Here is a 129,821-nt window from a genome sequence, read left to right on the forward strand (position 1 = left end):
CATTCGTCCACTGTTTGTCTTCTGTCCCATCTGTCTCTCTCAACAGGAAGACTCTTCACCCTTCCTGCTGTTTTCACTGTCCATCGCCTCCCTCCCTCCCTCCCCCCTTCTATCCCTCCCTTCATCTCTCCCCAGACCCTGGCGTTCTCCCCTGGCTCCTCTGGGGAGGGCGGTAATAATTATTATGTAAATAAATACGCCTGCTGTAATCACATTCGTGCCACTGATCCAATTAGAGAGCTGATAGCAGGCGGCTGATTGCGTGGACTGGCGGCTGATGGTCAGGGCCTGTGTGCCTGTCTGACTGGCCAGCAAAGGTAGCTGGGGGAACACGAATTAGCGGGCTAGCTGACTGACGTAATGAAAGCCGTTTGGTGCCGCGCTGTATGCAGTCATGTACTCTGAATAATGCTCTTTGACCAGGACCCTGCACGTCTGCCAGCCTCATAGTCTGCTCGCTGGGTTGTCTGTCACTGGAGTGTGCAGTGTGTGTGTGTGTTGGTCTGTATTTGTGCTATCATGATCCCTGGCTCTGGATCACTTTCACCATATATCAGCTTATCACCAATTAGTGCCTCGTTCTGATTCTCATCAGCTTAATGATGCTCCAGTGAGACCGTCATCGTCAGCCTCACCCTTCACCTCCATCTATACTCAGCTCACTGTCTGCTCATCGCTTTGCTTTTAATGACCTGCTCTTACTTTTGTTTTTCATAAATGTAATGAGTAGGCTTTAAGAACCATTGTTGTTCTTTGGGTTTTAGAGGCTATATTTTTCCATAACTGTAAAAAAAAAAAAAAAAAAAAATGAATTTGGAGCCTCAAGATTCCATTGTGGTGCATGGATTACTCCACACAGTATACTGTAGGGAAAATACACCAGGGACCTCCTCATGGCAGTCCTTTAGAATAAGTTTACATGGCTTTTTCTTTTTCAAACAGAGTTATGTGAAAAACAACACAAGAGAAATGTATTAGAAGATATTAGACAAGTATTTTTAAAAGAGCACAATGTCAACTCAGGCCGCCACAATCAGATTTTGGTGGCATGGTTATTGTGTTATTCAGAATAACAATATTATCACAATATCTATGAAAAATCTGCACTGGCCAAATTAATCTTTAGCTTTTTGTTTTGTGTATTTTGTCTTTTTTGGCAAATAAATTACATGCAAAACACAAGTGCAGGGAGGTGGGGAGAGAGTCCAGAACTGTGACTGATTTAAGAGGATACTCATAACAGTGGTTCCCAAACTTGGGGGTGTGGAGGACATAGAGCTACTGCAGGGGGGACGTGGATGACCAGGGGAGAAATATAGAGTGGAACAAAGTTAAATGAATATGATTTATGTTGGGAATTAAGAGAAACAAAGAGTTTGCTGATTCTATCATGCTGACCTTTATTTCACTAAAATTTATCTTGAATCCTTCTTTATCAGTTACTTCTCCATTTATTTGTTAATGATAGATGATAAATGTGCAGTGGAGGGGTGTGAACCTTGCAAGAAAAAGTTTGGGAACCATTGCTCATACTATGGAAGACCGGTAAAAGAGAAGAATATCTTCCACTGAGTTCTAATTATAAGATAAAATTTTATTATCTTTATGGCATAATTATGACTTTCTATCTTATAAATTTACTGTTTATCTCATAAGCACGACTTACCATGGGGATATTTTATTCTTTTCCTGGCAGAAATGGGCTTTAGCAGTATACAGTATGTTTAAGAGGTGCTTGATTATTTACACAATACTATATCATGGGTATACATAGATATAGATACATGGGATAATGAAATCAATATATATATATATATTTTTTTTAATTATCAAAAGGAGGTCAGACAGAATAGGCTGAAAGTGCATAGTTTTGCAGAATTTTACTGTTTTCCCACTTTCACACGGTCAGATTAGTCTGAAGATGTGACAGCAATAGTATCTATCCATCTTGGCTCAATTGTTGAGTCACTATGGGGTCAAATAACAATCATGATCGCCTGGGTGGAAGTAACTAATTACAGATACTCAAGTTACTATAATTAAGTACTTTTCTGGGCACTTGTACTTTTATGACTAGATTTCCTGTGCTTTTCCTTGTGCTCAAGTATTTATTACACCATGTAATCCATTTAGTTGCTTCCAAAATCATAATTAAGTACTTAGTACAAGTTGAATTATTATCCAGTCAGCATTTTAGTAGCCAATCAGGTGATCTGATCACAGACAGGTCAATGAAAACCAGAACATATGGACAAAAAACTAACCAGTGCAGCAGCACAGGTTTGGCGTGAGGATGTGAATCATTAATTATTAATCAATTAATCTGCATCAAAAATCTAATGAATTGTATCCATGATTATTTAATCTATAGTCAATAAATGGCAGTAACTGCACTTCATTTGATATAGTTTTGTCTGGTGGAACCATTTGTTGAATAAGGCAACTAAAACTTAAAATGAGAGGAAAAAAAAGACAAAACTAAACAGAAAAAAAAGAAAATTAGAAAAAAAAGCTTAAAGTGTTTTGTATCTTACACATTATTAATGATTAATTGAATGTTAGTATTTTATGTATTGGTTAAGGAAAACTGAAAATTTGCGACCCTGGTTTGGAGAGGTGACTGTGAGCACTGAGCAAAACAGAGAGGATGCTGGGAGAAATTTAAACTAAAGATTTGAACAAACAGAGACCTCTTTGACTGGATGTCATCAACAGTTAGAAGTAACTAATATTCTGAGTAGTTTTTGAGACTGTGAGTAATATGTTAGTATTGTAACAGTACTTGTACTTAAGTACAGATTTGCAGTACTCTTTGCACCACTGATGATCACATAGACATCCTGGACTTGAGTGCAACTAAACAAGTAAACACTCATTAAAAGTGTCAGACTTAGAAAAGACCAGGATTTGCCGTAACATCTGTCCAGGTGAGGAGTACGGTGAGGTGTTCAAGTGCAGTAAGATGTTGGCAAGGCAAAAGAAAGAAAATGATAGATACCAATAATAATGTTAAGTAAATAAATATGTATATGTGTACATGCATGCATACATACCAGTTTGACTACATATACATACATAAGTAAAAACAAAAACAAAGAGAGAAGAAGAACTTATAAGAAACATATAAATACAAGGGGTAGGAATAAATATGGATTTCTGACATGGATTTCAGAATTCCCTTATTTCATCGACCAACTCATTACAGGACTCCACCTCGTTATATATTTTGCTCTTTGCAGCCTTGTTCTATCTCATATAGTTCACATATCTCGCAGCCCCCAAAAGTATTGACTATGGAGCCTTTTGTAAAAAAAAAAAGAAAAACAGACAGCCACCATTTTGTGTCACTTTTGTTGCTCTGTTGCTTCACTTGTGTGTGAATTAGTCCAAATGAATAAAGAAATGATAATAAAAACATAATGGTAATTTTGAATGTGAAAACCTTTCATAGGCCCCATGAATCAGTGCCACTATTTGCTGTGGCGATCATTTTTTTTTCTTTGTTTGACAAACCTTTATATTTCTGATTTTGGATTTGCTTCAAAAGCATTTGCAAATCATCACTTCAATATTTTTCTTTTTTTGGTTACAGGCGGCACCATTTTGAGAGCGGGGGGAAAATCTAGGCAGGAAAAATGGGCAACTGGTCTGAATATGATAACTCTTTACATTAATGGATACCACAATCCAGGAGCGTCTATGTGAAATATGTCAGTTTTGTGGCAGTGTCATCGTGCTGCCAACCGTAGTCCATACTTTCCAAGGGTGTGGGCACAAGTGAGTGGTTAAAGGAGGGGGGCATTAGTTCTAACCTCACCATTTGCCCAGGGGCCATACTCCCACCACCATGTGTCGGCTGAGTAGACTACTGTTAATGTTGGGAAGTAATGTATGGGTCCCAGTGCTAACTCCCTGCCTTTTACATCTCAATCAGGTCACTCTAGTTTATTTATATATTGTCAGGGGGCAGGGAGGAGGGAGGACGGGGGCTAAGAGATGAATGTGGCATTTTTTTTTTTCTCTTCCTCTCTCCCTCTATTTAGTTAGCAAAAAGCTTTTATAATGAATTTGAAAGGCTGCACAGATCCAAGCGTTTGAAATTCCCAGAGCACTGCTAAGTGAAAGACGGGGGGGGGGGGCAGAGGGTGAAATAGAGACGCCCAAAACACAAAATGCATTAAGTCACAAAAAGTGGAACTGATATAAAAAAAAAATCTAAATTAATACATCTTGGTTTTTTCCCCTGCTGTTTTCTTTCCTCATTTCTTCATTAGTATTTTCCCTCTCTGCCTCTGTCTCCCCTCCCTCCTGCTCCACATTTTGCTTTTACCCAGTTGGTCGCACGCTATTAAACAAACAGTCCTAATATTTTGAGCTGGCTGGCAGTTTGAATTTCATCTCGCCGACGCATCTTGTTTCTCTCAAGCTCTGACTGTTTTGACATGCGCCCCGATTAAATTATAAACAAGCAGGCCTCCTGATGGTGATGCTGGAGCCACTAATTTCCCTAATTGTTTGCAGTTGTCTGGGAGGCGAGGCTCAGAGGCCCGGGCCTGATCCCACTGACTGGCACGGCCGAGTTAAAGGAAAGAGAGGGAGGGAGGGTGGGAGGAGTGAGGGAAGTAGAAAAGCAGGAAGAGGAGAGGGAGGAGAGGAAAAGAGTGAAGGAGTGAGGAGATAGAGAAGAGAAAGGTAACAAATAAGAGTGGAGGTGTAATTATGACTTCCTCAGTTGGTTCACCCACCAGCCCTCAAACACACCCATTACTGACCAAAATGGCTGACCTGCAGTGACCCAGTGGGAAAAGTGCTTTGCTTCAAGCTACTACAAGGCTTTTGAACTGGTTATGAGCAGTCTCAGTTTATTACTGATGCCTCTATATGAGGTACAGGAGCAAACAAGGATTATTTCTGTATTATTCTTCATTTCTGCCACCAAGTTGGATTTAGATGAAACCAGCCTGTGTTTACATTTTCCCAACCAAACAAAGTTACATTAGCCAGTTAAAAAGAAGAAGGAGGAGGAGATCATTTTGTTTTTGACGTTATATATTTTGTGGTTATGGTGGTAGAAACACTACTGCTTTTGTCCACAGGGGCCTCCAAAATCAACACAATGTGAAAGTTCCTTTTAGCTGCTTTAAGTAAAAGTACCAATGTCAAAATACTCCATTACAAATTAAAGTCATGCTTTAAAAGTTTTATTTGCACTGTAAACCCAAATAAGTTAGTGATACTTAAAAAAATTGAGGCAATCGGTTGCCACATTTTATATATATTTTTTTGAGTTGTGGGTTATCAGAGCTTAAATATAGTTAGTGTTACATGTACTCTTTGATTACAGTCAAATTAAAATATTAAAGTATATGATCAAGCCAACTCCAATATTTTCAGCAAATGCAGCAAACTTTTTCATCCATCCACATCTCTCATTGCAACACACTATAAAAACAAAAAAGTTAAGAAAGCTTAAATTTCAAGGCAACTTAATTCAGTATGAGTTTCAATTTTTATTTATTTATTTATTTATTTTTTACCAAATAATTCAGTTTTCAAGCATCCAAATAAAGATAAATCAGGTTCATAGTTCATTGTGAACAATTCATGATTTTTTTGTGTAGTTTCTTAAACTCACAAGATTCAGTTTAATCTAAAGAAGAAAAGGAAATTATCTTAACAGAAGATTATAGGTCAGCCAAACTTTCTTTAGTTTACTAAAGAGTTTACAAAGTTTTGAGAGTTAGTGTTTGATTCAAAACTCAACAATCTAGTGAAGACAACTGCCTTGAAATGATAAGTTTTCTCAAATTTTTGAACTGATTAATTTTACAAAATAGAAAACATTTATTTCTTGTTCAGTAAAGCTTAAACTTAAAAATATTAGTTTTAAGTTTTTGTTACTTGTTACATTGAATTAATGTGAGCATTTTGTTTTACAGTGAGTAGACGGGGACAGAAGTATTATTAACAAAAGTAACAGTATTTTTGCCAGAGAAAAGTGGTTTATGTATATTTATATTCTTAAATTTGTGATTGTTAGGCTGTAAACACTGAGACATCAATGTGTCAGTAGTATAAATCTGTGAGGTCCTGAGATGACATGATGATGAATTGTTTTTTTTGTCTTTGCTTTTTGGTAAAATGAATAATTTTACACCTTTGGGCCTTCAGCAGTTATTTGATGGGAAAACTGACCTGACCTGTAGTTCTTCCTTAACACCAACTACATCACTGTGACATCATTTTTTTTTTTTTTGTTCAGTAAAGCAGTACTGAGGAATTTATTGCCTCAATTGATGACATCCACACAATAAATGCCAAATTTTCTTTTTAAATGAAAGCATTTGAGAATCTTTGCTGGAACTGTGAACTATATATGTAGGCACCAACCAGGATTGATTTTTAAACCTCAGTAAATCATGGTTAATTAATGGTAAATTATGTTGCCCCAAACTTTAAAACTAGCTTAAAATTAAGAAAGATTAAATCAAAACCTCTCTTTAACCCTCAGTTCCATTTTTACTCTAAACCTAGATAAAATGTAATTCTGTTGCACTAAAAGTTTACTCCAATTTAAAATGATAAAGTTCCTTGAAGGAACTTTAAGAGGGACAGAGGACAGACTCAACTAACTGAGTCTCTTTTTTACATTTGGCCAAATTGCTCCATTAATTCAGCCAACAAGTTTACAAGTCAACAAGGAAGAGGAATTAAAACTTTATGCCGAGCCCCCTAACTACAAACAACTTTTTGGTTTGCTAATAAACAAAGTAACATTTTCTGACATTTTAGCTAGCCTGCAAACAATCTGACATTTTGTTAATATAATCAGAGTTAAAAATGAGCCCTTTTTGGCGCACCCCTGCCATAGACATCTGAAACATGACATGATATTTTATAAAGTCATTTTAATGTCTTGAATGAGTTCTTGAAAGTGGGAATATAAGTGCAATATTTCTGAAATGTATAAAGTAGCAATAAATACTCAAGTACCACTACATTGTTTGGTGTACAGTTTTCTGTACTTGTATTTTTACTTTCCACACTGCTGGGACATGATGACAGTAATATGTTGAAGCTGGAAAGGTTTGGGAAATAATAAAAACACATCAGTCATCTGTTTCTCTTTATCAGTCCTCATTTTTTCCTGCTTATCTTGTCTCACCTCAGCTCGTATCCAGTGTCACGTTGTGGCTAAATTCCAGCAGTCACTGATCACAACATATCACTCCAGGCCATGATATCATCTGGCCTTCCAGTCGATAGTCTTTCCCAGATCTCTGGTGGTGCAGCCCACTCAGACAAGCTGCTATGTGACACAATGAAAATGGGCATTATTTCAAACAAGCTGCCTTGGGAAGCTTCTCTGTGAAGCTGTGAAACTGCACGGGTATGCCCTTACTGATTTTAATTCTGGGTCTGTATCATTCCCGTCCCAGTGAAATGAGATAAAGGCAAACACTGGAAAAACAAAGTGAGCAGATTGTATGTGTGTTTGTATGTCCTAGCTGTTCCAGATGGGAGTGGATGAAAGACTCCTGAGCCGAGCTGTGAATGTTATCCATGCTGGCATCAACAGACAGGCATGGTTACCTAGCAGACAGGGGTGCAGTCATATCACTGCTGTCATCACCCAATCACTGGTATCGTCTGTGTGTGTGTGTGTACGCGTTTTATGTGTGTACGTGCCCAATGAAGGCTAATTTAGCGTGACAGTGGAGATGGCTGGTATTGTTGTTGAGCAGGTGAGCTAATACTCCTTTCTTATGCATAGGTGAAACCTGAGGTGGAACACGTACACAAAACCAAACTTCTCCCGGCTTCTACTGTTCACACAGTCAAAGTGAAGAAGAAACTGGCATCATGCTACAAATATGACTGAGGTCAGGTTATGGATCTGACAGGAAAACAAGATTCAGACTCAATGTATTTTTAACCATGCATGGCTAGAGATGGCAGTGCTGGTCTGTCAGTCGCAAGGACGTCACTTTGTGTTGGAAAGTGGCGGAGATGTAATGGCGTGATGCCTTTTATGAAAAGAACATTTTTTAAACATTTTCTGTTTTAGGAAATGGAAGGATAGGTATGAGATCAAAGTAGATAGTTATGGCGGCTCAGGAAAAAAAATGACACAACAGCACATCTAAGGGTGTAGCCTCCTGCAGAGACGACAGTATGAACAATGAGCGATAGAAGTGCGGACAACAACAGCTTGTAAACGTGCAGTTTTTATCACTAGCAGCCACAGATGCCGCCAATTGCTCTGAAACAGTTATGATCCTGTCGTAATCCTGTACAACTTGAGTCGACCAGTGGATTATTGATTCTGAATTGTACATGCAACAACCAGACATTTTGGTGACTTTTGTGTTTCTAAACCCTCTAATTCAATGTTTTCATCCTGATAACTCATCTGGATGACTGTAGCAGACTGCTACTTCCATTACTGACAGGCGCCCACAGCTCTTTGGTCTCCGTAAATGCAAAATAGCATCAACAACACAAGTAACAGTCATCCATCACATCCACAGCTGCAACAGCGTGTCACTAAACAGAACAATGCCAAAATTACATCTACTGTAGAAAACAACAGGCCATGTCAGTCAGCCCAGCGACATCAATATCCAGTATCACTGCCTCAAAATATGACAGCATAGAAACAACTGAAGGAATAATGCTGATGATGTCAGCTAAAGGTAATAAATCAGCCTTACGTTTACATGTTCAGTTAAACTGCCTTGTTGTTTTGATGCTGTATACTTTAACGTCAAACACAAGAGTTCATGAGTCATGACTCATTGTATATTTACTTATTGTGCGAGTAAAAAGTTCTCAAAGTGTTCTTATTTAACATTTTCTTGGTGCAAAATATTTTCCAGAACAAATTATGCTTTTAAATAGTGATAGGAAAAAAATCAGTCATTTCAAAAAGTGGTGGGGACATGTCCCCGGCATCTCTAGGGTGACCAGATCCCAACAAATAAATGTAGGACAAAGTGTATGTGTGTGGGACAATGTGGGACATATTTCCAGTGCTGTGAGGCAGCATAAAATTTTGATATTAAAAGATAAACATTTCTGTTCTGCCTGTTTGCTCATAACCTCTCTGTGCTTTACCCTCGGAAACTATTTGATGAGTTACCATGAAAGTTTCTTCAGACATTCAGATAGAAGGTGAAAGGGGAGTGGATTTTTACTCCTGTCGCACCTCAATCCCATGAAAAACTAGAGAACAACTCTGTGCTCTAATGCACAGTTTTTATTCACTCCATTCGTCATGTCATGATCAGCATCATAATCATGATCTGAATCACCATCACGCACTGATCAGCTGCAGCCAATCAGCAACCAGTGCAGACAGGAGAGAATAAAGCAACAGAATCACTGGCATTATGTTCAAGATAAAGAAAATAGTCTTGATTCATATTAGCTTCCTATTTATATATTCAAACCAAGCAATTCAAAATGTGACTTTTTCATGTTTTAACTTCAGGGTTTAGAAATTTTGTATTTATATTAGTTAAGTTTTCAGTTATTTCCAAATTATAAACAAAATGACATCATGGCAGCCATTTTCCATACTGTAAGAAAAAAAATACTTAGAAACTGATTAGGATAAATTCATGGTAAATATTATATTAAAGAAATATTGATGTTACTCTGAAATAAAGTAAAATATTTTGGTTTGAGCCATGAGTTTCTCATAAATGCATGTGTGGTATTTGCAACAAACTGAACCACTTCAAAAATGAAAAATATCAGGGTGTTCTGATGATTTAACTGCCTCCATACACTTCCTTACCTGTATTAGGATGAACAACTTCTCTGTACCAATATAGTGGCTGCTCCTCAAAACTTTCTTTTTAGTGGACAGAACAAATGTTGATCATTTACAGTTGAACAAATGTAATAAGTCACGATATACTGTAATATACTAAACATGTTTGCAATGTAAAATGTTTCAAATCAGAATAATATTGTAACATGACTGAAGTATCGTGAGAATAACATAGCATTCAACTTAAAGCCATGTGCATGTGATATACTGTATATTGCACTGTACAATCCTATTTGTTATGTGAGATGAATAATGAAATTTACTTCCATCGTAAAAAAAAAAAGAAAAAAAGACCAGCCTCTAATTCTTAGTCTCAGTGAATGAGTCCATATTGACTTTGCTGATACCGACTTTCCTCTAGTTCCACAATGAGGTCGACATTTGTGATTCAGAGTGCAGTATCTTGACAGTTTTTGAGGATCAGTTCTGAGGACTGTGGTGATCCTCTGACTTCTCCTCTCACACCATTTATTCAGTGACATTTCTCAACATCTAATTTATGAACTGGCACCAACTTCTGTACAGGTATTCATGTTTTACTGAAGATTTAGTTCTTGTTTAATCCGGACAACCTTCTCTTTTGTCATTTATTCCTTTGCAGAGGGGCTGTGTGCGTGTGTGTGTGTATATGTGTGCGTGCATGCGTGCATGCATGTGTGTGTGCTGCTCTGTCAGCTGTTTAACTATTTCAACGGAAGGAGCCCATTATGTGACAGCTTGTGGTGATGAATATTGAATACACTGTGTGCCCATGTTAATGTCTGCTAGTGTGTGGTTGTGTGTGTGTGTGTGTGTGTGTGTGTGTGTGTGTGTGTGTGTGTGTGTGTGTGTGTGTGCTGCTTCTGTGAAATGTGTTATAAGATCTTAATGATAATTTCTTGGGGAGGGAATGCAATGTACAGGCTGCATGCTCATCTCGATTTTAGCTATATACTCCCACAAATGCAGACTTATATTTATCACACACGCATGCACATATTCATACACACATTCACACACACACACACACACACAGCTCATCTATGTGCCCACTGCGCTCATTACTTATTTTCACAGTAGTAAATATTTGAATGATTCTTGTTTAGCTTTGTTCTGAATGAATAACTGGCAGACAGAGGTGGAAGGACAGCAAAGCTCTGCAAATCTACACAATGATCGTTTGGATGTATTAAGACAAACAGACAGAGAGAATAAGTGACTGATGTCCATTCAACCAGGACATGCTGCTCAATAGGCTACTGATGTAGTTAATACCTAATGAGAATTCACCAAAGGCCACAAATGCTGAAGCAGACAGTTACTGACTGACAGATGCTGCTGCCTTCAGGCTCTGGGTGTTTAATGTAAAGACATGACATGATAAGATCAACTATGAGATGTGTCTAATTTAAAAAAAATCCATCACCACGGTCCATGTCTCTGGAACAGATGACAACAAAGAACACTTATGTTTTAACTTTATTTGTTTGACTGTTTATTTATACATTTCATCTCATTTTACTATTTGATATATCCTTTTATTTTATGTTATGTATTGTTTTCCTTTTAATTCCCTACCCTTTATTTCTGGTTTTATTCACTTCAATACATCTCCTTTCTTTTAGTGTGTTATTAATTAATCATAACCTTACATTTGCTTTTTATCTACTGTTTGGATTTTTTATTAATTTATTTTTCTACCTGAATTTTCACAATTATCACTTTATTTTGTTATTTTGAATTGTTCTGTCTCTGGTATATTCTCATTGCAAAGTTTCCGATTTATACAGCATTTCCTCAGTGTCTTTTAATATTGAGTACTGTTTTTATTGAGTGCATTATAATTACATTTTCTGTGTGTGTGTGTGTGTGTGGTGCTATACAAATTAAGTGCAATTGATTGATTAATTTATTTACTACTAAAAGTAAAGTACACCTGTGACATTTTGGCAGGAAGAGCCCAGGTATAAATATTAAAACAAATGATAGCTGAGTTCTGTTTAGCTGCTTCAGGGACTTCTGGGACTGAGCATGCTGGCTCACTGTCACAACACTTCCTAACTGGATCGGCATCAGATTGTTTCATTTTTTCCCGGTGAAGATGTCTTAACCTGCTCCATGCATCAGCGACATGTTGCTTTTTTGAAAAAAACACTTGCTCTGGCTCTACTTTTAGCAACATTTCACACACTTGCTTTGCTGATGTCCTTGACGTTGCTGTTTCCCTTCCTCATTGAAGCAGTCAGTAGGGAGGACGAGAGACAAATTAACAAGGTTGAGAAGCTGCACATTTTATTTGATCCACAGCACCCTTTCTATTGCAATATCCTCAAAAAGTGGGCGGTTTGGAAGGAAAATGGGAAGCTGTTCAGAGTTACAAGTATGTAAATTGTTCCTTGTTTCCTGCAGGAACAAGGCTGTCTTAAGAAAATGATGTTTAACATTCACTCATCTGCAGAAGGAGAAATCACACACTGTGCAGCTGCACATTGCTCATATTACAATTTTTTTTCCCCTCCTTCTGCTCATGTTCACTCACTTGCTGTATGTTAGGAGGTGGTGTCATGGTTAACTGTGACTCTTGAATTGAACAGAATCATTGTGCTTTCCACCTGTGCTTTTCCAACTGTGACAAGTCAAAATGTTTACTGGGAAAACAAAGCCTATTTCACTAATTGAAAGTTAGCTAATGTCAGCAAAACACTTCCTAACCAGCTAGCTAATCTACATCAATCAGTAGCAGGCTAGAGGCTATACATGTAAGAAATTAATTACTGAAAACATTCAAAGACTGAGAACTATGTAGTACTGATTTGTGGTGTAAGACTATTAAGCTGTTGTTCACCATTTCTGTTTTCAGGATTTCTTTCTTTTTTTTTTTTTTTTTTTTTTTTTTTGGCGGACCTGAAACATGGCTGGAGCCTTGGTCCCCCAACACTATATAAGCCCCCACAAACTCCACCTCCCCTTACCCTCCCTAACAGTCAGTTACAAACGTACCATCACCGTCTCTCTCAGTCCAAACCAGCCCCGTAGTTCACTTCAGTTCCAACAGCCCAACGCAGAAGAAAAAAAATCCATCCTGTCACTGTCCTCTGGCTCTGGTGGCTCAAACATCTCTGTCCAATAAAGCTGCCGGACAGAGTGTAAATATTCATTTTGTTTTCAGGTCATAGTGGTGTTTGAGTAGACAAACTGCTCTTTTTTTCGCGATTTTTTAAGCATTCAGATTTGACTGGGTGGTCATAACACATGTTCCTGTGGTGGTTTAAGATGTTACCATATATATGTTGTTTTTACGTCTTTTAACCATCTTCAAAATGTGGTTTTATTTTCAAAATAAACAAGCCTTGTACATAGCATATCTAAGTGCAGCAAACAGGACAGGAGAATGTTGACCAAGTTAGCCATGAAAATCTCACCATTAATGAATTATTTTGTATGCAGGAAATGCAGCAGGCTAAAGAAGTCCAGCAGGCAAAGCAAATATTACCTATGAATATCAACATATCTGGTCATGAGTTTGTTTTGGAAGAAAAAAAAACAAACAAACAAACAAAAAAAAACATGCCTAAGCCTTGAGTTTGTTAGCAGCAGCTCTGTCAGGGAGCATCAGGGCTGGGCAAAGCGGAGGCTGGCACCCAGGGACGGCCCAAGGCTGTACTGTCCTACACACACCTGCCTCATCAGACCTCCTACCCGCCCATCATCACAGCCTGAGGGAGACTGAGCTGTGCCCCCAGGGAGAGGTGAGGGGTGACGGGGAACAGACGGCTGATGCCCCGATGGCCCCTGATGTTCCATGTTCAATCCTCTACCTGAACTGAACACTCAGATGTGTTCACTGCTGCTGTGTGACACCTGCAATAGCCTCACATTCTCGCATGAATGACGCAGGCACAGAGAGACCAATCAGCAGCAAGATGCCCTGCAGGTCAGATCAGCAGTAGTCGTTCTAACTTGTTAATCATATATTTTGGTGGATTTTTTTTCTCACTTTCACAAAATCATCCTCATTAGGGCAGAACACCATGCTCAGAATGTCCAACACGTAAGCCATGAACTGACATGTCTCTTTCAGGAGATGAGTAAGCACCACAGGCCTGTCAAGCTTACGATCTGAGTGATACTCAGCGTCTCATGAGTTTGGACAGCAGTGTCTTCTTTATAGTCTTTCTAAGACTATAGGAGCACATGGGAGGAATGGATTAAACTTTGCCTTAGTGTGGTCTAACGTGAGCTGCAAATATCCAGCTGAGTAATGGTAACATTACCTTGTCACCTCCAGCCAAACTGTTACATGTGTTACATACCACAACATTTACCAAACTCATGACTTATTCCCAGGGCTAAACTTGGGATTTGTTATGTGGGATTTGTTATGTGGGGTTTTGAGGAGGAGGATGTGGGCTGATGCAGAGTAAAAATGGGCCAACAAAGACACATCTCTCACTCTGAATCTTTCTCTGGAATAGGACTTTTCAAAGTGCGAGTGAGTTTCTCTCCCTCTTTGTCTCTGAATCTCTGGAGGTGTTCCTATACAGACTCACAAGTGCCATTAAAAAGTTAAAAGATTAAGAAAATAAATGTGGAAATATAAATTTAAGTAAGTTCTGATCTTCTTTATCCCTTTGTAGATTTTAAAAAATAAATAAATATTATGTCTCTGAGTGATTTTTTGGCTAAAGCTTTCTCTGTCTACATTTTATATGGCTTGGTGATCTCTCTTGCTTGCTGCACCAACACAAACTTTACATGGGTGACTGTGATGGCGTCATCAATATGCAAATAAGTGTATGATATCATTTAGCAATTTTAAAGGACTTTGGAGCTAGTGGCTTCTTTTGCTGGAAAATAGAGGGCAGCATTGTACGATGTATAAGTAACTTAACATATTTCAGAACCATTGACAGAGTTCTCATTTTAAAATGTGTCAGATGGAAACATTAAAAAATCAGAAAGTCAAGCATTAGCTTACATTCACCAGTCACACTTATGAAATTTGCAAGCAAAGGTCATCATTTTAGCCAACAAAATCCACAGTCATCAGCTGGAAAATAGACGCTGCTTTTGTTTACTTCCCTGTAGAATTTAAGACTTCATGTTTCGAAAATTACCACCGATGTTGATGCTAAATCTGTCACAGCAAGTACATGTAGTTTAGCTACCTCTATAATACATCCACTGCTTCACTTAGATCAGTGTTTCCCAGACTTCTTTTCTTCTGGTGACCCACTTTTTAAAAATGACAAACCATTGTGACCCATATCACAACAGGTCTTACAATAAATCTTCTAAAGTGTTAATTTGTGCAAAATAAACGTTCCTGACCATTTGTACTGACATTTCCTTATATTATGTAGAAGCATGCATATACACGTTAAATACTTGCATTTAGGCCGAGTTAACAGATCATTTTTATTTCCTCCCATAAAGAAACAAATGTAAAACAATATTCACATTTTAAATGATTTTTTTTATTTATTTATTTATTAAAATCTCCTGTGGCTCACCTGAGGGTCACAAACCAGTGTTTGGGAATGACTGACTTAGATTGTCTGTTAGGTCTTTAGCAGCATAAATGAATCCAAATACAAACACCGACTTCCTCCTCAGGTGACTCCTTAAACTAATATCTTCTTCATTACTGCTTGGATGTTGCTCTGGCGGAACAATCCTCTCTCTCAGACTTTGGTTTAAAGTGTTTGAGTAAATCCTTTGGTGGATGAAATCATTACATTTGCCCTCATGTATATTTCATGTCCCAGTCCAGATTAGTTATTCCAGGGTTTAGAGAAATGCTGAGTGTGATTTATTTTTAATCACAGCAGCTGTTTGCCTTCTCGTATTGAAGATCTCGCCTGACAAAGACCCAGATTGGATAAGACAAATCTGACCCCGTGCGACCCATGCCATTTTTAATTCACACGGCGACATTTAACATTTTACAGATGAAAATGGCCATGTTTCAGTCTGTACTTCATATCAAATTAATTCACCCTCTCAAACACACATGTCCAATCAAACAAACACAACTGCGGTTTCTAGTCGTACTCGCTCTGCCTCCCCAGCAACATCTGAAAGTATTCTGATCAACTTGAAATGTCACAAGCCATATTCGCTGAGGATCTGCTGAAAGGCTCAGCCCTGACAAGCAGTTGTTAATCTCACTGTAACATTTGGCTAATTGAATGTCTGCTGTTGTTTACTGTTTGTTTCCATGTTGCCCCTCGAGTGACTACCACCGCTGCCTTCTGTTTCGTCGGTGCATTAGCGTTGACGCACAGCGTTGCCATGCCACGAGCCCACCAGCTGCCCCACCACTCTCCATGGCAAAGCTCCCGTGGGAGATCACTCCTTAAGAAGTCACATTTTTCCTCTTTACTAGTGTCACATCTGCACCTCCTCCCTCCATCAGTCCTTCCAGCTAACAGGACATTATTAGGTTACATGCTGTGAACTCTATGAATTGAAAGAATGCTCATTGAAAATGCTCAGTGGGGATTAAGAATGTGGAGTAAGAATATCTTTGCATGTGATCTATCCGGTAATGTGTGTGTTCTTGAGGCACACAGAGTATCTGAAAGTGTATTCACACATATCTCCTGAACACAGTGGGAGGCCACAGGTGTGTGAGCCCACTATGCAGTCAGCCTCCCCTCTGATGCTGCATTGTGGGTAATAATAGTTAGCAACGACAGCTGTGCCCCCTCTCCCTGCATCACCTCTAATGTTCTCTCATCATCCCTCTATCAGCCCTAATACCCTGCAGTGATGCCCTCCCAGCTGTCTGAGGGGCCTTGGGTATCGAGACACCTGTCAATCTCTCGCTTCCTAATACACACACACACACACACACACACACACACACACACACACACACACACACACACACAGACAGCAGAAGCATAGGCCAAAAAAATCTGAAAACCTTTTCTATTCCATGACCATTTCATTTGATTACGCTCTGTGAACAGAAACACACTTCAAAAATCCCTCATTCTGATGCTTCAGGTGAATACCAAGTGGCAAACTGAGGCTGAAAAATGAAGCCAACATGGAAGTGCCAAATACCTGCATTTCCTTGAGTGGCCACTTGAGGCTGGCTCCAACAGCGAGTCAGTCCCCATAGACCACCATATTAAAATATCCAACTTCACTGCAGAAATGTTTCCAGCCTGTTTTGGTCAAACTCTAATTTTCCTATTCATGACAACTTTGCAGGGTTTGATTTTATGTGACTTACACATTTAAATTATTTTAAGGCTTAAAATTCTACATAATTAAGGGCGTGCCTTCATCAGTGACAGGTGGGTATCAGTAAAGATGGCTAGTGCGCTTCATTCAGCTGCCTCATCTCCACTTTTTTCCCCAATTTTGGATTAGCTGGGAGCTAGTCAAGTCAGGCACTGCCGCAATGGTGATGGCAGAGCCGACACAACGAGAGCTTTGCATGGCTCTTCAGAAACCTACGCTGCTGTCTAAAGGCAAACCACCGTACCTACATTTTCAGTTGAAACTGAGTTATAGCTACAAATGAACTTTGTGATATCTGTTTTATCTTTTGACAAAGTTTCAGAGTTCAATTATGCTTCAGAGAGAAAAAGCTGTTTAAAAATTGCAGTAACTACAAAACTTTAAAGCCATTTTCCTCAGTTTTACCCTTTGTGGCTCTGATATACATCCTGCACCCTTCACGTGCATCCTTTCCTTGCATCTTAGTCCCTCCCACTGAAGATCACCTGTCAGTTGGCTTTCACAGCTGTACAGACTTCTGATGGAGTTTGTATCCGCACACATGTGCGCTGTGTTAATATTAATACAGCCACACAGTTATCATGAGTGTCAGAGCAGCAGCCTGTTTCACAAAAACCTGCACATGAAAAATAATCTGCATTTATACTGTGACTGTGTCCTCATCAGATGTAGAACGCATGCCAAGTGTGCAATTGTGCACCACCTCTCTCCTGGGGGAGAGACGCTTCCACCCGTGATCCATCCACTGTTAATCATAAAGTTAATTTTTAGGAACTGATCACCAGATCTTATTCTGTTATTTGTCTTCACTCCGCCATGAAACTCCAGTCATGTTGTCATAAATCAGATCAGTCTGATCAGATGTGGCATCCAATCAGTAAATAAGTGTCAGCTTGGACTAATACAGCAAAGTGGGCGGCTGCAATGCCAAAACAATGAGCTAAAAGATGCTATAAAGCATTCATTGTTAATATGAAAATATTGGTTATAGATGTTCCAACCATAGAGTCAGATCAGAAACCAGTTTTTTAGTTGTCTAACAGTGCTTTGTTATGATTCTGTAAGACACAGACAAATGATGCTTTGTCCACAGGGGCATCAGAGCGGAAAACATGTGTCCTGGAGGGCAATAACAAATTACTTTGTTGTTTAATTTGGAGGACTTGTTCTACCAGTTGCTGTAACATTCACTCTGGATTTACTTCATCAACTTTTGTCCCAATCAATCCCAAGAAATAGCAAACTTGTATCTTACATCCAGAAATGACTGTAAAATAAGTTAACATGGGTTTGATCTCTTATAGGCTATCGCTTGCCTGCAAAATAAAAACAAAACAAAACAATCCTTTCAAAAGAGGGGTCAAATTAGCAGCCTTGGTTTCCCCAGAGACTTCCCAGAAGCCATCACTCAGACGGATGCTCAGCGCTCACAGACTGCAGCTAGCATCTCTGAGAACCACAGACCTCTGGGTGGTCTTGCCACGTCTAACCGAGCAGACCTGACTCCCATCCAACTTCTGACGGACCCGCTGTTTAACACTGGGAGGCTGATATGTGTTTAACTGCCGCGACACCCCGCAGGCTCTTCAGGCACTTTATGACACTGCATGTGTGTGTGTGTGTGTGTGTGTGTGTGTGTGTGTGTGTGTGTGTGTGTATGAGAGTTTGGGCCTGCTACCCCCTGCTCCGCTCCGTCACAAATCCTGTCTGCTAATGACTACCAGCTCTATAGGACCCGAGGCAGGAGGGGTTAAAGCCCACCAATTGAGCGAATAATGAGTTGAATTAGGAGATTTAGGGATGAGGTGGAAGGAGAAGGGGACTTGTGGTACTGAATGAAAACCAGAGGTGCTTACCACAAAGCTGCAGAGCAGAGCGGCTGCGTGTTATGGTGTAATGGAGGGTGCAGCAGGGCGGTGGTGAGAAAGCAGCAGTGCCACGATAGAAAACATTCTGATATGGAGGTAGAAATCACAAATCACTGTTCAGTTCAAAGATTCTGCATCACTCACCATGTAGTTTGGTCACTTTTTTCCTTGAGCTTAACAGTCGCAATAATAGTGAACCCGCCTCCTTTCTTTGTTCAGCACTGATTCAGAATGTCTTCAGTTCAGTAGGACAGATGGGTAATTGCTATTCCAAGCTGTCATATTTTTTGTAGTATAAAACAAGCCTAGAAGGACTGTAAGCTTAATTAGAGGTATATTATTATTTACCCAGATGCTAATATTCCATCAGGGCTGCACCCTGACTATTAGAGCTGGGAGTTCAGTTTGGCTTCAGATTTTGCTGGAATAAGCGGCAGGCAGCAGGTATCTTGTGACATGTTTGTAGTGTGTAGTTGCCACATATAAAAAAGCCAGTAGAGGGCAGCAAACAGAATACAATGATAGCAGAATAAGTAAATTTTTTTTTCAAGAATTTTCTTTACTTAAACTTGTATTAAACAATTGCTATTGTTTGGATAAGTTATAGTTACGTTTGTGTTTGATATTTAGAGCTGTAATAATCTATATGAATCATTCTGAATTTCTTATTTCTCTGCTTCAGTACCACACACACAGTTACATGTAGCAGAGATCTCCAGTTATATTATTTCAGACACAGCTCTGTCTGCTGTGCTGCACTGCAGGAAGGAGCTTTAAAAATAAGATTCAAGTGTCTGAAAATTCTCTACTGACAGACTCAGGAATGAGCGCAATTTCAGTCTCCTAAATAACACAGTCTTTTGCAGATCCTCCACTATACTCTGAAAGTCCGCCTTGAAAAGGGAAGTGCTATCAAGTTAGCCACCTAGCAACAACATCAGTCTCTTCTGCTTCGTCTGGAGTGAGATGTCTCTGTCCTTCAGGGAGGACAAACACACAGGCTGTAGCCTTCTGACTCAGTGATGAAGTCCTAACCAACAAGTGAGCCAGCTCTAACCTTTCTCCACCCAGAGACAACAACAGAAAATCTTACTGGATAACTCTATTTTGAAGTTTTCAGGACAGTTTTCTGAAGAAAAGTTAATAGAAATGAAGTTGAAATTAGAATTAGAAGAGAATATCCTGATAATTAAATGAAATAAATCAAATATAATATATTTTAATGTGATATTTGAAATACTGATGTGTTAGGCCTTCTCTGACGGCCTACTGGGCCCTCAGGGCTCCACTAATAATCACAGCAGGCTGCGTTACGCATAAACACATGTAAATAAATGTGCAACAAAGGAGGGGACACACACAACTCACACATTGTCAAGAAATATAAAGAGGATTTCATTTACACACATGGTCAACAAGGTTACAACATTACGGTGCAGTTCAGCTCTGCTGCCATCAACCAGCTGCTTCCTGCCTCAAAAGACTTCAGAAGCACCTTGATGTAACGTTAGGTTTAGGTTTTCGTCATGATAGTGTGATCCATCATAACACGCTCTGTTATGCTAATGTGGGTCCAACGAAGCTGTACTGATTGTAAAGCCCCCTGAGGCAAATTGGGATTTTTGATTTTGGGCTATACATTAGTAAAATTTGACTTGACTTGCTCTTTGGTTCGGCAAGCTAGCTAATTAGCTCAGCTGAATTTCTGATATCTATCACTAGTTAGTCACAAATACGACCCTTTTATCCACCACAAGAGGAACTTGATATTTTTGGGAGGTGTGTGGTGTGCAGAAGCTGCAGTTTGTGGCCACTATTATTCAGCAGGGCTGAGTAAATTAATCTGAAAATTAAAAATGTTTGTTTTGTTTCTGGAATTAGCACAACTGCTTTAAATGCATGTTATTGTGTAAAAATTATATAGATATGTTTATGTTTTATGTTTGTCTGTATTTCCAGAAAGGTGGGGTCTGAACACTGCACATATTCTAGACCTTTATTTTGATATTCCCATAATGCTCCCACAAACACATTTATAGATGTAAGCCGCCATGTGAAGGAGTCCAGAAAAAAAGAAGCAGCAACAGGCCCACAAATATTATTACCAGAATAAATGTCATCACTGTGAGGAAATAACTTCTTATGCAGGTGAGAATAGCATTTCCATTCAGATTAAGTTGGTGCCCTTTAAAAGCCTTATTTTGCATAATATTTAGACTGATGAGTTTGGACCATTAGAAGGAAAATGTGCTTCTCTGTGTTTATCAGTTTTGAGGAGGCCAGGCGGCGGTTTGATGAAGTTTATTTTTTAATTTCCCAGAGTATCCATTGAGGCCTCCTTAGTAATACTATTTTCTATCCAGTTTGCTTGCAGAAGAATTGGCAGCTCTGAATAGCATTTCCACCCTGAGTGAGTTGTTGGCCACTTATTAGCTTTATCTTGCATAATGTTCTCCTTTATTTTGTTTGAGGCTGATTAGTTTGGGCCGTTTAAATGAAACCTCAGCAGATTGACTGTTCTGTTCAGAGTTTACTTTTTTTATTTCCTGGAACATCCATAACACTTCTTTGGTAATAGTGTTTTTAAAAGTGTATTTCTTTACTGTATAAACACAGGAAGCTGCATTGTCATCCACAATTTCCAGTAAATTCCACCCAAACAGCCTCTTGGGTAGTATTTTTTCCATTCCTGGTTTTCTTTGATTGCATACAAATGAAGCAATATTTGGTTCCTGTGGCCACGTAGTTGACTCGGCCCAGCCTGCCCCCCCTCCTCCCTCAAGCCAAGCCATATTTAAGTTTATACACAATGCACAACATTGTTCAAAAGATGAAGCGCTCTGAAACAGTCTGGAGGCCTTTGAACATCATGAAACGAGTCATTCCAAGGTTAACTTGGATGGCTAAACATAAACACTCAGAGAGAATGATTCATGCTCAAAAGCAGAAATAGATGACAGGTTTCTATTTGCTGGATAATTAAAATATCAACTGCACCAATGAAACGAACGGTAAAGAGAACTTGAACAGCTGCTCCACTCCAAGGCACACCAGTAAATTCTTTTCATTTTTGCTTTAATTCTTCCTGCGGATTGGTTAGCTCAGTTGTAGCCTTGTTAGCCTCCAGAAACATGCAGCAGGATGCAGGCAGACAGGCTGTAATGGAAGAGCAGGTATAATTATCACACCGCGGCAGAGTCACAGCGTGAGCTGATTGTCTTCACTCAGAGGAGACAAGCTGAGAGGAAAACGCTTCTGCAGGAAGACCTCAACCCTCCAGCTTATCACCAACACTTAGGCTCTATTGTTTACTGAGGAATGACACACACACACACACACACACACACACACACACACACACAAAGATGCTTGACCCAACCCCTAGTGGCAGGTTAAACACCAAAATTGTTCTGACCTGCTACACCTCGTCAGAGTTGAAACTATTTAAAGAGGCAAAAAAAAAGTAAATTTGTGTGTGTGTGTGTGTGTGTGTGTGTGTGTGTCCGTCTTCTCAGATGAGCTATTTCATTTTACTCTTTTACTCAAGTTGATTTAAAGGACGACACATTGACCATGCTTGACAGACTGTTGGTCCATCTTGTTTGAAATTAAAAAAACGCCTCATCATTCAGAACCAAATTTTCGTATCTGTGGAGTAAATCTCATCAGCGTCATCGAACCATTAATCACGCAGCATGCTTACACCACGATGTAATAAAGCTAGTCATTGGCTGTCAAACGTTACATGTCATAGAGTCATGCAAGAAAAAACATTACATTAACAGTAGGCCCAGAGGCAAGATCATAATGTTTTTACCATCAGCTGCTTATCTGCACAGATAACGAAGTGAACTTTGTGCTGCTTATTTAAAGGTCCAATGCAACGAACCTGTTAGCTCACTGGTGAGTCCGTTCACCACATCGTCCACTCGGATGGAAGCCCTGAGGTACGCTCCGCTCACCATCATGGCTATGGATAACCTGCAGCTGAGGCGAAGAGTATTTCTGACAGCCGGCATGGTGTTGATTACAGTCTGACTCTGCCACAATTTCCCAGTACCACAAACATGACTCACACATCATTCCCTTATAGTCCAGTACTGTACAGATGTTCCCTCAGTTTCTTCATTTTATTTCAAATGTGGAGTAAAAACAGTCAAGCTATCAGTGTCTGTACCGGTATCAAATTTTTAAATGATACTCAGCACTACCCAACAGTTAGCAACCGATAAGCCACAGACATTTCTGGAGCCCAAGATGTCTGTTATATATCTGATGAGTAGGCTGGGATTCAAAAATACGTGTTTATGTTACAAATAAATCTACCATGAACATATGCTTGTATGTATTTGATTGGCCAATGCAGCACTCTGCTGCATGGCACTGTGTTTCAGCAAAAGTTGAGCCAGGTTCAGCTTTGTAGCTGAGTGATCCTGCTCTTGGACACTCCACTGCACCAACAGACTGGTCCTTTTAAAATGAATGACAAGTGTTTAACCAAGTTGGAATTTGTCATTTGTATTTTTTTGCAAACATTCTGTAGTTCAATGTTTTGTTTTCTTTAATGAGTGCTGTTCTTATTTTAGTCTTTACCATTACAAAGTCTTTGCTTTATGCTGTATGTGTGTGTGTGTGTGTGTGTGTGTGTGTGTGTGTGTGTGTGTGTGTGTGTGTGTGTGTGTGTTTTATTGCTTTTATTGTGTGAAGCACTTTGTGCTGCACTCTGTTTGCATGATAAGTGCTATATAAATAAAATGTGATTGATTGATTGATTGATTGATTCATGACAAATTGACAAAATCTTATTTAGTAGTATCATAGTATCATTTTTTTCCTAACATAACGTCAGTTCTTCATGATCTTCAGAATGAATAGGGTGAACGGTAGTTGATTCACAGAATATACTTTGTCATCTTTGGGTTTGGGGAAAGGTATAAATTATAAACAAGTCAAAAGACTCAGGTCCAAGTGAAGTCACAAGTCGTTGCGAGACTTTTTTAATTTTGCCAAGATGAATAGAAAGCACTTTCTTTTTTAAGCTTTTCCGAATGTAAGACAGCCAGTATCATACACAGCTCCATTGTTTGTTTAGGTGACATTGTTGTTCCTGGATGTCACACACGTTGTGAAAGACGGCAAGCGATGATTGGTCAAAGTCCTACCTGAAGTCTGTCGCGTCTCTTGGCCAAGTCACTGCAAGAATTTATGATTCTATACTTGCCTAATCGTACACAACAAACATTGCAACAGACAGACCAACACATTATTGCTCTCAAATAGTGTCTTCATGATACCAAAATTTGGCTTTGACACAAGTACTAATACTAGTACAATACTAGTTAGTTATTTGATACCTAATAGATCAAAAATCATCTCCAAGAGGGACAATAACCAGGGCTGAAATCTCATCAAAATCGCAATATAGTCTACTGCAATTTTCAAATTGCAGGATGCGCAATATTTCTTGAAGGCAAAATGTGGGTCAAAATACCATTTTAAATTAAATATGGTGGTGTTGCAGAGGTGTCCTGGCCAACACATCATTCTCTAGACTTCAGAAAACATCTTTGTTTAATTCAGATTCCTGAAAAAAATAACACACCATAATGGTTTTAATGTGATTGTCAATGAAAATGAGAATAATGATCTAATATCGCAAATCATATCGCTGTTGAAATATCAGTCAAAATAACTGCAATTAGATATCATGCCAAAATCGTTCAGCCCTAACATACACCACAGACAAACCACAAACACACAGCATACAAAATATATTTATGATTAATTCTTAATGATTTCATTTTAAATTCATTCTTATGAGGGAAAATTGCTAAAAATTGGATAAATTTATTTTGTCAAATGTTACTATATTGTGTAGTATAGACCTGCCCTGCACAATGCCCATGTATTATTCTATGAGTTGTTCCAAAACTACAAACCAAGACACTTATGTTTACACTTAAACATAACTCAAACAAACCAGTGATTTCTGCCATATTCTGTCAATAAACCCCTGTAAATCTTACACACTGCTACTTTAAAAAGAAGTCAACATTGACTATTGGTTTCACATGGAACATGTCTCCAGAAATGGTGCTAGAGGGGTGCAGTACCCAGAGACATTGTGCAGTCTAAAACCAGAATTAGACTTACATCTGAAGTCTGTATACACATAGACTTATATCTCCACTGCTCATTGTGGTCTTCTTGTATTTTCATTTATTGTTGTTTGAAATAATGAGGTGAACTTCAGTGACAGTGAGATTCTCTGGATGGCCTAATTGTTTTTCATGTCTCCGTTGTGACGTGGGACTCTGAATCTTCCAGATGCTCTAATCTTGTTGGACAGGACAGTGAGATATGCTTTCTGTGTGTTTTACTGTCACTCCCCACACACACACAGACAGTTCATTGATAGACAAAGAGAAGGCCTTCGCCCACCTAAAATATGTGTCTTTGTGTATGAGTGCACATTGTTGGATCCATAAAAAGTGTAATGCCAATGAAATAAAAACAGACGATATTTGAATTCACAAATTTTAATTCACTTCAACGCTGGATGAAGATTTCATTGGATCTGCATTTGAGTCTAACCCTGATTCCTGTCATACATAAAAGCACAACATCATCATGTGGAGTGATTGGCATAATAATTAAAAGGCAGGCCATCTGTTTGAGTGTAGCAGCCAATCAGGATAGGCAAACAAGGTACTATCCATACTGTTTTGAACATACTGTATACTTGTACACAACTGCACCAGACATCGAACAAAAAGAACAGATTGAATTATTTTTAAATACTCTTGTGATTGAATTTTTCCAGCACAATGAAATGAAAATGATTTCACTGAGTTGTCCAAAGGAACAAAACAAAACAGAACAGCACACTTGTGGTACTCCAAAACTGGCTCAAACATTTAAAGTCACTCAGCAAAAATAAGAAATAAAAGTTTATCGATAACAATTTATCCTGTGTCGGTTATTTACAGACATCGAAAGTGAAGAGTCAAACCTGCCACGTTTCTTTAATGGCTCAAAAAAGTAGATTGTCATCAACTGCAGCAACAGTTTCACTTTCTTACTTAAGTATTTCTCTTTTCAGCAAGTCTTATCTACTATTTTTGGGAAACAGACCTATAAAAAATTGGCATAATACAACATGACAGGACGTTTTTCTACCCAATAAGACTCAGTAACTGCTTCTTTTATTTCATTTCACTCTCCACTCCCTTTCTTTCTCTTATTTTAGGGCAGAGCACTCTTAATGTCTCTTGTTCCCCAAACAACCGCCCAGTTCTGAAAACCATGGAAATAAAAACTAAAAATAGTACATGATGACAGCAATTCTAACCATAATAACAACAATAATAACAATAATGATAATAATAATCATGGATAAAGATAGCAATAAATAGGGTTGGTGAAGTTTAAGTGCGGGTAGGTGTGGTGAAACACGAGACTGTGGGCACCAATTAGAGAGAGGAAAAGGAGGAGAGAGTGAGATGGAGAGAGGAGAGGAAGAGAGTGGAAGGAGTGGACTACCGCACATAAAGTGACTGATTGTTTGGTTGCTGAATCTCCTCGCTGTCCTTCCTTTCTTGACATTTTTCTCGCCACACATACGCGGGCGGTGCCAGGAAGGATTCAGAGTCGTGGGTGCACAGGCCTGAGTGTCCCTCTACGCCACATCCTCTTGATGTCTGTCCACTGTCCTCCTGCCAAACTGTCCACTGCTCCTCTTTTGAGTCATTTTTTTTTTTTTTAAACCTCACAGCGTTCGTGAGCCTCGAGAGGAGAGACAGGAGAGGGAGGGAGGCACGAGAACATCACATCCACAGAAAAAAAACAGTGTTTTTGTAAAAAGTAAGTGCTAGATAGGACTGGTAGTGATTCTGGTGAGGCGAGGGCGGGATGTGGAGTGGTCGTTTCCTTTTTTTCCACAATGAAATGAAGCTCGTAGGTGAACAGTGAGCACCGTCTATCCATGTTCTCAGGCAGACAACAACATTAACATCATCAGTGTGTGTGTCCTGAGGATTTATAAGATTGTAGAGGTCTCTTGAGGCCCTGGGATCCAGTCTATAAATGTCACTAAATGGGTAAAATTCAACCCAGCATGTAGGGAGTATTTCTTATGTGACTGTGCTCAGACTTTAGAGTGGAGGTACAGGAGATATTTCTGGCCAAAGCCAATTAAATTCTGCCTCCTTGGTGTTTTCTAGCTATTGGCTGATTAGGAGAGATTGTGATCATTTTAGGTCGTTGACTTGTGAAGATTTGGTTTTGTGTTGGAGTCTGTTTGTAGGTTGGAGGCTTGAGCAGCAATAGTCGTACCAAGTCGTAGTTTCACTCCACAAATCAGGTTTTCACAGATGTCTGTCTGAGATTGCCACGGTAAAGAGTCTGTCTGGTCATTTGTTTTCACCTCTCCGGAGCCATCCTCCATCAGTTCATGACCAGTTCCTCACTTCGTAATCACAGACTGTTCCTTTGTCTTGTTTTCTCTCCCTCTCTCTTCTTCTCTGTCCTCTCCTGCCTGTGTCAGTCTCTACCTCTGGTAGTCAGCCTGCTCTCGAGGACTGGACGAAGAGCTCCCTGAGGCCAGAGGGCCACCAGGCCGGCCATGCCCCTTGTCCTTGCCTTCCTCTTGAGCAATGTTGCTCCCTGAGGAGGACTGGCTGCTGTTGGATCCAGAGGAGGCCAGAGGCTGGTTCAACCCCCCTGCACTCACACCGCCATTTCCCTCCGTGGACTGGAAGATCTCCTCAGCTCCGTCCTCACTTGACTCCGGGTCTTCCGAGCCTGAAAGCAGCTCCTCTTCTCTATATTCACTGACATCCACGCCTCCGCTGGCAGCGGCCCCCTCGCCCAGCTCCTTGAGGCGGCCGTGGTGCTTGACGTGGTAGCGCTGGTTCTGGAAGAACTTGATGATGGTGTGTTTGGGCAGGTCAAGCTGTGCTGACAAGGTGTGGATGGCCTCCTGGTCTGGGTACAGTCCAACATCCTGGATGAAGCTCTGCAGGATCCCTAAGGCCTCCAGGGAAATCTAGAATGCACAAACAGATTCAGGATGGATATTAAAACCAACACACCCATAAGCCAAATGCATAATAATCTCTTAAATCACTAAATATAGCGTACACTTAAATTCATATTGATTTTTTTTAGGTGGGCCTTTATTTATGTGGCTAAAATACATTTCTCTGCTGACCCCGTCTGCAACAGTATAATGCTGAGCTCCTTCTCTCTGCTTTTACTAACTGGGACCACACTGAGCATCATTTTCTGAAGGTAATGCCCTGACTTCAGTACATCAAACAACCTCACTTGAAAAAATCCCAACTATCCCTTTAACAAACAATGAAATGATAATGAATAATGTTTACAAATTAATAGTTATACTATAACTGACATTGTTTGAGATCTTTTTGTTATGTGTGCAGCAAATTAATTAATTAATTAAATATAACAATTTACTAATGCAATCAGAAGGGTACAAAATATGATTTTATTTTGTATTACACTAATGACAAAAAGTTGTCATAGCATTACTAATATTTATCAGACATTATGTGAAGGGTGATATACAGTGAGCTTGTCCTTATTATGAAATAAACCCAGATAGAGTGATGCACCCTGAATCATAAGGATACAGTTGTAATCATAGACCCTGGAGGAACAATAAAATCACAGCTAAATCATTAAATTCAATTTAATTAATGTTTTGTGTCAAATTATTGCTATTTTTTGGTACATAACCATATAACAAGCGGGATAATGTGAGCATTTCTTTATTGTGATATTAATCCCAACGGGATGATGCAGGACCTCGACGCAAAGCCAAGGAGTCTCGAATCATCCTGTAACATCAACAGTCCTTAGAATTCTATAATGGTCCAATCACAATTGAGTATTTAACAAGGCCATGATAATTAGAATTATTACATTATTTGTTAACAGTAAAATACTTATTATCCCATTTAATTAACCATCAATTTACCATTCATTAATGTTGGTGGTTATCAAGTGTTAAGAAAGTAGAAGAATATTCTGTACCTTAGTGCGTGATCGTGGCTTCTTGTTGCTCCCAGCACCACTTGTAGGACCAGGTGGACAACCGCCTGCAGCTCCTGCTCCTGCCACGTTCTGTGAGCTCTCCTCGTTCACCGGGGCAGATAACGGTTCTTCTCGCATCGGAGACAGGTGGTGCTCCTTCATCGGGGCCGGGGGTGGCCTGTGAAGTGCCTGACGAGAAAGAGAAAAGAGCTGATTAATGGGGCACAGTGACCCCTGATCAAGACTGCAGCCAGGAATTTATTTAAAGTAACATAATGAAAAGGACGATAACTGTGTTCATTTTTATTTTTTAGATTTATTCCTTAACAAATACCATGCAACATCTGGATCTATGTGTACCACAATATATCATGCATACACTATTACTTCCTTATCTTACGTCAAAAATAAAATATTATGTTGTATAATCTCAGTGTGTGATGCAACATATCTTATAAAACAAGCAGTAACCTGCCCCGCCCCCCCAGCACACAGTAGCAAAGGCAGTGGGGTGAACAGAGGGTGAGAAAAAGTGTTTCACAGCTCACAGAGTGTCATGGTCTATTAACCAGCTCCATGGCTGGCATTCAAACCATTTTGTGTCCAGTATACCTTTGACCTAATGTGTATAAGAGTAGCTCGAGTAAAACGCCAACCAGCTGTCTGCCAGGAAGTCTCTTATTTACAAACTTATGACACCTCATCACTATATAACCAGCCTGTCCAACCCTCAGAGGGACAGAGTGTAGGGACAGAAGACAAAGCAATGTCATTATTTTAGATGCACCTTTCATTTAAAAAAAAGACCAATTTGAAATGTTTCATGTAAGGCATAAAATTCACTAAAACCACTTCTACAAGGCGGTGAAAATGAATACGATAAAATAGGATGAATTAAATTAATAAGACAATAACCACAAATATATTCAAAACCAGTCCCAAAGACATTTAGCCTGGATTTAAGAGTATACATCAACTCTTTTGAAAGTGTGTCCCAGATATTTGGTGCATAGAAACAAAAACCAGAGTAAAACAGCAAACAGAATAATCATGAAAGCAGATCAAAACGTTTTCTAAACAACTAACAAAATGTCAAAATGAATCATTTGACAAACCAGAGGTACAACGGCCAAATCACCAAAACAACAAAACAATTACTTCAGTTTTAGCTTTTAAACATTTTTAAAGGAAATTTCAGCACATGAAGTTAAAGATTTGTACAATGTGTTTGTTTAACAATTCTTCACTTGATAAAATATGAGGGTGGGTGAAAAAAATCGATTTTCTGAAGTTTTTAGATTCTTTTTATCACAATTCTTGAATCAATTTTTAACTGTCAAATGTTTTTTTTTTTAGATGTATAAATAACGAGCACTTATTCCATTAGCTCAATGCTAACATATAATAGGAATTCCCATTGACATGATATTGGAAAACGGATCAATTTTACTTCACATGCTTAACATTTGTAATTTCAGGCATACATTTCCTTTGCTCTGTGAAACCTAATTGTTTCTGACTCAGTCTGTTACTCTGGCTTCAACACACCATACTGAGCAGCTACAACAACCTCAAAGGGTCAAAATTCACAGTTTCAAAGTTCAATTTCATATATGAACGATGTTAATCTAAAGGCTCTTTTGTGCTGCGTGTAGTTTCAGGGGCTCTGCTCTTTTGGCCTAACATCTTGTTATATTTATTATTTTCTTATGGCACTTGCTTAGTTTATTTACTACTTTTATGAGAAGTATAGCAATGATACTATTAATAATTAATACAACTCAGAAAGACTGACTGACATGTCATGTGCATTGTTTTTGGAAATAGAAAACAAAAATTGCAATACATCATCATCTTAAATCTCAATACTTAAAAATCACAATACATATAGTATCAGCACCCAAGTATCGTCTCAAATCGAGATATAAGTGTATCGTCCCACCCTTCACAACATGGCAATGTAGATTGGAGTATTGTTTGCAGAGCTATAAGAATCTCATTTGTGCTACTGGGAGTATGTAACATTTGAACAGAAGAGGCTCAAGAATTGATCCTTGGGGAACTCCACCAGTCACTTTGTTTGGTAAGACATGTCCCTCTGTTAGAGACAACAGTCAGTTCAGCCCTTGTCATTTAAGGCAAAGGCTAACCTGGCTGCAGCTTCGCAGGCCAGTACACTTCAGTGATTGTAATACAGCCTACAGCCTTTGTTCTCTTGAGATTAACTGACCTCTTATCACGAGAAAACAAATTAATGCAAACACTAATTCACACTCACTTGCTAGTTTGTGTATTATTCATGTTAATACTAATACTAATAATACTAGAAATAACACAAATGTGTGCAAATTTGTTAAGAAAATCAGATCATTCAACCAACCAATAACCAACTTTGAATTGTGGTATCAAGAGCCTTTTCCCTCCTTCGTCTTTCACAGCAGATATAAAGAATTTTATACATTATTATCTGTAAAACAAATCACAGCTTTCTTTAAAGTTTCTTTAAAATCTTTGCCAGTGGAGTTTTCTGACTAACTGCCAGATTATTGATTTGTCTTGGAGTTTTTTTTAGTTTCAGCAGAGTTTAAGTTAAAATCAATAAAGAAATGTGTTTGTGATTGTGATAGATGGAGCCCCCACCAACAGAGAGGGGCAGCTGGCTGTCAGGAGCAGTGTGAGGGCTCTTTGACAGCACTGAGGAGGGCAGGATGAAGTGTTGGGAGGGAAAGTGGGGACTTTGGTTGTTTGTCAGAAGGTAGTGGCTGTTGTGAGAGCGTTGTGGTCGTGTCCCGCCCGCTTGCTTTAAGAGCAGGGAGGGGCCTCCCCACTGGAATGCCCAGCTATAAATCTGTGGCGCATTAAAATTAAAGGACCCACATAAAGATAATAGTCTTTCGCTTTTCTGTCCCTCTCTTCAATAATAACAGGGTATTACTTAAATAATATTGAGGGCAGGCCAGACCATGAAATTGCCTCGATTTCATTCACAGGGGCTTTATTTTCAGGGGGGTTAGGGAATGACCAATTTACAGGAATTCAAGAGGTTTTTCCTTTTTTGTCATTTTCTCTCTCCCTCACCCAATCTTCTGTTCCTTTCACGCAAAATGACAGTTTTAGATATGGAGAAAAGACTGAAAAGAATGCTACAAAACCAACAACAAAGAGAGTGACAGAAAAAAAAAGATATGTAGGCCTGTCCTAATGAGGACCACACAGCAACAATCATCCCCCATACAAACTTACTGAGACACTTAATAACTAAATTGAGGGTAAATCATGGAGCGGATTACGAAACCTACTCCCCCCCTCACATACCTTCATCATTTCTACGCTTATTTGGGCTGACAGCAAAGACTCTTGGATCAATCGCCACACACACATGCATGCACCAGTGGCAGGGCCTGGTCTCCCTCATGCACTAATGATGATGTTAGAGAGCAGAGCCAAATACACACACACACGGCTGCTTGGCTCTTTCAAAGTTTATCTCCTTGTCTCTCTTTTCCTTCAGCTGGCCATTCTTTGTCTTGGTGCTCACACCCCTCTTTTGTTTCTCTGTCTCTTCCCTCTCTTCCACTATCCTACTACACTTTCTCCTTCCTCCTCCTCCCTCTCCCCTCAGTTCTAATGCACCGGGACACTAATGAAGTGGGCCCCTGCCAAGCCAACATGACTCCACATCCAAATCAGCCCTGAACTGCTGGATGCCAGGAGCCCCCGCCCCCCCCCCCCCCCACCTCCCTACATCCCCCACCTCCAGCTCCCACCATCTCACTCTACCTCCACTCCTTCCCAACCCTGTTCCTCTCATTGTCACCCCACACTTTTTACACCAGGTAGTTCATTTGTGTTGCTAGACTCTGCAACTCTGTAATTTTTTTATTGACAATACTTTAATACAATGTCAGTCAGATAAAGGAGCAACCAGTAAGATTAGAATCTAGTCTAGACTCTGCCTGTCTAGTCACTCGTGGGGTGGGGGCAGTGGGAGGTTAACAAGGAAGATGCATTTTAGTCATTTTGCTAACAAAGGGGATGGCACCCCCATCAAATCACCCACTGCCTCCTGTCCTATTTGACTGAAGCTTCTTCCACCTCCTGTATCTATCTGCCTCGTGCTCTTCTACCGTCTGTCAGTTAGAGTCTGTAAATCAGTAGAACAAAGATACCTGCCTGTTAGGGTATTTCTTCAAAACATTAGGCATTGTTAAGATGAGACTTACTTTCCATTTATATGAGAAAATCTTCTGAGTTCTTCAGAACGCATCATTTTGAAAATTAATTTTTCAGTGTCTGAACTGCTGCAATCATAATGGTAGAAAGAAATCTCAATAGTTATGCTTACTTAGCAAATTAAATTTAAAACACCTTCTTATTTGAGGCATTTTCTTAACACTCCACATGGCTTGATTTTTGTGATCAATTGTTCGCGCTTGAAAAGCAAATTAATTGCGAACCATTTTGATTACCAATTAAATGTCAGTTTTCAAGCAAAAAGGTCAGACATTTTCTGGTTTCAGCTTCTTGTCTCTACATGAAACATTGCTGCAGCCGCGAATGGGCAGCGCAGTTCTTGCTGAAATAAAAACCAATAGGTAACGTCACACACACACACTGCTCAAGCATGTAGTGTGAACTGGCAGTTAGTTATATGTCATGCAGAGGAGACTTACACTCCAGGGACCTAGAAATGTTACCTAGAAATGTAGCCTCACCCCTGCATTTCCCTGCCAACAAGTCCTACAGACTAAATGACAAAAAAGTTAATTGTCATTGCCTTCCAAAATGACCTTTCTCTGATCCTGTGCACCCATCAGCAGGACAACATTGTCCTTCAGTGCCTTCCAAAGTACTTACGATTGTCACAGAATGATTCACATGACCTGCCGTCTCTGCGGTTAGGTTTAGGGATAAAAACTACGTGTTTAAGGTTAGGGAAAAGATCATGGTCACTGCTAAAGGAAAACACTGACTGTTTTAAGCAGAAACATACGAATGGTGGTCTCCCCTTTCAAAGCTGCATGCTTTGTTGACCCAAGAAACCAATCCCACCTCCACCTTTTTTTTGAGTGGCAAGAATAATGTCAAGCACCTTCCTCCTTTGCTTGGTCAAATTCCACAATTCATACATTAGGTCTTTTTTAGGAATTTAAACAAATGACTAAGGCTGTCATTTTCAGTTTGACAACATTTGAAACATAATGAGTGGCGAAATGTTTTCAGTATTCTACTATACTTTACTACTCTACTACCTTTTTGTAATTATTGTACTTGAATTTTTCGGGTTTATTCTGTTATTCTGCACTATATTTATTTGGCATTTACACTTACTTTGAAGTTAAAGATTTCACATACCAACCATCAAAGCTTATGAAATATGATGCACATCAAACTATTTGATATCCAATACATGAAACAGTTAAAATTAGCTCTACTTAGACAAACTACAATAGTAAAATGCTGCTTGAACATTATTACAACAGTAGTGGTGGGTGATATGGCCTTAAAATATTATCACAATATTTTGGGGAACTCTGCAATATTCTTGATGATATGAAAAATACTAAATAACATTTTTAGGTTAGTAGCTGTTGACCTCTCCTTGCAGGATTTTTGATGCATCAGTTGGGTGCTTCTGCTTGTTGTTTGTTGTACATGTGATCATTAGTAACCACTTCCACACTACTGATGTCACTTCACTTTTTGGAACCAACTCCTCCACTGTAATACTGCCATCATCACAATATGAATTTCTAGTCTTGTAAAACTGCCATTATCATGACTTTTTTATCATGAAAAATTTTCTAACAATACATTGTGATCAATACGATATGGCAGACCTCTATACATCAGTAATAATAATACAACACATTATATAAACATCCAAAGGATCTTTTTTCATGATTAGTACTTTTACTTTTAAGTATATTTAGCTGATAATACTTTTGTACTTTTACTCAAGTCAGATTTTGGATGTAGCGGCATAATAATGTGATGTTTAAGGTGAAAAAATGTGCAGAGAGTCACGGTTAAGATATGATCAACTATGTATTTGTTCGTTTGTTTTTAAATTCTATTTGATTGGGGTGATGCAATTTAACGTTGTTCTAATACAGAGCATGAAACTGATGTGTTGCACAGAGAGTTTATAGCTATTACTTATTTTCTGCTCTTGTCCCTATTTGGACTATATGGGCTACATGTACAGTAATCTAATTAAAATGTACATCTTCCAGCATCTTATACCACAATACACTATAGATGTGGAAAATACAGTACAGTACACAAGCCACAATACACCAACACACAAACTGCTTAATAAGTTAAAGTACAGTTGGCTAAACAGGGTACAGCTTTGGATTGCTTTTAGCCAGCATTTAATGTATGTTGCAGAGGATTTTATATGTAGAGTTGGTGGGTCAGTATTGCAAAATAAACCCTGACAGGATGATGCAGGCCTCTTGCATCATCTTGTCAGGGTTTATTCCATGATATTGACCGTCTGACTGTATATTCTCCTGTTCATTACACAGCTACTAACAAAAAAAAATCATAATTTGACACAAAATATGTCTTCCAGAGTCAGTTATCAGGTCAGAATCCATAGCAACAGTATGATATTCATAGAGGCGGTCAGAATCAAGTAATCAATAAAACTGTAAAATAACTGAAAGTAATTATGTCAGTTGGTAATGTGTTCTGGCATTGACAGCCCTTTATGGAGAAAGTTGACTGTCCAAAATTAGATCTACAACGTGATATTTGACTCTACGTCTGTCTTGTCTTTGGATTCAGAGGCTCTGGGGCTGGACTGTTCATACATTTCTTCAGTTCTTTCATCAACAAATACTTTGTCTTTCATGTCATTTATTTTTTGCACAAGTTAAAACTTAGTAGCTCATGTCAATAGAGGTTTACAGTATATTTGGCCTTTTTCACCTTCATCCCTCCTTCCCTGCCTTTTACTCCTCCCATCTCTGACCATTACACTTTGGAAGAGACTACATGTCACTTCAGAGCAACACAATACAGCCCTGCTCTCCCAAAACCACAAGCACTGGAGCCCCGCGGCCCGACCAGCTCTTCTCATGGCATGATTCAATATTCCTGAAAAACTTCTCATTTTTTTCCTCCTCTGCGTCTCACTCTTTCCTTCTCTCTCTTTGCCTCTGTCTCTCGCTCTCTCTCTCTCTCTCCTGGCAGTGTTGTGAGTGCACTGCAGTAAAATGAAAAAGTTTTCTTTTAAACGTAAATCAAGGCAAATTACAGCGCAGAACTATGAAAGAATTATAGAACATGAAATATTCATCTTCTCCTTAATGAGCTCTGGTCCTCCAGGGCCCCTAACTCTCTGTGTATGTGTGTGTGTGTGTGTGTGTGTGTGTGTGTGTGTGTGTGTGTGTGTGTGTGTGTGTGTGTGTGTGTGTGTGTGTGTGTGTTTTGGCGGGATGGGGGTGGGGGTGTGAGGCAGTGTGTGACCACCAGAGACACCATTAACACATAGATAAATATGTAATGAAGGAAAAATCACTTTTCTGTTAGTTTTGTGCATGACTTCACCTTTCCTGTTAATCAGTGTGTTTTTTTAATTTTCTTTTTCTCTCCATCTGTCTGTGTGTCTGTCTGTCTCTGTCTCTGTCTCTCACTCATGTATTTGAATAAATGTGTGTGTGGTAGGGATTCATGAGGACTGGATCCAGTCTAGGGGAGTAGATGAGTCACTGCACATTTCCTTTTTTTTTAAATAAAATAATGTTTCTTTGATGAAAAACTGTACACACGTAATGTTATTGAGGCTAACTGAGAGTGCAGTTGTGTGTGTGTGTGTGTGTGTGTGAGTGTGTGTTTGTGTGGTCATACATGTGTGTATGCATGCACCCACTTGTGTTGTTGCATAGTTTTTATCGTTCAAACTGTGTGTGGTATTCATTCCATTTATCAGCAATTAAACAATTAACTTAATTGTGGTTTGCCTAAAAACCCAAACTCCACCCTGCAACAGTGAATAATTGGCCACCACGATGCACTGGAGACAGACGCAGATATCTCCTCTTGAACATGAAGAACACAAGCCAATTTTTGCAGCTAACAATCCTTCCACAAATGTGAAAAGAAAGTCAGATTATATTTTGTGGGAAACAGCAGCTACTCATTTTGTCACAATGACAGAGAAAATAAAAAAAAAAGAATTTGTATGGTATGACCTTTGAAAATGACTAAAAGCCAACAGTGTCTTAGTCTGCCTCAATAATTCCCTGTGGAACTCACAAACTCACAAACGGCTTGTAAAAAGGTTAAGAAATTGCTGAAACAGCTGGGCATTGTAGTTTTTAGCAAATGTTACTCAAACAGGAGTAATAGTGCATTTGTTTGGGAGTATTTTGTGCTGCAGATTTATACACATTAGGTGTTCTGTTATTATAGACAGTAAAACAGTGTGATTGTGAGTAACAGTGACAGACCTTTATCATGCCCGTCCTTCGTTGTTTAATGTTGTTCGTTTTTAAACATGGTGAAAGAAGCACAGCTTTGTTAGGCATCAAAATTACTTGGTTAGGATAAGGAAAAGATGATGGTCGTGATGTAAAGTAACATAGCTTAGCTTAGCTTAGCTTAGTAACGCAATGCAACACAACACCGCGCAACGCTCAGCTCAGCTCAGCCCCCCTCTATTCTACTTTATACCCAGGTTAAAATAAGACCTCTTCTTTACACCGACAGTCTTGCTCTTTATACAGCGTCACTTGACATCCTCCTTTTCTCCAATCATAATTGCCCGCCAGAGGTCGATGCAGCATGAACAATATGAGGAATGTGGAACTGAAGCAGCTAAATGGAATTCAGCCATCAATATTGTCATTATTTACACCTGTGCTTTTCCTACAGTATATGTGAATAAATGTTTGAATTCAGTTACTGAGGTTTTTAAATTGTTTCTAAGAGGCCAGGTCTATAACAAATCATGTGATCCTTTAAAGGGGCGCTCAGTTTAAAGTGATGGTTTAGATGATTTGACCTGGGGTTGTATGAAGTGCTTATCAAAGGTCAGTGTATTACCTACAGCGGCTGGCAGTTAACACGCTTCCAGTTTGGAGAAGCAGAGAATAGTACCATCACAGAAGCTAAGCAATGTGCTGCTGTGGACAGAGTTAGCAGCAACATGTATTTTGGCCACTTAAGCCACTCACCTGAAAAAATCAATATCAGTTTAAGTGTATGCTATATTTAAAATATTTTCACAGCTTTACTTTACTGTCAGACAGACTTTTCTGATGGGAAATGGGATGGGAATTCTGATGAGAATTCCCACTCACTCTTGTTCAGTCATTTTACCTCACAGAACACAGGTGTTGCTGGTCTATTACTGCCTTGATTGCTTAGTTAGTTTGTGTTACTGTGTGACTGGTGAATCCAAACTAAGTTTTTAAAACACAGAAGTCTCACAATTGGATTTCACCACTGTAGTCCGGTTGAGTAAGAGAGTGGCCTGGAAAAGGCTGTCTGATATCTAGGTAAAGTGAGAATATTCTAAGTACACTTAAACTCATTTAGATTTTTTTTTAGATGGACGTTTTTTTAAACACGTTGCTGCTGACACTTTCCACAGCGGTACATTGCGTAGCCTCCATGCTGGTGTTCCTGCTGCTTCTCCAAATTGACTACCATCTACTGTGGGTAATTCACTGACTATGTACCTCATAAAAGCCCACTTCAAAAACTGCAAACCATCCCCTCAAGATTCAAGAATTTTTATCTTCCTTGTGTCAGCACAACAAAAGTGCAATTGTGTCATCCTCAAATGATCAAATTGTGCACTGTATTTACTCATCATGGGAAACACTACTCCACTGGTTATGTGATGGCTCTGGTGGGAACTTTCCAAACTCATGATGTCAGGATTTTTTTTTCTTGGGCTTAGAGATTTCACATGTTTAACACAAAGTCTGCATTACAAATTTGGGGTGTGGTGTTTAAAAGACATGGGCATTTACCAGGCATGGCGTGTTTTAACGTTTTTTTCATTGTACTGACAGGAGCAATTTGTTTCTGCTTTGGCAATAAGCACTTTTGTATGCGATGCCAGTAAAGCACCTTCGGATTAAAGTGAGACACAAAGACAGAGGAGGAAGGACACAGTGGTTGTTATGTCTTGTTCTAGTCCACCACTCCTGGGGTCTCAGCCACAGTGAGTGGTCATACACGCACTCACACATACACACACACAAACACTCCTAGCCTTGCAGAAGAAATCAATTTAGCAAAAACAATAAAGAAATTATTTATAAGGGCAGACTCTGCCAAATTAGCTGTGGGACACACTTAACTGCTAAAGCCGTATGAATAAGAGCTGTGGAGTGAGCACCAGGACCGTGTCACTCATGAAGAAATGTGATGCTGCTGAGGTTACTGACATGCACACACACATACACACACACATACACACACACGTAACATCTGCAGACTTAACAGACACACTGTGATACAGTCAAAGATCTCCCACAGCCCCCAACATGCAGACATGGCTCACGCTACTGTACATGCAGTCCAGTCTGCTCACACACACACAAACACCACTGATGTGTGGATTAACTGTACAGCGATGCCTCAGCACTGCATTCATTTTTCATGTGTATTGTGTGGTTGGTTGTTACAGTTTTAGAGACCCTCTTATTGTCCACAACACAAAGGAGTGCTCATATTACCAACTATCAGTGTGAGATTGCGTGTGTGTGTATGTGTGTGTGTGTGTGTGTGTGTGTGTGTGTGTGTGTGTGTGTGTGTGTGTGTGTGTGTGGCAGATGGGACACATGTGTGGTCTGTGGTGGCAGGCTGGCTGGAGCCTGAGGTTGGTGGGGGCTTCATCTGGGACAGAGGGGGGGTCTGAAGACAACAACATGAACACACACACATTTATACACACACACGCACACACACACCTCATTTCCCATTAATAAATCACCAGTGTTTCACCACAGTTCATCTCCCTGGGTCTCTCGAGGTGGGTGGGGGGTTACAACATGAGGGTAAACTTTATTTTTAGGCTTCGCTGAGAGTGTGAGAGGAGCAGAGGAATGTGTTAATGGTGCCACCACAGCTTCCTCCCCGTATTCCCATCAGCCTTTAATACACAGCTCTGAATGGGAAGAGAAAAAAATGGCATGGTGGCGGGGTGGAGGTGGGTGGAGCCGCAAAACAACCCATAGGATTCGTGTCGGGATGCTAAATGGGAAGTTTCAGCATTTGCCTGTTTTTGATTTATGGCATATGGTATATGCTATATGTGGTATATAATAGCTTTGCATTGGGGGGTGAGGGGGGCTGGTGGTTAGACAGACTATCTCTCAGCTAGAGGACCTGTCCTCAGCCCCGCCCTGCTGCTGAAGTATATTTGAACAAATTCCCCTTGCGTGGCTGACCTCGACCTTTGACCTTTTCACAATACAGAATGGAATTTCTGCCACAAGGGGTCTCTCAATCAAAACAAGACCCAAAGACTTGTCATTAGGTAGCAAGGGATCATGGGAGTTTGTAGCGTAATGTAGTGGTAGGGCTGGGTATCCATCCAGATTTCCCAAACTGATTTGATTCGATTCAATCATTATTTGGTTGAGCATATTTCAGTTACAATACCAATGTTGTTTGGATATTGAAGAGATTCTCGAAGAACTAAACTGTAAACTGTACAAGGAACCCTCTAATCTGGTGTATTATTTAAAACATAAATGTTTACATTAAGAATTGACCCCAAAGTAGGTACATGAATCATGTACTTTTTATTAAACATGACCTGACCAACACAGTTAAAATCAGCAAAATCTCACACCACAAGATCTCGTACCAAAGGCTGGTCATGCAAGACTAACAGGGTTAAAACGTCAGGCTGTACCACACATCCACAGGAGAAAAGACAGGGCAGTTTTGGGATTTTATGAAACAACATTAGACCAGGCAAAGGAAAAACAATTCAAGTCAATTAAGTGATGTTTTTTTAACCCCAACCCTGGTATTAACTTTTATTCACAGTATGTTAGTCATGTTCACCAACTTCCTTTCTCACACAATCCTGCTAATGTGACAAAATGAGCGATGGGTGTTAAAGTGGGCTACTAACTACAGCCCTGCTCTGAATGTATACTATAACATTAGCGTACATTCACGATAGCTAGCCAGTGTGAGCTGGCATATATTTAAATAGCCTAACATATTGTTTATGTTAGCTAGACAGTCGTTCTATGTCCATGTAAGATGTAGCTCCTCCACATCCACTTCAAACAGTCACCATCATAAACCCCAGTGAATGAACTGGTAACACTGGCTAGCTACCTCTAAATGTGGATGTGTCTGGGGAAGTTAATTCACTTGAGCTGGTATACACAGTCTGGTTACGGTTTTAAAACTTGTTGTTTGTTGATGGGTAGACTTTATCTATGTTGAAAAATCTGTCACAGGACTAGCCTACAGTCGAACAATCACCAGCCACCAGACTGATTTAAGGGGCCTTCACATAATAAGACATTTGTTCTGGACTCACCACGATGTGTGATTGATTCACAAATCTTATAGCCAGACCTGACTGTTCACATTTGGCCATACGTTTATTAGCAAAATTATAGTCTGTTTTAAAACAGACTATAAACACCTCTGGCAGGGAACCCTTGATTTGTGTAACTCTCACAAAATTAGTGTTTGTTGTTCTTTCATTGCACAGACATTAAAATGTTCATTCTCAGGAGATTTTCCATGGGCCTGGGGTTCCCTTCCAGACTCAACCATCAGGCTGCTTAGGTCACTTCCACACATGTATGGTTTATTCTGCCTGTATCCTCACATACAGCTGTTATCTCATTGGTTGGGCTTTGAAAGGTCAGCAGCAAATGAGGTCAAAGTTCAAATCATTTGAAATTTGGTGCGGTGTGGGGGCCTTCACTGAAGACACAACTCACATGCTACAGAGATGAAATCTGGAAAACATAATCCTATAGCAAGAGATAGAATCCCACAGAGTTTAGTATAAGCAATGGTTCAGACAACTGAGAAGGATACATATATCCAAATAGTAAACATGAAGTTTATTTTAACTTATCTGACTTAATCTGATCTCTAAAATTAGAAGCCTGTGGGTAAAAAAATTGAAATTAAAATTAAACTACACTGTTTATTGGATCTGACTTCCTCAAATGAAAGCTGAATGTTAGCACTTAACCTCAAACCATCCAATACACTGGCGTACAGAGACAACAAAACAAAAAAATGCATATGTAGACTGGTAAATGGTTACTTTTAATGCTTTTATCCAAAGCACTTTAAAAGGACTGAACAGCCAACCCTTTTATCAGTGGACAACTTCAAAAAATTTTAATATTCATATTTCTGTGGTGCTACATGAATCAATAGCAGATAACCTGTTATCTATCCAGCTTCTCAGTAATAAAAAGCCAAACAGCGACATGCAGGCAGACAGACAGGGTTCAGGGTGTGTGTCAGAGTGGGAGGGTTACAGTAATGACAGAGGCCAACATGTCAGTGTGTCTCCCGCATCGATCTCCCTCAGCCCTCCTTCAGCCTCTGCCTCCCTCCTCAAAAAGTAATGGGGCATTTCCTCCAGTGCCCACACCACCCAGCAACACTGTTTACTCTTCATTCCACTGGGGCACGCACAGACACACAAACACATGTGCACACACAGCTAGATCAAACAGTACAGTACAAAATGAGTATAATAAGGAATTAATAACAACAGGTGTGGTCTCAGAGGGTGGAGGAATATAATTTCATCCTTTTTTGACTGACAAAGTGTGTGTCTGTGATGACATTTTCAGTCTGTATGTTTACTGTATATGCTTGGGTTTATATATTTAAATCTGACCTAAGACATGCTCTGTGTGGTATGATCATGTTCAAAAAGAGCAGATATGTTTAAAGGAATAGTTCAACATTATAGGAGATACAACTCTCCTCCAAACAGCAACTGTCCAGTCATTGTTTGCTAATGTTACTAGACACCGCAGGTCAAACAATTTCTCTTCATTTCATGTTGAGGTGGTGTGTATGCAGCTCTGACAAGACTAGGTGTCTCATGAATTTGGAGGGTGGCTTTTTTTTTGTCATCTTTCAAAAACATAGAGCTCATGTTTGAAGAATGGATTAAACTTTGTCTTTATCTGCTCTAATGTAAGCTGCAAATGTTAGCACGTCTGGCTAACTAGCTTACTATTTCCAATAATGTTAATGTGACGCATCTCTCTCTGGATTGCTCTCTCAGGTGTAGGCCGGGTTAGCTTAGCTTTTATCCCACCCGTCTTCCTGGGGTGATCGCGGTTCGGCTGGTCTGGACCGTCTCAAAGTCCACTTCACTCAGTCTAATGCTGCACTTCCTTTTCCCACATTAATGACTGTATTTGTGTTGTCTGTCAGATATATTTGGGGTGTATTTCACCATCTGACCAATGTTAGCTTTAGCCTCTGTCTTTCATCATTAACGTTCTATCATGTAAGCAGCTGTTAAATAATTTTACTTAGCCTTTTTACAGGCTTCTTGTTTTAAAATATGTCAGATGGAAACATTAAAAAGTCAGATGGAGACAGACTTCTGAGCTGTGTTAAGGTCTTTAAGAATTAGCATTAGCTTACATTAGCTAGCCACACTTCTGCTAACAAGAGTCAGCATTTGAACCGCAAACATCCTCAATCATCAGCTAGAATGAGAGGCTGTTTTTGTTTACTTCTCTGTGAACTGAAAACCAAGTGTTTGAAAAGTTTCTACGTTAAATCTATGTGCAGTGCGAGAGTGGAAAGCTCGACACATGTAGCAACAGTAACTAAGGGGGGAGGGGCTTAGTGAAGGGTGTATTATTGATACTGATACCATTGTCTGTTCAGTATAAGGCTACAAACATGGTTAACTTAGCTTAGCACAAAGACAAGAAAACAGTTAGCCTGTCTCTGTCCAATGTCTTTGTCTCTCAGGACATGGAGATACGAGATGCATATTTAACAGCTGGAAACACTTTCATGTGGTTCTTACCTGCGTGTCCTGTGGCAGGTGGAGGACGGTGTGAAGCCTCTCAGTGTGATGGTGCCTGGACTCCTCCTCGTACGCCAGGTCTCTGTCGGCCTGCGGCAGGGACAGAAACCTCCGAATGGTGCACAGGTTCTCCCACAGAGTGCGGTTCTCTGGGCTAGGGTTCTCCTTCCACCGAAGCAGCTCACACAGCCAACCCTGGACAAGAGATATAAACAGACAGGACTGATACCACTGTCATGTCTGTATAGTAAATACGAGGCTACAGCCAGCAACAAGTTGCTTAGCATAGTATGAAGGCTGGCCCCCCTGTTTCCAGTCGTTATTCTTAGCTAAGCTAACATGCTGCTGGATGCAGCATCTTCTCTGCAACAAAGCAAATACATATATTTTGCAAAATGTCAGACTGTTCCCTTAAACCTGTCCTATAGGGATGTAATGCAATATTAAGTTATATTACATTACATTATATTATTGCGATATTAAAAAACTAAAAAAATGTATTTTATTAAATCATAAATCTGATGTACAGCACTTTTATCCATTCAGAATTTATTTCATCTTTCAACTTAAAGTACCTCTACTTTTCTAATTTAATTAATTAAAATAAAGGTAGCCATGATTTAAGTATGTGCAAAACATGGCATGAATTATCTTTGAAAATTAATGTTTTAATTATGTATTTGCAAAACAGAAACAAGGCAGAAGTCAGTAGCAGTCCTTCTATAAGATAAAATAAAATAATTAACCATGTAATATCATGGTAGATATTGCCACACTTTGGTACAGTATCAATACATTTTTTTTAATTGTGATATTAATTTGGCGTACTGTAACATCCCTATTGTCTTATAAATACATTTTGAAGGAGGGAGGTCCTGTTCCCCTTGACCATGGCTGTGGGCCATCCTTGTATTTTCTGCTTCATTAAACATTTTATGGCTCCTCTCCAGCTGTGGAGCCCAAGAATCAACACCTTTCACCCGCTAGAAATACTGCTGGGTAAGAAAGAAGGATAAAAAAGAGTATGAGAAAAGACTGACAAAGATAAAGAAAAATGTGAGAGACTCAGGACATTAAAATGTGAGATTTTAATTTAGCAAAAAAGTTGTGACTGTGCAGGGTATATGAGGTAAATGCAGGAAAAGAAGATGGAGAAGAAGGAGAGATGGAGAAGATTCAATTATATCTGCTAGACTGGTTCAGTTTGTGACACCAGCTGTTGTGTTCAACCAGCCACCTCGGGCAGCATGCACCGCTAATAGCCTGATCATCTCTCTCTTCCTCTCTCTCTGTCCTTGTGGCCAGCTGCAGCAGATGGGTGCGCTGAGCCGTGACCCTCAGCCACCCCCAGACCCACCAACCTGGGGGACCTCTCTAACCGCACACAACCACACAACCACACACATGCACTCACATACTGTATACATGATGCATACATCTCTATATATTACCATTCTCACGCTTTCACCTGGCAGCTCATGACAACATGTGACTGTTTGCGTGCATTCAAGCCATATTCATGATGATGGGATTTAGCTCCACCGCCTCTGTTTAATAATGAGCTCTGTGTGTTTTATTCTCTCTAAAACTATATTTATGATATAAGATGATGTTTTGTTTTGTTTTTCCATATTTTCTCACCTGGTCCCTGTCTCCACCAGCCTCTCCTTGCATGTAACTCTTCACCTCAAGTTTAGAGAGGATGTTTATATCCCTAAATAACTATATAAGGACATAAACACTCAAAGGGTTATGCTAGTATTTTAAACCCTGGACCCTATTTATTTATTTTTTTTTTACATATTTTGCAAAAGAAATTGTCGAAATGACTAATGGGCACAAAAAGTTTTGGAACTGTCCAATAGATCACTTCAGTTGACAGCAGTGAAACAGGCTGCAGTGGCTGCAACATAATGTTTGGGGGCAAATGTGCTGTAACCCGTGTTAAAACACCAGAATTACACAGTAAGCCAAACAAACTAACACTATGCTCAGACTAGCGCTTTAGTCATGCCTGTACCATTGAGCCCATCGAGGCCCGATGCCGACAAAATCGACCCGAACCAGACCCTCATTAGCATATTTCAGCCCAAACCTGATTACAGCTCGACATTTTTCTTATCAAGCTTCCCTCTATGTACCAAACACTGGGACTGTTCAGTGAAAAGGACAATGAATGGGGCAATGTGAACTGGCAACAACTACTTGGGGTGAAAAATGAAAGTAAATAAATAAATAAATAGAGTACAGTGCTTTCATCACTACAGTTAGTAAAAAACAAAAGCAGAAAGTTCAAGGAGTCTGGATGAGAAAATGTTTGGGGGTCAACAATGTTTGGGGGTCTTCAGCAAGAACTGGAACTGAAGTTTTAAATGTCTATCTTAAAATCTGTCAACAGTGGCATGCTAACTAACATTAGCCTCGAGGGCCAGAAATGTTACCATTGTTTGGTACCCTCAGCTGCACAGCTGCTAGTTGTAGACTTGTCCCTCTCATTGGATGTTGTGGTCCGGCTCATAAAGTAGTGGTCCAGATTTTTGCCCAGAAATATTAAACCAGATGACATTATCAAGGTGGCCCCAATGAGCCGTTCAGGAGGTTTAAGACCAGATCTGTAAACCTGTCACATTACCAGATTGATATTGGTTGTTTGAACAAAAAAGGATCTTACTCTTTAACATTTATGTCTGTCTCTGGTGGATCCTTTTCATAATGTAGTCAGACTCTTGCAGTAGAATAAGAGTCTGAGCCTGTCAGTGTCAAAAACAAGCACTTTTAGTGGACGCACTTTGGGGGCTACATTAGTCCCCAAGGATTACTTTATGTTGAAGCCCCATTTTGTAGCTGCCAGTGAATCTAATTGACAAATTCCAAAAAAAATGTACCCTTTAGTCATTTAGACCCCAAAATATGTACAAAAAAATATCTCTCAAATGTAAAAATACTGGAATTGTGGTTGCAAGCCACGTTGTTATATCCTCCTCCTTCACCTGGTGTTGTTTCTAACACACTGGAGACATTGGATAAATATATTTTTTTTTTACTTTACTAGTTACTGCTAGCTAAATTAGTTTCAGCACCTTGTGCTTGCAAAAAGGTGTGCATGACCATTTATCTCAGCAAGCCTAGTGTGCTTGTGCCTTGAACTGATTCATTCAGGTCTGTCAGTTGTGGGTCTGTGCTGTTGTGCATGCTGACTCACTTGTGTTATGTCCTGGAACTAAGCCTTTATTCATGTTATTAATTACACCAGTGTGTGTCTTGCTGTGACAAAAGTCCAAACCAGATCAGCCTCCTGGTTTGTTTTGTTTAGCATCTTAGGATCATGTAGGAAATCAGTTGTCATATTTAAATGAAATATACTATAATAATGATTTATTGTTTTTCTGGTAAATTCATCAAAATCAAAATTCAAATCAATCATTCAGCTGATCTTTTCTGTGATGGGATGTAAATGATCTTTACAACTAACAAAGTAACTTTCTTAATGTGCTTGGAGTGAAATGATGGTAACACTTCAAATTAAGGTGGTTGCAATAATCCTTAATTAATATATAATAGGCACTTATAAGATAGTAATTTACATTAATGAGACTTGTTAAGTGTTAATAACAGCATAATAAACATAACATAACAACATAAAATGTTTATTGTTAGATTGTGATGTTGTTTGTAATCCTTTTATAAACACTTATAAGAAACTCATAAGGCTTTTATAACAAGTTTCTTAAAAATGCTTTTGTCTTAAAATCTAACAATAAAGGTCTTTCTCACTTGTATAGTATTATTAGTACATATTAATGTTATAAGGGCCTTATTAAACATTGACTAATATTTATGACAAGCACCGTAATATTAAGTATTACCAAAATGACAATGTAGAAAGTCCACTAATGAATGGAAGGAACTGTAAAACACTTTAATAGTGAATATGAGAACATGAAGTAGAGTTACAAATTATACAAAAATAGGTTGATTGACTATTTACTAAGTGATAAAGCAGTTATTGAGTTGTGTCTCGTTGTGATACTGTACATTAAAAAGTGTAGTTTCAAGGGATAATATGTGCAAAATTCAGATAAATTCATTGAAAATAAAGATGTGTGCATATACTTGTAGTTCTGCAGTACATCATGTTTTCAGAGCTCTAAACATACAAACCATTAGTCATGTGCCAAGTGACAGGTGATACAGTTCATGACAAATATTTGACTTTTTTTTTCTTTACATTTTTTTAGTTTTTATTAACTTTTTTAAAGTTGTTTTGATTTACATATTTATCAAGAAGTAAATATCTTTTTATCCTCACTTGCTCCAGGGATTCAAAGAAAGAAAGAAAGAAAGTTAGATGTTACATTTGACCTTTTGTGATTCCCTCACCTGGCTCTTGTTGGCAGCCACCTTTGCAAACAGAGCTTGGGACACCTTAGCTCTCTTCATCTCCTGCTGAATTTCCTCATAGATGCCCGACGTAATGTTAACCAGTGACTCCAGCTTCAGCGGGAGGTCAGGGGCCGGGCCAGACGGCTTCGGCTGGGAGAGAGGATCAGCACATGATGTAACACACAGTGAGTGCAGATGAAACCCTTCGGATGGTTAATGTTTTACAAGGAGAAGATATCAGATAAGTTAGGATGGAAGGAAATATCATAAAGGCATCTAGCACTTAAGGATTCTGCTGCAATTCTAAAGGCCTCATATGTATTCTAAAACTACTGAGAGACTTATCCATAAAAACAAATCTTGTATACATGAGGAAAGGTTATCAGCTGATGATCAGGCCAAGTTGCTCTGAGAACAGACATACAGTGTTCCCTGTATGAACATCAGCTGCACATCTGCAGCGCACGTCTCCACATGAATTCTGTTTACAGATCAAAGTCATTAAGTCCTTCTCTTTTGTCTTTCTTTGTTGTTTCTGTTTGAATGAACATGTATTGGCTCTCAGAGAGCTTGTATACACAGTGTTTGAAGTCATCCGCAAGACATGTACAGACCAGCTAGCTTACATTCCCCCAGTGTAAACGATGCTGAGATAATTTTACATAGACATAATAAGAATAGCACACAAATTCACCCAGAGCCATGAATGGCCATTTGCCCTGACATCAGAGAGAATTTCTTATCGCTGATGTCGCTAACTTGTTTTGCGCAGATGGAACGAAACGTCCAAATACTTTATAATGTCCTTTATGTTTACAATATGCTCATATGATAGCTTTGAAGCTATTTTTTCCATTATAAATAGAATTTGTTGCAGATAAAAACATTCAAATCCCGGCATAGTTTTTAAGACACAATACATGACGTGCTGCAGTCTACTCTGTGAGGGCAAGTTACAGATTGTAGATAACTCACCGAGTTGGAGATCTTAGTCTTGTTCTTCCAGATGGAAGCCCAGGTATCGGGGGTTATCTGGTCATCCAAACTCCTCTCCCACACTTTCTATGCACACACACACAAAGAGACATGGCATGTTACAATCGAATGTTTGCATCACTGTGATTACACATGCAGCCGTCATACAGACCTCACTCTTTCCTATTCTGCTATTGCTCCCATAAAAGCAACCATATTGTAGAAACATTTAAGTCTGCAGGCACTAGTGACCTCAGTGCACACTAACCTGTGAGAGGCGTGGAGCACCGGGGTTGGAGGAGTTCGAAGCAGGAAGGCCAACTGAAGGGTTCATGGTCCGCTCCCTCTCCTCCTGGTAGATTCGGTCTCTCTCGCTCTCCGGCAGGTTCAGGAAGTTCTGCATCGCTTTCAGATTCACCAGCAGGGACTGCGAGGCTGTGCGAGGGTCCTCCTCCTTCCGCAGGATCTCTGACAGCAAGCCCTGGGTAAAGACGATGCACAACTGCACTATGAACTCAACTGCAAAAAGATTGTGTTATTGCTTTACAATGTCAACCTCGTACAAACTAATACAAACTAATGTGCACTGAAGTGGATTGTGTTTTCTTATAAATGTGGGATGATGGGTATTTGCTGTTGTTTGGATCCAAACCATATTTTAAAATTCACTCACATAAAGGGATTCTGTTCCATTATCTTTTATCTAAAGAGCCTTTTACTACTTTTACTACTACTACTTTAGTATTGTGATCCTTTACTTAAAGGGCCAGTATGTAGGAGTTAGTGAGATATAGCAGCAACAAAGACACAACGATTCTTATTTTCAGGTGACTGTACACTAATGAAAACTTATGAATATTATATTCAATTTCTGCCATATTCTGCCAATAAATGTCCCAAAATCTTAAACACTGGACCTTGGAGTAAAAGTACTAATATCACACTGTAAGAATACTAAATAACAGATAAAAGTCCTACATTGAAAATATTACTTAAAGCGATAGTTCACACAAAAATGAAATTTCATTCAATATCTACTCACCCCTGTGCTGATGTGAGGATGGGTGAAGATCTCCAGTTAACAAAACACTGCCAGAGCTTCAGTGGAAAACAGGGTTGCTGCCAAATCCAGTACAATTGAAGTGAACAGTGACCAGTTTTAAAATTTAAAAAAAGAACACAAAAAAACACAAAATGTCTCTATACTGCTCGTGTGGTGTAATCCAAGTGTCTGTAAACTACGACATTTAAATTTGACCCAAAAAAATGCCATTTACACCATGTTTTTAGCCAAGCGGCGCAACACAAAATATACAAGATCTCACAATACCTTCACATCTGTGTTTACATGCTACCTGAAATCAACTGACACAACAGAGAGAGATCTGCTCAGAAATAGTGACTTGTTACACATGCTTTGCACATGACTTCGCAAACTTTCAACAAAGAAGAAAATGTCTGAGGACTTTGACATAGAAGAGGAACATCATTTCTTTGCTGCAGCTGCGCCGCTTGGGTGAGAGCTTGTGTACCCGCTTCAGGCGTGTGCACATGGATCAGGTCTGAGAGGCTACAGTTGATATTTAGGCTAAAAACATGGTGTAAATGGTGCAAATTTTAATGCCATGGCTTACAGACACTTGGATTACACCACACATGGAAACATTTTGTGGGTTTTTTTGTGTTCTTTTTTTTATATTTTAAAACTGGTTACCATCCACTTCAATTGTACTGGATTTAGCTGCAACACTGTTTTCCGCTGAAACTCCGGCAGTGTTTTGTGAACTGGAGATCTTCACCCATCCCCACATCAGCACAAGGCTGAGGAGATATTGCGTGAAATTTAATTTTTGGTTGAACTATCACTTTAAGTAAAAGTATGTAAGTATAATCAGGAAAATGTTGTCTCACAAGGCCTGTTCTGTGCATCTTTATACAATTAAAATAATTAAAAGCAAAAGCAGAAAATCCTGAGAAGCTGGAAACATGAAATTGTGGGCAATCGCCCATTAAAAATGGCTCACATGATTTCCAAAATTGTTGCCTAGTACTTAACTGTTTGTCAATCAACTGATAATCATTTTAGCTCTACTTGTATATTCTGTTGAGTAGTTTGACTTATATCAAATCATCATATTTCATAAAATAGATTCAAAAGTATAAACCTGTAAAATGAAATGAAATGTAAAGGGGCAGAAGAATAAATTGGTATGAAAGTGGTAAGAAAATATTCAAGTAAAGTATCTCAAATTTGCAATAAAGTGCATTAAGTAAGTAAATTTACTCAGTTAAGTTTCACCACATCTTAAAATCCCAGTGAAAATTGGTTTCTATCAACCTGCTCATTTCAAGAGAATTCATACAGTTTTTCTTAAATTAAAAACTGAAAATGATAAATCTTAGATATACAGTGTTAGCATATGAGTTGGATGTTCTCAGAAATACATCCACATATACACAGAGACACACCTGGCCTCTGTACCAGGTCTATGAGCCACCTCCCATTACATTGATCTAATGAGGCGTGTGGTAACCAGTTTAGCACAGCCTGAATGCATCAGGTGTTTGTGCTGCTGTGAGGGCGGGAAAGGAGACTCAATGACCCAGCAAGCTACATTGCCGTGCTTCCACTAATCCCACTGAAAATACCACAAGGTGGGTGACCACAGAATTAGTCAGACCCTGTGTGAATAAATATAGTTCCAGTGACGTCGATTTCCATTTATTTCCATCAAATACAGCACTTATCTCCTTTTACCGGATATGTTGAGGAGAACAAGAATTACAATATGCTCCTTTTAGGCTGTGTTGCACCAACAAGAATTCATTTTTAAACCTAAACTTAAATTGTTTGTCCAAACTTGAAAAATATCATGAAATTAGAAAGATTCAATTTAAACCTCTTTTTAAACCTCCATTCAGTTTTTACCTAGATTAAATTTAAGTCTGTTGTCCGGTTCAGTTTAACATGAGATCCAGTATTAACCAGTATTAAGTTACCTTTTAAGTTGCCTTTTTGAGATGGATTGAGCAAAATAATAAAGTTCCTTGAAGAAAGGAAGAGACAACCAACTGAGTTTTATGATACGTCTCTTCGTTCTTTCTATTGTTTGTTATTCGTTTGTTATTATTTGGCCATGTTTCAGTTTTTCTCAAGGAGAAGAAATTAGAGCTTCCTCATCACATGTTGGTTAACTAGGCTAACCGATGTATTAGCTAACAGCTGGTTAACAGTTTCCCTCCTCTTTTATACTTATAGGCCCTGACAGCATGTATTTATGTGTATTTATTTATTTTAATTTGGATAAGAAAGCCTCTCCATACTGATTAAACTATATTTACTTTTGGTTTACATCAATTAACTTGAATTTAGCTACTAATCTGGAACTAGTTTTAATTGTGCAACAGAGCTCTGTCTCATGTTAAATGTGGATTTATTCATTTTAAACCTAGTTTTGCTAAACACTGATTGGCACTAATCTTAGATAAATTAGTCTTTATTGGTTCAACCTAGTGTTGTAGCTCTATAAGCAATAGGTGGATATTTTGATCTTGTTTAATGCAAAGGATGCAATACATTCATTTTCAGATTTTGCCAATCTCCATTCTTGACTTATTATTTATGCCATCTTGAAGCTACCTTCATCACCTTCCTCCTCCTCTTCCTCTGATCATTTTGCTCCCTCTCTGTCACACCTATTCCCTAACCTTCTTGACCACGACCTGTCCTGTTTTCCTACCTGTGTGCGGTTGAAAGCCACACGGGCGAACACGGCCTGGGAGACACTAGCTCTCTTCAGCTCATCTCTGACCTGCTGGTAGATTTCGGAGGAGACCTCAGCGGCCGAGGGGTTGCTCCCTGGGTGGTCGCCAGCTTTAGATGAACCCCGAGGGATGGGTGGGTGGTTGAGGAACTGTTGGTTGAGGGCCTGGGGGTGCTGATGGGCCAGCAGACGGCTAACGGCTAGCTGCTGGTTGATGAGGTGGGCCATGGCGAGCTGCTGACGTACCAGCTGCGGGGAGAGTTGGGGGGAGAGCAGGCCACCTGGCCCCAGCAGGGGTTGCAGGGCACCAGGCGGGGGTGGGGGTGGAGGAGGCACCTGGCCAGTACGGAGAGGAGGGCTGTGGTGGAGGGGGCCATGGGGTGAGGGCTGTTGTTGGGGTGGTGGAGGCTGCTGCGGTGGCTGAGAGGGCGCCTGCTGATCTCCAGATCCCGCCTTGAGGAGGGGGCTGCCGGCTCCCAGGTGACTGAGCTGGGCCAGGCCAGCTAAGTGAGGAGGAGGTCTCTGACCCAGCACACAGAAGTCTGCCATGTTGTCTCTCTCTACTGGAGAGGAGAAGGTGCCGTCAGCGTGGCCAAGCAAACACCTTTACATTTTTACAGTGCCAGAAAGTTTGTTAAGATCTCTTACTTTTGATGTCAGTAGCATCTCTCCCGGACCACATCTTCTCCAAGTAATCCACTGCTCAACAAAACAAAGAGAAAATCAGTCAGAAGGGAGGCTCCTGATGTGAGTATACATACATGATCAAAACAGGTCACCTTAAGGTCCATTTGATGAATGAATGAAAGAATGAACTACAGGTGAATCGTTTAATAATTGTAAATATTAGATTTCACCGTAGCCACTTACATTAAGACAGCTGCTTCTTGTATTAAAGGTTTTCTGAAATGTTATGTTTACATGTGTAAATGAGCCATTATCTAATTACATCTGTGCTAATTTTCATAAATTTCTGGGGGATCCAAAAAAAGCACCATACGAAACAAATAATACAAAACAAATACAAACATTAAACCCCACATCCACTCCTAGTTGCAACCCAGTTCTCTGTCAATCTGGCCTTTGCAGATTGAAATCGAGAAGAAAATAATTCAGGGAAGAAAAAGAAGAGATAAATTAATGAATAAATAAATAGAAAGAAATTAATTAATAAATTAAAGAGTAAGAAATAAATTTAAAAATACATCATGGCAGTATTTACTCAACAATAATCATATATGGTCTATGAATCCAAAAGCTCTTTCAGATCAAAGTCCAACAAAGATTGTACCAGTATGTTTGTATGAAAAGGTAAAGCAGTGGTTACAGACGTGTTTAGCTTGTGTCACTTGTTAGGCAACAGACATAAAAGTTGCTAAATTATATTGGATTAAGTATTAATGATTTCCTAACCTGAGATAAGATAGGATGAAGTAAGATGAGATAAGATCCTTAAAGTCTGATTTGATTTGTTTCTGTAATATCAAATTGGATCCTATCCCATCCTAGACTCATCCTACATTAACTCGATATTTAAGATAAGTTTTTGTAATATGGCCCCAGAACACAAATCTGAACACTGGATAAAGCTAGGTTCAAAATTCTTGTTTCATTTTGTTACCATATTAGAGTCCAAGCTTTTTACAGAGGAACATATCTTTTATCCCAGCACAAACCAGAAAATACTGTCAACAGCAATATTTTGTAAGGAATAACATGTTACATAAGCCTATGAATGATATATGAATAAACCCTTCAATAAAAAAAAATCCTTCAGAATATAGCTAGGAATAAAATGGGTAGGTCTGGTGTATATAAGTGCTATGTGGGCTAAGAGTCTGAGAAAAACCTCATTTTGAGAAAATGGCCTTTGAACATATGTATTGTTAAATTCAATGCATTTTATGTTAATAATTAGAATGTGGTAAAAAGTACCTTAAATAGTTTTTAGCAGTTGAATTGAAAGGGTATTTTTAGCCTCTTAGATTCCTTCATCTGAAAACTTTGGAAAGCAAATTGTATTGTTTCCAACCACCATTATCATTTTGTAACCCTCTGTTGGGGCCCAGCGTGGGTGTTGGGAACCACAGCGAGCATTCAGGGAAGTTTGACAAATGTTTAGTGCAGAGCTCACCTTTGATTTTCTTATATTTCTTGTACCAACGACCAAACTCCTGGCATTTGGCAGTGGAGACATTGGCATAGTAGGAGCTATTCACTATGGAGGATATCATACTCTGAGAGAGAACAAGAGGGGAAAGATCATTAATAACCAACGTGATACAAAATGCTCACACTCATGCAACAACCACATAGCACGCTCATATAAACACACACGCATACACAAACACAACAATAGAAACATACAAACATTAATCATGACTGGAAACCACTCATGGAAACTGGAGGCAGTGAAGTGCACAGAGGAAAACTCCAGCCACCCACACACACACACACACACACACACACACACACTGCACACACATACACGCATACATGTAACTCAGTACAAATACTCAAATTACTGTAATTAAATAGTTTTATGAGTAGATTTTCAAGTCCGTATTTTTACTTGTAGTTAAGTATGCATTACAAGCTGTAATCTACTTAGTTACTTTTAAAATCAATATTAGTATTGAATACAATATGAATTAACATCCAAATCCAATCACTTTTGGAGGAGGTTAAAAAAAAATTAGGAATAAACGTGTTTTATATTTTATAAATTAACAGTGATCAATCGATTGATCGACTCTGAGTAGTCTTTGTGATGACTCTGTACTTTTACTGAAACATTTTTCTAACAGCAGTACTTTTACTTGTAATTGAGTAATATTCTAGTAATGTAACACAACTTGTACTTAGGTACAGATTTTCAGCACTCTTTCCACTGTAAACATTTCACATATTTCACCAGTCATTTTAAGACCAGGATAGAGGACTAAACATGCAGCTGGAGAGTTTAACACAACTGAGGAGGCAAGTCTTTATTTTATAAATAATGAATTAATATGATGCATGTGGGATTAATCCTAAATTTCTAACTGAAACGCACATTAACACATTAACCAGGTGTTGCGATGGTCTAATGTGATGGTGCAAAATCACCTTAAAGAAAAGATTATCAGAAAAGCAGGGACCTCATTACAGAAACCGAACAGAACTGAAATCGTCTCTTATCTAAGTTTAGGATGCCATTAAGAATTTTTGGTACTACAGAAACCTGTTTCATAACTGCATTTAGGAAAACATCTTAGGATAGGAATTTAGCTATTACAGAGCCACCTTAACTGAAGAATTTTCAAAGTTAGAAATCCTAAATTATGTTGGCATAGACCCTGTCCTAAATTCATGACATGAACACCAAAATATTATGACTGTAATGCTACTCAAACTATATGAGGAGGCTGTAATGGGTATATATACGTATACTGACTGCCGACAATTGATCTTGATTTTGATTGACATTCCCATGACATCATGAGCCAATAACTGGCAAGAAAACTTCCCAAAAAGTCCTGTCTTTTTTTTTTCGTCCAGTGAAGCAAACTAGCTACCCAGTGACAAATAAAGTGAGTCAGTCGTTGTCATGGATACGAGCAGTCTCGTGCACAGTCTACACACAGATACAGGCATCACAGGATGAGTACAGACTGAAGTTTACAGCTGTAGGATTTCATAAGTTAGGATAAGATATGAGGTCTGAGATAGGACGAGACACAGACACCAGTTTGAGAACTGCTTCTTGGAAATTTATGTTAAGAAAAGGAAAAGCACTTAGGAAACGTTTCTGTACTGAGGCCCCAGTTCTCTAATGAGAACCATTTCGTTTTGATGTGAGGGTGAGGTTGAGGAACATGAAGTGTGATGTGTTGTTGTGCAGCAGTAGCCAGGCATTACCTGTGACAGAGGACACTCTTTGGCCAGAGTGCTTTGGTTCATTTCCTTCAGCAGCTCTTTGAGAGCGTTCCTGACAGTCGCATGGTTCCACTGTTCACAGGGCAGATCCTCCAGCTTTGAAAAACTACAACAAGCCAAAACCACACACAGGACTCAGGTAATGCTTTGAGAAACAAAAGGACCAAATCTAAAATCAAAATGAAATAAATACAAATGAAACTTTAAAACAGTATTATACAGGATGTTTTGGATTAACTACTACACCATGGGATCTGGGACCCCTACAGGGGTCTCAGGGTTACTGCAGGGAGTTCAACAAATTATTACTTAATAATTCTGAAAGTTTTTCATTAAAAAAAAAACAATAACAATTTACACAACACCGACAAAAGGCTGTCAGTCGTGTGAGCTAGCTAGCTGGCTGTATTGGATAAAAGACAAGGTGGATAAAAAACAAAACAAACAGGGTCGTTTTTCAAAGAAACTTCAAGTTTCTGAAAAACGTTGTTGGAATGCCATAACTAAACTTGACAGCATCATAATAAAGTCCATTCTTCTTCTTCTTAAATAGTCAGACCTGCTGTAAAACCACAACTTGTTGTTTTTACACCTAGATTTTTTTTTACATATTAAACAACTGAGGCATGATGTATTAATTATTGAGCTTTAGAGGTGCTGGTAGACAAACAGTGTTACTGTCAAACAGAACCAGGATACTTGTCTCCACCCATTTCCAGTCTTTATGCTAGGCTAAGCTAATCATCTGCTGGCTGTAGCTTAATATTTACAGTCCAGACATGAGAGTGGTATCAAGCTTTTAATCCATCTCTCAGCAAGAATGCGAATATGCGTAGCTCCCATAAATGTCAAACTATTCCTTTAATCATAAATCGATCCCTAACCCCACTGATCTTTCAAACATCCTGTATTAACCTCAAACCCACTTCCTGTACAGGCCTACAATATCTTTCTGGAATCTTTCTGTTTTTATTTCACTTTAACCTCAAATAAATCATTTAGACTCTTGAGCACATAAGTGCGCCGATGCTCCACCATTGCTATGGATACACACGTAAACACGTAAACAAACCTGGCTGGTATGTGCCAAGACAATAACAATAATAACCCTCTCATCTGGAGTTTATCTGTTTTTATCTGTCCATCAGGATCCTGCTTCATTTCTTCAAGGGAACTAGAAGTTCCTGGCACACAGTCTCTCCCAGACGGAGACAGATAATAGATAAATCCCCACCGGGTTGTTTAACTGGAGCTTTCGTGTTTCAATATTGCTGTTTTTAAATTTGATAGATATGGTAAATTCTTGAACTGCAATGAGTTGCAATGACACGAGCAGCCCGGTGGACCAAGTGTCTGACTCAGTGCAGCCGCACACAGTGTATGGTCTAAAAGCCTCACTGTGTCCATAAAATATAGACATGGAGTCTTTCCAATGTTGTTTTTCATATTCAACAGAGGAGTGTTGGTGAGTGGAAAGTCACTGATTTAGAATGTAAACATTTCCATTTTCTCACTCTGAAACGCCACAGACAATTCCTTGTGAACTCTAATGAGTACAGCTTGGAATTGGTACTCAAACTCTTCAAGGTATCGATTGAAAAAACACAGTACCAAGTCGTATCATAACTTCTCCAGTCAAACTATACCTGCACTCAATCCCAGATCTATATGTTTTTGCTCACAGCCAATCACGGCAAGTCCTCTTCATAAAGAAGAACCTTCAAAAAAGGTAGCAAATCCAGTTGTATCTGTATCATTTTAAAGGGATAGTTCACCCAAAAATGAAAATTCAGTCATTATCTTCTCACTCTCATGCCGATTGAGGGATGGGTTTATTTTGTTGGTCCACAAAACACTGCTGGTGTTTCACAGGGAAACAGCGTTGCAGAATCACCTAAACAATGGAAGGATTTTTTATGTTTTCAAACTTTAAAAAAACTGAAAAACAAACTGAAAAAAATACTGCTTGTCTGGCATAATCGAAGTCCCCTAAAGTCCTGACGTGCCGTTTGCACACTGTCACCACACACACACCCAGTTCAGACAGTGTGTATGAACACGTGAACGTGGCTCCAAGTGAAGGATCTACAGTGAAGATTCAGACTAAAAACATGCTGTAAATAACTTTTAATACTTTAATACTTTTAATAATTTTTTAGTCAACTTGTTGGGACTTTAGGAGACTTGGAGTACACCAGACAAGCAGTATGGAGGCATTTTATGTTTTTATTCTGTTGTTTTTTTACATTTGAAAACTGGTCAGATTCTGCAACACTGTTTTCCCATGAAACTCCAGCAGTGTTTTGTGGACTATTGTAATTTTTTAAAGACTTAGACTCCAAATAAGTCTGGAAAATTCTGACCTATGACATCTCACTCTTAAAACTCAGTCTGACCTTTGTAGCTGGATCCGTAGTGTGACCATGTGGTAGACCTCCAACAACATGTCAGCAACTGTAGCTTCTGGTGCGTCAGTCAGGAAGTGGATAGGCAGAGGGTTCCACCTCCCCACCTTGATGATGCCTGGACAAAGACATGAAAGAGTCCTGTCAATGAAGTTTTTAAACAGTTTGACTTCATACAAAAATACAGATAGTACAAATATGACGTAGAAAAAAAAAAAAAAAACAAAAGGGGAGGAAAAGAGAAAAAAAATATTGCTTTAAGTCATGTCTTTCATGCAGCCACCTTTTTATTTAAATATGCTGTAAAATCAGCTTACAAATACACCACTTTGAACCATTTATTACTAATATTTCACTGTTAAAGTTGTTGTTAAAAAAGAAAACAACCTGAAAAATAGCCTCTCCTGAGTGGTCAGTGACTTTACTTCTATACTGTATTATTATTCTGAAAGCTATGGCAGCGTTTTACTTTATTTAGCCCAAACCCAGCAAACATTTTGATGATGATACATATTTAGAAAAAGACAGATAATGAAGTTTCAAATACTTTATAAACTTTGTTATAAGTTGTCAGGCATAATTATAACCATTTATTAAGTGTTTTCATTGATGAATTACATTTTAAAATCTAAACACACACTAAGCATTTTTCTTAACTGAAAAAAGTTCTGGTTTTGTCAGAATAACTGTTGTTATGACTACATTGTCATTGTGACTGTTACACAACTGAAGGCTTGTGATGGACACAATATCATGAACATAGTCCTGCAACAATCCTGCTCCCTGTGGATTGGGCTGAGCTTTACTTTAGCTGTATCTGATATTTTGTGTATTTTGAGGTCTATGTGTGTGTGTGTGTGTGTGTGTGTGTGTGTGTGTTTTTTTTTTGTTTTTTGTTTTTTTTTTTTTTGTGAATAAGTTGGTGTTTGTACCGTCTTCATATCTCTCACTTGATTTAAACAGTTTAGTTGAATTTCTTTAAAAAGACTATACCCACAAGACATGACACATACAAACACACTTCACCTACTCATTCACCCACCTCCACACACTCGCCACTCGCACACTCAAACATACACAGACACACAATCACAGAGGTTTTTCATGGGGACTGGCTGGAGCTGTGAAAACTAAACAAAGCTAATCGCATTACTATCCTCCAAATGAGATCCAGACGGGTCCTCTCTCTCTCTTTTTCTGCGCCCCCACTCCCATCCTCCTCTCTCCTTTTCTTCAGCCTTTCTTCAGATTTCTCTTCTCCACAGACTCCTCTGATCTCTCTCTCCATTCCCTCTTTTTGTTCTCCTCCACTGTGTTTATATCTCAGTTATATCTTTGATTACAGTCAGGCCGAGCTGTGTTCCTAATTATCTGGTCACACAGGGAGAGCATCATTTAATCTGCTATGAACAGAATGGACTGGACCCCTCAGGGTAGAGAGGAACCCCAATGGATCCTAAGACCACCATGACGACGTTTAAGAACCCGAACGATATATATATATATATATATATATATATATATATATATATATATATATATATATATATATATATATATATGTGTGTGTGTGTGTGTGTGTGTGTGTATATATACATATTAATCATGTGTGGAGCACCATTTCACATGTGAATAATGTAATGTAGTTTTGAGATAGTGCACATTTCATAACATGTGATACAGGCAAGGATTTTTTAAATGTTTTGCACATTAAATTTAAGTCACTGTATGTACAGATGTTCCCATACCTGAACTTTGTGACAGTGTCGTAGTCAAGACCACCTAAACCACACGAGGGCAAAATGTGGGTCGGATGCAGCCCACTGAAAGGTTTTAAATATCAAGGCCACCATGGAAATATCAAAACTTAAAATTCTTGCATTTTGCTTACAATTAAACTTATCAGACCTTTATTTTGAAAGGGGTCTGTGCTGTGTTCACTGGTAATGATAATGAACTATATCTTTTATATTAACTAGAACTTTATTCTCTCAGTAATGTACATCCATGTTGTTCTTCTTTTTGCTGCCGCTATCATTGCAATCTGTATGCAGCCTGCATGGTGCACTGTAAAACATCCAGTTTTGAACATCGCCAACAAAATAATAGCCCAGTTACAATTCAGAAAGGGTGACCAACAGTAGACGTGTCCCATATAGAACACTTCTGACTATTCCTTTATTAGAGATTTAGCCATTATTCGGAGCTTATATCATTTGTGTCTGGCTTACGGCAGCCTAATCAATTTCTCATGTGACCCTGCATAAAAAAATAATTACCCATCCCTGACCTAAACAAAGTCATGACCAAGGCAAGAGTGAATTAAAACCCAAACAAGACCAAGACTTTGAGGGGTTGAGACCAGTGTGAGTCCAACACTGCATGGCACAGGATAAAATGTGCGACATGCAAACCACAGGCAATCCCTAAAACTAATCTGAAAGATCCAGATTCTCCTCTTATTGCCATATATTGATTACGTGTGTATGTATACATGCAGAGAAATGCAAAGGAGAATTCTGTGTGTGGGAATTTTCCTCAGTGTTTTTTATGAGCAATCAAATACAAACAAAAACTAAAGAAGAGGAATCAACATAGCTATCTTTATTCAACTCTCTCTCTCCATGTGTATACAAGACTGAGTAAAAATGTGACTCTGAAAAGAGACAAGAACTTCAAAAAGTGGCCTTAAGATCAAGCAACAACAACACTGTTGTGTGTATCAACTGATACCAACGTGTTTATACAATTAATATTATCATTATTATTACTACTATTATCATTTTCGTTTAAATACTTTTAAAATAATGTATACTACTCATCCTGTATGTGATTGCTATCATCTGCTATAATGATTGTATCTTTTTTTTGCATTTTCCTTAAAAGATAGTTGAATACTAACCACCAATTAATCAAGTTTATCATTAATAATTAATCAGATGCAAAAAACACATTTTCTTCTCATTTTTTCACCTCATTTTCATTTTTTTCCTAATTTTTGTGTGTGTAAAGTGTAAATTTCCTTATTCAATAAATGGTTCAAAACAAAACAATGTCAAATGAGGTGCACTTACTGCCATTTCTGGACATTAAATTAAGTATTGATCAATACATTTTTGAATTCTTAATTGCAATTTAATATAAACAAATACAAATGCTTTGCCAGCTTGTGGGGGAAAAAAGGCATACAGGATCCTGCTACTTTCAGCAGCGGCCTGTTTTAGGGATAATAAATTCAGTTAATCAGATCCATGTTTTTTCCAGTACTTGCATCAGTATCAGAATAACCCTGTCAAAAGTCAGTTTCACATATAATATCACATTTGAAATGTAGTCATGTGAAATTAGCATATAAAACTGAAGTTACTAGGGCTGTCCTCGACTAAGATTTTTTATAGTCAAATCAGATTTGTCCATGGAATCTGAATATTTCAACAATTTCTTTCTTTTTTCAATTCAATGCGTCACACTAAATTCCTCTATTAGCGTACATGAGTGTGTTTTACCAGTAAGATTTGTTTTAACTTGTCTTGACTTGTTTTGACTTGTCTTCATTATGGGTGATGTGAAAACATGAGATTTCCACACAGTCAGAGAAATTTTGTGCATTTCCTCCTTTACTTCAAGTATAAAATCAGTGAACCTGTGGAGTGTTTCTTCCCAGGCTGCAGCAGTGATGCAGCTGCCACCCAGCGTCACCTGTCCTGCACACGCCGCGCTCCTTCACACCATGAAAAGGTATTTATTTCGACCAAACCAGAGTTGATGATTGTTGGAACACAGAAAAGATGTTTTGGGTGAGTCTGATTTTGCCTCTGTCGAGTTTGAATGCAGCTGACGACAATGATGTTTTGCAAAGGGAGTCTGGCGAGTTTGGCAAGAGCAATAAATCAGCTGTCTCATTTTAAACGAAATATATCTAACTCTTTGGTTATCTGACTAATGGTTTGAATCTTTGACTATCAGGGGGCAGCTCTAGAAATTACACGTGGATTTCTTGCTTGTCTCTGTCTAAACGTGAAATAAAATATTGCACACGTGACACCATGAATTTCACATGCGACCAAGTTTTGCTTATGTTTTTTAAGATGTAATGAATGCATTTTAAAGGGATGGAATAAAACATTCAGATCATTTTATGACACAGAGGAAAACACTGAGCCCATCCTCCTTTCTGTTTTCTTTTTTTCTGTCTATTTCGCTTTCATACACACAGACACAAACACACAAAGAAATTCTTTCTACTGGCCATCGTCAGCATGCTGCATCCGCACATCTGAAAACAAGCCATGACAACGTCGCTAATGCCAAGTTGGGTGGAAGCAAACGCGTGAATAAGCAGACAAACACAAACTCACAAAGGACACATGACGGCACACAGAGAAGTGGACATGTACATGTACCAGTTTGCATGCGAGCTCCCACCCGCCCACACACACAATCACATGCTCACAGTGTGATGGTAAATGCATTAATAATTGATCCATCATTTTTTGGTCTGCTGTTCAATGGGCTCTGCTTCTTGTCCACATTTAAAAGTAGAAATCATTGTTCCCATTTCCACATTAAAATTCCACCTCCCAGAGACATGCTTTTATGTGGCCGGCTGGTGGCTTGGCTCATGTCTGAGTGTGCCCATCCGCACAAACGCAAATCCATACACAAACACACACTGATGTCTCTGACTCCTCTCATCAACACTCGTGCAGGCCTGCACGCATGGATGCCTGTGCGCACACACACACACTCACAAACACACATGTACACACAGTAATCCCATTGTCCCATGCTAGAATTAGTCTTAATGGTCGCAGCAGCTTTGCACACGCATGCGGGGCTTCTTCCAAACTGGTTCCAGGTTCCACCCCTGGCACACACTGAGGTAAACCCCATACGCCTGACTCACCCCTATCATCCGTCATTCCACCCTGAGGAACTCCCCGTGATGAAAATCTGTCATGTTGTCATTTCAGGGAGTGCTCTTCTCTGCTGACAAACGCATCTTAAATGCTCTAAAGAACGTGCAAGAGGTCAAGCCCTATCCGAAGCTCGGAAAATTGTCAGCAAAAAGTTTTAGTCTTATTAGTAAGTAATAACTCACTTGATCCAAAATAATTAAAAACAGGTCTGCAACATTCTTATACAGCTCAGTGAAGTGTTTGTAAGTTTGTCTTCATTAACAGTTAATTCATCATTTTTAATGCTTCGCTGAGCAGCAATAAGCCATAAATAAGAACAGCTTTTGAGTTGTCACATTGTTAAAAACCCTCAGCTCTGTATGTTTGTTTGGAACTCATGGTCTGTTGCACTGCAACAAAGTGTGAAGGGACAAAATCTGTCTTCCAGTGTCCCCCATGGGACCTTGGTGACAGTCATCACGAGAGACAAATAAGTTTTTGAGCTCTTTTGAATTGTGCCATGAATAACACAGATGATGTTTCTCAATTGAAAGGATAGTTATGAGTCAAGATTTTCGATTCAGCTGCATTATGGGAATTGTATGATCTAGCGTTTTTAGATCTGCAGCTTCAAATTCAACATGAGCTCATGGGATGGCAGATACTTTGACATTTTTATGACATAACATTTCATGTGTCATTTCTATGCATTTTAAGTTTGTCGCGTATCGTTTAACACCATTTAGTCTGGTTCATTTTATGAGTTTTGGACATGGTAACAATAGTCAGGTCAGAATTCGTTTTGGTGATCTTCCTTGTGGTTAACATTGTGAAACAGTCGCTGTTTGATTAGATTTAGGCAAGAAAACTGCTTGCTTAGGTTTAGGTAGAGGTTGTGGTTTGGGTTAACGGGTTAAAGTACGTAAGTAAGTTAATTTATGTGATGTAAGTTAACTCACGTACTAAAGTTACATTTGATTTTACACAAACTGCTGTCTTCTGGGTGAAAGTTCTTTGTTTGTCCCATCCATCCACCCCGTCCCCCTACATACAAGGACTTTGTTGCTCTTTATAGTATGTCACCTGACATGTTTTTCTCTGTAACATTCATGCATTAAATGCTGTGCCGTCTCTGCTAAGCTGTCAAGACGTAACGATGTGTAATGGCATTCCAATAACATGTGAAATGACTTAAGACATTGGCATGTTATTTATACATTTATATGTATTTGATGAGAACAGGATATCAACTGTGACCACCTCTCCATCACCAAATTTCTCGAGTACCCCTTTAAAAACCTTAAAGATCATGTAACAGCTTGTGCTTTTATTTTCTTTTTTAGTCTCATATGAATTTTTTTCAACCAAGTCGCTGCACCCTCAGATCTCAGCAGTCACCTTGTTGAGTGCAATGTTGTCATTATTGTCAGAAATAATCACAAAAACTATGAAAATAAGGCCCAAGTTTTTAATAAACCAGAATTCAGAATCCTCCGAAGGGTGGTCTCGCTTAGCCAGACATCCACAGTGCTCAGTGCTGGAGAAAGGTTTGGCTCCACACCTTGTTACCTGCCTTGTTTTTATTTCTCAAAACCAATCACAGTCATGTTGGGCAGTGCTAAGCCCAGGATGCAGGAGACTCCCTAAAAACTTGATATTTCACCCAGGAGTGGTGCTCTGCGTCACACAGTGTTGTGTGCCTGATGCGTGTTCTTGCACCGGGTCATCTTGTCACTTTCTGGATACTACCAACAGCAAAACCATAACTAAAAAGTTGTTTGTCAACCTAATCTACAGGAGACCTCATGCACAACTAAAACTTCATGCAGAGATGATGTTTGTTTTTGTTTGTTTTTGTGATCATCAGTTTACAAAGATACATTTTTGGCTCCTTGGACTACTGGCACAACTGCAACCCCAATTAATATTAGACTACAATGCAGATTTAAAAAAAACTTTTATCTGACTGCTGATTAATTCTTACGCTGACCATCATAACTTAATACTGGAAAATAGAACTAAATCAGGGGTGTATTGGTAAATACAGTAATACAATATTTGTTTTCTCTCATTGATGGACTTGATTTAAAATAGAGAAGTAAAATCTCAGCCTCTTTTCAAAGAGGTGGATGAACTAAGTTTACTTGGGTTTACCCCCCACTATGCCCCTGAGCTAAACATGTCTAAAATGTATTTACTAAATTATGTCCAACAACAAAAATATACTAAGATGTGGGATCTGTTATTTGACATTGGTGTAGTATCTTGCACAAACAGGCTTATAAAACATCAAATAAACTTTTCTCATATTTTTTGCTACAATTTTCCAAGTTTTAGAAAGCAGAGCGCTGTGGGATTTATACGTTGCATCATGCAGGAATCTATACATGGTCACGTGGGAAAACATTTGTAGAAATGTTTGGGGAGATGTCACTGGTACATTAAAACATACATACTTTAACTAAAATTTGATCGTTCTGATTGACCGTTTGATATTCCCAAGGCCAACTGGGAAACCCAAAAAATGTTCTTAATAGTCACTGGTTTATAAAAGTATTAATACATAAGTAAAGTATGCCTTGACTAAACAGTATGCCCAAAATGTTCCAGCAGGAAAACAATTCACAAAAGGGTCTACTATGAGCACACGTGCAGTAGGTTGCTGACATGGTTTGCAGCAGTGACCCTTTGTGGCCTGTTAGACGTGGCACTGCAGTGATGCTGTCTCTGCCCCCTGTCCCTCTGTGTCTCTGTCACTGACCACTGTTAACTGTTCACTGACTAAAGCCGTAAAGTACAGGTCTGCTCCCATCCATTCTATAAAAGCCTTCAGACCCTTATAATTGAAATAAACAATATCTCCCAGTTAATTACTGGGCTAAGCTAATTAAAGAAAGGCCGTGGTCCTCGGCGGGGACTTTAAATACACCGCTGGGACACAAGAATGCAGGACACAATTCAAACAGGGAGAAAATAGCTGGGACTCTGTGTAATTTTGGTCATGGACCGCAGGGGAAAAAATGTATAATTTAAGCCAGAAATTATTCATTTAACATAAACGCTTGTTTTAAAAAACAAAAAGTATTCATTTGAGAGAAGCTGGGGGGAGGTGTGTGTGTGTGTGTGTGTGTGTGTGTGTGTGTGTGTGTGTATGTGTGTGTGTGTGTGTGTGTGTGTGTGTGTGTGTGTGTGTGTGTGTGTGTGTGTGTGTTTTGTCTGTAATACTGCATGACTACACAGTATTCATATGTGTATATGAACTTTAACATGAGCATGTGCATCCTTGCATGGGTTAAACAGAGTTTACAAGTGTGTGTGTTTGTCACAGTGTGTTTTGCGCACAGACAAAGTGCTCAAGTCGATTGTCAGAGTTTTGTTTGTGTTTAGTTGTGATGTCCCGTTTAGTCTCGCCTTTGAAGCCCCTGGTGTGGTGCTTTCGGGGGGGGGGGGGGGGGGGGGTGCATTGATGTGGACAGGGGACCAGTGTTCCAGGCTCGCTGTTTTCCATACACACTGATGAGACAGACAGAGACAGAGACCTCCCCTGATACTTGGCAAAAAACACTGAGGCTAAAACTGCTACTAATGGCATTCATCTGCAAACCAAAGCTAACACTGGCCATACACTTTGGTGGGCTATTTTAGGCCATGACTGTAAAATAATGTGTGTTGCTTATTTTTCTTACTCACTTTAACAGATCTACAACATAACCAGCTCACAAGACTGAGTTAATACAGAGTTATACCAGAAGGATTACAGGATAGATAGATAGATAGATAGATAGATAGATAGATAGATAGATAGATAGTAGCTCTATTAGTATCCTTTAAAAGAGCCATTTTGTGGCAATCAGATATCAGATCAGATAATCAGATTAGGGTGTCCCAACCCCAACTAGGGATCACTGGCAGTTGATTTTGAGGAGTGTAAGAAAACTTTTTTTTTTACCTCTGCATTTCATTCATTTCTGTGAAGAAAACTAAATGAAATTGTTATTTTTAAAGTTTAGATTATTATTTAAGATATACACTAAAAGAAAAAAAACCTCACAGGATAAAAGAACGATGAAGATATGAACACAAATTATATTAACAGAGCAATAACATTCAAAATAATAATAAAGAGCTGATAGAAAAATGGTCTCGTATGAAGGGTGAAAATAAAATACTGAATTTGAAAAAGTCTAATAAATATGTATGATTGTTAAAAAAAATCATAATACAGACAGAAAGTTCAGGAAAACTCATCTCTGATGCAATATTCACATGAAATGATTCATCCAAATCACTTGTTTTACACAAAGTTCCTGCAGTTACCGTGTTCACTGTTTGAGTTAACTGTACAGTTTATCAGCTGCGCTGAGAACCACTGCTTCAGTCTCTCAGGTTTCACCTCATTTGAGTGTTTTTGTATGTTTGTATGTGATTTCATCACATGCTTTACCCAAGTCTTAAATCTCATTTCCAATCCCAATATTCTGATAACAACAGTGGTAGCAATAATATTAAGATTGGACAACAGACAAAAGTTTTTTTTCTTTTTTCCAATGTGGGTCACATTTTTGATACCTTGGCTATAAATGCGTAAATCTTGAGATATGGATTGTGTAAAAGAGATTGATATTTGGTTTATATAACAGAGACTTCCAGTCAGAAAGTGAAGTGGTGAAAATACTGTAAATATAGTGTAAACTTAAACTGATACTGATTTCTCCTGCTGCTTCTCCAAACTGGATGCGTGCCAACCTCCATTTACTCTAGTAATACACTGACTATAGATACTGAGGATACTGAGGCTCAGGAGACCTACAGAGACTTTCAAATGTATGCAAACCACGTGTAACCACTGGTCCAACATTATACAACAGAAGGAGATAAAAATACACACCTTATCAATTATAACTTCACTTATGTTGTGTATGGCCTCACCTGCCCATGTGAATGTTTTTACATTGGGTGCACCAAGAGGCATTTGAAAGATATCGTGACAGAGCATAAATGTGCCATAAAAACTAACAATATAGATTATCTTATGGAACGCCATTTCCATAAATGCCACAACAGTAACAACAGCCTTTTATGAATGAAGGGGATTGAGTTTGTGGAGCAGCCTATCAGAGGTGGTCGTGATCGTCTCCATAAATGACTTCAGTGTGAGACCTACTGTATTTTTAATTTTGATGTTTTGATGTATCCAGGTCTCAATGAGGAAATAGATTAGATAGAGCTTATCTGTAAACTGGTTTAATCTTTTCATTGTTGTTGGTGTTATTCATTATTGTTGTGAATATGAACTTTTTTTCACCACATAGCTTAGAGGTTTATTGTGTGGTATGCTTGTGTAATTTAGCCACCTGCTCACTAAATATCTATATAATCACAACACTTTGTTTGACTCTTTGCAGACACACCCTGAAGAAATGCAGGGTCACAATTGGTCTGCATCTTTTTGTTATGTCATATGCCTAACTCATAAATGGTGTTAACTATATTCTTGTCTTGGTGCAAGCAGGCTGGTGTGAGCCCTGTGTCTTTCCTGTTTTTTTTTAAGTTGATCAGTTTGACATTCACCTGGAGTTTACTACTTTACAACCCTGAGCACCCAGTGTAGATTCTTTCTTGCTGAATCTATAAATTTTATTTCAGAAAGTGAACTTTTAAGCTTAAGTTCAGGATATCTTGACCCAAAATCCTCTCTTTCTTGAGCTCTAAAATAAAATATTAATGTCTTGATTGTTAAAAAAAAAAATCCTTTAAAACTTCTCTCCAACCAGTGGGAACCCTGATATTCTATTTTCAAAATCTCAAGATGCAACAGGCTGAAACATGTGACCGGTTTGAGATGGGGTCACTGTTCAGCAGGCACGCTGCTCGGCTGGATGTGAGCTGAGAAAACAGAAGAGAGGTGGAGGTCGAGAGTACACAGCCTGCTGCAGGTGGGCTGGAGGACTGATAAGAGCTGTTGGCCTTGAGGCAGTAAAGGGATTACCTGTGGCAGTGTGTTTATGAGATGGGGAGAACACACACACCCACACATTCACACATGCATGCAATCTCATACACATTAGAACCATGTCTACACACTCGTAGGTCTGCAGACGTAATTCAAACGAGACCTGATGGGAGTGACACACACACACACACACACACACACACACACTGGATCAAGATCTCAAACAGATGGGGATCTCCCACTGTTTTCAGTCTATTGCAATAGTCATGTTGCTTACTGTCGCTCTGTTGTTACCATTTCATATCCATGTGAGGCAACTTCCCCAGATGGAATTTTCTGCATACTTGAGAAAAGACAGCAGTAAATGACACTGTCCTGCAGCAGATGACTACCATGTGTGCAACAATAAATTACAGAGTTTTTCTTTTCCTCTGCTTCATAAACATTCTCACACATACTGTACGTACACACACACACACACACGCTCGCTCACACACCAAAACACACAATGTATTTTTGTCTTGTGGAGACATTCCTGTCCAGCTCTTTGTTGTGTCTTTAATGAGTTTTACAGACGCTGTCTGTGTCTTAGTTGTGTTTTTGAAACATTCTTGTGCTTATTGCCACTGTACCAGTACACTGTCCGCACTAAATAGACGATCTCACATCCAATTTTCTTCTCGGGCCGCTGATTAGAGGGAGAGGAGAGTCTCCTGTCAAACACCATTCTTGTCTTGACCCCTAAGATGCATGCTGTTAAATTTAGAGTCCCACAGTTTACACAGTGAGACACTTGGTGGTTGGAAAATCATGGCTGTCATTAATGGCCTTGATGAAACCATCTTCATACTAACAAAAAGAGGCAACTTGACCTCAGATATTTAAATGATAGTAGAGTACCAGGATTTAATGAATATTGCTCTTTGTTATTTCTCTGATAAGCCTAAATTATGATAAGAAACTATTAGTGCTCTTGCTACACACTTAGCATACCATGGGCATGGTATTCCTGTCTGAAGGATGACTTTGCAAGTGATGTATTTTTCCTCTTACCTGTAGTTTTTCCATCCTGATAGTTTTGGTGTGAGTGGCAGTATTTTGTAGATATCAATCATAAATATGTCTGCCTTTTCTTGAATATAAGGGAACTAGATGACACTCAGCTTGTGCTGGTCAAAGCGGCAAAAATACAATTGAAAAAGTCAACAGCAATGTCTCTTTCTGGAAATTATAACCTGGCTACTCAAGATAATCCACTCCTTGCTGTGAGTGGTTTCATGTAATCCTTTCGTCCATCCACCAGCCACATCACCGCAAAAAAGAAAATGTGTATTTATTCATGAACAAGGCTCATGCTCATGACAGCACAGGATGTAAACACTGGTAGCGTCCTTTTCAGCTGATCTGTAAGCCAAATATTGCTTTGATTATGGTAACTTTACCTCACAGAACACAGAAGTTGCTGGTCTACTGCTGCCTCAATCAGCTTTAAAAGGTTAGTTCAGATTCACCAACATCTCACAATATCACAAAGTAACTAACCGATTGACGCAGAAGGAGACCAGGAACTCCCATGTTCTGGGATTTTTTTCCAAAAGAGCCTGGTTAAGTGAGAGAGAGTGATATTTTGTGTAAAAAAAAAAAACATAGATTCCTGTTGGAGAAGGCTGTCTGACAGCATACTAAAGTGATGAAAATATTCTAAATATAGTGTTCATTAAACCTGATCCTGATTGAAGTGTCTAAAGCATGTTTTGCTGCTGGCCCTGTCCACAGCAGGACATTGTTTAGTTTCTGTGCTGGTGCTCCTGCTGCTTCTCCAAATTGGGAACATGCTGACCACCACCAACTGTAAGTAATACATTGACTATTGATAAGTACCTCATACAACCAAACTTCAAATGACCCGAATTATCCCTTTAAGGAATTCTGAATCAGAATTTTAGGCTAATTCTTTGACTTATTGGCTAACAAAATAACTAAAGACTGTAAACAGTCTGAAAGATTCATTTCAGATTTCTCTCAAAATATGGGAGGAATAAAGAAATACAACAGTGCTGGTGTTCTGGTGTATGCGGTGTCTGTCTAACTGACCGTGGGCTTGTGCGGCTGAGCTGTGGGAGTAGCCAAGGGCCAGCAGAGCCGTCTCCACCAGCTGAGAGAAGAGAATATCCTTCCTGACCAGGACAAATTCTGCATGCTCCTCTCTTCCCTCACATCCGTCTGTCTGAATCCCTCCATCCGACTGCTCCACCACACAGAAGACTGGGATCATCAGACCTGTCGCAGAGGACGAGGAGGAAAAGTAGAAAACAACATAAGATTCTTTTCATGTCTGGCTTTTATTGTCTGAGATCACAACACAGTTTATCCCCCCATAGACAGCACACATGTGGATTGTATTTATTGTGGGTCAAGCTTGTAATCACTTCATCCTTTTGTTTTACACTGTTGAATATTGCAACACCTGAAATTCTCAATACAATCAAGAAAGGATGTAAGACAAATGATATGCATTCTTGAATTGTCTGTAACAGTGCTGTTCACTGTTCACTGGATGTTTCTGACATTTCATCTAACGTCCATTAGATAGGCAGGCATAAGAATGACTCGCATAGCAGATATGCAAAAACTATACAAAAGAGCCACTACACTGACGACAAGTGCTGCTTTCATTAGAGTATTAAAAGATAAAAACAGTGGGGCATTTAAAGCAAAAGTGGTATAAAATATGAATTTTAATTGTTAACAAATGTTAATACAGAGTTTTCTGGGGAAGAGGTCACCTGAATTAAGCATTATGGTTCTGTTCACTGACATGAAGTGTCAACAGTACACTGCACCAATGCCCAGAGGCTGTCAGACGACCACACATGCTGCCTCTTGTGGTAGAAATGAGAATAATGGAACTTAACTCCCTACAAAGGGTCAACTTTATTATGACATGCTACCATACAATATACAATTATATAGTTAAACTGATTCTCTGCACTTAATTCATCCTAGTACAACCTCAATACCAAAATGTTGGTTAAAATGTAAATAAAAGCTAAAGGCAAGAATTTTCAAAAACGATATACAAAGACAAAACGTTCAAACTGATTAACTTTATTGTTTTCTGTAAAAAGACACTCATACTGAATTTTATTCCTGCAACAGGTTCTAAAAATGTTGTGTCAGGAGGATGTTTACCTCTGTGATACGTCACCTTTTCTTGCAACAGCGCTCAGTAAGTGTTTAGGAACTGAGGACATTTCAAGTTTTGTAAGTGAGTCTTTCTCAGTCTTGCTTGACATACGACTTCAGGTGCTCAACAGTCCGGGGTCTCTCGTATCTGACCTCTTTCATGATGAAGCCGCGCTGTTTGAACATGTGCAGAATGCATCTTGGCATGCTAACTTGAGAAGATATCTCCACAAAACAATACAAACGTCTTTGATATCAACATCTTCACATTATTTCTGCACATTCTGTTGGTATTTTCAATACATTTTAAAATAAAATTATTATGTATTGCACCTTTAAACCTTTAAATTCAGACAAACACTTGTTCCCCCTCAATATTTTCAGTATCTGATTACATTAAGTATCCAAATCCACCATATTCTCTGACCATTCGTATCCTTCTGGCTCCCTGCACTAATATCAATCCTTCCCCTCCAATATCAGCTTTTTCCTAAAAGCCTTTTGGTTTTGGGCCACCTGTCAACTGGCAATTAATTAAAGCTCTCTGAAGAAATGATGGAGTGAGAGCATTAGGCAGCGTCCCAGCACTAATAATACAGGGCATGGCAGTGTGTTGTACCACGTGGACACCACACAATACCAAACACACACACCTCCTTTTCCCAATGCGCACACACACTCCTCCATACAACACCCACCCCCTCCCACACACACAACCCAGATCCATCCCACCCGTTGTTTTAATCAGTCAATTCCTATATTTCTATTTCCTCCTCATTAATCACTCTGCTCCCAGTCCTCCAGGCTCTCATGGAGTGAATTACACACTGGAGCACCGTGCCAATTCAAGTAAGTGAATTTCCCCCAACAGGGAAATATAACTGTCAACACGGAGCAGCTCCCTCCGACCAGCACTCTTCTCTCTCTCTCCCATTCTCTCTCACCCTCTCTCTCTCTCTCTCTCCCTGCCTCTCTGGCTCTATCTCGCTCAATCCTCTGTCTCCACCTCAGTCTGTCTTCTCTTATATCCAGTGTCCTGTGATTTGCCCACTGACTGTATGATCTGGTTTGGATGATGTGATGTTGCCTCAAACCTCTAATCCCTTTAATATGTATGGGGATGAGTGAACGGGGACATTAAAATAAGATATGTGTGCTGTGTGTGTGTGTGTGTGTGTGTGTGTGTGTGTGTGTGTGTGTGTGTGTGTGTGTGTGTGTGTGTGTGTGTGTGTTTGTGTGTGTGTGTGTGTGTGTGGAGTGTAAGTGGGTGTGTGTTTTGGCAGCATTTCTTGGGTGTGAGTGTCACAGTGTGGAAGTTTGTGAATGTGGACATATGGTGTGTGTGAGCATTAAATGTGTGTGTTTCTATTTGATTGCTGCTGCTGCTGCTGCTGTGTGTGTGTGTGTGTGTGTGTGTGTGTGTGTGTGGCCCCCTCCTCGTGGCAGCGGTGTGGTTTGGAAGAGACACGTCGAGTTTCCTGTCTTCAAAGACAACCCGTCATTATTACAGGCCAACCATCCGTTCAGCACAGGAAACCCCTTCCTCCTTCCTCCTTCCTCTCTCTGTCCCTCCCTCGATCCCTCGTCACTTTTCTCACACACAAATGTTTTCTTCTTCTTCTTCTTCACATTCAACATTTGATCATTCTCTCACTTCAACACATGGGTTCTTCTTCTCTTCTTACTGTGGTCAAATCTGAGCTCCTTGTTGATTTGTTAAAAGGATAGTTCAGATTATTTGATGTGGAGTTGTATGGGGTGCTGCAGAGAGAAGTACCCGCATTGAAGTTGGGATGGGCGATATGGCCCCAAAATAATATCACAATAATTTAGGGTATTCTTTGATAACAATATTGTCGGTGATATGACAAAATACTACAATATTTTTGGTTTAGAAATCCCAATAGCTGTTCAGGTTTTCACAGGATTTTTGTCTCTCCTTGTACACGACCAGGTGACATTAATTTATTGTACTGCCCCCTTCTGCTGTTACAGACTTCTTTTTTTTTTAAGATTATTTTTGGGCTTTTGCCTTTATTGTGATAGGACAGCTGAAGATATGACAGGAAAGGGGTAATGAGAGGGGATGACAGGCAAATTGACCGTAGGCGGGACTTAAGGACTGACAGCCTAAGTACATGGTGTGCACGCTCTACTAACTGAGCTATAGGGGCGCCCATTACAGTCTTCTTACATATTACTGTGGATTACTGTACATCTGATCTTTTGTAACCAAACCACTTTAGTCAGTGATTTGACCTCAGAGAACACAGGAGTTGCTGATCTATTGCTGCCTTGATCTGTTAAATTGTTTGCAAGTGTTGCGAGACAGACAAGCAACTCCTGTGTTCTTAGAGGTTAAATTACTGATTTCACCTTTGGAGTCTGGTTGATATGGAGAAAGTGATATTTGGTTTATATAATGGTGGCTTTTCGTCAGAAATAGCTGTCTGACTGTAAGGTAAAGGAGTGAAAATATTCTGAATTTAGCGTACACTTAAACTGATTGAACTTTTTTGTGGGGTGAAAATATGTTCTGCTACTGACCCTGTCCACAGCAGTACATTGCTTAGCTTCCATGCTGGAACTTCTTTCTGCTTCTCCAAACTGGGGTTGTGCCAACCGCCTTCTACTGCAGCTAATATACTGACCATGGATGAGCACCTCATACAACCACAAGTCAAATAATCTGAACTATCACTTTATCTCTTCCAAAACCTCAGACTTGTCCATCTTTATAAACTCATACTGTGCTGCAACTATTTAAAATCTTTTCTTACTCTATAGCAAAGATCCTGGAGCTTTGCAGAAATATTCAGGTATGAATTTGAAGGGAAATTTGTATAAAACAACGCAGATAATATCTAGAATTTGTCCATTTCTCTCAAGTGATTTTTTCAGTCGATGTAAACTGTAAAAAATTTCATTTACATCAAACATTGTAGATAGTCTTGTTTTCTACATTTAAGCAAAGTTAAAGTAAAATATCAGAGAAAAAATATAAACAGTTTAAGAGATTACCTTAGACATTTTTGCAAATATATGGCAACACAAACAACCAGACAGAGGGATAAGTGCATACACACATGCACACACACACACATAAACAAGAAATAACTTTCACAATGAGTGCAGGGATCGATAACCCAGAGTGAGTTGTATAAATCTTGTTTATATGGAGCAATCTCCTTCATTTGGTAAGCCTGTATTATACAGTTCCCCCCAGACTTATAGATTAACAGTGCAGAAACAGCTTGAGTTCTCCCAGCAGTGCAGCCGCGCTACAACGCGGCGCACTGAGCCAACTACTTTACATTAAGGAGCGGTGTGTAGGATTTAGTGGCAACTAGTGGTGAGCTTGTAGATTGCAAACCTCATCTCTCCCTCCCCTTCCAAGCAGAACGTACGGTAGGTGTGAAACTAGCACAGAATGTGAAAGGCTGTATATAGAGCCAGAGTTTAGAAACACGGCTGTGCAACATGGTGGAATATAGAAGAAGAGCCACAGCCTCTGCACATATCTGTAATAATCTGTACTCAAGTACAAGTACTGTTATATCACTAAAATATTACTCAGTTACAATTAAAAATTCTGGTGTTAGAAATATGCTTAAGTAAAAGTACAAAGTATTCATCACAAAAACTATTCAGAGTGTTACTTTTGACTGTTGATGTCACAGTCACCTCTCCAAACTAGGGTTACAAATTTTGTGTGTTTTTCTTAACCAGTAGTTGAAACTGAATGAAACAATCAAAACAATTGATTAATCACTGATAATTTCTATGTTAATTTCTACATGTTTATTTTCTCGTTTTCTTTTTGTTTTTTGTTTTACTTGCCATTTTTTTTCTCATTTTAAGTCTAAGTTTAAGTTTTCTTATCCAACATTGGCTCCCCTAGAAAGAAACAATGTCTAGACTATTGATTAAATATCAATGAACACATTTAAGGATTAATCATTAACATCCTTACTGTAAATGTGTGCTGCTGCAGTGTTTTGTTTTGTTTTTCATTTGTATCTCCTTGTTTTCATCGGCCCATTTATGATCAGATCACCTTATTGGCTACTAAAACGCAGATGAAAGGTTTGTACTCAGTACTCAACAATGTTAACTTAAGTTAACATAGAGTTTTGGTTTCACAAAGGACAAAAGCTCCACTGTCCTTGGTGAAAGTCCTGTGTTTGTTTGACTCATCTGTCCACTCCACCTCCTCCACACGCAGACTTTCTCACTCTTTACACGACATCACCTGGTACATATGGGTTTAACATTACTAAAAGCCTGGTGCATCTCAAAAATCAAATGAATGAAAACAATATGGAAATGTGGCATTTGTTTGTTTCATGTATTAATTTGAGAAAGTCTCTTCATCACCTCACACAGATCTGGTGTTTTTATACATCGCACTTTTTGCACTTTTTGCACTTTTTGCACTTTTTGTTTTTTGCACATCACAAATCACAAAGAACAGGGAAGATCAGTTTGTGGCCTTAAAATGAATCTTTTCCTAGAATGAATAAATAACAGGACACTTTTGCTCTTTTGATAGTTCAACATTGTTGTTACCTCCTAGGGGTCTTGGTGGGGCTCCGTTGTGGCGTATGCGTGGTCCAGTAGGGCTCCCATTGAGCTCCAACCGCCCCTTCTTCCCTGGCGGTGGGAGGCCGCTGAGATCCGGGCTGCCCCCCCTCCGCTCAGGGCTGTCCTGAGTGATGGGACTCTCCCCTCCTCGCTCCATCCTCCTCCAGACCCCCAGAGGAGCTCCAGCCAGAGAGAACGAGTCTGAAAACATTCAAAGGAAAGTGGTTAGAGGAACACAGTCTCACTATACGTGGCAAATAGATTTTTTTGTGGACTAGAAATCATTCAAATGGGTGGTGTGAATAGAATTTATTTATTGTCAATAAAAGGTTCAGGTTTCGGGAGCATTCTTTGGACATGTATACAGCACATTCAGAAATAAGGTTTGTGTCACACAACCTCTTGCCTGTTTACTGTCAGCTCTGTGCCTTGTACACAAACAAACCGTTTTCAAGGCAAAAATAGCAAAAGAAAAGTCCACATTTATTTCTGGTCTGAAGGAGAAACACATCTGCTTTTAAATACAGATATCAACAGGTTTTTGGATATGTAAAATTATGAAGAAATAAAAACATAGTAAGACCAATGTCACTACATGAATCCTTGTATGCAGGGCTGCATGTAAACAGGAATATCAGTGAACATTTCATTTTCATCAAATACATGAACTGTTTAGTAGGAATACTGTCTTTTTCAGAATGAGGGCAAAAACAGAAATATTTGTAATGTAACTGCTGCTGCACTGTGGGACACGTTCCTTCATGAACACACACTGCACTCCTTTTTTGAGTCAAACTTCCTACTCAATAATACTCATTAAAGCATCAAATGTGTATTAATATGCAGCTGAAAACAGTCTCAAACAAATGTGCTCTTTAAGCTACTCCTGTTTGAGCAAAGCTGAAAACTACAGCTGTTTTGGACGTAGTTTGGCCACTGTATTAGGTACACTTCGACAATCTGATGTGATACAGCACAACAGCTCTGCCTTTCAAAGATAATAATGTTCAGTTTTGTCTGACACTGTTGGTCTTTGTTTTCATTGGCCTGTTTGTGATCAGATCAAATTCAAATTCAAAGTGGCTTTTATTGGCATGACCATAGTAAAATACAGTATTGCCAAAGCACATTGTACAAAATGAAACAAGAAAAAAGCAATAACAGACAATGTTTCAAGTGCAAAGCAAGAACACAAAACTATAACATAGGTAGGTAACAACAGATCACCTGATTGGCTACTATAATGCAGATGAAAGGTTTGGATATTAATTAAAATTGTATTCAGTACTCAGCTATAATTGTAAAAGTAACTAAGTAGAATGCATACTTAACTGTGAGTAAAAGCACAGACTTGAAAATCTACTCCTAAAAGTACAAGTAGCCAAAAAGCTACTTCACTACAGTAATTTGAGCATTTGCAACTAGTTACTTCTGACCGTGGTACTTGTGACCCATTTTTGAAGTTTTATGTCTTCAACAACAAGCGCTACAGACCAGGAAGAAAAGTAAAAAAGTACAGAGAGAAACACTGACTCATTGCTGGTTTTGGTCTTTTCATGGAATTTGCTGACAATAAGACAAATATAACACCAGCCTCATCAGTTTAAGTGTGAACAGTGGCAAGTATATTAGAAATAACTGGCAGGATTTAATTTAAAGACAACAGACCATCCTTTATCAGTGTTTGTTGAGACTGTAAACTAGGCAGTGACAGTGCAGAATGTGTGTGTGTTTAATATGTATGAGTACATATATATCATAACATGTGTGGCTACAACCCCCAGCATGTACACACACATTCATGAGAGTGTGAGCCTCGTGGGTTGGTGTCCCCTGATAAGGGAGCGTCAGCCAAACATCTAATATAGGGTAATGCCATTAGAAACGCTGCCAGGCCAGACAGAGCAGAGCAGCCTGCTCGCTCACACCAAATGGACTGCTTTTATTTACATACGAGCCCCTGGACAATATCTGCCAGCATGTGTGACCCTAAATGAAGAGCGACAGATTTGAAACTGTCAGTGGAAAAGTGGAGAAGAGAGAGAGAAGAGAGCAAGCATGGGGAGGTTCTTATTTTATATGTAAGTATGGAAATCCAGTTAGTGACCAGATTTGAGAGTGCAAAAACACAGAGGGCCTCCGTGCTGAGTGACACTCGCCAGCAATTCACCAGAACAAATGAGGGGGAATCCATGGTTATTGTTTGATAGCAGCATATTCCACAGTGCTTGATTAGAAACTGCCCCCCCCCCCCCCCCCCCCCAGGACGCAGATCTACATTTTTATATGAAATCATCTGCTGCAACAGACACAGGCATTAAGAGCAGAGGTGGTAAAAGTGCACACTTTACTGCTATTCTTTACTCAAGCGGAAGTACAGACTGTGGTAAAAGTGGAAGTACCGATTCAATTTCTTTACTGCAATAAAAGTGAAAAATTACAGGCTCTGAAATTTATTCAAAGTATAAAAGTAAATAGTGGCCCACTGAAGGACATTTTATACCAGCTGTTTTTGTACAAAGCTAACGGAACCTCACCTTTTCTCCAGAGTTCCCCTCTCTTGTTTATTTTGTCTTGTTTGGCCTTTTGTTGTATTCTGTTTACGTCAGCTGTGTGTGATATCCGCTAATGGATGCACCAAGGACTCGTCTTTTTTATGTGTTATAGTACCATCTATTAAGATTGAGATCAGCATCAGAAGTGGCACACAATGATGCAAAACAAAAATAATCAATCATTTCCCAAACACGCATTAAAACTACAGTAACAAACTTGCATGCAATATGTGTGTTACAATGAAGTAAAAAATTGTCAGGAAAATAAATACTCAAGTAAAGTACCTCATAACTTCCCACTTCTGGTCTCAGGCCTAAATACATCTCTGATTTACTTTACATTATGACACAGCCAGACGCCTCAGATCATCTGGAACAGGTTTACTCAGTGTTCCCAGGATCAAAACCAAGCAAGGTGAAGCAGACTTTAGTTTCTCTGCTCCCCAACTGTGGAACAAACTTCATGAATACCTGAAACTGCTCAACAACACAGCTCATTTAAGTCAGGCTGAAAATATGACAGCTCTCCAGTGAACTACATACATAACTGTTGCTTTCACTTTTACCTTTACGTCTTTTGAGTGTAATTTCCGTACTATTTTAACTATGCATTGGCTTGCTTTTAGCTTTTATTTTTATGATCTCAAATGCAATTTTAATGTTCTTTTAACATTTTATTTTAATGTATTTAATAGTAGCTTAAAGTATAGCCTGCATTAATGACTTACTTTTACTTTAGCCACAAATTTAAGGCAACATGAGAGATGGGTGTTGGTCTTCTAACGTTAGCGTAACTTCACAGTCGCTCGCTAATGTGAGCTGGAATTCTAACAATTTACAACATGAGAGCTCCATAAAAGTGAAGACAGAACATCTTGATCGCCCCCTGGTGGTCGGCTGCAGTACAGGTCATGAAACCTGCCCCCTTAATGTTAATAGAGAGGAGATGGACCAAATTAAAGTACACATCAAATCAATTTTTCTCTAACATGATTTTTGCCATTTTAGGTAGCTCTTATTACGCTGATGTTTTCTGATTAGTTTTATTTTAATTATTTATTTGATGTTATAAAAAGGGGGTTTCATGCCATGATTGACAGCTGACCTCTACTCATCATTCAGTCAGGTGGCTGTATGGGTGGGACCGTGATACTGCAGCTGAACCCCGAACCCATCTCCAAATGATGTCACCAGCTAAAGATGGCAGCACATGTATACGGGATACTTTGGCTTCATGTTTGCACGGTAGGAGGAAGAAGAGCTGCAGCATCCATCTTTGTTTACAGTCGATGGCTGGCACACAATTAAAAAGCTAAGTATTTCCTCCACATCCTCCTTAAACACTCGTGATTAGAAACTAGAATGATGCTGAATGAGAATTTCTAAATTAATGTAACTAATTTAGTTTATGATAGATATTTTTTAAATATCTTGTTATATTTTTTATATTTCTCTTCTAATCGTACTATACGATATATTTTTTTCTGTTCTTGTAACATGAACAATTTCTCCCTAGATAAAGTATTTCTGATTCTGATTCTAAAATATATGTAAGCACCTCTTGCAAATATTTCAAATGTGGAGTTGGCTTCTATAAAATGAATAAATATATCTTTGTATTTACACAATTTATTTGAAATAATTTATTGGGAGGGGGCAGCTTTATGTTTTTCAGAAGTGATTCATCCCCTCAAACCCTCCTGGGATGTGTGCTCAGGACCCCCACCCTTCACTTTTTAATATTTCTGCAGCTTTTAATGCTCCTGCTGTCGTAACTCTGAACAAAAGGCAATGTTTGTGTGGTGGTGTTTCTCTGTCCTCTTTTCTCCTCCTCCTCTCCTTCTCCTCCTCCTCTTTCTTTCCCTCGGCTTTTGTCTACCTTCTATACCGACTCTCATTCTTACACAACAACATAACTGAAAAAAACCATCCACCACAGAAAGAAAAAAAACAACAACTCTCAACTCAACTGGCTCGGGCAAAATTTCAAAATGAATAATAAATTAAAAACATTAGCTTTGGCATGATTAAAAAGTGTGGGAGACAAAGAGGCCAAAAATGTAAGTGGCAGAGTTTAATAAAAGTGGCTTTAAAAAAAAAAGAAAACAACTTCAAAGAGTTACACTGAGTGGAAAGCAATGGCTTTAAATGTGAGTAGAGTGGTAGCAATAATTCACAATGTGAGGCTTGCTGAGAAAAAGGGAGGCTTTGCAAATAAATCTAACCACTAACAATGTTGTAGCTACAATAAAGAACAACTGAATAGAATAGAACGTTGGAAGAAATTCACTGGCTGCTGTCAACTGCACTTTACAGCCAGTGCTGCTCTTCAGTGTGATGATCAGCGTAACTTTACCTGCCTTGTGAGAGTGACTGCAAGAAGAAGGGACAGATACTAAGACATGTTTATTTTTGCATTTTCACTTCTTCTTTAAAAATAATCCTCTAGAGAATCTGCTGTTATCAGACACAGGTCCTAACCTGTTGCAGCCCCGCTGCTACTGACGATCCCTATCAAGACCTGGCCTTGCCGACATCTCACCATCTAACCTGGGACACACACACACAGATACACACACACACACTATAACAGATCCTTACAGTTTCCCAGCATCATCTTATCTCCAAACACATCCTGTGCCAATCACACTTCATTTGGTATTTGACCCAAAAGATAAAGAATTTTATCATACTATGATTTTTTTTTAGTCCACCCTCACTCACTTGGTACCTGCCCAGAGATAAGATGTCAAATGATTACCAGGTCATGTCGAGTCAGATGGAGCTATGTATGTATGTATGTATGTATGTATGTATGTATGTATGTGTTTATTAAAGGCTCAGTTCACCCTAAAATCAAAACACATATCTTTCCTCTTACCTGTGGTGCTGTTTATCCATCTAGATAGGTTTGGAGTGAATTACAGAGCTCTGAAGATATCAGCCATAAAGCTCTCTGCCTTCTGTCCAATATAATGGAAGGAGATGACACTCGGTTTGTGGTGCTCAAGGGATTCCATTTGAAAACCTGAACAGCAACATCTCTTTCCAGAAATCATGACCTGGTTACTCAAGATAATCCACAGACCTTGTTGTAAGCAGTTTCATGCAGGAACTATTTTCTGTCTACCGAACTACACCCACCAACCGTATCACTGTACAGAAGGAAGCATGCATCCACTGATGGACAGGAGGACTGTGTCCTCCTTGGCTGAGCTGTAATGTTAGCACCACGCAATAGATTTATCCTATAATTGATTGCTGCACATTTTGTTACATCCCTGCTCTTTTTTCTTCTATTTCTATTTTTCCTGCCTATCAAACAGTTCTGAATGCTGGGTACATTGTAATGTAACTAACAGCTAATTTGTCAATCAAATCACACATTGAAAACCCTTGTTTCTAAGCTGAAACTTAAATTAAAGCTACCACAAGGAAATGTGGTAGTGTTGACTTTGAAGCCCCCTGTGGACAAAGGTGGTAGTGTTTCCACCACCATATCCACAAAATTCAACATTAAAAATAAAATAATCTAAAGAATAATCTCCTCCCCCTTCTTTCTAACTGGCTAATGTACAACTCAATGTAACTTTGTCTGTGAGAGTGGAAACACAGGCTCTTCCAGGCATTAAGAAGAACTATAGAAATAGCCAGTCTGCTTGTCGATGCTCTGGTTTGCTTCTGTAGGTCATATGGAGGCATTAAACCAACCATAATAAATCCTGTTTCTTCCTCCAGACACACCTGATTTTGGCAACTTTTTTTGCTCTTCGTGACCAGTACCTAAAGAACACTGCCTGTATACTATTGTGCTTTACATTTTGTTACTGCCGATGGAAATCCTGTTCACCACATACTGTGTATGCTGCTGATAAATGGCCATTTCTGTTTGTCCACAGACTTTCACATTGGCTGGCTTTTTATTGATAAATCTCTCCTTGGGCTGGTCACATAACTTATATGTGGAAATACATGTGTGAAAATCATTATGGCCTGTGTTCTGACAATATTCTACAGATGCTGGTCCCCGGGATTTAAATTTACAGAGGGACCTGGACTTGTCAGAGCTCATCACTATGGGGAAACTGAAGCCACTTTTAAAGGATTTAGAAAATAGTATGCTCGGTCAATGTGAATGCTCCTATTTTTTAATAAATTGGTTTTAGGAATTTGTACCTGTTTACATATATATGTCATCACAAACAATAAGGTAAGTGAATGAGTCTAAACTTATAAATGTTTTTTTCACCAGAAGACAATCTGTCCTTCAATAATTCAAAAATAATTCAAGCAACGTTTTTATTAGCAAATGTGTATGATGATATTTTTACATGCATGCATCTTCTTTGAAAATGTTAGATTTAGTGTACCACGCTGTGTTTTGATTGGTCTACAGGTTTTACTGTTTGTATGAGACAGCTAGCTTGTCTTCCTCGAACGACAGGATGGAGCCCTGGTACATTTTTCTTTATAAGCCCATGTTATACTGCCTCCTTATTTACGTTCTCTGTACAGACTTCAGAAAACCTGAACTGTCTGTGGTGAAAGTGCTTCAACAGTTTTTGTATCATTTTTGTTGTTGTTGTTTTTCAGTTTTTGGTGTGAGAGTCACTTGAAACAAGATTCTTTTAACGGCATGAATGATAATTAAACTATGATGAAAGAATATCTGGCCAGTGAGTGTACTTGTTACTGAAAAGTGTTCTGTTTGAAGCTGTTTGTTCTTTTATGTAAAACCTGTTTTGGCCAGGACTCGTGCCAGAGAGTCTGAATCTCCTGGAAAGAGGTTAAATTAAGAAAAACAGATGAATAAATAACAAATAGAAATGATGACTGTATTTTTGTCCTGTTTTGTATATTAAATGTATATTCTGTTCATTCATTTGTGACACTTGTATTTTTTATTGTTTTGTGTTTCTTGTTGTAACAAGAAGGAGGCTCATTTTAATGTTTCTATAAGTACAGTATGTAAATAATAACTTGAGGTGTGGATGTGCGTGTCTGATATCACAGCACCACAGGAACATCAACAGTCACAGACTGATAAATGCTAATCTATTTTATGCAATTATTATGGGTGTGTAGAGCAATAACCTTTTGTTCTAAAGAGCGTCTTTAAAGAAATATGGGCCTGACATGATAACTGTACAGTACTGTACATCACATTTTAATGGCTCTGACTGACACTAAAATCATGGATTTAGCAACACTGATATCAGTCCGGTGATTGTTCTCATCTATTTCCTAAATCCATCTGTATTGCATTGTTTGATAAGGTGTGTGATATTAACTATCACACGTCTTATCAAACAGTTAATAAAGAAGCGATAAGAGGAGCTGTTACTTATCTGCTATGGAAACCGTACCAAACGTAATGTCTTTTTGATAAGGAGAGGGTCATGACACATGGCCCAGTTTATTGCCTGGGCAACTGTCACACCTCTCAGAGAAGCTGCTCGATCAATTTTTAAGAATTTTCATTTAAATATGTTAACGCTGCAGTAGGCAATTTGAGCAAATCACTCTGCTGAGTCTTTCCCACCAAATGACGCAACATAGATGCAGGCGCATTTTGCCGGGCTTGAAGCAGAGCATCACAGTTGTGAAGAACGGTCCGGCTGCAGTCCTCCCTCCACAGGCCCCACGTTCTCTGAGCCAATTGGGTTAGAGCACAAGAAGTAGGGTCAAATTTCATGACGAAGGCTCCGTAAACTTTCACTTATTTTACCTCATCGGTCCACCAAAGTCTGCTTCTGAACAAATCTGAGGTGAGAAACAAGATGTCCAGGAGGTGAATATTACAGATCTGCTAAAACTAATTAAACTAAAAGTTTGTGCTGACTTTCAAAGAGCATGGGCACTAACGCACTGCCGGTTATTATCCAGGTGAATTGTTTGAATCTGGCCACTTTCCAATACCGGTATTAAAACATTAGTTTACAGTGCGAGTCTTGTTGAGCGCAGTTTATCTTATGTAAGCTAAATGTTTAGTGTAGATATTAAACACAGGTGAGTATGTATTTTGAATTAATCAAAGTCAGTTAAGGAGAACAGTGCTGCAGCTGGACCCATAGACATATGTACATATACACCACATTGACCACTTCAGCCTGTTACTGCAGTCCGTCAACATCAACGCCATCATGGTCCAGTCAAGACTAGGCTGTGAACAAATACATGTAAATGGCAGAGCTGCGGTTTTTGGGGACAAGCAGCACTATAATATTTAAATTTCTTATCTGATTTCAATTAATCATGTTACATTCATGGGTTTATGATCTACATGGAGTAAAAAAAAAAACTTTTCTACCTTAGTGCACATGGATCATGAACCTTAAATATATAAATGAGTAATTAAAATCGATTGAGAATTGCAGACATTACAGGACTACAACTAACAATTATTTTCATTGTCGCTAAATCTGTCGATTGTTTTCCTGATTAATCCATTAGTTGTTTGGTCTTTAAAATGTCAGAAAATGGTGAAAAATGCCCACTGGTGATTTCCAAAGATGACGCCCTCAAATGTCTTGTTTTGCCCACAACCCAAAGATATTCAGTTTGCTGTTGTAGAAGAGTAAAACAAAAATTACATTTAAGAAGCTTAAATCTGATTAGAGAATGTTTTTATTTTAAAAATATTACTCAAACTTATTGATTATCAAAGTTGTGTGTAGTTGGTGATGACTTTAATAGTTGTAAGACAGCTCTGAGACGTAACAGTGCTTCAGCTCCCTTGTTGCCTTGTTTGTTACAGGCCAGTCTTGAGTCCAGTGCAGTGTCTGTATTTAAATGTCTCTAGTTTGACCCTTTGAGGTTGTCACCGGTCGTAACTAACTTGCAAACTAATGTCTGTTCTACTTGTCTAGTTATGTCTGACTTAGAGGTAAGAAAGACACCGGGACACATAGAACCCAGATGATTCTTATTTGTGCAGAGTTGCTGTAGTTGGCTGGTTATGTGCTCACTAACCCTGATTGATTGTTTGATTCAGACCAGTTTGAATAAAACTAAATACAAAGAGGCAGGCTTTTTTTATGTACCCTTAAATTAAATATTGTAAGTGACATGCAATGATCAAAATGAGTTATTTCAAACAAAATTATAATGAAATAATATTTAAGAAATACTTGCTATGAGACTGTCAAATATAAAGAAAGAACGCACCCTGCTCTGTCTGTCCCACATTGTGTTTGATACTGGGACGACCTCATGTTTTGATGATAAGCCACTATCAAATTCCACATTATTACACGTTCTAGACATAACAAATACACACTGAGGGCCAAAGACAAGATTGCAGAGCAAAAATGTAGACACACCCAAAGAAATAGAAGAGTAGGACACGACAACAAACACACCTATAAACAATATGTCCAGCTCAAAGACGTAAACACACACAAACAGAGGCTAACATGTAATTCAAAGCCAGTCTAAACTCTACAAATCAGACGGCTGACAAACACTGATTGGTACTCCCATCCATTTGAAAGACATGAGGTGTAATGACTGGTGTAAAGAAGTGTAAAATGGGATCTGCAGCGGGGGAACTTGTAAAGCTGACTCCCACTTTTAAAGTCATTACATTTTTTTTTTAGTTTATTTTTTTTTTATTTCCATCTCTCTGTCTTGTGCTTTTATTTTTGCCTCACCTGGATTAAGTGTGGAACAACACTTTTAGTTGGATCCAGCTGTGTTAATGTCAGGCCTCTGATGTGTACAAAATGTAAAAATGTCAGCGTAAGAAGTAAGAGCAAAAAACTGCTCTTGGGTCGGTGTGTGTTTTTAAGATGCAATAAAGAAGAAATCTGTTGCCTTCTGCCTTCCAACTCCACCTCCTGCACACACACACACACACACACACACACACTTCTTCACCGTAATCCCATTGTGATAAGTTCAGGAAACAGAGCAATAAACACTGCAGCTCAGAAACTCACTCCGATTTTTAAAGAAGAGAGAAATAAGACAAGGATAAATGTGGGTGAAAAGTTAACGCCTGACGGCAGGATAGCATGTTCATTCAGCACATGCATGAAACCAATAGAAGTGTTAGTAAGAAATACAACTAACCTCTAACACCGCAGAGCTGTAGAGCCAAACCTACATCGAGTCTCTCCTGCTCTAACTGCCTCTCTGGTATCTCTTTTACCGTTATGATATGTGTCTGCTAATGAAAGCTTGTGCCTCTGACATGCAAACCAGACTGAGAGAGAGAGTGAGCATTATTAGCACTGATAGCTGGGGAGAATGGGAGAGGCGTCACCTATAGGAAAATATTCAGATACGACTGTTCTTCCCGCTCGAGATCCGCTTTTATAGCAGGGTTATCAAGCTATTGGTTAATGCTTGGCTCTGCAGCACAGATAAAAGAAGGCAGGAGGAGGAGGAGGAGGAGCGGGAGCAATATTAAAAGCCCTGCTGTCACTGAATGCACACGTACATGTATGTATGCACAGGGAGAGACGGAAATAATGAAGCTGGGAAAGTTTTCAAAATGCCTGCTGTTACGCTTTCATCACAATTAATGTGCAGAAAACCACTCAGCACCAAAAATAATGATTGTGAGAATGTGTTTTTTAAAGTCTGAAAACAAAATGGGAACAACATGAAACTTTTTTTTATGTGGCTGTTTATGAGAAATGATTGCTGTTAGGGAAGGTTACATTATTGTGGAATTTGCCGTTTATGGCCATCAGATGTGTTACTGACTGTGAGAGTGTGTGATGTGGGGACAGTTGGTGTGAGGGGAGGAGAGACCTTCACACTGTAAAAAATCATAGTGGAATCAACTCATCTTCTCTCATTAGCTTAAAGCAAATATACAAGTCGTATTTTTGCAAGTTAATTCAACTTAAAATCTGTAGTATTTATTTTTAAAACTTAAAAATGTGAGTTCTGCTAACTTGAAGGCTTTTGACTTGAAATGATAAGTTGAACGACTGTACTGTACAGAGGTAAATCAACACATTAAATTAAGTTTCTAAACAAATATAATCAGCATGTTAGCCGACTTCCCAGCATGTCTTGTTGAGAGTTAAAATTCTGCTGAGACTGTTCTTTTTTATAGTTTGAAGAAAACATATATGACGGGAACTTGCTGTGTGTCTCTAACACAATAAGATAAGGCTTTTCACGATGATTAGGACTTTACAAACCACGATGAAGTTCAGTATTAAACTCAGTCCCTACATTTCATATTTTATAAATTCACATATTGTCTTTGTGTCTGTGCTGGAAAAAGGTTTCTCCAGCAGGAGCAGCAGCTGGAAGCTCTGAGTAATGAAGAGACTGACTCTTCAAACTCAGGAAATCTGATTTGTTTGTAATGTTCATCAGTGTGACTGAACTGTTGTTGGTTCAACATAATATTTAAAGCTTACTGAACATGTTTTCACAAATGCAACTGAATTAATATTGAGTTTATTTCTTTGTTTTGAATCATTAGAAAATTACTTCAACTTGACTTTTCAGATTCAGTTGTCTTAGTATTTTAAGGCAGCCAGGAGACTGTTTTTTTTGTTTAATTAAAACAAATTGTTTATTTTCACAAATTATGACACACACACACACACACACACACACAGAGAGAGAGAGAGAGAGAGAGAGAGAGAGAGAGAGAGAGAGAGAGAGCAAAATAATCAGGGTGAGGGGGCGAGACGAAGGCCTCCTGGCAAACATGTTTGGCTCTCTCATAAACATCTCATTTGATAATACGGGATGAAGAGTTAACAGCAAGCATTTGTAGCCTCGCCCTTCCAGCTAGAGGATGCACACGCATGCTTAAACACACTCGCACACACACACAGTCACACACAGACAGACACTAAGCCACACAAACCACAGCCAGCATGCTACACAGACTCTCTGCTTTAACACTTCCAGGGACCACACACTGACTCAGAATACAGCCACACACAGCAGGGACAAATCAGAGTGTGATGTGCAAACACATATGCATGTATACAGTCCAGGGTGGACAGAATAATAGTGCTGCGGAGACGCCAAACGTTTGACTTTTTTGCTTGAAAAAAATTGCTTATCATTGTAGCTCAGACTCAGTAATATAAAAACATGATTTTGTAAATATGATTGATGTACAAAGATTGAGCTTGATGTTCACATAATATGAAACATTCAGATGTTGGAAGCTGGGAGACGAGATAAACTTGAGGTTTCTAACAGCTCCTCTCAGTGTACAGTTTCTTATTAACTTTAATCAAAATTTATAATGTGGTCATTTGTTTTATTTATTTTTGCTCCTATATGCATTAAATGAAGATATATGTTTGGTAATATGGTGGTGTCCTGTAATGCAATGTGGGATGGGCCAGACGCCGGCTTGACACAGAAATAAATATAAACTAACTAAACTAACTAACTAATCAATACCAGTGCCAAAACAGTACTTCATTTGATACCTATTGTTTAGAAGTTCATGTAATACCCATGATGTGAATGGAAGCATTCAATTACAGAACAATGTTCAAATTCAAACTGCAAATTCTGTCAAATACAACGCGCTCAGCTTTAACACCACAGACTGTTCAGTTGTAGCTGCAGCCGCAACAATTAATAGACAAATCGATCAGTTGTCAACTATTAAATCAATTGCCTGCTATTTTGAGAATTGTTTAATGGGTTTGAATATTTTTAAAAGAAAAATAAGTCTTAATTATTTTCTGGTTTATTTTCTCCTCTCTAACAGGAAACTGAATCTTTTTGGTTGTGGACAAAACAAGACATTTGAGGATGTCATCTTAGGTTTTGGGAAACTGACTGATATTTCTCGCAATTGTTTTGACGTTTTACAAACCAAACAATCCAGAAAATAATCCAAAGATTAATTGACAATGAAAATAATTGTTGGTTGCAGCCCTAGTTGTAGATGCAGCAATAGTGGGCCAATGACACATGGAATTAAATCGAAGAATGCTTACAGTCATTGGCTACAAGCAAAACCATACAAATAGTATTTTTTTCATAGGTCAGGGAATTAAAAGGATCAAATGCAGGTATCATTTATCTGTACAGATTTCTACTTGACATTGAGTTATTTTGACTGATACCTCAAAGGTATTGAGTACTGATACCCAGACAATGATGCAGTTTTTGTGACACTTGTAAGGGACACATAAGCATTACATCATTACTGTTTTTTCATATTTTCAGTTTAACCCATGATAACATTTCTGATGATTAGTATCATTGTTTCAGACTTTAATGATTCGCTAAAATCATGTTTGATTACCATGCTTTGAGAAACTCACGGTAAATCCAACATCAACCAAAGTTAACGACAGTCTGTCAGATGTATGGGTGTATTTTGTCTCAGTAAAAACATCGACGTCACAAAGGAAATGATACCACTTTAAATTGTTTTCAACATAAAACTCTGTGAAATGAATTTAGTGAGTGCATCAGTATGTTTTGAATGTTATGAGCACACTTTTACAGAAACACTTGATAAGGCTGATCATTTTTGGTCTCTGTTATCATGATATAAAATTCTCATATCATTTCCTCTCTACGTTATTATTTTGTGCACCCAAGTTCATGTATGAACACAGACATACATGCAGAGAGAAGCCTGTCAGACATTTAGAAGCCCAGTGCTGCTCACTGCCATACATGCACACACCGATGCCAAACCCATCCACCACAGCTCACACCAGCCTCACCAGAATGGGAATAACTGTGGAGGGACGGTTGGAAAAACATGGAGCTCAGGTCCACGTGTCGGAGAGTTGTCACTTACTTTAAGAGACATGAATTTATCAACAATCATCATGAGCCGATGATGAATAAGAGACACTATAGTGATCTGTGTGTAGAGCGGCAGTGACGGAGCCGCAGAGAGGAGCATCATTAGTGAAGCTCCTCTCTGCCCACAGAGCTTCTCCTCGATTTAATCTGCACTTTAATAGTACAGACACACCCTGTGTTACGTGTGAAAAGATAGCTGGCTTCACACAGAAAGGCACTACAAGACTGGAGAAGAAGGAGACTGAAATGGAGGATTTTAAGTTCGATTATTAAAGGTAGAATATGCAGGATATGTCAGCTGCTCTTCAGAAAGATAGCTGGTTGTTTAGTCCCATCTCCAAATTGTCAATATGAACACTTTGGGTGCATAAAGCATCCTGAATACAACGAAATAATGATAAAGTAAGAAAAGACAAGCAGAAGGCAGGGGAGTCTCTGCAGATACAGACACCACCTCACATTTCTAGTGGCTCATAAGTGATGATTGAGAGGAATTATTTTTATGTGACTCTACTTAGGGCCAGACAATATAGCAATATTCCACATTATATAATATACAATATATGACATATGTATTTTTGCCAAAATATCACATCAGAAATTCTCAAATAGGGCTGAGTGATATGGGCAATATCAGATATCACAATATTTTTGACCAAATACCTCCATATCAAAATTGCAACAACATTCTGGGGACGACTGTTTCAGAAAATATTAACACTAAACTGATTTTTGATAAATAATCATCAGTATGTTGGATATAATGACTATGTGGGTAAAGACAAACCATAGAACAGCTTGAACAGTCTCATAAGTTCACTACAATGCAGTCTTTAAACATGAGGAAAAGACAACACTTAAATTACCATATTACAATATAATGATATATAAAATTTAAGAGAATATCTAGTCTCAAAAACAATATCAGTGTAATATCAATATCAATAATCTATATATTGTTTTTGAGGAAAATCTCGCATACAATGCTTTTAATTTCTAGTTCAAAATTAATTAAAGTCAATTAAACTGTTATTCAATATTATTCGACTATAAAATAACATTGGCCTTTAAGAAGTTACGGTGGTAAACAATGACAAATGAAATAAAAGAATATATCAGCAACTGCAAAAATTGCAAAGACAGATTTAAAAAAACGTCATTATACGCGTGAAACTGCAGACCATAAATAATTTTGCGTATCACATCAGCCTTTCAAATCTTCTCTTCATCACTTTGCGGCAGAATGAAAAAAAAAAAAAAAGCCTCAACCATTTGCACACATATTAAGCTTGTGCGGGTCAACGAGAGCCAAAGAAAATATGAGTTGCTCTCTTTTTGATACGCAAACTCTTTACACACAAACTCCCCCAACTGAGCAAACTTTAAACAGACAGACAGGCAGAAAGTCTCCGTCACATCAGCTGAGACCAATTCGTTTTTCCTCGCGGTTGCCTCGAAAAATCTTGGATTTTTAATCATTTCTCTTTTATTTTTCTAACGTGACGGACTCCTCGTGCGCACGAGAAAATGTTTGGCAGTGGTGTGATGTTACCGTGCCACGGTTCTGCCATTATGTTTTGATTGATTATTGGGCCAATTCTAACTTTATCCGTCCTATTAAAATTATTTTTGTGCAAAACGTTGCTTTTCTGCCTTTAAAGACTATATTATCTACACATTACCTGCCCAGGTGAGAAATCCGCTCTAACGTGACAGGAGCTGTCGTTTCACACGTCCTTCATTCTATGAGGAGAAACAGGCTGCAAACACATCGACTGTTTTTTAGATTCCTGGAGTCCTGAATCAGTCAGCCTGCTGCTTTTTAAAGGTCAGAGAGGACGGAGAGGCTTCAGCTCGGGCTCGAAGCAGCTGGAACGACTCTCTCTTGTTTCTTGCTAGAAAGACGCAATAAACGAGGTAAACACGTTTAAAAGGAGAAACAGGAGGGAAAAAAACACACTTTTCTTACTTTTCTGCCACCTTGACCTGACAAATATATCTCACCTGTGCGTGACAGACTTTTATTCAAAATTCGCAATTAATATTAAATTGTAGCCTATTTATTTTATGTTTAGTGTAGGACAAACTATTGCTCTTGACAGGAAGGACTGGTTTTCATTTGCAGCCAAACGCATTTGGCTCCGGTTTCCTCTGATTCCACGGAGCAGACTGGAGGCCTTTTTAGTCCCAGACTTGTTCTGACCTGGGCTTTGTGATCTCTTCTCATTTCTGGGTGTTTCTGGAATATTTTCTCCTGTAATATAGATTTGCTGTGAGCTGCTGTTGCTGAGGTGTTTACTGTCCCGTGTATCGCAGAGGTTAAAGGCCCTTGTAGCTGCCGAAAACACTTGGACGGTGTCCTACACCTCTCTGTCCCCCCGCGCTATGTTTTATTCATCGTTTGTGCCGTGGACTGCGCGGTGAATGTGCAGTCTCAAGCTGATGGCATGATGCAATTTTTGAAACTCTTCACGTGTTAAACAGTAACATCAGTAACACCTCTCACAGTAACTCATTAATTATTTTGTAAAAAGTTAAAATGTCTCAAAGTGGACGGAAGTGATGTTGTGACGCATTTTAAGACTTAATTGTTTTTCCCTGAAAAGATTTATTTTGACCTTATCCGTGTTTTAATCTACAGACAGAGAGAGAGAGAGAGAGAGGGAGAGAGAGAGACACACACACACACACACACACACACACACACACACACACACACACAACACCACGAGAATCACACAGTGAATTATTCTGATAATCTGTCAGCGATAAATCAACTCTGTCTGACAATTAAGGCACCACGTATCTTGAAAAGGGAGCAAAACATAACCTTAAATATTTAACTCACTACATTCATATGAAATGGCGCAGTTCTTTAATAACTTAAATGTTATGTCATTGACACATTTGCATTTTGTTGCATGTTGAAAATACTTTAATTACAACCAATATTTCGTTTTAAAAATCTACAAGTACTACTGCTACTAATAGTAAAGAAAATATATTTTACCAACGTGCAAAGAGGCTGAAATGTATCATGCATGGACAAATTCAATAATTAAATATGACTCAATTTGTAGAAACAAAATGAACGTATCATTATTAGCTAATTTTGGATATAACTATTATTATCGCAATATTAAAATGGCCGGATGTCAGCTATTATTATTATTATTATTAGACTAATAAGCCACAGTTGAACTACTACTACTACTGCTACTACTACTACTACTAGTAGTAGTAGTAGTACTACTACTGATAATAATAATAATAATAATAATAATAATAATAATAATAATAATACGCGGTGCGTTTTTTAACTAAAGAGAAAGTGGCGTTGGTTTCAAAGTAAAAAGTTTGCTATTGGTAACATCAGTGTCATTAATACTACATCAATTTATCATTTGTAACTTTTAAAAATAATTTATCATTTATATTCACTTCATGATAATTTAGTCACTTGCAGTTCAGTTTAACCATTCCAATCATGTCAATCGCGTGTGTGTGTGTGTGTGTGTGTGTGTGTGTGTGTGTGTGTGTGTGTGTGTGTGTGTGTGTGTGTGACCACTCACTGTTTACGGCGTGTCTGAAGCGCTGCTGGCCGCTGAGGAGGCTCTGTCCATTGATCAGGAGTATTGAATCCAGGGCTGGGCTGTGGTTCTGCTCCTGGATGATACGCGGCGGCGGGTCACGCTGCTGATGCTGCTGGTTCTGGTTCTGTTCTGCTGCTGAATCTGGACTCGACGGACGGAGCCGGTCGGTGGGACCGGAGAGCCACAAGGAAGAAAGTTAGTCAGTGGTGATGGTGGCGTGGGGAGTGACGGTAGCGCGTAAAGCAACGCAGCAGAGTGAGGAGTGGAGAAGTGACCGGAGGGACACAGGAGGAGGATGCTCGTCTCTGTGTGTGTGTGTGTGCGTGTGTGTGAGGAAGTTGTGGCAAAAAGTGAGGCAGACTTTTTGAGCAGCAGCTGTGCTTTCTCTCTCTCTGTCCTGAAGCCGCGGAGCGTTTTGTCAGACCAGAGCGGAGCGCACACACGCACAAACTTGATATTTTCGACGCAGTCTGCACTTTGTTTCGTCCTCCCTTTACGCGCTTGTCCGCTTGTCCGGCTTTTAGCTCACAGCTTTCAGTGGTAGGACAGTAAATTAAAGAGAGCCCTCCTCTGAACTCATGGCTTCATCCTCGGAAGAAAGAAAAAAAAAGGCACAAAAATAACGTGCCGCAGCGTGGGAAACGCTCAAAACAGACAACCTGGAAGAAAAGAACAAAACACGAACCTGACCAAAACGCAAACACCGGTGTCTCTGAGTTACAGTAATAGCGGGATTTGTCGGAGCAAAGGAGCGGGTTCTAATCAGAGTGTGTCACTTTCAATCTTCCCCGTGCCAATGGGCGCACTGACGGACTGACAGAGGGAGGAGAGAAGGGAGGAGAGACAAAGAGAGAGGGGGAGGGAAGGAGGAGAGGGGGCGTAAAAAAAACTACTCTGACCCATGAAAGCAGTTTGTGGGCCGGATCTCGCTCATAAGACACATACAATGAAATAAAAGTGTCCATTAAAACTTTATTTTTCATAAATATGCCCCTAGTCAATTCCCATGCACTGCAGTCCTCGGTTATAGAATTCTTCCAGATTTTTAAATCATTTCTGTTTTGACTTTATTTTGTATCCATTCAACATAAACAGAAGCTTAATAATTATCTGAATCATACTGAAATCTTCCTCTGGGACCGATCCCACTATCAGAGACCTTGACATTAGAAAGAGGGACGACAGAACGCTCCATTGTTACTTGTTTTCCACGAATAGAATATTTCTGCTTCACGCAGCAAGAACTTATCGTGCTGCTATCAGCTCCCCTCTAATACTTTCACACGTCAGTATCATCCCACAGATAATCCGGACGAGCTGAAGTCCACTGCACTGATACATGTTAATAAGTAGCCTAATAATAAGTCAAAGATGAGCTTTTGGTCCGTGTCTTTATTAGATGTCCGGGGTCAATATGCAGCAGAAGAGTGCAGGGCTGTGGCAGCCTGTGACAGCACGCGCGCAAAGGCTGATGACGAATTGGAATATTTGTAAATCAAGAAATGTCTCCATAGGCTGAAAGAAAGCTAATATTCGGTGTCACACACTGGATGCTCCCTGAACGCCTCCTGCTTTACATGTCAGCCAGCCGGCTGTGCACGCGCTCTGGTCTAAACACGCACGCGGGTGGTGGTTGTTCTGTGCACCGCCGCGCGCACTCTGTGCCCAGTGTGCTCTGTGTGTCACTGATCAGCCAACATGTTAAATACTGAAAATACAGAGAAATACTCAGTTAATCTCCGTTTGAAATGAGAGTTTACTCCTCTATTTTCAGATTAACAGCGTCAGTGAGGGGAAACAAGTTAACCCACTTCCATATTTACCACTGTATCTCTGTACAGAACGCGCTCAGAGTGTGCGTCAGGTGTGTGACACTGCCTCACTTCCCACATCACTAACATGGCAATATTACTGCTTTATTATATTGTGTATCAATATATGCCCGGAAGAAGATTTCGCCCTTGAGCCTGTGTCCTGACAGACAAATGTCACTGCGTAGTGTCGAGTGAGCATCAACAGCAACATACTGACTGTTTTCTGAATATAAAATAACCTGAATACTGAAGATATCAGTTTCATCAAGTCATGCAGGAAAGTAAAAATGTCTTGTTATTTTTTACTTTTGCACTTTTCTATTTTTATAAGTAATGTGTTGTCAGATTATCATGTGTTTAAATCAGTGCTTTTCAAACTAGGGTCCAGAGACCAACAGAGGTCCGTGAGTGGGATGTTAGGGGTCCCCAAAAGGAGGAAACATAATAATTTAACTTTTTGGAAGTTAGTATAACAAGGAAAGGAATGGGGTTGGTCGTTTTGATGGATTGCAATTCGGATCAGTCACAAAGTATGAAGATTTTATCTTCCAACTTCAAAAAAAAAAAAAAAAAAAAAAAACAGAGGAGAAACCTTAAGAAAAAATCCTCTCAAAGTGGGGGTCCGGGGTCTAATGTGTGTTTAGGAGGTCCTTGACACGAAAAAGTTTGGGAACCTCGTGTTTAGATCACTAATAAAAGCCCAGTGGGCAGATGTGTTAACTCACTTTAACAAAAATAAGACCAAAAGTTGTACTGACTGACAACATGTGGATATTTTTAGTGCAGTAACCCAGCTGTAAATATCTGACGTTGTTCAAATGATTTTAAAGCTCTTTAAAGCGGCTCGATTCCTGTTTTTGATTTCCTCCTTTTTCGGTTGGCGCTCAGATTTGCATGTCCCACTGTATCCGTGGCCTTACGGTAAACTGCAACAAGGGAGCCTTTCATACACATTTAACAACCGAATTGAGCAACACAAATGAAGCCACAGGTTTGCAACATCTGTAACATTCTGTGACTGTGCGTAAAATGCGCCCGAGGAGCCTCGGCGGGCACCAGAGAGAAGGGGGGATTGATGGATCACTGTGTGCTCCTGCATGGCCTTGCTGTGTGTTCAAAACGTGGATGGGGAGCCAGTTGGGGTCCACTAAAACTAAAAGAGCGCGCGAGAGCCGTTCCGCGTGTGTGCGTCCTCAGTCGTGCGCGCAGCTTTCCAGGAAAGAGCTGCGATTAAAGGCTGCGCAGGCCGCCTGCTGTTTGGAGTTCTGTGCTCTTGATCAATACCAGATAGAATTTGATGTATTCTTTGAGAAGAAAATGGTTCATAAATAGAAGCTGCACTGGACTGACACGGAGCTGTTCGGTCTGACTGAGAACCTGAGCTGCCAGAAAAAGAACCGCTCGGAATCTTCGCGTGTCAAGATTTCAGAACTCTTCAGCACCTCACATTTACAGTCACATTTAAAGACATCAGCCTTGCGCACTACATCATCATCCAGCCTGCACCCAAACGTTGACAAGAGTCGGTGTGCAAGAGCACGTGTAGTTTGACTCACCTCTCTGAATAAGCCCGGGTCTCAGCGTCAGGACACCTGGCTGCGCTGCTGCTCCCACAGACTCGAAGTCAGAATTAACTGCAGACTGACAGACGGTGGCTGAGAGCCAGTCCGCTTCTCGCTGCTCATTCGTCAATATTATTAAATATGATAATGACGGTGATGGTGATGTCGGTGCGCGCTGGTGAGTCTGTTGGCATCGGCGTGAGGAATACGTGCAGGCCGACCACTGTGTGTGTGTGTGTGTGTGTGTGTGTGTGTGTGTGTGTGTGTGTGTGTGTGTGTGTGTGTGTGTGTGTGTGTGTGTGTGTGCGTGAGTGAGTGATACACAGTTTAAAAAAGTTTATAAAATAAACTAAACGAGAAATGAACTGATTTGTGCTTTATCTTGCAGACTGGATCGAGGCTGTCACAAGTTTGCAGAATTCTTGCAGTTATTTTAATTTCAACGTAAAGGGCTCATTAGAGGTTGAAAATGAGAGCGTTAAAATCCATTTAAAGCTCTCACCATACAGGCTGTTAAACCCAAAGTGTCTGCGGTTTTTGAATAAGGCGATATTAAAAGCTCCAAGCTCTCTCCCTTTGGTCGAGAAGAAGAAGAATCGACAGCCAGTAGTTTATTTTGATTTATAATTCACAATTATTCAATTGACAATTAAGCTTTAGAGTAACTCGTCTTGTTTTCAGCTTGATAAACTTGTGGTCACTCCTCGTGAATATTTCGTTTTGTTGTTTCTTTAATAAGGTCCTTTAAATGTGTGAAGATGTGAGGACTACCATACATGTTCATTTTCAACGAACATTTATTTTGGATTAAATATTTCATCACCGATTGAATGAAACCCTGAATGGAAACGTGATGTTTAAACTTCAAATACACATACATATACAATTTAACTACTAACACACCACGAAAAATTACTGACGCAAAGCCTCTTTTTTCTCCCTGTGTTTAAAATTTTAAAGTATTAGTCTCAGATCAGGAGGAGCCTTTTTATGTTAAGTTAAATGCGGAGTTTTGTCTTTATTCTGGTGAAAAGAAACTAAAGCAGGGACCGAGTGTGATGTGAACATCACTGCACTGTATTTATTCAAAGAAACGTTCTGTTAAACTAACTGCATCATGTGCATTTCAACTCATCATGCAGAGACATTCGGTTACTTGCAGCAGGCGTCGTGAATTATTGAAGCCCGGCAGGGAATCGTTTGCCTGCAGTGTTTCTCCGCTGCATCACTTTCCCTTCTATCTAGGCTAATTTTTCCATTTCTTGGGGAACTTGGAATCGAGGAACGAGCTCAAACAAGCGTAAAAAGCTGCTCCACAATGCAGTGAAGTAGAATGAAATATTGATCCCTGAAATAGCCCCGATGGAAAACAAATTCAGATGACTGCTGTGAATAATGGATGTGCTTCTGCAATCCCAAAGATTGTGTAAAACATGATGGTGATTGGAGAGTAATGCGGGCCAGTTGCAGTTATTGAGAACACATTTGTCGCATATAGGTAAGTGCAGTGTGTGTGTGTGTGTGTGTGTGTGTGTGTGTGTGTGTGTGTGTGTGTGTGTGACCTCCTCTGAGTACCACCTACATACCCCCTCCTTTTACATATATTTCACATCCACGGTTCAGACCAATTTATAGAAAGTGATGGTGTGATTTTACGCAGAGACGGCCTCCGGCATAAGACTCATTTAAAATTCAAGAAGTCAGCAGAATCATTTAGAGAAGAATGCGTCTGGCTTGGATCAAGCAAAATGAAACATTAATAAATAACTTTAGTTAGTTTTATCCTTGAATTTAGACGACGAAATGCATGGTATACACAATAAAAACATTCATAAACTAAAACAAATACGCACCTTTAACTTCAAGAGTTGACTTTATCTTATTTTGTCTTGATGACAAAAGCTCAGGCTTTCTTTTTGTGGCGAGAAGGAAACAAAATGTGCTTTTTGTGAAGAGTTTTCATTTATAGGTCACGTCGTGTGTCGGTTATTTGCCAACTGGAAGCGTTGGGTTTGTTCCGTATGATTTCTCAGAGGTCTGTTGTCACCTCGTTATGTGTGGCACTGAGGAAACCAAGAGGCATCATTTGTGCAAACAGCGCGGCTGTGTGGTGAAGAGGAAAAGACAGAGACAACAGAGAAAACACAAAACTCTCCATTTTAACTCGAAAGCAACCGTCAGTTTAAATGGCATTTAATTCATATCTCAGTGACTCTAAATGCTTTAATTTAGAAATATACTTTCAGCCCTCTGTTTTAAATTTCTAAACAATGACTGGATGCAAAATGTTTGATCGTTAGAATTCACCACAAATGAGCAAAGGCGCAGGTTTCGTTTCAACATGAGGGGGACCAGCCCTGTCTCCTAGAAATAATACATTCATATTTATTGCTTCCGCAAAGTCCTCCAGAGTCCATGATCAAAAGTGCGTCCATGGTAACGATCTGCTATCCAGAAATAAGACACCATGGGACGCTGTAACTGGCCAATTAGAATCGTTAGTTATTGGGTAATTATGTCTTGGCAAGTTGCAAAAATGTTGTTAGTGTATTTTATTTGTTTTCCACCAAAATGAGCAATTTTATAACACGCTATGTAGTTATAGTGACTGCAGCTTTATTCCAAAAATCAGCAGCGACTTGAGGCGTGAGACTTATAATGGATATTTTAATCAGAGATGAAATAAGTTGTTAGCTAAACGAAATTAAAATAACAGTTTAGTAACATGCGACCACAACTTCAAGGAGACAGGGTTTCAAGGCCGTAGCTGAGGACACAGAGGACATGTCCTCTGAATTCGGAGGTTTTGGGACTCTGGGAGAGGGTTAGATTTTACTCTTGTGGTAATCTTATAGCATAAATCAATATATTCAATTTTGACTGGTCAATTAATAAATAATGGCTTCATTATTTCTCCACCAGATTTTCATTCCTGGCAGTGAAAGGGTTAATTGTCTTTGTCCAGTAGCTTGTTTACAGAATTGTCCCAAAGCTCAACAAGGCTGTTGGCTTTTGGAGATACATGGTTTTCACAGGTAAGTGACCATCATGTTGGGAAATAAAATTTACAGACAATACAATCGAATTAATTAAAATTCAAAGGGTGATTCAAGTGGATTTATTTTTGGCGTTGAATCAAGTTTTTTGGAGAGGCTGTCCTGGAACTCATCACCTCAGTATTTATCAAATCCCAGCTACATGGTTGTAGAGACACACATTAAGCTGAGGATCTTCATTTGAATTTTGAATGCACCAGTCTGTGCCATCTGTCCTTAAATATTTGTGAATCAGTTTGTTATTTATGAGAAACTATGAACAGAAACGTGACAAGAGAAAAACGACGAAAACCCAGTAGTAGAAGTAAGTGCTGTCCTGCAGGGTCCACAAACACAACACGAGGACAGTCTTTAAACCTCACTGTCTGTCCGTGTGCACCAGGCCTGTTCTTTAGTTCAACCAGCACACTGTGTCAGTCCACTCGTGATGTCCCCGGTATTTTCTAATGACACAGTGTCACCAGTGGACTGGTGGCTGAGGGGGGGAGTCTCCTCACACGGTGACTGAGACAAGTCGAAAAAGGCCTTCAAGGCCAAGACACGAAGAAACATCACTCTGCAGAGGAATCACAGACAGTCTGACCTGAGGACGGACCTTCTCATGTAAAACAGAATAACTTACTGTACTACTGTACAAATCTGACGAACTTGTACTTTGCTAAAGTATTTCTATTTTTTGCTTCTACTCCACTACATTTCAGTGGCAAATATAATCAATATACAAAATATAATCAGTCAATCAATCAATCAATGATATTATTCTAATGTGCACATGTTGTATGTATATATATATATATTATTTAGTTGAATTAATAACAACATTAAACACAATCAAATCCGATATGTTTAGATTTTTACCTTCACTAACAATTACAGCAACAACAATAATTAAAAATAATAATAATAATAATAATAATAATAATAATAATAACGATTAGAAATTAAATAGCAGACTAACGTTATTATTATTATTATTATTATTATTATTATTATTATTATTATTATTATCGTCCGAATGAAACGTTATGAAACGTTTTTTTAAATAAAGTGTTTTCCAGTTTCTCCGTTTTTCCGTTAAATGAAACGGTGGTGGTTTGAATCGCCTCTAATTGAAAACGAAAGTAACTAACGCGTAACGAACAACAGACGTGTGACACAAAACAGACTGTTAAACAAAAAGCTGAGCAAAAATAAATACATATTTTGCAGAACACCTATTTCAGATCTTTGTTGTCATTTGCTTGATTGGAGCGAACTTAAAGGCTCTGGACTCACTTCTGACTCACTTCTTTAGAATCTTAAATTTAGTTTTTTTAATCTCTCTATCCGTTAATGTACAGACTTAAGGGCCCATTTCAGTTGTCCTCTGGAGCAAATAATGATTCCTGTCGTGTACATGACTCTGCCTCTGTGCTCTAATATCCCTCTGGTTGGATTAAAGAGTAATTAATGGGTCAAATTGGCCCAAATGGCTTGTTTTCAGAGGATGTATCTCGTTTCCGTGAAGGATTAATTTGTCTTTTACCGCACTTTCAACCCGTTTCCAAATTGCTTCCATACAGAGGTCACGACTCACGAGTCCATTATTGCTCCTTCACACTATTTTTCACTGCTTCGCTCTTTTTTACTCCGTAAGCCGCGAAAAGCTGGAGAGACTGAAGATTGACACCAAATTAAACTTGTGATAAGTTTTATTACTGGTTATTAGAAAACTAATGATTGAATCAATGCTTATTCTAAAATTATTAGGATTATTATTAAATAATAATTATAAATTATTTCTAACGAAATAATAATAATAATAATAATAATAATAATAATAATAATAACTAGAGAAGCTCATTTCGGAAGAAATAGCTTTAATATCAATAATGTATGCATTATTTTCAGTATAATTTTTATTTGAAGTTGATAATAAAAAAAAAATCAACATTCTGACAGATTTCTAATTGAAATATGTTTGACCTGATTTTTATTTTCTGCAAAATATTTCATTTTTCCAGATACCACGCACTAATAGGACACGTGTTCCATATTACATGTTTGTCTTGTATAATGAGTCTCTGTGTTGGATGTTTTAGTATAAAGGTGTCCAGAATGTTTGTTTGTTTTTATTAACATTAATATTATATCTTCTTTTCATTATTGTTCTGCATGCTTATTAATGATAAACAATGAATAACTCTGTAATTTCATTCTTCACTATTCTGTTTCATTAGGGTGACTTTGAGTATAGCATCTTGGCAAACTCTGGTACATTTACACCAGTGTTTCTTAATGTGCACTGTCCCTGTTAAAAACAACAAACAAACAAATAAATAAAGTCTATAAGGTCTACGTAATGGCTTTTGTAAAATGGTTAATAAAGGATTCACTACATATCAGCTACAAGACTGTAATAATAAAACCTTTGGGTTGCCAGGTTGTAAATTATTTTGACTGACTGAGTATTTAAACTAAAAATTATTAAAATCTTATTAGACAGTCATTGACAGATTACAAACATTTGCAACAGAATTTCTGGCACAAATGTGTGGATACATGTGACCAAAGTCAGTTTTCACAACTTGGAAACTTTTAAATCTTATGAGTGCTTTATAACTGATCTATAAAGGATTAGTGAATAATTTAATAACCGTCCATGAACCCAAGTGCTTCATTAGAAAGTGCCATCTTATCATATTTGAGCACCACTGCTGTCAAACAGGAATGTATTAATAGAACATTAATGATTTGAGATGTTTTTTACTTTGCTATGTCACAGTATTACTGCTGTTTGAAACATGCAAATTTATCTTGTTATAACAAGAAAACTTTATCATTATAACAATATACTAGTTATCTTGTTACACTGTGAAATGTGTCTCGTTATATATAAAATGTTTATATGTAACTATTTATAATATGCTACAATATATATGTGATGACTGTTACAATACAAGTTATCACATTATAATAATGACTTAGCAAGTTATAACATTAAGTGTCACATCATAAAAAGGCAAATAGTATATTCTTATGACAAGAAAAGTTTCTCTTTGTAATGTTTTTGTATGTATAAAATAATTTTTTATGATGTAAGTTTGTATCTTGTTATAACACGAAAATATCTTGTTATAACATTTAAAATATCTTGTTATAACAATGAACTTTTCATGTTATAACTGTTGATGGATTTGGCAGTAACAGGCTGACCTTAAAAGCCTAAAACAAACTGCAGAAGTTGAATTTTCTGAGCAAATTGCATCGATCAGACACAGCAGCTATAATGTCCTTATGCGTATCTCAGCTTCTCGATGTCTGGGCCCTTTGAGCTCTGATCTGCAACACAGAGGATTGTTTTCCTTCTGGTAAAAGCCGTGGCCCTCGCTGGCTGCCAGCCTCCGCAGCCTCTTTTCCTCCCCAATAAGTTCTTACCTGAAATCAAATCCGCCTGCTTAACGAGGAGGGAGCAAGTTGGAGGCAGAGAGGCAGTTGTGAGCGTCAGCACTCTGCACTATGTCATTGGGCACAAGTATTTGACAGTTGGAATTATCTGTAAATACTTCATTAAACTGTGTATGAGTTCCCCCTCTTGTGCCTCATGGTCCACTTCTGGTAAGATTTACAAATGATAACATAAACACTTTGAAAAAAAAAAAGAAAAAGAAATTCAATTCTCATTTGAAAAGAATTGTAAGAGGGAGGGAAAAGGGGGAAGTTGGGGGAATTTGATTGGGGCCCACGAGCAACAAAACAGCGGAGGTCTGTGTAATGAGGTTTGGAAAGTGTGTTCAGTGTTTTTGGGGGCCAGGGTTTACTTGACCTGCCAGAGGGATTGTCTTCCAAATGGACAACGTGCCAGAGTTTAGCTGTCCAGGCATTCACTACCAACTACCTGCGTTGTATTAAATCTGCTAAGAAATGAGGAAATCTGAGTTTCTCAAAGTGCTCCAGACAAATGGGGTCAACTCATCAGAAAAGGTGAACCTAATTCATCTTGCAGCTTGGCCCTCAAATATTGAAATAAAATGAAATTCTTTCTCTGCCAGTCACTGTTTAAAGTTTTCCTTGATGGATACTTGTTTCCTAAAAATAAAGCATCTAGGCCACTGGTTCCCAACCTGGGGGTCCCAATCTCACAGGGGTCATGAAAGCTTCACAGGGGGCCACAAGGCCTTCTTTATTGTAAAGCTTTAATATGCAAAATTTTCACATTAGAATGTCTTAAAACACTAGACAAAGTTGTATGTTCCAATCTTCAGATGCAGAGACTTAATTCACAGTAGTGGTGAGTTTCTAGCTAGCCATTCTAGCTAGTTGCTAGTTGCAATGACTTCCATGAAAACACTAGATAACTTAATGTAGCATGAATAAAATTCTTTGTCTTTGTCAGCCTGAGTCATGTCAGCAAAATTTTCATTAGCTATGGTGGTTGTTTACAAGTGAGAACACCTCCCATGATCCTGTGCTATTTCAGTGTCTCCAAACTACACTGTCTGTTATTTTTTTTAAGTTTAAGAGAACCTTAGCAGAATATCTAAATATTGTACTTTTAAGGGGTTCAAGAAACAGTTTTTTAAAGTATGAATTATGCCAAATTCTCAGCCAAACTTAAATAAGTCTCATAGGTTAAGGGCACAGAGAAGACCTGAATACAAGCCATATTCAGAGAGGCTTCACCCTCTGCTAAACAGCCTCATCACATTAGAAAAATACACAGTTAAATCAACCATAGTGCAAACTTAACAATGGTCAAGTGTAAAGGGCGAATGTGAACATGGACTACACACAATATGTAAGTTCTGCTACCAGAGAAACGCACAGTTAACTGTAACAAATTAGTTTGAGCATTGTTAGAAATACATATGTACACAACTCAACAAAATATAATGCATATATTTTCAGCCTTTTTATTGTGAAAACATATTACAGCTTTAATTATGTATTAATGTTCTAAATAAAATAGCTCATACAGTCTGAGAAGAGTTCCTAAAATGTAATTTATCCAGATTTCTCATTTTACACAAATATCCTGCTGTTATTTCATTCACTATTTTGGTTGCTTGTACAGTTCGGCAGCTGTACTGTTATTGTTATGCACTGAATTTGATCTGAAATAATCATAAAATATGTCATTTAGTCAGGGGGTCAGAGGTTGTCAGTTTATTGAGTGATAGAAAAGGGTCCCTTAAGGAAAAAGGTTTCTGAACCACCGACCTAAGCTAACAGAGCTCGGTGGATACTGGTTATTTGCCCGTAAAATAAAATGCTTTTATCGTTTAGGCTATATTCTCACTAACAAACTCTCTCTCTCTCTGTCTCTCTCTCTCTCTCTCTCTCACACACACACACACACACACACCATGAAGTCACTCCAAATTCAACTCCGTTCCACTTCTGGTGGTCACGTTGCTCGAGGGCTGACACAGTCACCTTGGCTCACACATACACTCCTCATGTCAAACTGTCTGCACTAATAACCAGGCAGCCAGCCTCTTCAACCTGAGAGCCTCATGTCAGGAGAAGGCTGATGTTTGGAGGAAACTGATACTGTTTAAAAGTGTAGGAGGTGGACCAGGGGTGGACAAATTGTAGATGTTAAAAAGGAGAAATAAGATGAAACAAGGGAGAAAGGGTGAAAAGACGTTTAGCAATGGTTTACAATTAGGCTATTAATTAGGTTGTATAAATTATTGATAATCATATTATAAACAAGTTATAACAATTTTCATACATCAATGTGGGCTCACTATATGGCAAACCCAGTTACTGCTTACTGCCTTATTGTAAAGTGTAAAACACGCCATCATTTACTGGTGACGAACATTTGGTGATGAGTACACGTAAAGGAAGATTACAACCTGTTCCACACCTGGAATCCTGTCGTGAAGACAAAACCGACCATCTGGTAATTTAATGTTAGCTGTGGTACAAACATTTTATATTTTATATGAAGAGGGGTTGCAAGTGGAGCTGCCAATGCTCGAAACAAGAAAAAACTATTGGTAGAATATGTGAACAATCCAGCCACAGATCCTACCGTGAAGCATGCTGGTCCTCGAGGTTTCTGGAGACGTGTCTCCGACTCTTCACCACTGGGACACAGACAAGCAAACGGCCTTGTGGGTAAACAAGGGTGAGGGACAGTGAATGGTTTCACTTTGCAGGTCCCCCTCAGGTGGGTGGAGTCAATGCATTCAAAGTAAATGTCAATCATTTACTGTCAGATACCAATGAGGAAGCTTTTGTCTCCCAAAGTAAACCCCTGTTATTTCACTAAAGGGAGTCAATGATTAAAAACATGCATTGAGGGACACCCATATTAGCCTGCTGAGTATTTTACTGTGTCTAAATATGTGTGTGTGTGTGTGTGTGTGTGTGTGTGTGTGTGTGTGTGTGTGTGTGTGTGTGTGTGTGTGTGTGTGCGCTGGCTGGTTCCTGAGTGGCTGTCAGTGTGATAATGATCTGGTGGGCTGTGTGGAGGGTGCAGGGTCAGAGGTGACCTCGCTGCTGTGATCTTGTGTTTGTTATTGCTATGCTGCCCTTGGACGGGTTAACATAGCACACACTGCATCAGCTGCTCTGTGCACTTCCTCTGACACACACACGCACATACCCACACACACACACACACACACACACACATGCACACTCACAGACACTGCTCAGTCACCAGGCCTGTGAGAGGCGTCTGAGGGTCACTTCCACATGTGTTGATGGGTCTTGAGTGAACTAATCTAAATTGGTGAAATGTTATCCCACTACAGGGAGGACGGGAGCTCAAATGGCCCCTCTACTGCACTCTTTATCCCCTAATGTTCAGGCTAACAAACACAGAGAGACTCAGACATGCAGAGGCTTTGAAGGTTTGTGACATCATTTTATCCACACAGTACTTAGGTTTAATGATGAAAGGATTCATTTGGAAAGTTTGTTAAAATCATCTCATTGGTTTCAACCATTGATATACAGTATATTAAGATGGAGGAAATGACAGTTCCCTAAAAGTGACCCCTGGTGGCTGGCTGCAATATAGGTCATAACACCCTCCACTGGTTTTTTTCCACACACAGAGCTGGACTGGCTTGATTCAGTTTGACTTGGCCTGTCAGTCCAGCACGGCAGGGGCTTGTATTTCCTTTAGAACAGGGCTACCCACTTGAAGGTGTGTCTTTTACCTGAAGACGAGCTCGAGGAGGCTTGAGTCAAGCAGCTGTAAAGGGGTGGATAAACCTTCCTTGAATTCTGCACAATGAAAGTCCCCTGTTGTTTCATTATTTAAATGTTTTTATTGTGAAGCAGCACAAACAGGAAATGTTCACATTTGGGGGTTTTATCAGCAGCAACTTATCACGATTCTGACACAGCTGAAAGTGACTATGAAACAGCAAAATAATGCAGATACCTGAAAGTACTTAAAGTACTCTTTGTCTCTGCTCTCGTGCACACACACGAGCTCAGTATAAAAAAACACATGCTTGTTTGAGCAGGAGACAGGAGGGTCATCACAGACTGGCTGCGGCCGGCGAGATGTCACCGCATCCCGCGTGGAGGAGGGTTGCTTTGGCTCCACTCCAGAGTGGGTCCATCTCAGGCCCGGCTCAGTGCATAGTGATAATGGAAATTCAGTTCAGCATGGTACAGTTTGGCCTGGTGTGGCCCAAAGCACCGGTGGAAAAGGCCGAAATGTTAGCAGATGGGACAAGGACCGAACTAAAAAATCAGAGCATGTGTCAAACGTAAAATGTAAAAAAAGTCTTCCAGGTTGCTAACTCTAACTCTGACTTGGTTCCTCAATAAACAGCAGTTATATAAAACATTTTAAATAATTTGAATGTTTTTCCAGGGTTTGTATCTGGTTCATCATAAACAGGATTACTTTAAAAATGTATTCCGATACAATCAATCACTAATTACCTGTTAAAGTGAAGTTACATCAAGAAAATGGCTCAGTTGCTCCTACAGCCCTTTGCTGCATATTATCCCCCCCCCCCCCTTTCCTGTCATATCTTCAGCTGTCCTATAAATTAAAAAAATTAAAAATTATGAACAGATGAACATCTGCTACAAATTTACCTGAATCCCAATATTTCCTCCTTGCATCAAAAAACATGTTTTTCTCTAAATTAAAAACCTGTAAATGTAAAACCTTTGACAACTTTGTTACAAAAATGTTACATCTGTTACTTCACATTATGCTTGTATTCTATCATTAAACAATATGTATATAAACTTGCAAAAATACTGAGACCAGAAAGGAGCAGAGATTCAGTAGCATGTCGACTAAATACAAACACCAAAACATTTAATAAAATATCTCACAGAGAGCAGCACAGAGCAAAATACCACCTGTTGGGTGGTAACAGACTACAAGTAATCTCGATTAGGTAATCAGATTATTAACTCATGAAAAGAGTGTCTGAGACATGGAGTTTCTTACAGAAGTACTTCACTTTGTGTTTTATGTTTAAAAAGAAAGAGACAAAAAATAGTTTCAGTGTTTGATTTTGAAGTAAACCAAAATCATTCAGTGTAAATTACATTTTTTGTAATCTGGGTAGCTACTAACTACAGAAATTGTCCTGTCATTTGTGTTCAGTAAATGACCACATGTTAAAAATAATCTAAGATAACCCTGAGTGTGGAAACATTTCATATTATAATACATTTGAAACAGCATCTCATATGTTTCACATCATACATGCTGGTTTCAAAAGAAGGTTCATGTAGTTTTCAGACTTTTCACACATGAAAGCATTTTTTGGAAGGGAAAACATAGTAAAATACAATAAAATAAGTTAATAAACTTTAAATAGTAAAAAACATAACCAGGCATATGTTTTAAATATTCATAACAGTATTTAAGCCAGACTGATAAATGGCTTATTTTCAGCCACCTATGAACCTATTGAATAGTATTGTGATAGGAACGTCATTAATGCAGAGTCACAGATCTCACAGGGTTTGATGTATTCAGCCTCCAGATACTTCTGTGGTGTAGCCTCCATACAAATATAATAACAGCCACATAAGAGAGCTGTTGTGCTGACTGTAGCTGTGCCAGCAGAGGTATGCTAATGGAGTCAGAGGATAGTTTTGTGTGCGTCACAGGTCTCCTCTGAGTATGGTGGTCGGATGCCCACCCACCTCCTTCATTTTCATACTTCAAACACTCAACAAACGCCCACTAATACAGAACATATTGGGGAATGGAGGGCGAGAGCGCTGGACATGTAAGACAGACAAAGAGTGAGGGAAAGACAGAAGAGGAGAATATCCACTTAATCAGTCATTATTTATAGTCCGGAGAGGTTTAAAATCAACACATTCAGGAACCAGGGTCGGGCCTCATGGCTTTATAACTGCTGCACAAATAATCACCACACTGATAATAGATATGCTTCCTCCTCACCTCCTGCCTCCACAGCTTTCCATCCTCTCCTCCAGCTCAGTCCTGCTGTTCTTTTCTAATATCCTACAGGTTTATGTCCCATTCTACTGACAGATCTCTGAACTGAATTCTTTTTCTGAGGCAACACAACACCTGTTTGCTTTCCTCTGCACTTTTCTTCCCTGGTTTTGCGTTTGAACGAATTTTATCGCTTCATGAAAATGATCAGGAAAGGTGATAGCAGATGTGTGCATGTGTGAGATTATATGCATAAATGTCTGCGTGCTCTTCTGCACGCATGCACATGCAGATATTTGCCTGCTGTGTGTGTGTGTGTGTGTGTGTGTGTGTGTGTGTGTGTGTGTGTGTGTGTGTGTGTGTGTGTGTGTGTGTGTGTGTGGTGTTTTGGGAAAGCTGTGAAATGAAAACAAATGGGAATCCTAAGCAAGGTGAACATGACGGATGGAGCTGCTCAGAGGGAACAGAAGCATTAGTGTATATGGCGAGTGGTCTGGTTTGCCACATGGTGTGTGTGTGTGTGTGTGTGTGTGTGTGTGTGTCAGAGAGAGAGGTGGGGGTGGGTGGTAATAGAGGAATGGGAATGACAAGGCAGATGAGGGGAATGGTGCGATGGAGTCAGGGAAGGTCTGACATTGCCAGAACCCGCCATGTGCCATTGATTAACCGGGTAGAGTTGCAATGATTTAGTTGACAAAGCATCACATTAGTGCAGTGAATCCAAGTTTGTGTGTGTGTGTGTGTGTGTGTGTGTGTGTGTGTGTGTGTGTGTGCAGATTAATGATTCAGGGAAAAGCCAGATACTTGTTGACATAAAGTGAGGTGCCAAAGTGGTATCATGACATTGTTTTATTTCTCACGGTGCTATTTTCTATTTTTCTGTTATTACCAAGAGATTATTGAGTATGACTGCAATACTTTCTGGGAACTGGTACTTGCAAAATGATTCACACAAAACACTTTGCAGCAACAGTAACAGAAAAAGAGCACAGTAATCGTTAGGCCATTGTTATAGAAATTATGGAAATGATCATACAAGCCCATTACAAACAAGGTGACCAGTTTCATGCTACAAATGAAATCCAATTGGGTGAAATCTTTGAGTTTTAGTGTCAGGAATGAAAACAAAACAAACAAAAAAAAAGCTCTACTTTTCAACCAGCAGACATGCCTTTTTGAAATTATGCAATGGGTTTGGAGTTGGTTTCATGGACCTTAAGTTCCCAGAGCTTACTCAACCCATAAAAGAGCGTAAAACCATTCAAATCAGCGAAACAAAGGTGAAAAGCACCAAGAACGAGGGTTTAAGTTGGCAACAGAGATCATAATATGTCTGGATCTATTTATCCTGGGTCATTTAAAAAAAAATCTGACTGTAAACACAGCACTACTACTATTTCTGTTCTCAGTCAGTCACAGTTACTGACTGACTGAAAATCTATACTCAAGTAAAAGTACAATTACACCCATAAAATACTCAAATACAAATGAAAATTTGAGAAACCAACTCAAGTAGCAGTTAACAGGTAAATGGTTAATAAATTTCTCAAATTTAAGATAAGAAGATAATTTCCATTTTAATATTTTTTAGGGCCACCATTCTAAACGACTGGAGAGCCATCTAGTAGCAAGTGGAGGCACATGTTTTCCTTGTTTTGTTTTTTTGTTTGTTTGGTATTTTACAAATATATTTATTTGTTTATCTAAATAAGCTTAAGAGTTTAAAAAAGAAAAAGCTTAAAAAGCAACACTGACTCATTATTCAACATGTTGTAATCTGTTTTCAATACCTTTTTTTGTCATTTTTATTTTGTCCACTTGGATATTTGGGTGGAGGAGGGGGGTGGGGACAGATGTCTCATCTGAACTTGAACTGAATCTTGTTCTGGGGAAAAAATGGAAAACTCAATAAACATTGTTTAAAAAAACTGGGGCAAAAAGTGGGTCTTACCTTACAAAAGGTTGAACTCTTGTTTTAGGCTGCACTGCACTTGAGTAATGTCAGTGTTGGTGGCATTACATTACACTAACTGCTTTATAAAGAACGGCAATTTAAAAGCCCAACAAACAAGATAAATTAATGACAATAACATCAAAGATTAATGTTACACATGAAAAATTGTCATAGCTAACGTTAGCTAGCTAACTATATTTTCACCCACATTTTGTGCAGCTTTTATCATGTAATTGTTGTCTTTTTCAGATTTTGGTATAAAAGTGTGGTCAGACGTGTTCAGGGATGCAAACTGTCTCTTATTTGGGTTTTACTCCGTCATCGTTGCATCATGGTCAAAAAACAGGCGGTGCTTCTTTTTCCTCCAGTCAGCAAGCAACTTCAAGAGGTGCTCCTGGGGGTGGAAGTAACTAATTACAAATACTCAAATTACTGTTATTAAGTTATTAGTTTTCTTGGGTGTTTGTACTTTTATGAGTACATTTACAGGTCTGTACTTTTACTAGTACTTAAGTATACATTACACTATGTAATCTACTTTAGTTACCTTTAAAATCATAGTTGAATACTGAGTACAATTTGAATTAATATCCAAACCTTTCATCTGCATTTTAGTACTCAATAAGTTTATCTGATCACATGCTGCAGCAGCACCCATTAGGAGTAAGGATGTTAATGTCCAATCATTAATTGATTAATTGTTTTTGAGAATTTATCTGATTAAAAATGTATCCATGGATATTAAATCAATAGTCATGGCAGTAATTGCACCTCATTTGACAATATTTTGTCTGGCGGAGCCATTTTATGAATAAGGAAATTTAAACTTAGGCTTACAATGACCAAAAAAAGACCTTAAAAATAAACATGTTTTGCATTTTCTAAATTATTATTAATGATTATTAATGATTAGCGTTTGGTTTTGGGCGCATTGATGAGAAAAATGCACAGAATTTACAACCCTGGTTTGGAGAGGTGACTGTGACATCAACGGTTAAAAGTAACTAATACTCTGAGTAGTTTTTCTGACAAATACTTTGCACTTTCACTTAAGTAAATTTCTAACACCTGTACTTTTACTTGTAATTGAGTCATATTCCAGCAGTGTAACTGTACTTCTACTTGAGTACAGATTTTCAGTACTCTTTCCACCACTGGGTGCTCCTAATACACTCTCCTGTCTTGCAGTCTATCCCTGCATTTAGAGCAGATCAGTCATAAATGGCAAATGTGTAGTGAAGTAAAAATTAAAAAGATTAAAAGTTAAAAAAAAAAAAAAAAAAAGAAAAAAGAAAAAAAGATTACACTCAAACATATTCTGGAGTTAAGAGAAAAAACTCAGCTTGAAAAGGGAAAAGTCCTTTAAAAAATTACATTCTTAGTTATATCCATTACAGTACTTGTAACTCATTACTACCCACGCCTGTGTACAGTATGTCTGCATATTGCTGTGTCTCTGTGTGTGTGTGAACTTAAAGGGCCAGGCAGACTAGACAAGCAGAGTGGATAAGTGAGGGACAGGAGCAGCCAACACTTTTCTTAAACCGAAGTTGGACCTGTTTTATCTCAGTGTGAGGAGAGACGGAGGGAGAGAGGTCTTTACAGGGACAAGGCCAAGCTCAGCGTTGTGTGGCTGGGAAGGAGGAGGAAGGGGGGTGAGGTTGCTGTAGGTCTGACGGTCTGTCTGTCTGTCTGTCTGTCTGTCTGGGAGAGCTGTGGAAGGCCTGCTCCTGGGACTAACTGATTAGGCCATAATTTGAGGGGTGTCTTGAGGGAGCAGCCCCCTTTTTCGCCCACCACCACCACCCATGGGAGGCTGGAGTAGGTGCAATCGGACCCTGAACGTATCAACACACACACACACAAGCACATACACATACACATGCATGCTTATGAAATGATGGATAAGCAGACGTGGGGATTGAGAACAGGAAGTGATGATTTAAACAGAGCGCCAGAGACGCCAGCAACAGAACTACTTACCCTCCCTCTCTCACACTGACACTATATGCACACTGGAAAGAACAGGTAAGCTTTGAATTATGGTTTACATTCACATCACCATTCATTTAGAGCGTCTGTGATCAATATTTCGTTGGATCAACAATGGATCACGACTACTTGTATGTGAAAAGTATTGTAAGTAGTGATGAACTTACAGTTCTGAGGAGCTTTTTGGCATCTTTCAGGTTATTGTTTTGGTTTTTCCCAAAACTTATCTTTTTTGGCTCACTCTTAAGGCCTTTACACACTAGGGATGTGATAAATAAAAAAAATGAAACACACACTTCCTGCAGACCAGGCAGCAGATGAACTGGTGGAACAACAGCAGCAGACTGCAGGACTATACAGGGTCCAGGGGGTCTTCAGGGTCGTACTGCTGGACCAGATTCATCTCAGCTGCCTGTATCAGGGTTCCAGTGCAGTAGGTCTGTTTTGATGTATTAATTCATTAAAACACCAAAGTCACACACACAAAAAAAAATTCTGATCAAGGCAGCAGTGTGATCTGTGAAGGTAAAATTAATGTTTTTGTCAAAGTGACTTTGAGAGAGCATAGACTGATATAAAATGTCCCGCAGGTAAAATCCACATATGTATTATCGAGAAACACAAACAATCATCATGTCCACAATTGCCAGTAGAAGTTATGATATGACATCTGTTCTGCACAACTTGATTGGTTGATGTCGTATCTTTTTCACCACGTATTTGCATTCTGATCAAAACAGTCTGAATAAATACATTGATGTGGAAATTAATGGAATGAAAAATGTCACTGGCGGCCTTTTCTGCTTTCATCAGTTTCGGCAGCTGTTGCCAAAAGAGCTCAAAAAGTTCATGTCACTGTGAGCTGCTCAGCACCAAACGGCTGACAGACAAAAAAAAAGCGACTAGCTTGAGAAAATTGTGGAGCATTTAACAACTGAAGAGTTGGTGGAGACCAAAAACAGAGCTCAAAAGTGGATGAATATTATTCTCACAGTCATCAGGTGGCCAGAAAAATGGGGAAAAAAGTTCACCATATCAACTTGAACATTCAACATCTTTCCTTTCTTGCCAAGAATTAGATCATACTCTGAGCTGACAAGACGGAGCATGACGAGAGGAGGTTTACATTAATGATGCTCTGTGCTCAGAACAGTCACAGCTAATGGACACTGTTTACCAAAGTGATGATGTCGACCATGGTATTGTCATCACCATGTTGTTCCTGTTGTTAATATTGTATTTGGCAATGACAAAAAAAACAACTTATACCACTACTACTGATAATAATGATACTACTACTAGTACTACTACTACTACTACTACTAAAAATAATAATAATACGGTCCAAATCTGAAGTAAGCCCATGAAATATATGAGAAATACAGCCCGACCCGACCTGAACCCGTCAGGTCCCATTGGGTTCAGGCACAGATCTCCAGCTCTTGTAGGGAATCACGTTTTCACTTATGATTGTCTATCCTGGGAAAATGTGCTCCTCCTCCTCCTATAATTTCAGCCAAGCTGTCAAAACACACCAGTCATATCAGATAAGACTATATGTAACACTATAAGAAGAAATGTGGGTTTTGCACCTTCATTTTTAACTTTGAGGGGGGCATAAAACCCAATGTCACCTGGAGATGGCGCCTATGATTAGGTGTAACTAATAAACTGGCAACTCTGCATACATATATGCGTAATTAATGAATGAATAAACCCCAAAAAATAAAGATAATGACCCACTTTTGTCCATTTTAATGAGCCCTTCATATTTTAACCAATACAGGTGATAAGGGCTGTAATTAAAGGAAGAACGTATATCCAAAGCTGCTCTGAAAATACACACTCTGGATGATGAGTTCAGTGACTGCCTGCAAAACTCCATTCACATTTTGCTCAATTTAATAGTCAGAAACATCAAATCCTACAAGATTGTTGATAATTTCTTGTACTCATAAACAGACACTTACTTTTTCAGCAAAAAAACAACATTGATTTGAACTCTGATTAATGTGAAATGGACATACAAAACAGTTATTCCAGTCCAGAATTGAAATTTCAAAGGAGGACACTCTAGCTGCAGGGTTCATGTCAAGTAAAGCTGGTATTTCATCTCAACATATTAAATAAAAAGTCACAATTATGACTTTTTGTCTCATAATTTCAACCTTTTATCTCATGTTTTATCATAATTTTGTTTTATCTTATAATTTTGACTTTTTATTTCATAATTATGACTTTTTTCTCATAATCCTGACTATTTGTCTCATAATCATGATTTTTTTTTATGTCAGAATCATTACTTTTTATCTTATAATTGTGACTTTTTATCTCATAATTATGACTTAAAATGGGGATATTTTTTCTTTCAGTGGCAGACATGGGCTTCCATACACATTTCTCCTTTAAGGCAGAATTTTTATTGCTGTTGGTTTTGCGCAAAGAAGCTGATATATTTATCTGGTAATTATAGGTACTAAAGCTCAGCCTGCTTTGTTTCCCTCTGTTGTTTGGCCATTGCCATGACACTGTGTGGGTCTCCACTGTCAACAAGCAGCCTGCAATCTCTCATTAGATCAGATGCTATTAGGGCCGAGACGAGTCACTGAGCAAACAGTATCCCTGCCTTTAAAACTGGGTTATCTAATCTAGTCAACAGGGATGAGCTGGACTTTGGAGTTCACAGACAGACAGGCCAGTTTGTCCACAAGTATTGTTTGACACAGAAATAAAACGCCACTCAAGATCAGACGAGTCATCATTGGTCGACTGCTGTGACCATCCTCATTTGGAGTATGAGCTTTATGAGCAGGGATCAGATAAGAGTTTGTGGAGATTCTTTGTTGAGGGTCAGATAACGTCAGGTGCTGGTCACTGGAGATGGTGCTGTGGTCCCTCTTAAGTAGCTGCATGAGATGTGGAGTATTTCACAGCATCAACCAACAGGCTCTTCTGTCAAACTACAGTGAGGTATGATTGACGTGTGAAGTAGACATGTTTCACTTCATTTTTCAAGTCCATCTTAAAATGATACTTACATGCCCAGAAACATAGTAGTCCTGTACTGGGCCCTGAAGGGATCCTCTCCTATACAGCAGCACTCTAGTGCTGCATTCACATGAGTCAGGCAGACAGTAGATGGACAACACCTTCTGGACATCGCGGGAAAAAAAAATAGCATTAGCAATAGTATTTTACTGGTCAAAGTGGAATTTAAAAACTTTATATAAAGTTTGGTCGTTACTCCAGTGTTTCCCAACCTAGGGGTCAGGTCCCTTCAAAATAAAGGTCACGGTATCAAGGTCATTTCATGTTATCATTAAATCTACTTACATATGTATATACATATACACATGAAATAAATCTCTAGTGCATCTTCATACAAGTTTCATAGCTGGGAAACACTGTCCATCAATTTTGATTGATGTAAATACAGAGTCTCTCTCTCCTCGATCTACTGGAGTCCTGCGTGTTGTGTCCTGTCAGCTAAGAACTGGTTCACCTGTTCACCTGCCTGAATCCACGTGACTATTATTTTTAATTGGTTATATTCATGACAGTGATTAATTGATTAATGGTTCATCACTAACATCCCTACTGTAGACTGCTGGGCTGAGCTGCACAGTGCAGACAGTAGCAGAAAGAAGGAATTTTCTTTGTACAGTGCAGCTTGATTTGATTACTTTGACTGATGAAGCCTCATGTTAGATTCTAACTTTCAAATACATTTTTGCACAAAACAAGGATTGTGTGTATTGTACCCCATCTCTCCCCATCACTGGAATTATGAACAGTATGGACAGGAGGAACATTTACAGCGACCACATACTGTTACAATGTACATATGTGCATGTGGGTATTGTTTCCAGAGGCTTTCAAATGTTTCTGCTCGATCCTGGACTGAGTTCTCCTTGTGCATTAAGGTTGGTACAGAATTCTTTAGGGAAGACACCTGAGCTCATTCTGGAAAACTTGGCCTTGTCCCAGCTATTTACCCTCTTTATGCTTAGTAGACATCCCAGAAAGTATCCACAAACGTTGAATGTCTGCTCTGTGATATTCCCATTAGTTTTGCCTCAAAAATGCCCATCCTCTCCAATCTCTGTGTCTGTCTGTCCCTCCTCCTTCATGGCTGAGTGCTCTGGTCCAGGCTCAGGAGGCAGAGGCGGCTGTGTATGCGGGCCCAGCCTGGCCCGGCCTGCCCAGCGTCAGGCTAAGTGCCTCTGACAGCCCACCGCACAGTTATTAACTGTGATCCGCCACCACAGGGCCTGGGCAACCCCGCGCTGAGGGGAGGGTCCACCAGAGGGCTCTGCTCTAAACACAAAGGCCGCTTTCACCTCACTCGCAGTCTCCTCTGCAATCCACCATGTACCCTCTTGACCCCCCCCCCCCCCCCCCCCCCCCACACACACACACACACACAACCGTTAATACATATTTACCATCATTTTATATACTGTGCATACAGTTTTTCTAATATGGCCCTATTCATGTGGCCCTGGGGCTGCTGGGAAGCTGCTCCTGAACCATCCAAACCCCTGACACTGATGGGCTGAATAAAAATGCTTTTGTAAAGAACAACTGTGAAGGTGGTTCTTTTATGAGCACTTATTGGAGAGCATATACATATATACATACACATCTACATATACATGTAGATATACATGAACATATACATACAGGCTGCTGGCGTGTACGGCGCTGCCTTGTCGGCGTTATGTTGCCTATGGAATGTTATCCATATACTTGTGGCTTTCATCCATATAGGTGGTCTGCAGCACTGTTTGTCCTGCACTCGCCCTCCAGTGTCCCAGCCACCCCTTTTTCTTCCTCAGGATGTGGGAGACCGGAGAGCCATCAGCCCCTTCAAACAACAACACAACACGGGTCATTAGATGACAAAATTGGGAGAGAAATAAATAAATGTTAGTGAGGGGGAGGACAGAGAAAGAGAGGGAGAGAGAGTGAGATCCATAATGACAGCTGACTATGTTTAGCCCCCAGAAAGGCATTGGGATAAACAGCAGCTCATCCTAGCTAACAGGAGGGCTTTAAGTCGCTGCATTGAAAACCCCCAAAGCCACTTTTTCCTGCCCACATTGGCCATAATGAGAGCCCCACCATTCAATTGTTGAATAGTTGAGGCTTTTCCCTTTGAGGTGACTGGCTTTAATATAGCAACACGACATACACAGTGGAGCAATGGACGTCCCCAACAGTGTTCAAAGCTGTGGCGGGATAAGGATACGGCTGACATGCATTATTCCTTACAAAAGCTGCCCTTTGTTTGCTTTATGCTCAAATCCCACAAATTGTAGGCTTTGTCCGTCAACATTTCTTATTTCGGGCAGAGTCCTTTTTTCCCTCCTTGCACCCCCCCTCTCTCCTGCTGTCCTCCCTGGCCTTGGCATGTGTTGGTGCTTCACGCCACCAATAACTACACACACTGAAAACAGTCAGATCTGCTTTTTGTTGTCTGTTGAATTCATCCTTGCGATGCATCTCTGTAGGGGCCATATTTTTCAGAACAATCATGAAGGCAACATTTCCCATCTCCCCATTAAAGGTCTATTTCATTACATAGGCTTTTGTCAGTTTTCTATTTTTTATGGAATTCAAATATGATAGTCAAAATTATATTCTTTTGAAGTGTCTCTCATGGACATTAATGTCTAAAGTAAAAAAAAACTATTTGTGTTCATTTCTTTGGAGAACAGGAACTGACCAAAAGAAAATCATGGAATATATACAATCAAAACATCCTCCTTGTGTCTGTTCAAAACAGCATAAAACATTTAATTAAGTGTTCAGCCTTCCAAATAATAAGTCACTGAACAGTTCTTGCCTTTTGAACCATTTGTATATAAATTAAGGATATTTCAATGTAGTGGGATTGAAATGATATTTAGAAAAACAGTGATATGATAATAATAATATGGATAATCATGTAAATAATCCAGTGCCTCTTAAACATCCTGTATGTTCCGTTCATCTCTGTTCTTGCTTTGTCGCCCTCCTCCAACTCCCCTCTCTCTCACACACACACCTTTTCGTTGTCCGTTCAGTACTTTTCAACACCTTCTCTCCACCTCCTTACACTTTTATTACACTCATAGTTTGAGTTTAATTCATTTGCCAAAAAAAGAGACAAAACAGACAATGAACTAAGTTGAGGAAGTTCAAGAAGAATTTGACTGATAGCTTCTTCTTTTTTTTTCAAATTTTCTATAAATATCACACTAATATCAGTCTCATGACTTCTTTTGGCCACAATATTGAAAATCTGATATGGTGATTCTCTAAACATGATTTGCACGTCATTTTGGATTCAGTCTTTAAATGTTACTTCTGACCATTTGTGTCTTTCAATCAAAACGTGCATCACATAAGCGATGCACCCTCCTCCTTCTCTCATGTATCATCTAGTGTTTCTTGTGTTTCCCTGGAAGTTACAGCCACTACAGTGGGTTGCCATTAAGAGGCAACTGAATGACAGGCACCGCTACCTAAAATTACAGATTTCTCAGAGTCTGACAGTGCTGGACACAATGGGATAATGTAAGTACACCAAGGGTGGAAAGTAACAAAGTACAATACTTACAAGTACTGTACTTAAAGCTAGTACTTTTATATTGTGTTGTTTTGGAAGCTCTGAGTGGTAGTTTTTTTTTATTGTCATTAATAAAATTGTGGAGATAAAAATGTCCTCCTGCTTCATTTTAACTGGTTAACATACTCAGTGTAACTTTTGTCTGAGAAAATGTAAACAGGTTTGTTTCATCTGGTTTCTGAGAAGATCTGATCTGGTGGCAAACATTAAAAATAATTAAATATCTCTCTGATGCTCATGTTTGCTTATGTAGGTCACATAAAGTCATTGGTATTGAACTGAGACAGTTTCATAACTTTAAGTAGAGTTTTCAGGTATCTGTGTTTATTTTATTGACAGCTTTTTAGTTTTACTCTCTACATCTTGATACAAATATCTGCACTCCCTACTCCTCATATTTTCTAACATTTTAATGTATTTGAGGGGAATTATTGATTATCTTTATTTTGCATCATTGTGCATCATCTCCCCAACATCAAGACTGATTTCCACCTAAATGTACAGGACAATAACACACATAAACACACGGTGTATCCATGCATGATGTAACAAGACAAAACTGACAAGAAAAGGAGGCTTTAAAAAGCTGAGGTTCAGTTAGCTTTGCAGAGAAACAGTCAGTAGAAATTTCCTTCAGAGGGCCACTTTTTACTTTTGTACTTTTTCACTTTTCAGTAAAGAGTTTGAATCAGTACTTCTACTGTACTTGTTAATACTTACTGTATGTCTACTTGAGTAAATAATGTGTGTACTTTTTGCCACATTTGAAGTATACAAATTAATAAAACATATAACAAAGGTCTAGTCATTTTAAGACATTTTAATGTGGATATGTTAAATATTATTCCATTAAGATCTAAAAAACATCCTCTGATCAATGTAAAGCCTTTAAGATGAGCTGGAGAGAGTGAATTATTTTTTAATGTCCATTTTCACAATGAAAACCACTGATCCCTGCTGGTTTTGTGTCTGTATGTTGGCTGTCATCTGTACTTTTGTATGAGACCGTTTGTATTATTTTTGCTGCACAGGACTCCCTGACAGAAGAGATATTGTATCTCTGCAGGAGCTTTTCTGGTGAAATAAAATAAATTAAATAATTAATGGCATCATAGAGCAGAGTTTCACCTCAGACCATAACCAAGTCATTAGTACTTACATCTGCTTTCAAATCTCAGTTGTATTTTGTGCTTGAAAAATTATAATAAAACAAGAAAATGTTGTCAAAGTTGAATCATTTTTGGGAAACAACTGTAACATTTCAATGTCCTGCTCCGAGTAATGCTGCAGTAGTCTTTACACGCTCAGGATCTGACAGGTCAGGCACCATTAACTGAGCACACTACCGAGTCAGAGCAGGTCAAAACACCCTTTGGCGCCACCACCACACATACCCAAGCGCACACACACACACACACACACACACACACACACACACACACACACACACACACACACACACACCCCACAACAGATTGCTCAATTAGCCCTCCTTTAGCCTGCGCCTCTCTTAACCCTGCAGCTACATTTATAAGTCATTACACTCAGGGTCAAGTGTGATCCCTGTGTTTATCTGCATCAACAACTGGCAAGTGCAGGCGTACTCTCTCTCTCTCTCTTTCTCTCTCTCTCTCTCTCTCTCTCTCTCACACACACACACACACACACACACACATACACACACTCAAACTACACAGACCTCTGGTGAGTGTTGTGGGTAATAAAAAGTGATTTAGGGAGGGAAGTGATTGAAGAGGCAATGCTGCCCTCATGTGCTCTACAGTTTGTAATTACAAGCGGTTCAAAGATATTATTTGTGGATGATCGGTAAATCCCCAGCATAACTCAGCCTGCCCTCTCTTCTCAGAACCATGTCTCATAGAGAGGGTCAGAAAACAGTCAGCATTCACCCTGATCAGACCTGTAGATCCACACGCTAACTTACACAAGCTGACGTGGAAGCACAGTGACATCTGTTTCACTCAGATGCTGAATTCTAAACGAGGGTCACACCAACTTTTAAAAGTGGTTTCCAGGCAGACACACAGGCTTTTGGCTGCTGAAAATGAAAACATGATTGCTATTTTTTAGCCCTCCTCTTACTCCTCTTTCCAGTCCAGTGTGGATGGAAACCGGTTGGTGTTTTGTGAGATTTTTAACCTTGATATGCCCTAACCAATAAAGGCTTTTCAAATTATATCCTTAATTGTGTGTAGGTGAGCTTGAAGTGAGCCAAGTGGCCTCCCGTTTTTCCTAGCTGACCAGTCTGACTTCAAGAGCATCTTACATTCAGAATACACATTGAAGATACTATGCAATTATGTGTCAACCTGTTAAAGAAATTGTGAATTTCATTCTTAAGGGTTACCATGTGTTCACCCTCTATTCCTGAAAATACCAGCTGTTCTTCACAGATAACTCAAAATGAATCCAAGAAGTCACTGGCATCTGCTCTCTCCCTTTCAAATATTTTGGTTTTCTGAGCATGTGTGCTGATTCCCACCGCAAAACCACTGGCCCTTCAGCACTGAAGTCTTGGACTGTGGGTCCCTTAAAGTGATAGTTCACCCAAAAATGAAATTTCACTCAATATCTACTCACCCCTGTGCTGATGTGAGGATGGGTGAAGCTCTCCAGTTCACAAAACACTGTTGGACACATGCAGACACTTGGATTACACCACACGGGCAGTATGGAGACATTTTGCCTTTTTTTAACATTTTAAAACTGGTCACCATTCACTTCAGTTGTACTGGATTTGGCTGCAACGCTGTTTTCAACTGAAGCTCTGGCTACTGGTGTTAGAAAAATACTTAGTAAAAGTATTTGTCGCAAAAACTACTCAGAGTATTAGTTACTTTTAACCGTTTATGTCACACTTACTTCTCCAGACTGGGTTGCAAAATTTTCTCATTTTCACTTTTTTCTATTTTTGTTTTTGTCATTTTTCTCTCATTTTAAGTCAAAGTTTAATTTTCCTTACTCAACAAATGTCTGTCAGACAAAACAATATGAAATGAGGTGCAGTTCCTGCCATGACTATTGATTAAATAAACATGAATACATTTTTTATTGGTTAAATTCTTAATGGTAATTAATCAATTAATGATTAATCATTAACATCCTTACTTGAAACGTGCTGCCGCAACATTTCGTTTTGTTTTTATCGTTTGTATATCTTTGTTGCAATTGGCTTGTTTGTGATCAGATCATCTGACTGGCTACTAAAATACAGATGAAAGGTTTGGATATTAATTCAAATTGTACTGAGTGCTCAACTATGATTTTAAAAGTAACTAAGTAGATTACATCTTGTAATGCATACTCACCTCAAAGTGAAAGTACAGACTTGAAAATCTACTCATAAAAGTATAAGTACAAGTACCCCAAAAACTACTTGATTACAGTAACTTCAGTATTTTTTGTTACTTCCACCCCTCAGTGGGACTTTGGAAGGTCAAGTGGTCGCTAATTTCTCAAAATTGTTGCCAACCTGGTGAGCATTACTGTAATGTCTTGCTAAAATGAGAAATGTGGGCCTTGTATCGAGGTCTGTGTTTCTGTGTAATAAATAATACATAAGAACAGCAGTGGTCTGACACAAGTCAGAGAAATGTTTGAGAAATATTTCCCAGCTCAGGCACAGACTTGAACTTTGTGTTATGGTGGCTCTGAATCTCACTGGTCCCATTAGGATGTAATAGCTGGAGGTGGAACAGTGAGATGTTTTATCTGAGCTGGATCACAAAGTGTCTCTTCTCCCCTCTGGAGCCTCTTCAGTCTGAAAATGACTATGGGATGTGTGGTGGGCCAAGGAGGAAACTCCCTTTACTGCTATCTCTGTGGGAGTTCATTATACACAGACTGGCCACACACGAATACACACACATAATCACATATGCAGCACACACACACACTCATTCATAATCACATATTGTACATAGAATATGCACACACGCAATATCTAGTGAGTGAGATTATTATACACACACAGTGTGTGACCCTGGTGGGTAGATGTGTACACCATTCACCACACTATAAACAAACCATCATGTTTGTGTGGACATCCCCTGCCCCACCCATGCAGACAGACTCCCCGACAGCCTTCCACCCACAGTCCCTCTACCCACAAGGTGCAGGGCGTATGTGTCGGGCCGAGGACAGAGCGGCACGCCTCATGTCTCTGACACTGAACCACTTGTGTTTGGATGGCAGCTGTTACAGTAAAACAGACGGAGGAGTAAAAGCCACTGAGGGGGTCAGGACATGTCAGGGGACGTCCTACAATCACATGGACCATAGATATACGCATAATTTTACACATGCACTTGTGCTGTTTAATGCAGTGTTTTCTCTGTAACTCCTAATATTAAAGGTGCCTTAATTAATAGATGCTCCACTGTGTATGGAAACCCATTTCCACTAATGTGATGAAAAAAAGATCTTATAAGTCAGTAGTTCCTGAACTTTTTCTGGCACACTCCCTTTAGAAGCTAGTTCAGGCTCCAAAACCCCAAAATCATCATCAATCGTTTACAGATACTGGGGAAGCTATTGATTAAAAAAGGATTAAAAGTATTAATTTTAATGAAATTAAGGCCAGAATTATTTATTTTAGATTTATTAATTTACTGTATTTCCCCTACATAATTTACCGTCATTCAACTTTGTTTCACTGTTTATTTCTCCCCATCATCCACATCCCAGTTTAGTATCTCAAAAAATTGACTTGATATTGTAAAATAATGACTTAATGTCTGAAAGTAATGATTTAGGACTGTGAAATAATGACTTAATGTTTTAAAATAATCACTTGGTATTGCTACATAATGACTTAGAAAATCAATATATCGATTTAATATCTTTAAATAATGGCTTTGTAGCTCAAAATAATGAGAAACTTTCTCAAAATAATGACTTATTAGATTGATATAATGACTTAGTTACTCAAAATAATGACATAGTATTTCAATATAATGAGAATTTTTCTCAAAACAGTGACATAGTATATCAAGATACTGACTTATTATTGGCAAATAATGACTTGGTAGCTCAAAATGACTTAGTATTTAAAAATAATGAGTTAACATCTCCACCGTAATAATTATTTATTATCTCAATAACTATAATAAAAATTGCATAGAATTTGAAGTAATAATTTTGAGAAAGTTTCTCATTATTTCAAGATACTAAGTTATTATTTTAATATATTTAGACATTATTTTGTAAAGGTTTCTCATTCTGATGACTTACCAGATCTTTTTTTTTTTTTTGGAAACAGATTTCCATAATGTTGACCAGCTAGTCACTAACTGTGTGGTACAGAGGAAATAGTGTGAATATAAGTAAAGTGTAACTGAGACGTAGAATATGAAACAGGCCAGAAACCCACACTGAATTATCATATCACCTTGTATTCTCTCTATGAAGTGTTTAAGCATATTTCACCTTAATGTTTTGGTTAGATTTTTTTAATTGTTTTTAAAGTTTGGACTATCACACATCACATGCTGAGCACCAAACAGCAGACAGACAGGAGATATTCCAGATATACAAACCTGATATTCCCTTCAGTAGCAAATGTAAAGTAAATTTTGCTGATAATACTTTTACTTGAGTGAGTTTTTGAATGGAGGGCTTCTTGTAGTGGAGTATTTTCACAGTCTGGTAGTAATACTTTAACTGAAAGAATCTGAATACTGCTTCCATCACTGTCCAGAAGGTAATAATACTGAATGTCACTTTGTTGTGCCGCCCCCAGGTGGCCAAAGCAGGTTTAACCCTGTACAGCCCTTTGAAAAGATCTTTCCAAAAAAGGTTACACTTTCAAGGTCTAAATACAAAATTGGGCGTCACAGACGAGTTTATACACACATGCAGGTTTCAGTTTGATTAAAGATATTCTTATCAAGTCAGCTCCCTCATCTCCTTCACACACTACAAACTACGAGGTATTTGTTGTTTTGCTTTCCCTTTTGTTTCACTGGCCAAGCACTGGACATGTATTGACACATTACCATAAACAATGAAATGAAATTGTATTAATTGAACAACAAATTGAAAACAATTTACTTATTTTTGCATATATATGTAAGAAATATGGATTGATGTTCATATCAGTAACAAAAACTAACAGATCAAATAAAATTGTCCCAAAACGGAGTCATTCATTCCAGTTTGCCAGACTAATAAACAATTAAAAAGCCTCTTACTCAGAAATTGCTACGTAATAATCATCTGAAGTGTATGTGGCTCAGCTCTCTCTGACAGTGAGGGAATTTATAGCTCTTAGTTCAACATGTCAGGAAACCCTTTCTGTATGGCTACATGCTATGGCTTATTTCACCATCCTTCACTCCCAGCAGCTGCACTCACTCTGTGCAACTCAGGATTACTCACTAATGTCACTAACTAGACTCTGATGTCATCTGCTGGTAAAGTTGGGGAATGACAGTGCATCAGAATTTGTACAAATCTTTATTTATATTCAGTCAAAAGTACATTACATCCCCTACCACACTCAGTAAAAACGGCCAGATTATTCACATTTAAGGCCATGAAACTCTCATAAAATTGGGAGGCAGCGTTACAGTTGATAGTAAAAACACAGAGAAGGGAAAACCTTATAAACTAACCCGGCCATCGATGCTATCAAACCAAACCAGTCAGGAACAGCAATACCAATCAGGCATGCTGAAATCTGATGGTCTGAAGTCCCTTTGAGTCAGAAGTGCCTGGACAGGGAGAGAGTCAGAGGTGTGTGAAACAAACTTTTCTACAGTGGTGCTGCAGGATGTGCAAAATGCCCCCATTCCTCCACAAGAATAAAAATTCACTGTTTCATTGCAAGAGGTCAACTCTTGTAACAGTGAACGTGGGGCCTGTGCAATGCAGACAGTTCTCCTGTCGCAATGTGGCAAATGCAAACAGACAAGTAAAAACCAACATAAATTAGGAAAACTAAAACACAACAGGTGAGCTTTGTCCTTCCTATTTACAAAGTACAATATTACTGAACAGGAATCTGACCAAAAAAAAAATGCTCATCACTCAACAAGTGAAGCTGTTACATTCAGAGAACTAATGAAAACAGCAGAACATCTTCTGGTCTTGCACAGGTTCAAATTTGTTCAAAGGTTGGTTGGGAATTTTCTTTGTCAGCAGCTCATCTTCAGCAGATGTAGTGGGATGAATGAGTGTCAGACTGTCTTATCTGGAAAGGTCCAGCTGTTGACATTTGATTGTATATAAAGATGGGCGACATGACAGCTCCCCAGAAGTGAAGCCAAAACATCTCATTCACCCGCTGGTGGCTGGCTGCAGTACAGCAGTACAGCAGTTGGGACATGGGTCAAACTAAAACATGAAAATACCCGTCAAATAAATTTTACTCAAAAAAGGTTTCTATCACTTTCTGTAGTTCTTCTCACACTTTA

General features: G+C 38.9%; 1 protein-coding gene across 1 annotated transcript; it reads right to left on the reverse strand.

Moving 5' to 3' along the window:
* Nucleotides 1-25,465: 25,465 nt before the first annotated feature.
* satb2 (SATB homeobox 2) lies at nucleotides 25,466-96,194 on the reverse strand. Its single transcript, XM_084724431.1, has 14 exons — nucleotides 95,983-96,194; nucleotides 78,075-78,290; nucleotides 72,414-72,599; nucleotides 59,460-59,586; nucleotides 57,046-57,169; nucleotides 55,280-55,382; nucleotides 53,794-53,844; nucleotides 53,122-53,708; nucleotides 49,650-49,862; nucleotides 49,382-49,468; nucleotides 48,404-48,556; nucleotides 44,024-44,218; nucleotides 28,999-29,208; nucleotides 25,466-27,988 (listed from the first exon to the last, which is right to left on the reverse strand). Exons 2-14 carry the CDS (start codon nucleotides 78,244-78,246, stop codon nucleotides 27,491-27,493), a joined length of 2,706 nt encoding a protein of 901 aa, XP_084580557.1. The 5' UTR covers nucleotides 78,247-78,290; nucleotides 95,983-96,194; the 3' UTR covers nucleotides 25,466-27,490.
* Between the last annotated feature and the right edge of the window lie 33,627 nt (nucleotides 96,195-129,821).

This window comes from Lutjanus erythropterus, chromosome 8 (genome assembly GCF_056507025.1).
Source record: "Lutjanus erythropterus isolate fLutEry1 chromosome 8, fLutEry1.hap2, whole genome shotgun sequence".
NCBI classification, from domain to species: domain Eukaryota; kingdom Metazoa; phylum Chordata; class Actinopteri; order Lutjaniformes; family Lutjanidae; genus Lutjanus; species Lutjanus erythropterus.

Bases quoted from the DNA above. Each gene is read 5' to 3' on its own strand.
- satb2 (XM_084724431.1), bottom strand. From the start codon at position 78,246: ATGGAGCGAGGAGGGGAGAGTCCCATCACTCAGGACAGCCCTGAGCGG. The intron at 53,845-55,279 runs GTGAGCTCTGCA...TTTGTTGAGCAG, and splicing joins GAAATATAAGAAAATCAAAG to TGGATTACTTGGAGAAGATG. The intron at 27,989-28,998 runs GTACAGAATATT...TGTGCATTCTAG, and splicing joins AGCCACGATCACGCACTAAG to ATTTCCCTGGAGGCCTTAGG.